Source organism: Ostrinia nubilalis, chromosome 13 (genome assembly GCF_963855985.1).
Source record: "Ostrinia nubilalis chromosome 13, ilOstNubi1.1, whole genome shotgun sequence".
NCBI lineage: Eukaryota > Metazoa > Arthropoda > Insecta > Lepidoptera > Crambidae > Ostrinia > Ostrinia nubilalis.
Window position 1 is genome coordinate 9,888,400 of NC_087100.1, and position 144,179 is coordinate 10,032,578.

The following is a 144,179-nucleotide window of genomic DNA, read 5'->3' on the forward strand; positions in this document are numbered from 1 at the left end:
GGCAGGTGTAGTGTTTTAATTTTGTTTTAGAAAGATCTCATAATTTTGTAAGTATTCAAATATTTAAACATAATGATGTGTAGATTTTATATCAAAAAATATAATCATTTAACAAAATTAATTTTCTTAGAATATTTTAATTCTATTAGAACCATTTTCCACTTCATCGCAGAAGAAGTCGCGGGCAAAAAGCTAGTATGAAATATGTAGTGTTGCCCGCGGCTTCACCCGCTTGAAATTTAGTTTGTCACAGATCGTCATAAATTATAGCCTATACATTGTAATTCTGGTCGACGCCAGGGATGGATGAGCGTCGCTGTCGCTGGCGACAGGGTCTTCTGGTTCAGGGTTCATGGCGTAGGTCTCAGGCAAAATGAAATCCACTCGTAGAAATTAATAAACTCAGTGTATTCACGAAAATAATTACACACAGCACTAGAGTCGTATCGGAACTGAGTGAACCAAAGGTCTTGCGATAGGAACGTCCGACCCGAGTGATAGTTGAACACAGACTGCCTAGTACTGCTGTACTGTACTGTAAAGTTTCATCAAAATCTGTTCAGTAGTTTTTGCGTGAAAGTGTAACAAACATCCAGACATCCACACAAACTTTCGTATTTATAATATTAGTAAGACTAGTAAAAAGTAAGATAGTAAGATGAATTATTTTAGTTATTTGTTTACTTATAATAATATTTATTTATTTATTTCTTAGCTCTGTCTGATAATGGATCTGGAGAAGATGCAATGGCCACCTCCGTAACAAAACAATAGAACCCTATGGAGTTAAGGCTTGTGTGATTCGCCTTGACGAATATTTCGTATCCAGGGTCCGATGATGGAGCTGTAAGGGGGCAGATTTTTTTTTTCACTATGTGACTGTCTTTATTTTGTACTTAATATATTTTACATATTATACCTATTCGTGTTTCATTATTTGTATCCAGGGTCCAATGATGGAGCTGTAAGGGGGCAGATTTATTTTTCACTATGTGACTGTCTTTATTTTGTACTTAATATATATTTTACATATTATACCTATTCGTGTTTCATTATGAATCGAAATATAAAAGACTTAATAAACTCTATTAAAAATTTAAATTAATTAATCAAGTTTGAATACCTCATTCTACCTTAAAATTAATAACTTAAATCAAGTCTTAATACGGTCACGGCTCAAGATTTTTTTGTCCATTTCAGCGTTCTTTTTACTCTTTTGACGTTGCGTTGACAGCTTTTACCTAAATTCGCGCGGAATATTTTTGTGAAATGGCTCTTAAGTAGTACGTCACTAGCTAAAAAGTATTAGAGTCGCAGTAAAGTTAACCAACAATAAGTTGCTGAGAATAATTGATGGAGACAACAAAGTACTTTATTATTATGAATCGTTTTTAATCTACTTTTTAAAGACCCGCATAGTGGCTTTTTACAAGATTACAGTTTACAAAGTATCTAAGTTAATGACTTCTTTTTTATGGAACAGGTGTTACAACCTAGCATGAAAATAAGTTTCTCGAAAACTCATGTTTGTAAAAAGCGACGTGTCATTAAAGTTATGTAGAACGTCTTTTCACGGTTATAACAGCTTTTATAATATTTTTATTAACTCTTAAGTAGTGTAAAGCAACATACATAAAAACCAGGTAAGAATGGGTTTACAAACGGCTTGACTCTTTCAGTAAATTGTATAGGCTTTTCTCCAGGGTCTCGCGTAAGTAATAGCCTAAATTAACAACCTACCTACAACTGGGTCAATTGATGGCTGCCTCTCTAGCGTAGCTATATGCCGACCTCCCTACCGAGCTAACCACCGCCATAACTCACAGCACTAAACATCAATCTCCCAAACAGCACTTAATCATTATTATGACAAACAAGCATTAGACGCAGACCACCAAGATTTATCTAAACCTAGATATATCTCGCTAAATTTCTAGGCAACTAGGTCACATATTGGATTGCTATCAGTGCAACTGTCTTAGTGAAAGATAGAAAGGCAGGCTCTTGAATGTGCATTGTGATTTAAACATCTTTGTTTGGTTTGAATGTGTATTGTTTGTGGTAGAGCACCGACTGGGGTACTAAAGAGTTTATTACAGAGGGTTGGAAATGTTTTACTGACTTCTGAATGCTTTTATTATGGCCACACATCGAAAAAATATCATTACGTATGAATATCTTTTAGAGTTGAGCTCTATAAGGTGCTTACATAAAAATGCGGATTCAATTTGCAAGGAAGTGTAGCGATAAGAAACGAAATGGGCCAAAAAAGTTCAACTTTGCAAGATAGGAAATACGCATACGTCTACGAAGAGTTACATGAAAAATCGTTTTTGCCGCTTGTCTACGCAAAGGGGAGATATCGTATCGCGACAACTTGTCGGCACGAGAAGTTGTATTTGAAGAAGATAAATCGAAATCTGCGGACTGACGCTTGTTATATTTTGTCAGCGGGCTTTGTTGTTGGTCAATTACTCATGGAATTATAGCTTTATCTTTTCAACATTAAAGTCTACCTTTGTAGAGCAAGATAAATTATCATAACTAATAATTTGTTATCAAACACTGTTGGAGCAGAAATAGTATGTTAAGGTGTGTTAAGTACACATTATAGGTATATTACATAACGTATCGAGTAAATTTTGTCACACTTGAACAAACAATGGCGTTCCCGAAATGCAGCCAACCCGAATGCTAATTAATGAAAAGCCAAAGAACAAAAGCGAATCATTTCGTGGCCGTGCGTTGACACTGTGTTTAGTCTGCAGTCATCGACCCGGGTGTAAAAAGGTAACTCGAACCTGCCGCCGCATTACTGCAAATTGACTCCATATCTGCGACAGTGACTGGCTGTCGCAGCCATGTGTGCCAGAAAAAAGGTGACTTTTCTCTTCCAACTTCAAACGTGTTCGTTACAATAAAATGAGGAATAAGTTAGGTATTTTTCTGAAATTTTTTCTTCAGTTACCTATGGTTACGTTTTTAAAAGAAAATGGCAAAAAATTGTTAAACATTCCCAAAACATAACGACGAAACAAAAAAGTGACGAAACTGGAGTCGAAGAACGAGTTTGAAACCAGTTTGAAGAATTTCAGTAAATCACTTGCATTGCAAGGACTCTATGGCATAAATTCAAACTAATGAAAGAAACTGAAAAGTAAGTTGCAATTTCGTTGCTTTAGGTGTAGTGAAACGTTTTACTGTGTGAATTCAGCAATGCAATAAAAAATTTCATGAAGATAACCTGCGAGCTTTCGTCAAAAGCTTTCAGTAATATTAAAAAGTTTTGAATTAAATTAAATCGGTGGTTATTCAACTATTCATACATAATTGCTGGGCACTCATACGGAACTCGACGTAATAAATACATAATGTTCCGGTATACGCTGAGCCGGATCGAGTATGTCTCGTGATAATATGCATGGACAGGCTTTATCGCGAAATGTATTATGTAAGTAGATTAGCTAATATAAATCACGGACGATTAATCACTTATTAGATATGCAAATATTCTTACGATGTTGATACATTATGTAACAAGACTAGCCAAAAGCTGAGTTGTCCTTTTTCAAAGTTTCAATAAGTAAGCTCTTAGTCTCTACATAATAAAGCTTCAGTTACTTGGAAAAAGCTTTGAAGGCCTCAGCCATTGAATTGGACTAAGCCCCTTCGTGAACCATTTATACTACATCTTATTTGCTGGCTTCACTTAACGCACATAAAAGCTGAGAGCTTTCTAAGTGACTGCTCCAAACAAAGCAAACGCCGATCATAACCGTTTAGCAGGATCTCGTCGCGATCCAGTGAGATACGGCTGCGGGATTGCTATGAGACTTTATTGCCTCCACCGGCTTCAAGAAAATTTATAAATCGACGTCGTTTTGCCGAGATATCGCTCAGGTCTGCCGGTGGTCCTACAAATCAGAAAATGAACAGGTATTCTTAGCTCTGTTATTAATAGCATGCAATTTTCAAGTTAAAACAACGTAACAGGAGACGCAATTAGCGTAGTTGCTCAGAGGCAGGTTAAGTGCCAATTATTGAACGTCTTTGTAATGGACTGATACTTCTTTGTAACGAGCTTTCACTCGAGCGGTCGTGGCTAGCGAAGAACTTAGGCAGCGATTAATTTATTGAGCGCTCCCTTCAGGCTGGGCCACGGTGTGCGAATCACTTTCACTGATCAAATTTTTGCTAAAAGCCGGTCCAAGTTTCGCGAAAGTGGTTGGGCTGGTCGCTGGTGGTGCACGGCTGGCTAGCTGCATAGACGAGACACGTATTTCATGCCCTGTCGCCATTAGTCTGCTGCCACTCGATTCATAAATGTCAATGCTATTAAATTACTGTCAAGGCGTTCCTATCTAATAAATGAAAGTTGAGAGATAGTATCTGCAGGAGTGTGTGATGGAATCGGTGTGTAAGCAAGGTGTGTGGAGATAAGGAGTTGTGTACCTAACCTAACGAGCACTTGCCCTGCGGAGGGCGCAGGCTCCGCCCGACTTCCTTGTACACGCCGGACGTCGAAGCCTGATTTAAGTTATGACGATGTTATGTAAAGCTAATAAGACGTATGGCAATATTCGATATTTATGTTGCATTAGAACCACACGTGTTTTGATTTGTGAGAGATGCATAGAGATATTGCTTGGTATTGATTTATTAATCATTCTTTACAATCAGTGACAGACCTAAGTCTACTAGCCTATGTATCGCGCAAATAGCTAAGCACATGCTGATCATTCTTGTATAATTTTACGACCCACCAACCCAAGGTTGTAGTAAATTCTAAAAATAAGTCCTATGTGACTTATTTTTAGACTATTCTTGTCTTGTGCCGTAACATAACTTGCTTAATGAAGACAGCACGTAATTCTGCTCACGTCCTTTTAAAATTGATATCGGCACATCGCACGATTTTACGAAAGATGTGTTTTAAATTACTTTTAAGTAGCGCATTAGTAGTCGTGAAAGATTTAAAAGATATATTGAGTGTGCGTTGAATTTATAAACGGGTCTAAGTGCACCGACTGTCAAGGGACTGACGTCAGCAATTCTGATTGCCATTTCCCTTTCGCAATATAGCAGACGACAGCAGTAATTAATAGCATTAAAGATAAACATTTATTACTTGTCACTTTGCAATCGACATAAATAGATATTATTTTATTAATAGTAAGTAATGTTAGTACATGTTTAGTAGAGACTTAGAGGATCTCATACCTTTTGGAATAGTTTTTTAAGACACTTCCAAAAGATTTTAAGAGCTTTTATTTAGAAACATTTAAATTAACCTAGTTGAAACTTTTTTGTAAAATACATGCCATGACAATGAACTCATTTCCATTTTTCATCATGATAAAAATTAAAATGCCCTTTCATGTCCCAATAAGGAAAATTCCTAATGGGGTGACTTTTATCACTGTTACGAAGAAATTCGTGTCAAGATATTATCTATGCCCAGGAGCTGACAGTCGTGAGTTTACGCGATTACGTTTGCCACCGAGTTTTGTAATGTTTATAACATCTCGATAGCGACCGTCTTAAGTAACAGTGGGTACTGGCAGCACTGGGCTGTATCAGTATTTCGTGCATTGCTTCATAAATACTGGCCGCTACGGTTTACTCGTACATAAAAAATACTTTAGGGTAATTTTGAATATCGAAATGCACGGTTGGTTTGAAGTCATGAACTCTCCAATACGGACTCTCTATTCGGAGATGTTCATTACCATTAGGTGAAAATTGAGCATGAAAATTGGTTCCCGGATTAGTCTAATCCGGAAACCAATTACATCATTGAGACTTTAATGAATGTGGTTCCATAAAAATATTCACAATGAGGAGCACATTGTGATGTGCTAATCTGGGAACCATATTTCATCCTTATTTTTCACCTGTTGGAAATGAACACAACCTCTGATTAGAGACGCCGAATACTGAATTTGCCATAATTTCTGAAAATTAACCTTTTCTGTTCGCCATGCTGGTGGTCCAACGTGAATCATGACGTCCTTACACCAAGGTTATCACAACACAACCCACACGGTAACGAGATAAAGGTTTATAACTAAAAGTTAAGAATGAAATAAGATATTTGCAATTTGTTCAAGCAAAAGCAAGCTGGCATTGTTACAAACGAAAGTGTTCTCAATGGTAATCAGTTCTTCTTGATTGACGTCTGGTATCGGGGCCCTACACCGTCATCGGCCCAAGTGATATGCAAATAGAGCACATAGGCTAAGAGCTAGTGAACGCCAGACTTACGTTATATAAAAGCTGAAAGTTTGTCAGCGCATGCTCCCAACCTAGGTTACTACTATGTACGTTATAATTACCAACACAATATTTTTGAAATAAAGTGAAGTTGATTCTGGTTGATGAGCCTGAATGATGAATTTGAATTTGAATTCGCGATGCACTAACGTTCTGACTTATGTTGGGAGTATGCGCTGACAAACTTTTAGCTGTTATGAAATAATGTGGGTCTGGCGATCACTAGCTCTTAGTCTAACAGTCTGATACGGCCCTACAACCTTTCCGACACAAACTAATGAATAATTCAACACGACCAAAACTAATTTTTACGTCTCGCAAGTCATATGAGATAAGTTGTAATGCAATCCAACAATAAAAACATGCATTAAACACAACCGTAAAACGAACGTAAATTTTAATATCTGTCGGGCCGTTAAATGTTAATTGGGTTAATTAACAATATATTTACGGTGTGAGTTATGAAAAAGAGTTATTTTATTTTTATAAAACCTTGATATTGTTGTTGAAAAGGATATCGGGAAGGAGAACATAATAAATATAATAGATCTGCTTCTTTCGACCAACAAAAAATGATTTCTATAGTATCGGAGATACATTGTAGGGTTTAAAAATAAGGTAGGATGGTTACATGGTTATTGTTAGCCATATTTGATCAATTAATTATTTTCGTTGTACGCCTCCTATTGTTTTCTCGTTGGTATTGTTATCAACACATCGACCGGCTCGTATAATGTAATTATTGTTATACAATCGCACAACACTCGCGTCATTAATTTGTGCACATGGCGCCGCACAGACACCGACTTATCTTTTAATAGACACACATCATGTCCTGTCTATAGATGTTACGATTGGGACTGGGAATCGAAATAGGTAATATTTATAAATAAACAAAACTATCAAGGTTGCTGACATCTTTTTTTAACATTATTTTTAAAGGCTCTTATTTATTCATCTTGTGTAAGACTTACTGGATTACTTACTATTTACAAGTACGCTAAACTAATATACTTACATAGTACTACTGTACATAAAATAACTTAGGATTGCGGTCAAATACATCTTGTGGTAAGTAGGTTGTTGAACTCACAGTTGACAAAAAACTAAGTAATAAAAATGAAACATAAGTTAACTGTATCATGCATCCGTCTGGGTCAAACAAATCTCACACGCACAATGTGACATCAACTAGTTCTATCCATCATAAAAGCGCCGCAAATTTAATTGAGTTTGTAAGTCAAATCCGCAATAAAATCGTAATAAACGTCTCAATCGGTATTCTTTTTTTGATTCGATGTCGCGATTTGATTTACGCACCAGTTTGTTTATGAAGGAGTCGTCTACGTCAGTCTCTAATGGGCCCGGTAATGAACACGTCGCGCCGGATGGCCTATTAGACCTGCCAAAGCACACATACATCAAACGTGCGTGAAATATTGCCAGACACTTTTTAATACTAGACATCGCGCATAAAATGGTCACGGAATTTTAGAAAGAGTCACTGCGAAATCGATAAAGGAATAACACTCAAAAACGGTTTCACATCATCTGTGAACCACGTGAGAAAACTTTAAAAAATAACACAGCTCTACCTAGATAACACCGTTCCACTTGAATGTTAATGCTAAAAAATCGTTAAGCGTTTATCTTTTTGTGGCACCATAAAAAGTGGAGTTTACCGCAGGGCCGTACCCTTAACTGGTCGGACGACAAATGTTGCCAATGCGTAGCAAAGTGGAGGCTAGCAATTACATTTAAAATAGCCTCTGTAAGGCCGCACAAGTCGACCGAAGATACAGTGTAGCCTTTTGTGTAGAGCCGCGAAGAAATCGTTGAAAATAAAAGTTTTTCAAATAAGGCAAAGGCATACATCGCATCGCTTGCCATCGTAAAGCTAAGAGAAGCTAAGCGAGCGTAAATGGTATTGCACAAAGCTACGGGAAGCGATAAGATAGGCAACGACAAATTCTGTTCAACCAAACAATAAAATACCTTAAAAGTAAAAGTGTGATAATGGTGTTACCTTCATTGTAGAAAGTGAACAATAGATTATTTTAGAGATATGAAAGCTGATTTCGCCAGCTTTTATATGTTAAAGCTCATGATAAAATATTTTTTTTGTTTTCCACTCTTTTTGGCAGTTCAGTTTTCAGCACTGTTCAGTGGTTCCATTCTTTTACTTTCTAAGCTCCGTATTCTGAAATCACGCTTTTGAATCTACACTGGATGAGATCAGATATTGAAACCTAACTTAGGTATATCAGTTTATTCTTGAGCCTAACTTCATATTTGGACGTCGCGTTGTAAGACTATGAGCTTTTCTTCTCCACATTACCTATTAGAACTTTGAAAAGTGATTCAGTTAAGTTGACCGTTAGTTGTCGGTTATCAGTGACAAAGCGTAAGACATTACCGCCACTGTGCACTCTGCTGTTAATCAGCCTGGCACTTCAATTTATTCTGTAAAATACCCTATTTATTATTCACCAGTCCCCCGCGATTTTACTTCAAAAGGTAACACTTGTGTTTGCTTACATTTATGACTAGGTGACTCTATGGGTTATCCACATTAACACATTTAAATTACCCACCTAATTATCGCGTGGACCCCGATCGTAATAGTACAAAACAAATGAACAACTACGTCATACTTTATAAAAAGAATACATTAGCTAGCATTTGTTTTTCGGAATAATTATGACTAGACATCGGATTATATGCACTATCAAAATGCCAAAATATGCATGCAAATATGCACTAAAAAAGGGCGAAATATGCACAAAATATGCACAATCAAAAAAACATTATTAGAATTAACTTTATTTTCACAATACATAATTAATTAATTATATAGGTACTTATTGGTTGTAATTCTTGTGACAATATACAATAACATATTTTTCAAGGTTTTCTGGCGCAAATTTGTGACGTTTGTCACTTAAAACTAATTTATATGCTGAAAATGACCTTTTAACGTCCACTGACGTTACCGGACAGAACTTAAAATTTGGCGCCATTTCTGCCGAGACCTCTTCAGGCAGAATTTGACTGGTGCCGTTGATAAATGCGTTAACTTTTTTTATGAAAAAAATTGCGTTATGCGTTAAATTTTATTTATAAAAAAATGAATTTTAGCGAATGTTTTTCGATAATAAAACGCAAATCCAGGAAACGTTTTTATACGACCGGTCACTTTTCGGTCTTCATGGAATGGTCATTCATTTTCGCTCCGCAACCCCCCCCCCCCCCCGTATGAAGGTTACTTTTTATTCAAAAAGGTTACATTTTTTTATATTTCTGGTAATTTCTGACAAGACCCGACTGGCAACACTGGTACGGATCGCTCTCAATGCGCTCTCGCAGTGCGTGCGAGGGCGATGTGTTGATGTTTGGTGTGGGGACGGCGGCGAAGTACAACACGTCTAACACGTATAAATACTAAAATAAGCACTGTCAATGAAAAAGTACCAAAATATGCAATAACGCTATAAAAATAGCATTACATGCGTTTGCATATGCAATAATGCAAATGCATATAATCCGATGTCTAATTATGACAATAAACAGAACAAAGAACTTACCCAACAATCAGCGTCTTGCGATTCCACGAGAGTTTATGTCGAATTATAATAAAATAAATAAGGTTTATCTATATTTGACTATACTTATCAAACATAACTATTGGGTTAAATATCCACACAGAAATAATAACATAATTTGTGTTCAACACGACAGTAACCACGTATGTTCAACCACATTTTCAAATTAGCACAATTATGTCAAATCCTAATTGCAGCAAAATATGAAAATTATTCAGAGTGGGAGCTATTTTTAAAACGGAGCAAATTGCCATCGGCACGTAGTACTTAGACGTAGAAAAGTAGCAGTTGTATTGAGTCTAGACAGTCGTTATTTGTAATTATTAACTTTACATTTCCTGGCGGACCATAAAAAGTGAAATTATCGTAAGAAAATCTCGATTTGTTAGTTTCTACGTTATTTCCGTGTATGTTTGTCAAGATTTGCCTGGATAACGAACGGTAACGTGTCCCGGGCGTCTCAGCAAGAGTAATGGTGAGCCGTCGAGAGCCCCCGTTCGCGCATTCCTACCTGGAAATGAGGCGTTTTAATTTGCAAAGCGCAGACAGAGCCCATTACGCCTTATGAGTTTTACGGAAAGCGGTTGCGGTCGCGTTTTTACGACTGCGCGGATTCGTCCGAATCCTCCCCAGACATATTGCTGTATGCAAATTTAATGACGCGTTGTTTATTTACTGTAATGACAGACCCGATGAAACCAGTAAACGCACACCGAGTTTTTATTATTTCGGACAAATTGATTTATGGAGACCCCTTTCATCAGATAATCTTTCATAAGCGGCAGTAATTTTTACTTACCGATCGTATCGCGTGTGCCGTTCTATTTTAAAAAACTGTTGTGTCACCCGTTTCCTTAAACGACAACAGATTAACAAAAGCTCCAAAAAAGGTGGGAAGATATGCATCAGGCACAGGCACAGACAATCTCGCGGAGAGTTATCTCCCGGTTTTATGACAGGAATCGGTAGCGAGGTCGTCGACCTTCGGAAGTCACGTTTCTCGACAAAAACCTCGGCGCAATAAAGCATTGAAATACCTCTCATCTGTCATCTAATAGCCACCCCACGTCTGTGATGCTTATGCTCTATAACTTAAGGCTTACTGTCAAAAAGGTGAAGGCTGTTTATAGATATTTTTATTGTACGCGCCAGCTCCTTTGTGCGGGCTACACGGCTCAATACAAAAGCCGGTATTCTTACTGAATGTGTAAACCAAAAGTATTTTTTATTTATGTATCGATTGTGATCTTATAGTAACATTGGAATTCTTCTTTGTTCCAGGTGTGTATTCTTGATAAGATTTCACTGCGGTTTCTTTGAGCCGAAGGGTGAGTAAACAGCTGAAAGTGTATTTTGTTGTTTTCAACTTAAGTGACATTTTACGAGCATGTACGATGGAAATCGATCAAGATTGTAGATAAGCATATTGGAGTTCTTGATTAAATAAAGGCTTGGTTTGCATAATGAAGAATGTTCACTAATTTTGTTTTTTAGCTTTCTGTATTCTCTGTTAAAAATAAAAAATACACGTGAAAGAATTATTTCGATACGTCAATTAGTTTCCAAGATATTGAATTTTAAAAGTGCGGGCGGCGGTCAGCCCGCCATTTTATGCGCGTGACGTCATATTACAGTGACTGGCTCATATTTGTATGGGTGGAATCTTGCAAGCTGAATTAAGACCCACTTCCAGGCAACCGATTAAGCTGAAATTTCGCAAACACATGTGATTTGGATGACCATGCAATATTATGATGACATGGAGCTGATCTGATGATGGAGCTGGAAGGTGGCCATAGGAACTCTATAATAAAACGACTTAAATCTATCGAGTTTGGGCTCGTTCGTTTTGTATTGATGAGTACTTTAATTCTATATAGTAATCAGGGTCTAATGATGGAGCTGGAAGGTAATTCGCAATAAAACGACACAATCGCATCAAGTTTGGGTTTGGTTCAATTTTAATTTCTGTGATGGGTCTGGGTGTTAATATGTATAATAAGTTTGTATTTACTAAAAAAAATGTATTCAAGTATGTTTATATCCGTTTTCTAGTAAGCGGACACTGTGAATGTACGTCACGCGGGGTCACGTGACCGTCGGCGGGACTCAATATTTAAGCGAACTTTGAATGCCTATAAAATCATAACTACTGGGTATTTTTGAATGAAATAAAAACTAATGTATTTGTAAATGTAAAAGCTTAACTGTAACATAGGTTTCAACTGATTTTGCATACCTAGTAACATTCTCAATTGCACTTTGTGGATAACCTACATGCACGCTACTCTTATATTTCCATATCTACCTACAAGTATACTTTACAGCCAAAACTCTACATGTAAACACGTAACTAAGTTTCTCACTCATATCGGTTACGCCTTACGCTTCTCAAAGTTATGAAGACGTCCCTCTTTGCTCTTTTTGTAGCGTGCAGGGCCGGCCGCAAGGGCGTGCCGGGAATTTTACGGCCCCCTAACGAGTACAATACTATAAAAATGTGGCTAAACGAATGCCCTGCCGATCTATCGCTTATCCCCTCGTCAAAGATGAAATTTCCGACCAGCTTTGCCATATATCAACTTTAGGGTAAATCGGTTTATACAATTTATTATTTTGTTCCTAGAAAAATGCAATTTTTACGCGCGTTGGTGTCTTTTGAAGGATCAATACTGAAATTGGACAATGTAGAGTCATCATCACAAGTTTGTTTTGTATGACTGAAGTAAAAGTTTTGTTTCTTAAAATTGACGTGCAATTCCTAAAGCCAGCCTTGTAAGGCATAGTGTACACAGCACACAGCGCTCGCGCCGACAAAGTGCGCGTCGAGTCGGACAATTAAATCAGGCGCGACAATATCTCCAGTGTACCTTTGTCCTTTGTGCCGAGCGCTACATTTGTCACGGTATCTCACCGCTATCTTGTCCACAAAGGCGTGTGCTGTTTTCTTCTGATTTTTTACGCCTTGACACCGTCATTATGAGCATCAATGACGCATGATCGATGATGAAAAGCAGTGCGTGTTGCATATACGAGCCCTCATAATGATATTGCATAGACCTCAATGAGGGATTTGGAATAATCAAGGCAACTCCGACTATATTTACTTAAACTTTTCCAAAAACCCCTATTTGATGATTAAAACGTTTACGAGTATGCTTTCCGAACAGCTGAAAATAAAATGATTCCTTTTGCACTTGAGCAATCAGCGTAATGATGCAATCGAAAGCCAGCGGCAAAAACATTTTTCAATTGAACTGCACTTCACAGATTTTCAATCTAGCTGCATCTAAACTATTCAATAAAATACCCGTTTCCAGCGCCATATGGCGGCGCATATGTTTGTTTGTACGTCACTCTGGAGACTGGGTCATTTCCATGCGATATTATGCCGTCGGTTTCAAAAGGTCGTTTGGTTCTACCGCCGATGGTTGACCGATCAATACGCTAGTTCGGTCGGGTAGGGTACATACATGTGCAGTCCTTATCTCTATAAAAAGCAGGTAGTTGCATTCCCCGAATGTGAGGGCCACTCGAGGGCACGCGGCCCGCATGCTCGCTATAATGGATCGTAATGGATCCCTTTGAAAAGATACGTTTTGAAAAATTGATGGCTCTAATTTTTTGCCCATCATAATTATTTGCAAAACCGTTTAAAAATCATGGAAGTTTTGACTTTTTTTGCTAAACTAATGTAGAGTAAAATCTGTTCAAGTTTTTTCGCAAAGGTTTCGATTTCATTCGTTCATTCATTAAAATTCCACAGTATTAGCACTTGAATCATTCATGCTTCGTTTTTTCTAACAGGGGGTTCCTGCCGTTGAGCGATAAAACAAAAGCGGTGGCGTGCGGTTACCATTGAAATTCTAAACTTATTAGTTTTCGGAATTTCCATGTCGGTGGTCACAGGGCGTCGATGTCCCAAATTTATTGCTGCCACACCCACGAATGTGTCGGCGTTTGATTGTGCATTAGTCGTGGAGATGTGCCGGTAGGTAATGTGCTGCATGTGTTTATCTCTGTAAAAGATCTGCGTACACGGCACACCAAGGGCGTATCCGTTAAAATGTCGATGACTGCTCTTAACAGCGGACTCATAAAGGTCGTATTACTGTTCTTATTGCTGATGTAAGTAGTACAGCTTTATCAAAATGAAACGTACTTACTTATTGCTATACGAAAAATATACTTATCCGTCTCAAATCGCTTACAGTATTATTAATACTTTCCTTGCAAAAAGCGGTTCGATATGTCAATATTACGTCAGTTTCCGAAGGTGAGCCAGCTGATCGATGCAAAGCGGTCATGAACTACTGGCCGCAGACCGTAGAAAGTGCTAGACTCGTCCGAGCCCAAGGGCTTGCTTGACGAAAGGTCAACTGACATTTACGATGTTTACGAGCCCACCTCCGAACCTTCTTGCAGGCCCGTGCACTTTTCTTACTTATGTGTAACTAGCTTTCCGCCCGCGGCTTCGCCCGCGTGGAATTTTGTCTGTCACAGAAAAACTTTATCGCGCGCGTCCCTGTTTCAAAAACCGGGATAAAAACTATCCTATGTTCTTTCCCGGGACTCAAACTATCTCTATGCCAAATTTCATCAAAATCGGTTGCGAGGTTTAAGCGGGAAAGCGTAACAGACAGACAGACAGACAGAGTTACTTTCGCATTTATAATATTAGTTGGGATACCGATAATTGTACAGTAGCGAAGCTGTTCAGTAATGTTGTCGAGAGGATAAAGCATGCATCCATATTTTGATTGAAATTACATACGAGTATAAGTAGTGTTCATATTAATTCCGCTTCCGGTTCTTTACACAATTGAGGAAGGTTCTTGAATCATCACAATAATCACTTGCACTGATTAAGCATGCAGTGTGTAACTAATCATCGAAAGGTTACACCAAAATAGTAAAGATAGCTTCATTCTAAGTATGAAGTCATGTATTATAACTAACGACTAGATCCTAACATCATTGCCCATAAACATGTCGTCAACCAAAGTCTTAAGCGCAACTTAAAATTAAATTGTGATAAAATTAAGGCTTAGTTGCCAGAAAGCCGTATTTATCCGGAGTAATGTGAGGCAAAGCGGATAAGCGTCGGCAACGACGCTATTGGCCTCGTTTCTAGCGCAGAAAGTCAAACCCTTTGTATTCCGAGGAATTTTGGTATGTCAAAGCAAACTCATTTCCGAGTCCGAAGCCCACTTGCATAAATCTCGGTGATTCGTCGCGCTCGCGCATCGTGGCGAATTCGTTCCGAACTCGACTCGCTCAAATCTATATGGATTCGAGTAAACCGGCACTCGATCGAATCGGGAAGTTCGATGCAATTAACGAGATTATGCTGAGATCGAACGGTTTATAAAATTAAGTAACTCTGACATAAAAGTTTAAGTGGTGTATTTAAAAGTTAAATTACGTGTAAGAGGAAGCGCTCAAAGGTTACGATATGAATCTATCAAGCCTTGAGCGCACAAAATCTTCTAGGCGGGTATAAAATTCCTAACCATCTCTATCTATATAATTTTATTGGATATTAACAGAGGACACATTAGAGCTATCAACAAATCAATCATCCATAAAAATGCCATTTTAGCTGTCACAATATCTATAGATTTCAAATGTTTGTTGTGTTGAATATTGAGATTCTGGAACAAACAAGGCATCAAAAGCAAACTTTCTGAATTCGTAGAGCGGAATAAATCTTTCCTCACCATCGGGGCTCGTATTTGTGTTGTGACAACTCCATCTGGCGGCAAACAAATACAATAAAATTACAAACCGAATGACGTCAAATCTTCCTTAAAATATTTTTGGACGGATGCACGGATTTGACGTCTAAGCAGATGGGATAGGATTTGCTTACATATTTTTATTTATTCGGCTCGCCTTTTTACGCTCGACTGCGTACATCTTCATTGGTTCCGTATAATACTACTTTGAATGTTCTCTGTGCAGCATCAATCCGTGCCCCATTAAGTTTATAGCAAGTACCGTTTGGTCAAGAATCGGATATTCTTGCTTTCGTAAACAAACAGACATACCGAGAAGAGATTTTGTGACTGCCCTGCACTTTCTCAAAGTTGCACTCAAATATACAGCTAAAGGCAAATGTTATTTTAAAGTAAAGGTATGTATTTTGTTTACTTTTTCCCTTTACCAGTATTTCCAATTCCCTTTATTATACTCAATTACGGAATCGTTGGTTTAGTCAGAGGCTTCGAAAATGCAAATAAGTTAAGAGGTTTCAGAAAGAAATACAAAGTTAAGAATAAACATATAAAAGTAAAGTACCTAATAATATGTACGAGTAAGTACCTACTATGATACCTAGACATGGCAAAAGTCATAATCCTACGATGGTCCTTAATCTCAACAAAATCAAATTGCTTGCTTCATCATGCATTCATGTCTCTCTTTATTTAGCCTTTAATAATCGACGATAGATAATCTCAATTAGCACGTCGCTAATGGAAATGCCTTAGACCGTTTGCAAAGCGGCCGATTGGCTATTCATCGCAACACACGAATCCCGGTTTTGTTCGTTTAGCTAACGTCATTATTGGGTATTGTCGGAGACAGCGCGGGCATGTCCGAGCGGCAAGTATTGTTGTTGGGGAAGAATTTGCCGCACAACGATGCGTTGCGAATACATTGCGATTAGTCGGCGACACATTGATGTCTTTATTGAACTTAGTTTTGATTTTCTTTAAGGCACACATACATTTATTTATGACCTAACACGGGTCTAATGCGCTTTTCATGTAACAATAATGAAGGTTACTTTACTCTAATTTTTAAAAGCTTTATAGTCTTCATAAATCCGAAGACAAAGGACCGTAGGGAGAGTTAATATTTATTATCGTAGCCTTTCGATAGCGCCACGTACGACCGTAATTTCGGGCTAAAGATAAACAACAGCGAGTCAAAGGTTACCAATCAATAGAGAGTTACCGTCGCAAGTCGCAAGTCTGTTGTTAGACGCCCGAGCGACGCAGAATATATGCGACCCGTCCCCTGTCAATATCACTGATTGGAAACGAGCCGGGCTCCTCCGTCACTGTTTTATTGCTTTTATTTATGTATACCGCTCACACAATTCGATATCAGCTAACGCCCTGCAAGGGAGCACCAAATTGAATAGCCGTCATGAAAGGAACATTCCACTTTGTCCACAGAGAATATTAGCCATGTAGACTTCCAATAAAACCTGTCGAGCATCCGACCTTCATTAAATCCCACAAAACTATTTGTAAAATGTAAATTAAATGCAGGTAATTCTGCAGACACCGCATTGAGGTTCATAGTGCTTATTTTGCAGACGCATGTATTCATAAACATAATTTATGTTCATTATCCCACCCTACATGAGTTGTACGTTTTAAATAACCGCGTGACTTTGTACTTTTATAAAAGTCGTTACCAGAGAAAATCTTTTAATTAATTAACTCCAGTCATTTCCAAATGCATGCTGTCCAATTTAAATTATTTTACATTAACTCCTTTCTTCTAATAATTAACATCGTTTTTAATGAAAATCTGCTTTGTTACATTTTAGATGAATGAAACGCGTTTAAAATAAATAATCTCCTATTATGAGCTTATAATGGAAGGGAATGTGGTGAAATCGAAACACTGTGATGTATGGATTGTACAAACATGCTTTACATAGCGGTAATATTACGTCGAGGAAGAATAACGTCGGTTAGAATGAAAAATCTTTATTGCTTTTGGGAGCGCTATCGGAGAAAGCTTTATGACTCGTACTTACTTGTTCGATTCAAATATTAACCCATTCGCAAAGCGCTCAGAAGTAATTTGAAATTGCAGACCAGTCTAAACGTTCTCCTCAAAAATTATACTATGTAAATCCACGAGGTTAACGCCCTTTAAGGTAGTGAACTGCTCCAAAAGCTGTTGCAATAAACTCTACCTTAAGTTCATTATTCGTTTAATCGCCTCTAAAACAGAACGACAGCACCAAGTTCATTTCATTGTGTCTCAAAGTCTCAAACTTCTAAAGCTATACATTTCTTTTCGGGGCTTTTCCTTCATTTTGCTGAAAGGATCCAATTCATTATTAGCATGCTGAAAGGTAAACAAACTTTTGTAAGCCTCTGAATTTTAAAGCTGAAATTGAATTTTAAATGGATTTTTACGAGGCGAAATTCAGTTTTTGCTGTGAACGAGCGCAACGAGGCCGTTTTTATATCGCGGCGACATTAACTCGGCATTATGAAGTGCTCGCGCTATCGGGCGCGGGCAGCCGCGCGTGACCGCTCATCTGGTTACCGCCCGCCCTATCTGCCGCCCGAGCCGCCCAACGCGCCCTTACGCCGCCCCTGTGCAGGGATGAATTGGGTGTGACATTTTTGTATTTCTTGTTTTGGAATGGTAATTTAACCAAACATAATGTTTTCTTAAACTACGTCTGTGGCATCTAATGTAATTTTATTAAATGAGAATAAGTAGTAGTAAAAAATTTAACTAAAATGGAAATTGCTGTTAGTTCACATAATTTACTATTATAACCTAAACATATTTATTTACCAAATAGGATACCGCAGTGTTTTGTTTGATGTGCTGTTATCCGTGAATAGTAGGCCTATTATTTATTTGACTAAGTTTCCTGAAAACAAATATTATCTAAATACAGGAAAATGTTGTCCAGATAAGTCTATGAAATTCACGCTTACCTAATAATTTCAGTGAAATAATGTTGAAACATTAAAACTCGATTTGTCACCTCAATCACGCCCTTAAGCCATCCCTGCACTTGCACAAGCAGTACAATTTGTCCCGTTTTTTAATTAACACTGACTGGTGAAGGTACAACGACCAGGTACACTGTATTTATTTATTTTTCATTCAGATCGAAAAAACTCGGGAACGTGAAATGTAGTACCGCTCATTACATGGCCTGTAGCATGTTCAGGGTGAGTTTATTACTCGTATGCTACAGTTGCAAGTGGAATTTTCAAGAGCGCTGTTGAACAAGGTTTTAAATGATTTCTCGTTTCAGCCAAATGACGTCCACTGCTGGACAAAGGCCTCCCCCAAGGTTTTCCACAATGATTAAATTTTAAATGATTTAATATTTTTAAACCGGCCAAATGCGTGTTTGGCCACACGCACTGCAGAATTCTGCAGTTGTTGGCTACTTGTACTGCACTATTGTATAGTTGCACAGAACCGCTCAATTCACGTAAAAGCTTCGTCAATTGGAACGAGGTTGACCGGATGTCCATAATTCTTTCCCATTTTTTTAAATCTCTCCTTCGAACTCGTAAATAATATCTCTTTATTTTGTTTCAACAAAACATTTCATAGTATCGTACGAGTATTTATGAGTAGTAGTTAAAGTAAAATTTTGTATTAGGCATGAGCAATTTCGTTTATCTTAATACATTGGCCCAAAATTCATACCTAATTCGTTGTAATAGTTTGTTTATCTTCCTCAATTTAACGAGTTTATGTGATAATGCTTGTTGTTAATTAATTACCTGCTTACATGAATATTAATTTAATTTCCCTGTTTTGTTAAATGAGATTACCAATAAATGAGTAGGTACATACAATTATTTGTTATTCTCTCATCTTACTAAATAAATAAAAAGTTTGGCTTCCCCTATCTAAGTACAAAATATAGATAGTAATACTTCTAAAAATCAAAAGAGTAACGTACCTACATAGGAAGAATTGGTGCATGAAGCCTTTTCGTTAGGGCTAGGGGTTAATTCTGACCCTAGCTAATTTTAGCGCGCATACGCACCAGCACGTGACTCGCGCTAGTTCAAAGCAAGTGCTGTCGAGTTCATAATTATTTCCATGGCGTTTCCCATTGGTTGCTCAGACACCTGACGCCAATTTCACAATTAAAAAAAATGGTCATTTGTTCTTTTTGGCGCAGCTAATGGTTTTAAGAACGGTTGATTAGTAGCGAAAAATTGGTTTTGATCCTTTACACTTCATTCCAACTTTTGGTCTAATGAATAAAAGTTGTCAGTTGGTTTTCCGAAATTTTCCGATATAAAACTCTCTGGTCATCGTGACACGTGCAAAAAGGGACCTTTAGCACGTTCCTCACATAAATCAAGTTAATACATCGTGGCTAGACTGCTTGGCAAAGAAAAAACATCATGACAAGACGGAACTAAGTGATGTGAAGTGCGCCTTCTAATAATTGTGTTTGTAGATAACCTTAATTCGATGAAAGCGCGGTCGAATAAACTATCAGTTTTCGCGCTCGAAACATCAAAAACTCCATTCGTCATATTACAAGGAAACATAAGTAGATAAATTCTATGCTGCGCCTATCTATTACCAGTCTATTCTGCAGAACACAAAGATCTAACACAATTCAAACACTCGAACTGAACAAGTGAACGCGCCAGCTCCAAGTTCCTGAACGCTCCTCAGAATTTGACTGAAACAAACGCAGTTCGCGAGTTAGACTCAGACGGACAAGTTTTAGTACTTGAAGGCATTAAGTTTTCACGGCTCTGGAGAGGCGAGGAGCTCTCTCGCACGCGCCTCACATAAATCAAGTTGGTGCGACGCGGCTAGACTCCGAGTGTTGACTCAGCGAAAGCCGCCACCATTTTCTTAGATGGCACTTTACGGCTAGGAATAAAAACGCCGAGTGCGAAAGGAGTTATGGTTTTAGTATTCAGTGTGATATTAATGAATGCTCCAAAGTGGACCGCTGAATGTGAACAGACACGTACATTTTACATAGCACAGTAGCACTGTACCGAACTAGTGCTTTAAAAACATAACCCTCTTTTGTCGGGTAAAATGAAAACTTTTTTTAATAAACTTAATTAGTAGGTACTATAGTAGTTTGTGCACAAAGTTTTACAATTTTGCCTTAAGTAGTTTGATAGAGCGATTTTGCTACGAAAATGACGTAGTCTCTTGTGCTGATGACTTAAGCTAACTCAAACCAAATAATTAACCAGTTAAGTGCTTTTAACGTGACGTAATCATTTATTTAAATAGCTTGGAAGCACAAAAGGTTACTCTAATAGCCCCGTTGTTGTCACATTCTCTCATTTTTGCAAAAGAACTCTTAAAAGTTAAAATGCACAGTCGTAAGAACACTAAAAGCGTCGGCACCGCTAGTTAATTGTTCCTCTCTTGGCTAGAGAAAGCCGGTTTTTTGCAACACGTAAGCATAATACCGTTCTGCGAAATTTATAATTATTTTATTGTATTCCGTCGAATCGAATTGATGTATCTGTTAGATCCATGACCGATTTTCCTGATACTCTCCCACATTCAATTTGGTGCTTGATATAAGTTTCTAATGAACCCACTCACTATTGTATCAATGCAGGAAGTACTCGTGTAATATGATCGTCATGTAAATCAATGTTGAGTGCATTATCATCATCATCATTATCTGAAACGACCACATCACTTTGTTTTTTGTGTCTGCGTTAGTGATCACAATTACTGTTATTATTAGTTATTTCCGCCCTCTAGTTACTAAGCTCACTTTAAGTATCCCTACATCTTCACATAAAGTCTATTTATAGCCTTTTGCTGAGAAAATTAATGTAATCTGCGCTACAAATCTCCTATTAGTTTACCGAGTACGTAATCTGGTCTATATCTATAAACTACTGAAGAAGTTAGAGCTAAAAATAATCCTATGTCTAGGGTCTAGGGATTATGGCGCCTCCTTTCTTGTAGGGCTGTGAATATTAGAAAGTTAATCGTCAAGAATATGTAATGTAACTTTTTAATTTAGAATTTACCTATCTTGTTTGTAGTACCAGGCCTGTTCATCTCCGCGAGTTTACATCGAAAACAAAACACGCACAATGGCCCCCTACAGGATTACTATTCGACAAGGCCTCACATACGAGCGAACATTGATTCACGCACGCGTATTCTTGTGTATGATGGAAAAAATAAAGAAAATGGTGTACTAAATACTGTGCAGTATTTAACTGCCTAAATAATTTTCTGCAGTTTGGCACCTCACGTCACATCATTTTACCGAAGTCAGCCCTATAGCTTCGGCGCAGCACCGATCACTGACGTTTGTCAACAAAATGGTGCTTGACTCTTGAGACAAGCCATATTGTTAATGACATTGAGCATACATTTTTTTAAATACCTTCGCGAAGTAAAACTTCTGTACGTAGTAAGTACTTATTATTATTCTGTGGTAGTAGGTAGAAGAAAGGTAAGAGGGAAAATCGATGCTTCTGTTGTATCTACTCAATTAAGAAAATCACCTATCCTATGAATTGAGAAAACCTACAGCACCAATGAACTTTTATACAAAAATTCATTATAATATCAGGGGTAATTTTAAGCTCCAAATCTCGATTTGAAGAGGATATAAAACGATCTAAAATTAGATAGTGTCAGGTCAACACACCCCTGTTCTGGTCCTAAGTGATAAAGTGATGTAGGTAGGCTCCTACCTGGCTCTTTAGCATATCTTGTTGTTATCCAGACTGAAATACATTCTGTGTTGAGGAGACAAGGTTTAGTTTCGAGTGGTTCCACTGATAAAATCGATTAGTTGACATTGTTTACCGGCGGATTTGTATCGGTGTCGTAATCTGCCATAAGCCGCCTCATTCTTATGCCACCTCCGTATCAGTAACCAACTTACCGTATTGTTAGTGGTTTTTACATTTAGATTACTTAATAATTTCTCTGTTAAATTCATTTTAACGATACTTTTACGTGAGCTAAATCTACTAGAGGTAAAGTTTTTAGGACCTAATTTTTGGAATCACTGAAACGATTATGAAAATTCTTTCACCAGTTGAAAGCTAGATAATATTCATGAGCAACTAGGGTAATAAGTATCTTTCTTTCTACTCGTATGATAGAACGAAATTCAAGCAATCCGATCCGACTCCTGAAAATTAGACATACTTTAGTTAAGTACTAGTTACAATCCGAAGGACGCTGAAATGGGGTAGATGGTTCTGTTAATTTATAGCCTTGAATTAAAATCCGCTTTTTAAAGTGTTTCAGTAAACCTTCATTCGGTCAATTTATTAATGATAGCAACTCTTCCGGAGCCAATAAATCCCGAATCAACGAGCCAGTAATTCAATCGGACGTTTACATGTTCAGCAGGCGTTGTTTGCATGCGTTCCGCATACAATAGCGCGGTTAACATGCTAGTATGGGAGAACCGCGCGCCGGCGCCAGCGCCGATATCGTTAGGCTGAGGGTAGATTGGTAGAGCTTTTAGAAAGATGAACTACCTATTTGTTTGCAAAATTTTATGCTGTAGAATGTAGATTGTATATTTATTCTCTACTGGGCACCGCCACAAAATTGATATTTTATTAGAAATACAAATTTCTCTAACGGGACTATTCCCACCTCTCGTTCCCACCACTGCAACTCCTGTGTAGCCAGGATCTACAGCTTGACAAATATCTCTAGGAAGCATTTTAGCTTAGCTCTAAGCTACTTGTGGACTTAAAGCTTTTAAAGCTACCTATAATAGCTTATTATTATTTGGGAATGCACTTCTTACGGTAGAGTTTCTATTGTAGGGTAGGTACACCTACCTACTAAGAATACTCTACAAAATCTCTAGAGCTACAGTACTAAGCTACGAATTTGCTACGAACAAATAGTAATTTACTTATAGTAAACATATCATAGAAATAATTCTTTCTTGAATGTTACGATTATTTTACCCACTACCTACCTATCTATCTACAGTACAATAATTAAACATGTCTCCATATTTATCTCCTGTGCGCACGCCCTTACAACAGTGCGTATCGCAAGTTGTCAGGTTGCGTCTGCGCGCGCGCAAGGTCGCCGGGTGCGCTTTATCTCGGCGCCGTAGGGTTGCCGACGTCAGATGTACAGTCGACAGCATCAGACTAAACATTTCTGATGCAAAATCGTCTCTATTAAGATGCTAGTGTTGAACTTGACGAGCCGTTGTCTGTGGAAGCAGATAACCTCGGACAGAGGACTAGACGAAATGCCATAAGGCCTTATAGTATACCAGCCATCCAGGAAGGGAGGGGTTAGAAGGATACTTTGATGTTTGCATATTATTGTGTAGGTATGTATAAGGAAGGGAAAGTTATCGCGAGTCGCGACAAAATCTGGTGATATTATGGAGAAGCCAACTCACATCATCTATCTAATGTGACCACAGCTTTACTTAGTAAATAATTAGTAAATAGATAGACAATAAAAAATAACTTTTCCAAAAAATCGTAATCTCAAATAACTTTTCACTTTCATACTTCCACAGTTTGACAATCAGCAAATTATTAAGAAAGCTCACTAGAATGATTGCATTGATAATAATGACTGTTTCAAATGTGTAGAAACAAACAAAAGCAGACTTAAATAATGAAGATGCAAGTGGCAGAAATATTCTGCTCACGTTAGGTTGCACTTCTAAATAGGCACTTGTTTATCTCACTTGCTTTATGCGGCAATAAATATTGCGCCCGCGCCGCCGGCTCACTTTCAACTTTCGTCCCATTTTAGCGCAGGGTCCGCTTGCATCAATGACGGGACTATCTAGTGCGTCAGACGACGGTACGGCTATTCTAGGTTCATTTGATATTTTTAGCAGTATGCATCATCAGAGTTCACCCTCACTAACTTGACGACAAGATTGCGGGCAGTTAAGGTTAACAATTTAGTGTAGCTAATGTAGTTTTTACAGTACTTTTCCATAAAATGCCAGTATCTACCTATAATAAACGGCGTGTAGAGTGCCCGCAAAGGAATGTTGTACCAATCTCGGATCAGCATTTAACCCTGAAATTATTAAAGCTAGGTCCTTACATTGAAGGCATCAGATTAGCTTGCGAGGCGTGAAGCGCTTAAATACTTAATTAATGAGTTAAAAATAAATGATTACGTAGGGTAGACCGGGTACAATAGTACCACGGGTCAATAGTACCATCGGCGATATTTCTTCATACAAGCGACGTTAGATTGTGTGCATAGCGTCAGAATATGCGCTTTTTGTGTTTCCATCCGCTCACCAGTCGGCGGCGCTTGCGCTGAAAAACGAAGGTGTACAGGAAGGATTTTTGTTTTTTGCCCAGCCGCAGTAAGTTTTTATGTCAAATATATGAGCCCATAAGTTGCCTAATATGCTATTTGTTACCAAAGTATTGTTGTCAATAGTTTATCCAGGCTCTAAACTTTGTATCGACAGCGAATTATTGGCATTCACTGTGAAAATGACTGAATTTTAGGTGAAGTTCTCTTGACTACCTACTTGGAACAAATGTACCAGTCTCCATGGGGTCAATTGTAGCGGTACAATCAACCCCGTGGTACAATTAACCCCCGGAACCTTATTTTATACTTAATATTTTAAATTGGTTTTAAAGTACCTATACTTATAATAAAATAAGTTATTATAAAACATTCACGTGGTTATTTTACATTTTTACAATTATATTTTTATAATTATAGGCATACCTACCTACTGAAAAAATAGTTAATGTGTTTTATTAAATAAGTAGGTAGATGTCAATAAAAAGGTGATATAAGTACCTAAATGCCTACTTAAAATATTTTAATATAGGTTCCTAAAACCCTTCTGAATATGTACATTTTAGCTTAATTCAGTAAGTAACTAAGTATTTGAACGTTTTGTTTTAGATGGCAGGGCAAAAAAAGAATGAGACATGTATAGGCTCCTTAAGAGCATTTGACGATTTGCAAGAACTAATTTAATTAGTCTAAACAAATAAAGATAATTTTGATTTTGATTTTGAGATGCCTCGACGTAGAGTCAAAAGTACGGATCACGGATCAACGGATCTATTCCTTTATGAAAAAAATTTAAAAGGGCGAAGCATTAGTAGTTATAAATAAATCAGGGTCAATTGTACCAGGGGTCAATTGTACCCTCATACAAAAATAGATTTTGAAGTTTTGATTATTCTATCATTGTTATTATGCTTATTCTTGTTTCAGGAGCAATATCCGAGCCAAATAAATGACATATTATGTAGAAACAGTTAGCTTTTTCGTTTTTATGGAAGAAAAGTTATTGTTTTGTTTTTAAACTTTAGTGTTGATTTTTCATACTTGTTCCTAAATATTTTCGATCTCAATTAATAAAGAATGATGATTGTAGGAGATTAAGAGTACAGAATACCAATAAAGGTGATGATTAGATAAACATAACGACTTTTATAGCCTCATATATTATTGGTACAATTGACCCGTTGTAGGGGTCAATTGTAACATGAGACATCGTACAGTTCAAACTCGTTTTTCATTAAGTATTCGAAAGAACAGTTCAACTCTGCATGCTTAAATTTGTAGCTTAGGAGTCTAGTTTTTACAGCATACTAACAGAATAAGTTATATTTCATTAGAATTCTCAATATTGAACAATTTCCAAAAAATGGTACTATTGTCCCCGGTCTACCCTAAGTAAGAGACGCTAACGTGCATCGATGGCAGATAAACGCAGGCGCAGCCGCGAGGCGTTTGCGCATTCCTGGGAGTTTGCGCGCCCCGCCACAATTATCTCGTGGCGCTGCACTCGACACCGTGCGAAATAACAATATCAAGGATTATGCAATTAATCTCCACTTAATCACTGATATAAAAAACAAACATCGAACAAGTTGCAATAAAATAAGTAGGTATGTAACCTACTTATCAAGTGGTTTAAGCGGAGGACAGCAATTAACTTAGGTACCAATACACTTAATACCTGATATGTATAACTTTTTTATCTTTCTTACAACATGACCAGTTTGATAAAACTCATAAAAACTCTAATAAGAAACGAAGAAGATAAGAAACTCTTACTAATAATAAATTAATCATCATGTAACTATGCTCGAAATACATTATATTGCCATTATTGTGATTAATGTAACCAAGATTAGTCCGTCATCAAAGCCAACCTTCCCCCATAACAAATGACTTCACTCACTTAATGTATTGACACCCTGCTATAAATATTTACTTCCAAAATTACACGCGCCTAGTATCCATAAAAGTGGTATACACAGGCCTCTGTACACAATGTTAAGTAACTCGATGTGGTTTTTTGGTGAGACTATTAAAGAAAGGGAAGGAAGGGATCTGCTGTTTATAAAAGCTTAGTGTTTCGAGCTCAGACTTTCGAATATATGTAGGAATAAGGGTCTCTTCAATGACTAATTATTATTGAAATTAATTGTAAACTCATGATGTGGCCGCGCCCTAATCTGCCCTACATACTACGAAGTTTGTTAACGTTGCAAAAGATACAATGTCTTGTAGGAATATTGTTATTCTTAATATTAACTTAATTTTACCGATTAGGGACTTCGGGTTCGGACTCGTAAGAATTGGCTGGATGTAGAGTCAGCAGTCGACTAACGTAGCGAAGGTTTTATCGAAACATTTAATATTAAAAATATACTTTAATGCTTGTAAACTGAGCAATAAATGCATTTATAAACGAGTTATGGGCACCGGGAAGGTTAGCTTATCGATTTTCCCAGAAGGGATTATGTGAGCATAACTGTACAACTGGCTACGAGACCTGTTTAAATAATCAAAGTAAAAGGGTTGTGAATCTGTGACGTAACGTTCCGTTGCCTGCACCCCAGTTTACGTAACGTATTATACTGGAGTGAATCGGCAGAATCTGTCGTGGAAAGGAACGCGCGTGCTTGGCCCTTGCTCGGGGAGATTATACGACCGGCAGAATGAACCATATGTGGACCCCTCGATGACGAGGGAAGCTTTGTGATTACATTCTCGTTTATTGCATTATTTCGTACTATTAGAGGCAGTAAACTTTGGCTTTTATTTGTTTGGTTTAGACGACGAACGTTGTTCAACAATCACGAAGTTCTGAAAGTGACATGAACGGCAGTAAAGGGAAAAGGCCGGTTTCACATCTAGGCAGCACTTAATGACTTAATAAGCGGTGACCAGAAATTAACTATCGGCCTATATTTGGTACAAAAAATATATTCGGTAAAGCCTTTCATTTTAATAATTACTTACTTAACCAGCGGAATACCAAGTGGTAAAATAATGTTGCGGGGTTGTGACGGAGATTGATGAGTGGCATTATAAGGGTTCGTGGCGGCTCGTTCGTTATCATTACGCTCATTAACGTGGTCCCGTTATGTAACTGAGAATAGAAGATAAAGGTATCATTTCATTTCCTAAAGAAATCGTTTCAATTGAATCTTTTGTGCGCTGAAACAAAAGCGAAGTGCATAGCGTTCACAATGGCTGTATAATCCCTGCAGGTCTTCGTTTAATAGGGTGCATTGCCAATTAATAGGTTTACGTTGGTTTACGGCATGAGCCGGGCGGTCTAACCAATATTATCCCATTCGGCTCGTAACGTTACGTCCCGAAGCTTCGAAAGTGTTTACTGCAGGCTTGAAGCTCGTTAATAGCGTTATTTATAGATTATCTCGCCGCCGCGATGCCACTACAATGCCTCGTATATTTCACCAGATTTTACGCGATCACAAAAAGTAAACGATGTGGAAATTACGACTAGAGGTAGAGAACATTATGTGGAGATACTTAAATTTAAAATCAAGTAGGCAAACTTAACTACGGCCCCTACAGATTTTTTCTCGATAAGTAGCATTGAATTTTTGTCGAGTCACAATAATGTCTCGCAAAAACATTTGCAAAAAATTCAACGTCAAATTGTCGCAGTTTATCGCTATTAGAAATCGTGTTATCCCTGAGCCCGCAAGCATAAAGCGTATCTTGATGGATGGCACGTGGCTCGCGGTTGGCAAGGATTGAGACATTGATACATCTATCTCGCATCTCTTAAATTATATTCACTCATGCAATCGAAAAATTTCAACCCTCCCGCAGATTCCTCTTTCATCCTCAAGAGGGGAGCTTCGAGTACGCGCGCGAAGTGATTTTTAAGCCTTATTTACATTCGAAGAGTCGATTAGCCAATCTTATCGGAGAAATCCCGGGTTTCAAGTGGCCACCGCCAAAGCGAAGATTCTTTATTAAAGCGAATGACTTATCGAATTCGCATGAAGGAAGTAGCACTGCTGAGTCCGCAGGAAAAAATGCTCGTATTCCAGGAACAAAAGAATAAGTTTCAGCTATCCGCTTTTCTTCTGTGATAATAGGAGTGTAGTGCATGCTAATTTTATGTTATTCAAAACATTCTGTATCTTTTTCATAAAAAGGGATAAAACAAAATTTAATAGGAATGAAAAAGGGATAATTTGTGTAATGCAATTAACTATTCCAAAAATAAACCCACTCTTATCTCGTAAACTCCTAGTTTTTGTCTTCACTCTATCAAATATTCTTCTTTACATTATTTAATTTCATTCCAAACTCAACTGTAATAATTTACATTTGCTTGTCAATATCCAAACACCCTGTACAAGCGTATAATCCTTGTTTGCAAAATGTTCGTCACCGCGTCAGCGACAGACGCACTCAGGCGTCGGCGTCGCGTCGAGGGCTGTCGGCTGTCGGCGTCACTCCGGCCGACCCTTCCACTTCGATGATGCTAATGCGAATCCGAACTCGCAGTATTAGTATACCATAGATAACCATAGTACGAAGTTACGAGCATATTCACACCATTAAAAGTTTCATACCGTAATTACAAACTTCATTTTTCAATATTTTCAATCATGTGAGATACAGGCCAAGAGCTTCCTCGTTGTTGATAAAAAAAATACTTTGTTAGATGCTAACAAATAGGTATCAAAGATAATTGGAGATAATCTCTGCTAAAAGAAACGCTACGGTCAGGAGTTTTGGAAGAAAAATGATTCATCTCTACAGAGTAGGTAGGTAGTAGGTACCTATTAAATAAATTCACTTCGTATGTACGCGTCGAAATCGTCAAAGACCTACATTAAAATACTTTGTAGGTAAAGATTAGATTTAAATTTCCCTGAAATCTTTGTCTTGAGGTTCACATCATAAGGTAAATGGTTATTCATTCAAATCATCAGACCTTCCCCTTGAGAATTTGTCCACCTGGGTCGGAAAAATAAGCGACAATGTTCCGGAAAATTGTACCCACATCGTCTAGCTACTTTTTCACCTTCAATTCGTTCAAAGTTCGGGAATTCCTTACCCATTTTGTATTTAATAGAATAGCATCCTTATTACATGTAACACCAACCATACCTACTCTTGGAAATCTTATCATTATCTATAATTCCGTACCATCCACTAGAGCACAACATTACAACACATTTCAAGTATCCTGCCGTTGTTTGCTGACCTTTGTTTATCGATTCCGTCAGGCAATTGAGAGCAATAAGTGGCTAAATGGGTGTAACACGCAATACATCGAGTTGCCGACTCTATCTAATTTCACGTCCAATAGGAAGCGGACAGTCCGATAACTGCAATATGCACTTCGCTATGAACACTTCAATGAATATACGAGTTCACGAGTTATACACTTTACTTTTATGTAGGTATATATGTTACGGCTAAAGATAGGTGTGAACATAAACTTAAGATTAGCCGGCTAAACTTAAGTTTATCTTCGAGAAGCAGCTAAAGTTCGATAACATGTTAGTTTGCGTCGTGATATTCCATCTTTAGCCGGCTAATGTGCACATTAGCCAAAACGAAACGGCTAAAAATGTATTCGATGTGCGCGCCAGGCCGGCGGAGGGCTTGAGGGGGCGGTGGGAAGACAACGCGCATTTTGTAATTTTAAATACCTACAGAAGATCCTGCAATGACCAAATGGTTCCTTACTATTTTATTTTAATGATTATTTAGATATTATTTTAAATAATTAATATTATGTTATTAATACTTGTAATTTTGAATACTTACATAGGTACATAAAAGTATGTGTAATGACAGTGATTATTTATTAACCCAGATACTCCTGAAACTTTTTATCCTTGTCAATTTTTATAAATTTTTAGTATGTTTCTAAATAGAGGTCAAGTATTCACAGAAAAATTCTAGAAAAATTCTTGGTCAACTGGAAAAGCCGGAAAATGGGTGGTGTTTTAACACCTGGTCGGAGAATGGACTACTACTACGAGAAAAAATTATACTATGATTTTGTTAGGTTCAAGAGTTAAAAACGAGTTGTAAGTTATACTCATTTATTAAAAAAATACCAAAATCTTATTCAGAGGAGGTAGGAGGATGGTGGAGACATAAATCATAACCTAGGATACTTTAGTACGTGGCGCATTTTTTACACCAAATTGATTTTTTCTTGCAAATTTTACATGTCAGTTGCGTGAGTACTTATTATTATTCTGTGGTAGTACTCGTAAGTACAGTAGTACATAGGGATGTACGGGGTCTACGGAGCTTACAAGCTCCGTAGACCCTGGTTGAGGCGCCATTCTTCATAAATATTGTTTCGGAGTATAACTGCTATGCCATGTAATATTGTAGACATTTTGGTACAAACTTTCACAGAAGGTACTTGCACTATATTGCATTGTTGTAATAATTGTGATTGCGGTAGGTACTTTCATGGCAGAAGATCTAGCTGCATTGGAGGCATCATTCGATTCATTTCGTCTTACTTAAAAAATTCAGAAAGTGGGATGTTATCCTCTTTGTCTGAAGAAGACTTGTCGTACTGTACCTACTTTTGCCTCGGCTCTAAGTTGAGAACCTGGAAATTCACGAAAAATAGCAATAGAAAACTTACACGCTATAAGTTACTATAGTTAGATAAACGGAACCAGGCTAACCTGGAAGATTTTGTAAGGTAACGTGGTCTTCTTCACCAGAATCTTCATCCGTTGCTTCTGCATTAGCATTTTCTGGTGGTAAAATTGCTATGTAATTCGGTATCTGAGCATCGACGTCAATGTTTTCTAATATTTCCAGTATTTCGTGAAGTCTCGGCGGTCTTTTATATCGTGGCCTAAACTTTTAATGAATATACATGTTAGACGTCGATTATGCGACCAGGTGTTAAAACACCGATCGTAATTTTGTCATAAAAAGTCTCAAAAATGTAAAGCTTTTCAAAAATATAAGTTTATAGTTTTGTAGCTAACAGTAGTACGTAAAATAATAACTAGTATAATCTGAGGTATTACTAGCAAGTTTATGAAATATCTTAGCTTTTATAAGACGTTTTTGCACAAAACTAAATAACAGAATTCAAAATAGTAAAAAACTAACAAAATAAAGCAAATATGCGATATCGAACATACTCAATTACAGCTTGATTCGTAATGAAGAGAAAATACAGGGAACAGTAAATAAATTCTCGATATTTTTTTAATTTATCTGAGGATATTCCGAACTACTTTTCAGCGGTGTTAAAACGCCTGGTAGGAGTAAGTGGGTTAATAAAGTTTTCGTGTCAAAATAGTAAACATTATTACATTGTTTCCTTTTCCATTTCCTTCTACATTTTTAGCCAAGGGCCTGCGGTTACACTTAAGTTTAGCCGGCTAAAGATAGAAGAAACTAACATTTACAACTCGTCGAAGATAAACTTAAGTTTAGCCGGCTAATCTTAAGTTTATGTTCATACCTATCTTTAGCCGTAACATATACATACTTTATGCTTGAATCTAGTTGTATTAATGTGCAGCTTGTCTAGAGCAATTTCCATTTTTTTTTAACGTCCGTATTCACAAATGATGCTTGCTTAAGTGAAGCAGCAAATCGAACACACAGCATTGAATAGAGCTCTGTGATAGGTTCATGTGTCACCCTGATCCACGCGCACTGTGAGACCTCATAGTAACGTTTGTGAATACGGGCGTTAGACTCTACCCTAGTTACTTACATAATACTTTTTTTCTTATTGTTACAAATTAACCAATTAGGTAGTTATGTGAACCCGAAAATCGTATCCTAATTTATAGCCAGCCGTTACTAAAATAAACCATTAGGCGGCTCGTAACAAAAGAAAAGTCATGGAACCATTTTCGGCTGCTCACGCAAACGTAGTTAACCAAATGATTGGCTCAATTTTTCTAAACGAATCATGCGAGCATTCAATTTGTTCCTTTGTACAATACAGTACTTAAATTCCAAACAAGTAAGTATGGAGTAAGATACGAACAAAATGAAATTAAAAAGTGTGAATATTGGCAATTGCCATTAACAGCTTCTATGGTCAATCCAACTTTCTACATTGAGAATAAGATTGAAGATGGTATTAATTTGGAGCCGCTACCATCTTGACAGACAAACAGAAGCGGCGACATGACGGGCCATTCGTCAAAACGTCGCGGCATGTTACATGTATGTGCGCGGGCGCCGCAACCGAACACTGCCCGTTATCTGATCAATGATCTTACTAAGTAGCTGGTTCCCACAATCGAACCTGCAACAACTATCAATAAACCACACTGTTACTCAATGCACTTCCTCGTGTTTAATATTAAGTGTGGATCGCATTTGTATTCGTTAAGGTTCCATTTGGAATTTGATATTTTAATGAACTTGAAGAGGGAGTTAAGCCAAAGGTACCATTATAATCTTTGATCATCACAGCTCATAAGTTATGTCAAATTTTATATCCGTCTAAAACTTCATTTATCCTGTTGTTGTCCTCTAAGGTTTTGTTTTCCCACAAAATTCTTATTCTAAGCCATTAACAAACTACCAAGTTGTTCTACCCCAAACTAAAACCAAAGTTCGAAGCGTCTTCATTAGGCTGCGTGAGGCAGCAGCAAATCTAATTGCATGTTTTCCTTTTTGTTCGTCTCGAAATAACAAAGGCAGATAGTTTCAATGTAGAACAAAGGAAGAGAGTAATTTTGTGCGCTCTTGATGGATAAGGGTGATTCAACCTCGACATATGTAATCTGGCCCAAGGTATTTTATGTGGCCGTAATACCTACCTTCACGTATTGTTTACTGCTATTAGGGGAGCCAAATGTACAGTAATGAGAGTACTTCATAGCTACCTATACGCAAGGGTATACATTAAAAAAGAGGGTGAGGTCTTATCCCTGCAAGAGACGCGCTGAGGGGATGAGCCGAGCGATCGCAAAAAAGTATTCGGATCTTCTTTGCTCACTAAATTGTGGGATTTAGCTTTTCCTGAAACTTTTGCAAATACACATATCTTTGTATTAGCTCACGGTTGTATCATATATCTATACTAATATTATAAAGCTGAAGAGTTCGTTTGTTTGTTTGTTTGATTGTTTGTTTACTTGAAAGCGCTAATCTCAGGAACTATTGGTCCGATTTTAAAAATTCTTTCAGTGTTAGAAAGCTCATTTATTGAGGAAGGCTATAGGCTATTATACCATCACGATACGAGTAATAGGAGCAGAGCAACAATGAAAAATGATGCAAAAACGGGTTTTCACGCGAACGAAGTCGCGGGCACAGCTAGTTATGTTATAAGTACGAGTAAGATACGATAAAAGTGTAATTGCGTTTCTATTTCCAATAATATCAGTGACACTTCATAATCAGAATTTATTACGATGTAAAAGTGGTATTGAAAGTTTAGATAACGCGATGTTGGAGGTTCATTAATATGAATGGTGAGAAAATCATTAGACATGTCGTAATCGTAAATGGCGATTTGATATATTTTATTCACACTTCATGTGTATCTTGAATGGGGTGGGTTTACTACTTGTTGATGGGTTGCATTTTAATTGAATTTCGCGCTGGCATGATATTGCTAGGTTACAGTATTGGAGGGTGGCTCTCGTGTGTGTCCGTGCTACGTCTCAGGGGAGCCATTGAGAGCCAGAGCAACTCAAACTTTGTTCCAATGTCTGTTCGGAAGTTCTCCATTGTTGAACATAGATGAGAAGTGGTCGGGATGTGAGAGCTTGGTGCTTGCGTCGCATGTCCGTTCTCGTTCAAGTCGAAGTTGATAGGTAACTTCTTTTTGAAACTTAAGAGTAAAGCTTTTTTAAATTCCTGGAAGTTTTTCACTCCACCTACTAAAGGTCTAATCAATGTTTTTAAAAATGTAATATCTACCTTATGTATTTAGTCTTACTCCTCGATACCTATTAGACTTGTATTATTTTTGTAGAACAAAAAACAAATTGAAACTCACCGCGGAAAACGCATTAAAAATGTGTATCGTACAAAATTAAATCACAAGTCACGGCCATAATCTAATAACGAGGAGCAGGTTTGAGAAGCACTGCCTGATGCACGGGTGCGATCTAATGCATAAACTAGCGCCTGGCTTAATACATACCTAATTTATGGCTCTACATTATCTGCGAGCTACATAATGCATCGAATTATCGCAAACTCAATTACTAAGTTACACATTGTTACTGTAACTACCGGACTAACAAACGAGGCAGTTAAGGGTATTAAACAAATTAAAAAGCACATGGAGCTACAACTTCTGCATTACAACTGCAGTTTTGCTCAGTCTGCGGACGACAGGTAAAGTTATGGACTTTGTTAATTCGCGTCCTGAAACCGTTTTATAATAAAATTTTAATCTGACCAAAGAACTTGTGTAGCGCCCTTTTTTTGTAGATGGGGATTTTGAATTTTGTGGTATGCTTAAGACTTATCATAAGGTAAAATAATTCTAAATCACAAGACTGATTATTAGTCTCTGAGTCTACCTGATGACGTTTCAGATATCCACTTGTTTCGGATATTTTCCTCTCCCTCAAAATCAACTTGCTCCCTGCGCTCTCATTTTATTTAACCCTCCGGGTTCCAAATTAAAACCGAAAACAATTTGCGTAGTGTCAACTAACAAATATAGTAAACTGGGAATTAACTCGCTGTTTCAGTGGGACAAATAAAGCGATGCGACGGCGTTTAATCAGCGGCAGCTCTCCAGTTTTCGAGTGCAGTTGTGCATCAGACAAAATTGTTTGAAGTCGCCTCGAGAGTCTGTACTCTGTAGTTACTGTCTGTCTATAGCAGGGCTCGGCAATTATTAATCTTGAGATGGTGTTAGGGACACACATTACATAAATGTGTAATGATGATGCCCACATTAACTTAAGGAAAAAAGTAAGTAAGAGGTAAAGGACTTAATAAAATCGGAGACTTAGTTACACCATTATCCTTTTGGATGCCACAAATCCTGCTTTGTATTTAGATGTTCAAATCTTGCTTCTTTTAAACATGGGAAATAATAATTATTCGAGAAGTGTGATTGTGAAATATTCCTACTTATTATTAATTTTGATAAAGAATGTATCTTATCTTTATTTACGGGCAGACAACAAACCTATCGTTCCGTAATAGGATTACACTTGGCCGATCACGAATTCAGAGCACACGTTACGTTACGCGTACGTGATTTATCAAGTGGAATTAGTAGACGTTGTATTCGTGGTACATTATTATATTATTTAATCATTGCTTATACATTCGTAAAGTGAACTATTGATTCGCGGAGCTGTTTATTTCGAGAGTACAATAGCTGTTTACCTTTAATCAAAATGTTGCGGGCTTCTGGCGTACCCTATTCATAGAAAGCTATAACAATCGCGTCTGAGTCGAGTTGCTCGATCACGCAACGTCGCGCGTCGTGCCTTATCAACCTTAAGCAATGCGTTTACAATTCTCAATAGCCCTATGTATAAGCACATCAACGTAAACACTGAGACATCTTATGTTGGGGCGATTAGGTCCATTATGCAACAGAAATGTATAGGATAATGTGCTGTACCCTACACACCCTCCTTTCAATTAGTGTAATACCACATACTAATGTCTAGTTGTAGACTAATGGATAACATCTTGGACAACTGGATCAATGAAAAGTGCTTTGTTTTATATCTCTACATTAAAAAAAAAAACAAGAATTTTATTGTATAACATGAAGCTTATGTAATATACGGAGAAATAGAACTAATAGGAATTAGATACCCGAGTGGGAGTAATGTCAATCGACACAGAATACATTAACCTATTTAAATAACCGTATTTCGTTAGTTAAGAAATCTTGGCTCTACTTTTAATGATGTCTCGAATATTTTACTTTGTTAATCTTTTCATTAAAGCTTTGACTGCATTTTCAGCTGGTTCAGCCAGCTTTTCATATACTATTCTATTCAGTAAGGATAAACCCTCATTTTTACATAGTTTATTTCTGGTTTAAGCCAGATTTTAGCTTACCTACCTTTGAATTCTTTTGATGGTAGATTTCAATGAAAATTATTTTAACCATTACTTAATTTCTGTAGGCTATTACTATTTGTAGGCTATGATGAAGGGGTGGACCTAAAGTTATTTAGGTCTCCTTATGTTTTCAATACTGTACCAAAGTAGATAAAACAAAAACAAATATGATGTAAACAAGTGAACCTACAGTTTAGCGACTGCAATGTAAATGCGTTAGTTGTGCCGTTCATTGTATAGTCTAGACATATAAATATTTAAGGTTTCTAGCACTGCACCGAATGCGCTTGACTATTCATAACTACGCGAAAAAACTCCGAACAAAAGATTGCAAAAATACTCTGCTGCTTTTTAAAGTTCAGAGGTCTTTGCATTTAAAAATATGGTTTTATATTCTCGTACCTTGCTCGTAGTAGGTATTTCAAGTTGACAGCATTTTTTTCGCAACAAAGGTTCACAGTGAGTATTAACATTATTCTTGCATACTCATGTGTACCTAATAAAGGAGCATATAGGTAGGTAAATGCATTGGTCTCAAACTCCATAATCCTTAGCGAGCTTAATCTTAAACACGTTATAGCTGAATTATCCTAAGACGCAGCTAAGCCAGCGTCACATTAATAATGGTATTGCATATTAATTGTTATAATTTTCCACCAAAACCCAATCTGTATTCCGGTCACGGCGCGGATAGCCGCCATCGCATTGTATATCTGTCGCTTGTATGTTTGGATGCGTGCCAAGTCAGTTGACACAAGCTACAAGTGTCAAGTCTGAGCTTGGCATCGCTCGCTCCCTTACGACAGCCACGTAATTGGGTAACAGAAATGAGGACGCAAATCTCGACATTTAATTACGGAAAAAGAACTCAAAAACATTTGCGTCTCGAGACCGAAAGCACCCGAAAGCCTCATTTGTCGCGTCGCAAAGCTTGGAAAGAATTGCAGTCGTCTTGAAACGGTTAAAATCTATTATTCGCCGGAGTTCACAATGAGATAAAATTGCATTCGTCCCTCCGACCCTCTTGGAGGGGTCTTTACAATTCAGCCCCTCACACAAGCGATGTCTGCACAGGTTCATGTGGCGATGTTGTGTTCAATTCCCGCGATAAATACTCGCTATGAACTGGCCTAATTTTAATTTTTAATTTTAATTTCATCACGAGAGGGTGGCGCGATCTGCTACCGCCTTAGGTTTAATATTGCTATAGAACAATTTTGAATACAAGAAATATGGTAGAGATGTAAATATGACATAAAGTAGTATGATTTGAATCTCGGACAGCAATAACACATCTAATTATCATATTTATTATTTTATGGCTTGTCATAAACGCTTTATGGTAATACTTAAGCAGACATTATAATGTAATTAATAGGACGATCAGTCTGTTTATGCATAAGTAGTAATACTTAGCTGGTGTAATGCATTTTGCTTTTTAATACTCTGTCTGTTTAACATACTCTGCTTAAATTTTATATCTGCATATCTTACAAAAGACAAAATTGGTAACAAAATTCGATGCATGCGATCCTAAATGTGTTAAAAATACAAAAATGGCCGTCCATTTTTCATTGTCATGTAATTTTAAGCGCGACCGCGTATCCAATACCCCATCCAAACCTAATTTCCTCTGGCTTAACAGGCTCTGCCTGTCATATACTACATGTGTACGTGTACCTACAATGTACAGTCACACTTTGCCGTTCAATTTTGAACCTAACCGTGTTTAATTTAGTGTTGCGTGTGCATGTCTCGTACATCAATACAGTATTTGCCCGTGTCCGCTCGTCACTTTTCGGCCACACCGCTGGGAACAAAGTCCCAAACCACCTACGTTATGTGGTTTTCCCACGAAATAACTAACTTATTTGTGTGACTTTTTATTTTAATACTAATCGCCGTAGTACGGACGACGGCACATGCTAAACATTTTCTAATTTACAACAAAAATGTAGAGTCTAATATTGTGATGTTTTAATGATGATGAATTAATGTCATAGTTGGGAACTAATTTTAATCACAATGGAGTCAACATAAGATTTGGACACTACAAAAAAGTAAAGATCTAAGAAAAATGAGTAACCTGAAAACAGAAATGGACCTGAAAATTGTAATCAGCTGCTATTACGAAAATCAAAACGAGTAAGCAAATATTTAGGTAATATCAAGTAGGTAAGCATCAAGAATGAATTATTCGTAAACATAAAGTCATTATTATTTATAAACGAAAAGCGTCATAAATGGCTTTATTTATTTACCCATTTGAACTTCCAGACGAGTTTAGTGCGTTCATTGGAAATGAGAAAAGTAGGTTTCACGCACACCGCTGGGGTCAAATGAACATCTTTCGGACATAAATCTAAAGTTTTCCTTCCTTGTGTACAATACTTGCATCATTTTATTAGCTTACTTTTATAGCTGTGGATATTAGGGGAAGAATGGTACATAATTATGGCGGTAATAGCATTTAGCCTAGCCTATAAATTTTTTGCGCTGAAGTTGCCTTAGCTTATGAAATGTACGCATTAAAAAATCTATTACGCATATCTCCAGCAGTAGCAACAACGCTGTATTCTATCCTTTCTATGTGCTCTGTTAATGTTTGTGTAACTTTGAGCCATCCCTGCATTGCCGAATTAGCTTATCCTAAGAAAACTCCGTTCACTCTACAAATAATTTAGATATAGACATACCAAAAGCAAATCCTTTCCATTTTATCTATTTGCTTACGGTATTCACTTTCCTTAACGCGTATAAATATTATTATAGAGGATTTACGCGTGGGGTATCTTTATCGGACGGGTCGTTGACTGAGGGCGATCGAATATGTTCCCTGGAATATTTCAGTAATTACATACATTGAGACGAATATAATTTATTACTATAAACAGTAATGCCTTAGGGAATGGTGATATAAAACAGCTATGACGACAAATAAAATCTGATGTCTTAATTAAGGCTCACACGATCGGTAATAGAAGTTAGGAAAGCTCGTAACTGAAGTAAAAATAAACGCTCCTCTAACCAGTTTAAATAATTTAGAGAACTTTAAACTTAATTAATTTAGCTGTCCTTAAGTTTGCACAAAAATAAATTAACACAACATTATCCTGGTTTCCGAGAATACGAACTCTACACTCGAGTTCCCGAGCGTTCACCTCTTTGTTATTATGCAGAACTCGTTACGCATTTCTAAATGGTCAAACCACTTTACCGGTCTATTTACTTGTCAAAAAAACGGCGACGTCTCCATTTTGCATATATGGACAATTATTATCTTGGGCAATAATCGCGGCGGATTCCTGGCGACTGGACGTGGCTAAACTGTGCCACAGCGCCGGACCTTTTGCAGTAGAATCAGAATTAATTTTACTAAGGCAGTTATTAAACTGCCAATACAGTAATCAAAAGATTAATTAATATCGTCTCGTTTGCAAGAAAAACGACTTCTACTGTAGAGCGGAGAGTGAAATTGATTAAATTAAAAGATAGGTTTCAGTGCCAAGTACCATAGGTTCTACTACTCCTGCTTTTTGCAATATTGTCTGAACTAATCTGCCAATGGGTTCCAATTCAGGTCGTCAGTCCATGGCGCAGGGGTAGACCCCCTATCCCAAATACAATCAACTGATTGTCTATCAATTGTAGTTTTCCATTACGTTTTAGAAAATATCAGTTCGGAAACTCTTCAGATTTTTCTTCGCAAGCGCTGTCTTCTTCACTGCGCTGTGTCAGCCGTCTGCCCTGGGCCCCAAGTCTGCAATTTTTAATTGAATGACATGCTATTGTTATTCAATTGATATTCAATTACGACTCCATTACGATTGAGACAAATTTGGTATTCTGCTAAAACTTGTATACAATATCAATGGAGTCGTAGTGTAATTGTAATGCAATCGTAATCGAATAGATAATGGTGTTGCCATTAAAATCCTTTCAAAATCTACCAAGGGACAAAATGAGTGAATGAACTATTCTTTTGTTTTAAATATACGTTTTTTTATTTTCTGTGATTCAATTACAACGTAAACTAATTAAAATGAAGTGGTTTGTCGATACAAATTGATCTAAAGTCATTAAAAACCATTTATTTCTAACACATTGGCTGTAATTACTTAGGACAAAGTCAATAATTAAAAAAGCATCTGTCAACTGACATGTCAATGTTAAGAAAATCATCAAATTTATTTAGGCCAATTTCAATTTTGGTTTGAATTTAATGATATTTTGAATGAAAATCACAATTTTAAACCAGTAGGTAATAAGCACAATTACTTTTTTATGTCTGAAGTAATCTGTAAAAGTGTATAAGTGTGTATTCAACAATCTAATATGTTGATTTTAATGTGTAATGAATGCTTCATACGCAGGATGTTATGTTCAGAATCACATAAATCTTAATTAAATAAAGGCAAAAACAACTACTTGATACAAATATTACATTTAATAACAATACCTAGCATAAAATTCGTCTAATAAATCAAATTGTTGTAACACCTATATGTACCTACCTACTTAGACACTTATATTACTATTATGGAAGCAATAAGCTTATTGAGTATTAAGAATAGAAATAGATTCAAATATTAATTGGATACCACACATAGATTGCTAATAGACTGACTCAAAATTCACAAGGAGTTCAAAAACTGCACGGATCTAATAACTGCTACCAGTGTCTACTATGCCTGCTTATGCTAATGCTTGGCTAAACTATGGGATAATTCTTTGGGGTAATAGTACCTACAGAAGTTAATCAATTTTATATTACAAAAAAGATGCAATAGAATTTGTTAACATCACAGATATATGGACAGTCGCAGATCTCATTTCATGAGACTTAACATTCTGACACTTGCCTCAATGTAGCCTAATGTAGGAATGTTTTAGTGTAATCTTCATTGAATAAGCTCAAGAAAATGATTTGTATTCTCAAGAAAGAAAGTCAAAGTCAAAACTTTATTTGTTTAGAATTAAACTACTAGAAAGAAAGAGAGAAAGAACTAATTAATAGTACTTACAAATCGTCAAATATTTTTCTCTTGAGGAGCCTCTACATGTCTCATAATCTTTTTACCCTACCAGCGCTTCAAGATCAACATTTGGCAAGTTCTGAGAAGAAGTGCCGCAACAAACTCAGTCACCACTGTCTGCCAGTTAATATAAATAAATAGAAATAACAATCAATAGTAGGTACATTTGATTCAGGAGCAGTTCGCACTGAATTTACCATGCATTCTTGTATGGTGTATCTTATAAAAATGCGTATACAAAATTGATTGGTAGGTATATTAAACAAGGTAGTGACATGATATGATAGTATCTAGACTTACAGATTAATATACTTAAATACTAGTAGAAATTACTAGCATACATAAATTTTAATAAACCTAAGACACAGCGATAGGATAGCCAAACCTTTTACAAAATTACATCTGGTACACTCAGGCACATATCACCATGTCAATTTAAAAGTGTTTATTATGATACTGAAAGAAACAAAAAGAAAAAAACAAATATTAAAGAAGATAATTAATATTTTGTTAGAAAATTAAAAGAATGACTTAAATAAATCTTTATATTATACCTACCTATTAAATAATTTTACGATCTCAATAATTTTAAAAGATAATTAACAATTGTATTCAAATATTTAAGATAAATAGTGTAGCTACCTATAATAAATTAATTATTTAGATGTTGTGATACTTACATGGCTCATGTTTCCGGGATTGTATTGTATTTAAGACCTAATTTTATGTACCAACCAACATGATGCAATAAAACATTATGACTATGACTTTATAAGTCACATAATTATACATAAGGGGGAGGCCTATGTTCAACAGTGGATGTGTGAAATGATGATGATGAAGTCATATTATAAGATACAACCGTAATATTAAGGTAATTATGTCCCTTTCTGTTATAATATTGTTCCTCATGTATGACCAGGCTCAGGATATTGAGTAGTGCCATATGAGTGCCTTCTATGCAGCCTACACTCCAGGAATCCAAAATCTATAGAACCTATTAACATCAAGTAATAACGTAGGTATTTCCAACACCAAACAATAAAAGTATGTAAGAAATGATGACACAGAACTGACGGCCGATGGGGCAGTAAGGTTTTGAAGTGGAGGCCAGGTACTGAAAGTTGCAGTGTAGGACAAGGTGGAGCAACGACCTCGTAAAGGCAGCAGGCAGGCGCTGGGTGCAGGCTGCTACTGACTGGTCATTATGGAAATCATGGGGCCTCTCCCAATGATTTCCTTTCCTATGTTCAACAGTGATGTTGATGATGATCTCCGTCAGGACCCTCACTTCCGCCTTTCCGAGTCGCAATGTTTTTACAAATGTTCCGATTCAGGTAAATCTTGATTTAGGGCATCCACCGATCCATCTTCGATACTTATCGGGTATAAGTCAAAGCTAAAATGCGTAAACATGCCACTGATGTTCTCATAATTAATTTTAAACGAAACACGAACACAGAAATCGTAAGTAACACCACAGAAACACCTATTGTTGCTCAATCGTACTCTAATAGCAAAATTGCCATTGAGAGTTCATTGGACCAAATGTCAAACAAACGTCAAATAATAGCAGAATACCATTTTAACCCACAATCGATTTACGATTGTAACACGATTGAAGAGCAGACTACCAAATAGTCCAATGGCAGTTCAATGGAATGCCATTGGAAAATCATTGGTCTTCTTTTATTAGCAGAATACCAATAGTGTCAAATAATTCTATTGAGATTCGATTACGATTCAATTGAGCCATTTGTAAATTAGCGGACTTGGGGCCCAGGTAGCACTTACGTGGCGTTTGTAGACGCATTTCTTGCTCTATCAGCGACACTGATTGCCATCTACTCTACATCTTGCGCACTTGGAAATGCAAATGGCTGGTAGTCCAACTGAGCTTTTTGCCACTTGAAAAACTGTTAGCGAATATTAAGTGGTGATTTGACGAATGCACTCTGGCAGTTAAGATTAAGTGTGGTGCAAAAAAGCTGTCGGCTTCTTAAATGACGTGATACGTATTTTCTTTATCAAGTGAAGTCCTACCAAATGGCAAAAATTGACTACTGAAGATGTCGCACTTCAGCACGAAATTCAAATAACCAACATTTGTGAAACCTTAATGTTTACTTTTACAAATAAGACAGTAACGTAAACATTAATCATTTTCAAACCTACTATGTTCAGCAGCAATAAAAGAAAGTTTAATTTCATCAAATTGTATGTTGAGCTCCCACAAAAATCTGTAATTTGAAATGTAAATAATTTAAGTTAATTTAATATTACTTGAGTCGTTGAGTAACTAATTAATAATATGTATTCAGACAGAAATTAATTTATTGAAGTCCTACGCGTCTCTATTGAGAGTTTACTTTGTGCCCACGTCTTTTTATTAGACTTAATACTGATTGAACTGTGACAAAAAATGACAAAAGAGTTTTTACTTATCTGTGCCTTAATTGGACTGGCCATTAAATCATGATCGATGTAAGTGAGCGTTTAATTATAAAAAGAAAAATGCTGGCGACTAGCGGCTTGGCGCCAGACGACCATTTTAATGCGACTTTAATAAAACTGCATCAGCTTACGACTATTTTAAGTGGGCGACTCGTTTCCTGATCCATTCATCTGTTGTGGCGAAGTCTTGCAGATTGCCAGCGCATTTATAAGTTGCCCATTACCTATTTACGCAAAATAAATATGGAAGTCTATCCGTTTATGGGCGCCATTTAAAATATATTGAGTTATTCTCTTATTCATATCTAGAGGTTTTCTCTTTTATAACAGCGAATGTATCTGAGCCATTGTGGGTAAGGTAAAAAAATGTTTATTGATTTATGAAATTTTAAAGCTTTTTTGGAGCATTTTTCATAAGATTGAGATTTTCTTTAGGTTGTCGTAAATCCCTTCATAAAAGAATTGTTTTCATTCTTTTATGCTCTAAATATTGTGTTTGACTCGATAGCGATACCAACCGCTCAGTTCTGCAAATTGAGCCGTAAAAGCGCGCCTGAGTAAAAACAAACATAAAAAATATTAGCAGAATTTATTAACCCGATCCCTAATCTGATTGAACATAAATAATCGAATCTCCGAACGCAATCAGATAAATTAATGGGTGTGGAATTCGTTTTATAAACTTAACGAGATTTGGCGGACGTTCCGCGCAGGCGTGTTAACCCTTTGCGTACTACGCGAGTGAACTGCGACCTTCGTAGGTCGGCCCATTCATTGATTTTCAACCCGCTGCCATATGGGGCTAAATCGGGCGAAAAGCCGGCGGACAGGTGACTTGGCATCCTGCACGTGGCATACACCACAAAAGTTTTATTGTATAGATGCGTACTGTAGGTACAATCGCATACTCACATAATTAACGCAGCCCTGATTGGCACAGGTTATTGTTTTGCTTGTGTGGATAATTCATTCAATGCTCTACTGGAATCATAAGTGTTTAAATTGTCAAAAAAATTAGTTATTAACATAATAATAAGTGCTACGAACGGGTACCTACCTACAGGTAAGATGAAAATAATCTTGAAAGTAGAAGTATATTTTAATAAACCACAGTATGATGTAAGGATGAATGGTTGTTTTTAATATGTATTTTCTTAGTTACTTTATTTTTCATCTGGCTATTGGCGCCAATAAATCGGTACCTATTAATTTATTGTTCTAAGCTCATTGCTTACTTAATAAATAAAACTGTTTATTGAGGTTCTGATGAATGGCATGACGGTATAACCGCAAAAACAGAGTAATATTTATTTAAATCTCCTTGTATGCTATATTGTGGTTTAGTAAAGTTTAAGTTTGCCTTTGAAGAAACGTAGCGTTTCATCTTTTCAAGGTTTATTTCGGGTTCAGTGAGCACAATAGGGAAAATTGTGTGGAGCTAACAGCGAGTTTAAATCCGCTAATTTTAAGGTCAGACACTGACCTCACTGGCATAGACGGGTTACGTGCGCTATGCGTCTAAAGGTGGCCAAGCTTTGGCCATAATAAGCAGGACATGGTGTTTTATCCTCTAACTGGAGTGACTGACCAGATCCTCAATCTCGAGCTAAAAGCGATAATTTGTGTGATTTCAAAGAAATGCTTAGTTAAACAGTGGAATGTAAGGATCAATGGTATAATATTATGCTAGTTATGTACTTAGTCATTGCAGCAGCATATTATCATAACACATTCACAGAAGCCACAGCTTTTCTAAAGCTGTTCCTTTCAATTCAAATTTTTGATTAATAATAAGGTTCAAGTCACATTTTTGGAATTTACACATAATATACGAGTCATAAAATTTGATGGAGTCTTAGGCTGAGTTGCATCATCTTACTTTAACTTTAATAAACGTAAAAAATCTGTCAAACTCCATACAATAATCACCGGTTATCGTTATAGTTAGAGGTGGTACAACTCAGCCTTAAATGCTAGGTCTATCCGCGCTTGGCCACCCTGTATGCGCCCGCGCACAATGCCACGAGATTCCGCGAACGATGGCGCCGTGATTCACGCATCCGGCTCGACCGCATCTTTGTCATCTGACGGATCAATGTAAGACGGACCCCTAAAGCTCACGAAAGTGGTTCAAGATCAACGTACACTTACTTCCGTGAATTCAAGGGTAAGAGGTTCTGTAACAGAATTCAGTTGTTTGTTGACGCATACAGAGACCACATAAGACTGCTTATCCTCATTTTGTCGTTGTATATTTGACTGTCTAGCTTTTAGCTGCGGCTTTGTCCGGGTGGATTTTCAAATTAATATTTAGTATTTATGTATTTAAAATCCACCCGGTGCAGCGGTGGTAGTATTTATTATAGCATAATATATTAGTGAGGAGTAATGCAGCATTTTACTGGTGAAAGAATTTAAAAAATAGGTTCAGTAGTTTCAGAGGTACTTACTCAAACATACACCGAGTAAGTAGTGAAGTTTACTACTTTGAAATAGAGTACATAAATTGATTAAGGGTGGATTCGACCAAACAAGAGTAAGTAAATTAAATATTAATCTCAGGATAAATCGTCAGTTTTGACATATTTCCCATACTGAAACTGTCAGTTATACCAGGAGTTATTCTCGGATAAAAGTTTGGTCGAATCGGGCCTAAATAATAAAATTGTGAGCGAATATTTGAAATTCAGATTTAAATAATATGATGCTACTAAAGAAAGATATGACGGATTATTCCTAAAGGATATCATAACGTCATTATGCAACAGCAAAAACGCATCGGCCAGATTCCCAGAATAATTTTCGACCAAACACGTCTCCGACTGCTCTCAGACGTTGCACTCTTGATATGACGTCACTACGATGATCGCAGAGTGACTCACACAGGCAAGTTCCAATAAATATTATTTAAGTAGTTAGTTGTTTTGATTGTTTGAGTAGGTGTAGGTTATTGAAGCTGTAATTTCAGTAACATTATTCACGTCGCGGAGAGCGCATGTCGAGAATTAATTGCCTGCTAATTTTAATTTAGAATCGCGTTCAGTTGAACATTAAGTTAAGCGTAAAACGTGTGTTAAAATAACTCAATGCCATCGTGTGTTAAAGTGACGTTTATTGAGGAGTTGATCATGTGTAATTGTAAGATTTCGCGTAAAAGCAGCGCCAGGAAAAATGCTAAGAAAACGGTTCGTATTTTTTTCCCTGATTAATTAAGAATTACTTAGGGATAAGTAGGATACCAGTAGGTATAACTCAATAGGCCATCTGTACATATTTGAATACCATATCAATTTCAACACATTGCAAATCAAGGGTAATAAATATGCGCGTCTTATTTATTGAATGCACAATTGCACATTAGGTGCATACGCGGTTGTTAGACCTCCATTGAGCTAGCATTATCAGTGTCTGGTTGCATAAATGATTGCGTCGGAAACGGACATGGCCTGCCCCAACAAACGGTACAGCCGCCTCTTGCACAATGCAATCTGCCATTATCGGCTGATTTGGGACGAGTACATAGGGTTACCACGTATAAAAAGAGTAGAAATTTTTGAATAGGCATCAGATTTTTGCTCCGAAAAACTTAGAGTTGTGAGACATAAATTCCGTTGCAAATTTTCAAATTTTAGCACTCTCATACCTACACTAGTTCATTCAGTAGTCCTCGTCTACACTTTTGCCTCCAGTCCCATAATAATCACGCCTATAGGTAATACACACAAAAGGCATTACAGAGATTTTTCAACAATTTACCTACTCATTTTATAAACATACCTAAAATTCGATTTGATTGACGAGAAACATTCCGGGACAAGTAGGTACCTAATGGCACCATAAATACAAGTTGATACTGAAACCCAAGTCTAGATCTTATTTCCAACTGCCAACCCTGGAGATGCATTGCAGCTGCGCGAGCGCATATGCGCCAAATGTGGGCGCGACGGTGTCGAATGCTAATAGCCACGTATAATAAGACGCACGCGTTTACCCCACGACCGAAAACATTTGCTCATATCCCTCTATTCATGTGCCGTATTATGATGATACTCGTGCAACGGTATTTGAAAATAATGTTTGTTGGAATTCAGCTACACTAACGTGCTTTGTTGACTTACATCAACGAGTATAGCTAAAAAATTTAAGTTACTAGTTTAAGAAGCTTCGAAAATGGTAGATCTAGGTACCTACCTACAATGTAAACACCTTATGTGCAAAATTCAAATGGTCCTGGTTTACAGACAATCTAACAAAGTACATCTGTTATTTTTAATTTTTAGCGTTAAGAGTCGCATCTCAATTAGGCAGTTCGATTTTTTCAAGTTATTTATACATAATTTTCAAATAAGTACATCTGACTTAAAATAAATAAAGGCCACTGCTGGACGTGCGTCTGTCTCTTAACTTCCCACGGATCATCTCCCATTTCTTCATCAAGCCTAGAAAGAACATGGCAACCTTGCTAATTTCCACGAGAAATCCCAAAAGAGCTGAAGCTAATAATACTCCATCTTTTGTTACAGTGCATGGCGCGAGCTCTATACGACAATATCGCGGAGTCACCAGACGAGCTGGCCTTCCGGCGCGGCGACCTGCTGACCGTCCTCGAGCAAAACACGGGCGGCAGCGAGGGCTGGTGGCTCTGTTCTTTGAGAGGGAGACAGGTAAACATTCACCTTGAGCAGATACCAATTTGGTACAACAATTTTATTCTTTTAGCTTTTATGTAGATTTATTTCTATTTTTAGTACCTACCTAAGGATTTGACAGTTTAACTTTCCCCCCAGACCAATATGGTCTGCAATGGTTGGGTTGTTATTGGCGGTGAAGCTGTAGATTCTGGCTACACAGGATTTGCAGTCCCCAAGATTTGCGCCCAGAGCCCCGATTACGGTAACTTTTAACGTTTCCAATCCAGACGCGCTTCTGATTCTGCGATACGATTGGTCAAAACAGCTGACGTACGCTGTTGAACGACCAATCGTATCGCAGAATCGAGAAGCGTGTCTGGATTGGAGACGTTAAAAATTACCGTAATCGGGGCTCTGTGCTTGGGCGCGGTTCGCATCACCATACTCGTAGTTACGCCACTGCTTTGCACAGAATGCAAATCAATCCTTAACTTTGTCTTAACTTCGAACTCGTGTTTTCTTCTGATTCATTTACCTTAAATGATTAGACCTGCCTATTAGGTGTCGGGGTTTACAAAAGACTTTAATATTACCTCATTTGAGAGACGACGTGACCATTACAGTAAATACGTAGAGGGAATTATGGAATGAAATATGAATCCGATCAATCATCCCCGATGCATGACATAATCTTACTATGAGCACACGTGTTCTGACGAACGAGTGACTCTACCTACTCATACAGTGTTTATTTACAAGTTTAGAAGAATTAGAGAATTTTAATTAAAATAATTTAAAATCAGCTGAAAACCTTCAGCTCTTTCCCTTCCTAATAGAAGTTCCTAAGTAAAAAAAACTTAACACCTTAAATAGAAGTAGACTACATACAGGATTGTACTCCTGTATGTAGTCTACTTCTATCTAAGACACTCAGCGCTAAGTCACCAAAAGAAGTTTCAAGCTCTCGTAACGCGCAAGAACTGTTTGGATTTAAACTAAATTCACTTAACAGACTGTTCCGTCGCTCAGGCGTTTGCCTGACGAGCGACGATAGTTTCAAGGTGCGGCGGTATTTTGGTCGATAAGATTGGAATTAGTGGCGTCTGGCACCCAGACGTAGTAACTACCCTTTGTGCAGAACTAGACGACGCTCTAATACCTTCAGAACGTCCCAGTTAGAATTTGCCATTGTAAACAGACAAGCAAGTTTCAATTTTGACTAGTCCAACTATAACTTACATTCATTATTATCGGGTGCATTAATCATGCAGAGCATTTAAAATTATTTTAGTAAAATGTTTTAATAACGAAATCCTGACCGCACAGTCTTGGTTTCTCTTTAACTTGTATTAATCCAGTAAAACCGCAAGCCAAAACTTAATTTAACTTTATGAATGTGACCTTAAATTGTAATAAGCCGAAAATGAACTCATAATGTCAAAATGGCAATGGAAGGTTATTCACACGTATGAGTTGTTTTTACCTTAATAGATAGGTCCCATGACGCATCAATGGCCGATATGGGAGTTGTACTCGGTGTAGGCATAACACGCACTCCATGGATGATGACGCATCTCACGTAGACACTATTGACACTAATTCCAAACGTCATTAATAGACCGATAAACTTGTGAGTATTCATTACGTATAGGGACACATCACATCTGAAATTAATATACATTTCAAAGGCTATTAGATTATAATTATAGAAGCAACTTTGTTGATACTTACCCTAAACATTTGATTATGTCCATATTCACCCGGAGGTCCTGTGTTCGATTTCTAGGGCCACTCTCCGTCTCCAATTCCATCAAATTTCTGTAAATGTTCTCCTCTTGTCCCATCCGAGAGTGACTAGTGGGTCTGTGAATGTAGCTCCAACCTATGTCAAGTGGTCCATGAACATGGGCTTAACGTGGCCAAAGGGCACTTGAGTGCAGTCTGTTCCAGGATGGGACACCAGATTTTTTTAAGCAGGATCCCCCGCTCTTATAGACAATAATTTATAACGAATAAGGTGACCATGTAGAAGCTTACAATTCCCGTTTGTTTCCAGGGAATATGCCCGGGCAACCGGCTGCGGATAGTGGCGGGCGTGTTCGACGCAAGCGCCATGCAGCGGCGGCGCGCGCGCACGCCCGCGCCTGTTGCGCACCAGCCGTTGCCGGCGCAACAGTCGCCGGCGTTTACCAAAGTGAGTAACATTCGACTTTATTATTATGACAACTAAGCTGAGTTCAGCTTAAAGAAATTATCTTACGAAAATAATGCTCTCGATTTTCCAATATTTCCCTGTTTCGTACTTAGTCCACAAAACAAGATCAAGGGAACAAGAGCTTTTCATAGTTTTCACTTTTTATTAAGCTACTTATTTTACCAATCTGGGCTAAAGTTAAGGCATGTCTTCATCTGGAGCAGTTATCAACCTCTTTAAACTCAAAGCACAAAATCGGCTGGAAAATCTATATCTGCTTTACATCCCAGTATTTCAAAAATCTCTTAATTCTTTTCCAGATCGAAGAATGTTCACATTACGACGTACCCCGAGCCCCGATGCCGGTGCAGCGGATCGGGAACTACGACTGCCCGCGTCCGATCGCCGACTGGTACGACGCGCCAAGGGCTCCCCGGCCCGCCAGTGCCGACTCGGCTTGCAGTGGCACTGGCAGCCTCACTTCTGCCACGTCTAGCGCGTCGGCGAATTCTGGCAGCTCAGTACATTCTGCCGCGTCGGCGTCGAGCACGTATGACGTGCCTCGGTCGCGGGCGTTGCCGCTGCCGTGTGACGCGGCGTTGGAAGCTTTAGAACGATTACAAGTACGTATGAGAATATTAATACTTATTTACGTAACTCTTAACTGAATGCCTTATGAGAAACGTTGAAAAATTAGACTAAAAGTAACTGCCTCTTAACTCTACACTTTTGTCAATGCTAGTACGCTGAACGTGCAATTATTGAGAAAAGATCCAATATTGGCGAAATCTTCTATCAGCAAATACGTCTATGATCCTTTAGTGTCCTTTAGGGTATCTCCTGCATAGATTGAGATTGTATGCCCAAAGCATTGATACATTTAATGTCCTTTTACCAGGAGAAAGCGTCAGCAGCGATATCCCAGCTGCTGTAGTTTGTTTGTTTTTTTTATCCGTGGGAGAGCCACGCTTCGGCATGAATGGGCCGGCTCGACCGGAGTGATACCACGGCCTCACAAAAAACCGGCGTGAAGCAGCGCTTGCGCTGTGTTTCGCCGAGTGAGTGAGGATACCGGAGGCCCAATTGGGGGGGAATGGGATTTAAAAGGTTGGCAGCGCACTTATGACTTCACTGATGTTGCGGGTGTACATGGGCGACGGCAATTGCTTACCATCAGGTGATCCGTCTGCTCGTTTGCCTCCTATCACATAAAAAAAAAAAAAAAAAAAAAAGTTTATTTGCCGAAAAACAGATATTTTACCAGATCTCTCCTGCACGTAAGAGTAGGTTTGCCCTCATCACCAATATTAAAGTCCACTTTATTTTCACCAGGAGGAAGCGTCAGCAGCGGTATCCCGGCTACTATCCTACGTGACGCCGGGCTGGCGGCGGCGGGGGGCGTTACGCGCGCGGGTGTTAGACGTGCGCGTGGCCGGTGCAAGACTCCGCGCTGCGCTACACGACCTGGCCGTGTTCGCTGACGCTACGCTGGCTAACGCGCATGATGCGCAAGACAAAGGTTGGTAGACTTGAAGTGACCAGTATCCCGGCTACTATACTATATGACGCCGGGCTGGCGGCGGCGGGGGGCGTTACGCGCGCGGGTGTTAGACGTGCGCGTGGCCGGTGCAAGACTCCGCGCTGCGCTACACGACCTGGCCGTGTTCGCTGACGCTACGCTGGCTAACGCGCATGATGCGCAAGACAAAGGTAGGCTTGAAGTTATTTATCTTAAAGGCTTTTTACTCCAGTATTTTTTCCAACGATTTCACGAGACGAAATTGTGACATGCCGGGCTCGCCGTGATAAAACCCTATCTATAATTTTACGTAGACGGTAAAATAAATGTGACATTTATCGCGTAAAATCGACAAAAAGCGCGATAAAAGGTTATTGCGCGCATCTTACGCCTAATGCATGTGGCTTTCGACACACGTCTCGCGTCGAATCTAAATCTGTGTTTTCGCTTCACCGAAAATTCAGAACAGATTCTATGTCATGAGCGCTTCAAGTGCATAGTTAGATTGAAAAAAAAAAATATATCTAAGAGGCGTAGTGATAGGATATTGTGGTTACCGTGTCAATAACATTTGTAATAAATTGCATTGTAAAGTTCAATGTCCAAATTGACACACGCACGGACACGTGACACCGAACTGTAATGTTTTAGTTAGGTATTATGAATAAATGAGTTGGAACTAGAATCTTGTGTTGATCACTTGGTTTCCCTGCCCTACACAACACTTAACTACACACACGCACGAAGTACCCACATTGGTGACCCCGACGTGATTTTCAACCGACGTGATCTTCAACCGACGTGATCTTCAACCGACGTGATCTTCAACCGACGTGATTTTCAACCGACGTGATTTTCTCCAGTGCATCATCAAGCAAGAAAATTGCCAACGATGCCAGAGATACCAACTCCACAAGGCGTTTACCAGTATCAACAGCAACAACCACAAGGAATGCATCCCAACGCACCGAGTACGTCATCTGCACAACAAACTACTGCGTCCGAAGTTTCATCCATCAGTGTGACCGCGAGGATTCCTGATTTTTGGATCGAGATACCACGACTTTGGTTCGCACAGTTCGAATCAATCATGGCACCTCAGAAGCAGGGCGACGAATGCAAGTTTAATCTTGTCATCTCAAAATTAGGACGAGACACAATTCAACAAGTCGGCGACCTGTTACTCAATCCACCGTCCGAGCAGAAGTACAACGTATTGAAACAAAGATTATTGTCTATTTATGAAGAGTCTGCCGAGCGTCAATTCCAAAAACTTATCAGTGAAATAGAATTGGGAGACCAGAAACCATCACAACTCCTCAGAAAGATGTCAGAATTAGCACGGAATGCGAATGTTGCCGAATCCACCCTGCATAGTTTGTGGCTACAACGACTACCAGGCTCAGTCAGGGCGGTCTTAACGGTCAGCCAGGATCAGAAACTGGATAATCTAGCCGCCATTGCCGATAAAATCATGGAAAACGTAAGATTGCATGAAGTGTCTGAAGTAGCAAGCTCAAGCTCTTCAAGTGCGTTTCCAATAAATGAGTTAATGTCACATATCAACAAACTGTCTTTGGAGGTCGCTGAACTCAGAAACAGCCGATTTAATACACGTGGCCAAGGGCGCGGATTTAATTCAAGATTCCGTGGTCGTTCCCGATCCAGACAAAGAAGAGATCAGAATAGTCCTAACTGGCTGTGTTATTACCACCACCGATTCAGAGGTCAAGCACAGAAATGCGAACAACCCTGCTCCTGGAAGACGAAGTCGGAAAACTCCCAGTAGTGTTGACGGAGGCGGACGTCAGCGCTATACTACCATCAAGCCGCCTGTGCGTTACCGATCGAAAAAGTCGGTATCGTTTTCTGATTGATACGGGGGCCAACATATCCGTTATCCCGAGAACAAGAAGAGCAATACAATCGCATGAATACAAATTATACGCTGCAAACGGGAGCGAAATAAAAACATATGGTGAACGAACTCTTGACCTAGATCTCGGATTACGTCGGCCGTATCGATGGACGTTTGTCATCGCTGACGTCAAGCAGCCGATTATAGGCGCCGATTTCCTAGATAAACATTACCTACTTGTCGATATGCGCCAGAAAAAATTAATTGACGGGGTTACGGGATTATTAACACCCGCACGTGTGACCACATCTAGTATACCTACTATAAAAACCATCAACGCTCAAACCCCATACGCTGACATCCTAGAACAATATCCAGACGTCACGAAGCCATTTTGCGCGAAAGAAACCCCGAAACACAACGTCGTCCATCAAATCATCACGGAAGGACATCCTGTTGTATCCAAGTGCCGCCAACTGTCAGCCGACAAGTATAAGTTGGTAAAAAACGAGATCGAACACATGCTCGCAGCTGGAATTTGTAGACCATCCAAAAGCGCATGGGCAAGTCCAATACACGTCACCAAGAAAAAAGACGGTAGTATCCGGCTATGCGGCGACTATAGAAAATTAAACGCCATCACCAAGCCAGATCGGTATCCCATTCCAAGGCTGTTAGACTTCACCTACCTGTTACCTAAGAAGAACATATTCACCAGAATTGATCTCAAAAGAGCTTACAACCAGGTACCAGTCGAAGAAATAGAAAAAACGGCAATAATAACACCGTTTGGACTATTTGAATTTCCCCGTATGCCATTCGGACTTCGCAATGCAGGGCAAACCTTCATGAGGTTCATGAATGAGATAATGAGTGGACTGGATTATGTTTTCTGCTTCGTAGACGATATCCTGATTGCATCAGAATCTCAAGATCGTCATCGGGAACACATAGATGAAGTGTTTAAGCGTTTGAACAACCACGGGATAACCATCAACATGGAAAAATGCGTATTCGGCCAGCCAGAAATAGAATTCCTAGGATACAAAATTACAACAGATGGTATAAGCCCACTACCTGAAAGAGTCAAAGCCATTGATGAGTATCCATTGCCAAAGACGATACGAGATTTGAAACGTTTCCTGGGTATGCTAAATTTCTACAGAACTAGCATACCGAGAGCAGCCGCGTACCAGGCCCCGCTAAATAAATACATGTGTGGAACTAGCACGAAACATAACAACCATAACATCGAGTGGAATGACGAAACCAGGGAAGCTTTCATCCAGTGCAAGAATAGTTTGAAAAAATCTATCGCGCTGAGTCCTCCCGCACCTGACGCACCGCTCTCCCTAATGACAGACGCGTCACAAACATGCGTCGGTGCCGTCCTCCAACAATATGTCAACAAACAATGGAAACCGATAGCATTTTTCTCAAAATCTCTATCACAAACACAACAAGGATACAGCACATACGACAGGGAGCTACTAGCGATCTACATGGCGATATCTCATTTTCAAAGCTACTGTGAGGGACACGAAGTCATCGTATACACGGATCATAAACCTTTGTCGTTTATGTTCAAAAATAAACAAACAGTATGTAAAGAAAAAATATCACCAAGACGATTACGCCAATTGGATTACATTGCACAATTTACGTCCGATATACGACACCTCTCGGGAGCGCAGAACCCAGTGGCCGACGCGCTGTCTCGAATATCACAGATAGACTTCCCCGATAAGATCGACTGGAATGAATTCGCAGCGCAACAAATGTCTGATCCCGAAATGATGAAACTTTTACAAAATGACAGATTGAAATGGAAGAAAATTAGTTTAACAGACATTCAATTACTATATTGTGAAGTATCGACCGGCGAAGTGCGACCGTATGTACCGAGAATATTTCGTAAACAAATATTCAGTACATTACATGACGTCACACACCCAGGAATCAGATCTACCAGGAAGCTAATTCAAAAACATTACTTTTGGCCTAGCATGAATCAGGATACAAATCGTTGGGCCAAGGAATGTTTATCCTGTCATAAATAGTGGAGGGTCGGCCTCAACAGTTTTTGAGGTAACAAGGACCGAAATACTAATGGGATCCATCTGCCTCATATTCTTCATCTTGGCGGCGTATTACATATTCAAGAAATGTATAGCCCGAGGACGGAGGGCCATGGCCAAAGAACTTGGAAGGTTGGCTGTGGCAAACGGCATCCCGATGACACCGGCGGCGCCGGCTACGGCGACACCGGCGGTGATATCGTTGCCCTCGCAGGGGCAAGCCCAAGTGAACCCCGCGTTTATACCCTGACTGTGAAGTGAGTGATTTAAAAACGTTACAGTGAAACGGTGTAGTGAAAATTGTAAAATTGTAAATGTGCGTGAAAACTCATAACCATTTTATTTAATTACCAAATTAAATATCAACCTTGTATGTTGTAACCATTTGTTTATGTAAATAATTGTAAGATTTTTTAACAATTTACTTAACCTATATTTTATGAAATGTTAAATTGTATACTTTTTGTCGATATTTTTATCGTGTTCGTTTATTCTTTATTTAATTTGTATTTTCATTGTCTAAATTGTTTTTCTATTTTTAATTGTGCCAATTAATTTTCAAAGGGGGAGAGTAATGTGGTTACCGTGTCAATAACATTTGTAATAAATTGCATTGTAAAGTTCAATGTCCAAATTGACACACGCACGGACACGTGACACCGAACTGTAATGTTTTAGTTAGGTATTATGAATAAATGAGTTGGAACTAGAATCTTGTGTTGATCACTTGGTTTCCCTGCCCTACACAACACTTAACTACACACACGCACGAAGTACCCACAATATGTTTTGAAATTTTGTAAGCAAAGTCATCTCTTCTTTCATTCCGCAATAACACAAGCTATATTAATTCCAGGTATCGCAGTAAAGTTAAGACCCCTAGTGAAAGCGCTGAAAGACGCCGAGCGCATAACGCACGAAGCGACGAGCGCGCTAGACGCCGGCGACTGGGCGCCCGAGCGCCTCGAGCGGGACCGAGAGCCCACGGACGGGACGCAAGACGCGCTCGACCAGCTGGTGGCGTGTGCGCGGTCCTTAACAGAGGACGTGAGGAGAGCAGCCTCGTTTATCAATGGAAATGCGTCGTTACTATTTAGGTGAGCATAGAATTTTGTATAGAAATATGTCAATAGTTGTGACACCAATAGTTGTGTGGTTAGCCGTGTGGTGGCGGCAGAGTAGAATACATTTATCACCAACACCTACTCTTCCCGCGGGTGTCGTAAGAGGCGACTTAGGGACTACACTTCAAACAGAGAACGGGCAGCAGCGTTTTCTGGAAAACATCAACCTTTTAAACTGCTATCTCCAACCCGCCTGCCAAGCGTGGGAATTATGGCAAAAGGCTCATAGTCCAGCAGTGGACTGTAAAGGGCTGTTGATGATGATGATGATAGTTGTGAGTCTGACAACTGAAGTATTGAAAGAGAGAAGTTATCTATGAGTCCTAAAATGACCTTCGTATAGTGCCTAATTCGCAAAATGGCACCCTACATCCGAGTCTTGAAAGGACTAATTCGCGAATGGACTAATTCTTATAAGCACGTATTATGCGAGCGGGTATTATGCGACTAAACGCCTAAATTTTGTCTTAACCTAGATCTTCTAGGAAACACATTTATTGCACCTTATAGCTACAGAGGAGAGCCATCTCTTTCTTCCATCAGTTTTACATTACTTGCTTTAACTTTTCTGGGACTCCATTACATGCGTTTGCCACTGCTTGGGTTTTCTTTACTGTACGTACGGGCATTGGAACTTCCTCGCTAATAGTCCCAAGAGTTGCGCATCTACGTTCCATCTCGAAGCTATAATTCTCTTTTCAATTTCCAGACGATCAGCAACAGTCCCAGTGCCGGAACACGAGTGGACCGAGGAATACGACTATGTGCGGCTGGAATCGCGCTCGGCTGTGGGACGGCGGAATGCGGAGATTCGCGCCGCCTTGCCTGATAAGCTACGGGCCTCCTTCGACGCTTTGGTTAGAGACGCTGACCATGCAGGCGAGGTAAGCTTGAAACTACATATTTTCTTTTTTTAAGTTTTGAATTTTTTTAATTCAGTCATCTGCTGTTGTTGTATACTCACCATTCTGGCAGTGCTGGCACAGATATAGTTGTTGGTCTCGAATCATCGATTAGACTTTTGTTGCCTATGAGCTATAGTGCCCAGAAAACAGCCTGACTTGATCTGCTGTACGAGGATAGCTGACTATGTATCGTTTAGATGAAACTTAGCTAGATATCCAATATTTGTAAGGTGAATCTCCTTTTCACACTATTGCTGTTATTTTGCTGGCGGTTTTTCATCGTCAACTAAAAAGATCTACAATATTTACAAGGTCTTCTGACGTCTTAAGCAGTTGGTTATTATTCTCTCTTAAGTAAAAACATTTCAGTTTCCACCAACGCTTCAAGGTTTCACATAGACGTTGGCATCAGTTTCAATTCTTCTTCTGTCTTCTTCTTCTTCTTGTATCTTTCTTCACAAGCTAGCATCAGTTTTTATCCTTATTTTGTCTTTGCTTGTCCACAGGTGAGCGCAGTAGCGGCCGCGACCCGTCTTCCACCCGACGACAGACAGCTAGCAGCGTTCTACGCGGCGCAGACAGCTACATACGGCGCGCATCTCGCCACCGCGGTTGAGGCGTTCTTGCGGACTATTGAGATGGGCCAGCCGCCCGATGTGTTCCTTGCACACGGGAAGTTTGTGGTCCTGAGCGCGCATCGGATAGTGCACGTTGGGGACACAGTACATAGGTATGTACAAATTTTGTTTCTTTAATTTATTGAAATTAAGATAAGACAGCCCTTCTGATATGAAATTGCGTCTTGTTAGGTAATGATGACGTTTTCTGAGACAGCATTTTTCTTTCCCCAGGAGCGCCCAACACGCAAGTCTAAAGTCCCGAGCGTTACGCTGTTCCGACGCCCTATCAGACGCGCTCGCCGCAACCGTCGCCAAAACAAAAGCAGCCGCCCAACAATTCCCTTGCGCCAGCGCCGTGGCGGAAATGGCCGAAGCCGCGCGAACGCTCGCGGCCCGAGCTCAGGATCTCCGTAGAGTACTCGTGCGAGCCGCTGACCCGCCCCCGCACCCCGATACCCCCCTAACACCGGCCACAGCCGTCGCCCCCTCGGCCCCCACCACACCCCTCACCCCTCTAACGCCCCACAACAACTCCGGCACACCCTCGCTTGCCGCTCTCCAAATATAAAACCGACTCCCGCGTCCCACAGACGCTTTACATTCCCAAATCGCACCGATTCACTTCCAGATCGGGTCCGGTCTGGAAGAACCCCTTGATGTCTTATAACAAGTACAGGGTAACCCAGTCCAGATATTCGGCGTTTATCTGGAATATTTTCAAATCGAGAGAAAGTCGTTTTGTGCGCAGGCGCCTTTACAGACGACGTGGACCGTCACCGTCTAGACGCAACGGAGAAGAGAGTACGGCGAGGTGTGGACGGATTTATTGATTGTCGCTATTTATACGATAGTTTATCGATGTATTATAAGGACGACGCTGAAGTGACAAGAGGCTGGTCACGTCAGCGGAGAATATAAATTAACGTAAACTAGGATGACCACCGGCTAGATGGCGCGACGATCAGCGTAGGGTGGCCGATGACAGACGTGGCGGACCCGAGACCGGGCCCGCGGACGAATGTGAGCTAAGAGTAAATTATTGAGCTGCTTTCGGCAGCACATGAGCCTTTTCGCTTGAACGCGATTAGCGCTATATTACCAAAGAAATTTTCAAGATAGGACGTACAATACGACAACGTAGACTGCCAACACGATGACGAATAACCGAGTTTCTATTTAGATTTTAGCATAAATATATATTATGGTAAATCAAGGCTGCCATTAGAACATTTTATTTTATTGACGGAACGATATTTGCACCGGACTAGAGAAACGAGTTTTTAATTGCTGGATGCTCATTTAGCTGTAGTGAGTTGAGTTGTCCGTCCAGTTTTATACAATTTTGCAACAATATTGTAACTTTTGTAGCATGTGTATGTGAGTTATAATGTGCGACATTATTTTGTCGTGGGCAATAGTTGTTTCGGAAGATAACGAGTTATTATTCCGGTGGGAACCACATGGCGACGCGTCGCATCGCTTCCAACCTAGTACTTAGTACTTAATGAGCCGGTTAAACTGTTTTTAACTATGCTGTGAGCATTTAACGTTATGGCGCTTGACAATTTACTGATATCTGAATGTTTGTGAAGAAATGCTCAGTTTAACAAGACTTGTATTTTCAAGTCACGAACTGTACTTGAAATTAGGCACATAATACAGAGCTGTATTAAACGTGATGTGAATAGACAAGTATAGTTTGTGGCTCTGGACAATAAACATCGAAGTTACAATAAATGTTCTAACTATTAGTATACAGAAAACGTTCCTTGAAACAGAACCGTAATAATGGTTTATACTTCAAATTCCTGACGAAATGATTCCTAAGTCTGTTTACGTGCCATAGTGTTGCGGTTTGCGTATAAAGAAGTAAAGAAGACACACCACGACACGACTTATTGGAATGACACCTATTACCTACAGTGACAGTCACAAGGTGCACCTATGCAAAACTGATTTTTACTTTTGGAATTGAATTAATTTTCAGATTTTAATTCAATTCGACGCTCACAAAACGCAACACCGTGGCTCGTAAGGACTAAACTAACGCAATATTTATTGAAACAATTTACTTGACTGACTCAACCGTTAGCTATATGCTCAATTATTGTACTAAATTATTTTAAAGCTCATCTTTTATACTTACTTGTGGCTTGTCTTTACTTAACGTTTATCTACTACTTACTAGCGTTATTGTATGTATGTACGTACCTACATTTTGTACTTATACATGGCGTAAGTAGATAAATGTAGGATATGATATCAATGTAAAAACATGTTGTATATTAGTGATGTGTAATATATTTCATAGACGTTGTAGTTTAGTTAGGTATAGAGAAATTGTACAAATGCATATTAAAATAATAATTTTTATTGAATTGTAATTTAATCATCTTGTAAAACGCAATCAAGTAAAATATACAAAATTTTCGTATCTAATGTCTTTTGTTTTATTTTATAACGAAACCCAAGTATTTTTTTCATTTAAATCACTTCACTGCAAGTGTTTATTAACTTATGACCTAAGAATTATATTATCACTAACATAGAGTTAAGGACTCTAACAGAATGAAAAGTACTTTGTGATTTAAACAAATGCATATCTACACTCGGCATCAAATAAATCGCACCTCCCGCGACAAGCACTTATCAAACGTATGCATCCCCACTTCCCACCAACGTTGGTACCATTTGAAAGCCTAGTTCTAAACTTAATTTCATTAAAGTAAAGGTTTTTACCCCAAAAATGTGTCTTTACAAGGATCCAGTCACTTCTTCAAAAAATAGGTAGTTACGCTATAGCCATTTTTTATGACTATAAAACTGTTAAGTTGAGATTAATCGCTATCCATCTGTTAAAGAGGACACGTGAGATCTTTATTTGGTTTTATAACCATAAAAATTGGTCTAATTGATCCCAGAGGTGAGCCCAAAGTGAGGTCTGTTTTCAAGTCACATTTATGGTATATGTTAATCATTTATTTAGAAATTAAATGTGTTTTTCTGTAAGGATATTTATTGGGATTTCAAATAACACCAATATTGTTGGGGCACCATGATTGTGTCAGAAGAAAATCTTTAAAGTTCGCGTCGCGGAAGGTGCGGTTTATTTGATGTTGAGTGTATGATTTGTGCTTAAACTATAACAGTCTTTTCAGTTTTATTATAATGTAATAATTAAGTAACTGAAAACAAATTGGCAATATCACCAGGCCATTTTAAACGATAATATTCATTAGTACCTTAGTAATAAAGTCTCAAGTCTGAGGGCAGCAGCTGCTATCGATGTACCGCTTAGCACGCGTTTCTTCTGACGTATATTGTAGCGCGGGGTGTCCCTCAGGGAGCTCTGAAGCCGCCGCGACCGCTTTTAAACGCGCAGCTCGCAGAAGTAGCTCTGTCTCTGTCGCTCTCGCCTCCGCTATAGCTGCCTCCGCAAGGATAGCATCTTCTATCCTCTTCTTTTCTAACTGAAATGTGTATGGGGTCTTTGTTAAAAATGAAATATGGATTTGGGATTTCACAACGAAGAAGTCTCTTGGCCTGCATCTCAACTGATAGAAAGTGATGGCCTTATATTTTCAAGAAGATGCATTTAATAAAAAGGTAATTCGGACATTATTCTCTATTGGTGATGGGGTTTGCAAGAGAATCGTCACTTCAGCATTTATGTAACTTTACATATTTTATCTACCCTCTACTACTATAAAAATACTAACCTTTGCATTTTCCAATTGGTATTTCAGTATCTCCAATTTTAGTTTGGTTATTTCATTGTTATTCGAATTGCTAATTGTATCAATATTCATTAATCCTGCAAAGTAAGAGATCAATAATTATAACATTCAGGAATAATATTTTTGATGTGACCAAAAGCATTTTTATTGTGTGTAACCCAGTATCAAAATCAAATCATTATACAGTTGTAAGAAGTATTTGTTGCATTATTGGTATGGTATTATAAAACAATAATAATCTGAATTGGTCAACAATAATTAAAATAAAGTAAATATTTACAACCCGAGCTAACTAACGCACCTCGCTGGAATGCGACTCTCCCTTCCACTTATCCTCACCCCTCCCCGTGTTGGCCGTTCGTACCAGAGGGCCTAGTGTGAGTTTTCATCAAACGCGCTCACTAGCGAGCGCGTCAAAAAATGACATTAAATGTATGACGGATTGTACAGCGCCCCTAGCGGGAAACGTTCAAAAACTACAATTTTCATGCATTTTTTAAACGCGCTCAGTAGTGAGAGCGTTTGATTTAAACTCACACTCAGCCCACAGAGCGTCGATGTGACGTACCGCCCGCCATGTGCGCAATGAGGGCTATCGTTTTTATACTTAACAGTTGGCACCCCTGGCGATTGACAGGACCTTACTCTACAGTAGCGCCATCTTGATGAGTGCAAATGCGATCCTCCTACCACTTTAGCGCTCACCAGTTGGTGCCACTGTCTTCGCTACTAGCATGTGACAGGACCTTACTCTACAGTGGCGCTAACTGGTGAGCGCTAAAACGATAGCCCTCATTAACTCGACCGGGTATAGAACCCGGTGGTTAGTTCATAAAGAATCATGTTTCAAGGAATTATTACCTATTTCTGATTCTTTGACGATTATACTAAGCGGATCAGGGGATTCTTTGGTGTTTACGGCTTTGTTTGTACTTTTTATGTCACTGTTTTCGTAATTTTGACCATGGTTGCTAGAAATATCGTCGTCTTGTTCACTGTCATCATTTTGTTGGATTTCATCTTTATCTTCTTTAAAAGTTGGTTCTATTTTTATTTTCTGAAATTAATAAATAAATATTTAACAAAAAATAATAAAGGCTTATTAGTCTAATTTTTATTTAAATACATTAATTTGATAAATTTTTAATCAGATTTATGGCCTATGTAAATCTATTTTGGTATAGAACATTGTAGAATTGCAAAGACAGTATGGTGTAGACTGAGCTGTATTCACATTCCTAGCTAACAAAGGACGGTGTTTGAATAGATGGTGTTCAGTGCTATAGAGTAACCTACTTTGAGTTCAAGTAAAGTCCGGTCGCCGAGCACGTAGAATTTCGTCCAATGGCCCTAAGCTACCTATCCTTATCGCTCGAGCGTAATTTTATAATGCTGTCGCGCTCGCACACTCACTGCGCCCGCCCGTCGCAAATTCGCAACAGCGATATAATTACGTGCGAGCGATAAGGATGGGTAGCTTGGAGTCAATGAACGAAATTCTACGTGCTCGGCGACCGGAATTTAACTGTCTCAGCTGACGTGGAAACAGTAGTTGCATCGCTGACGACCTAAGCAGATAAAAAATGATGTACGGCGGAGGTCCTAAGGTAACGTAAAAATACTCTCATACCGCGATTGTCAAGTCACTGTCAGCGCCATCTATTGGTATTGGTGAGCGTTGGTACTTCTTTGTATTTAGTTGAACGTAGAATCTACGTCCATTGCGGAGTTACAAGCTTAAATTACAAAAATTTAACAGTTAACTCATTGAATTACCTGTATGTCATCTTTGATCAATTTTGGTATCACAAATTTATTTTTATCAGCGGAAATATCAATGTTTTTAGAACATGATCTCTTCATGTTGCTAAACTTTGTTCGGAGCATATTCACTGATCTTTTAGTTGGGCTTTGTCTATTAAAGTTCTTTGTAACCTGAAAGTAATGCTGGTGAGTCAAATGCCTTGGAAGATATTTTATCCATTGCAAATATTTTGAACAGGCCTTGTTATTATTTCTAGAGATGGTATAAATGCTTACCCGAATCCAAGCATCATTTTTTAAGCATAGAGCAGCACTGTTAGTTTCCTTTGAAAATATGTTCCTTTTTTCGGCTCTTATACATTTGAGAAGTAGGCTGCATTCATGTGCCGTAAAGTTCATGGACCGAGTAGCAAATTTGGCACTAAACATAAAGACATCGAGTAAAATATTAAGGCAAACTTAAACATTATTATTTAGAAAATGAAAAAAATTACCTCTTTTTATCATTTTCACCTCCTGAAACTGAAAATAATAATATAAACTTACTATTGAAGCAAGTCTGATAATATCATTAACATTTAATGACAATATTTTATAAACCTGTACAAATTACAAACTTTTTTTAAAACCTACTCACACATCTGAGAATCCTCATCTTGTTTGATAACACAATATTTCTCCAAGTCTGCTTTTCTTTCCTCCAAGTCTTCTTTTGTTTCCTCTAATTCTTCTGAAACACAATCATTATAAACTTGTCATTTTGACATATTTCCCATACTGAAACTGTCCATGTGCCAGTTATACCAAAGTTATTCTCATATTAAAGTTTGGTTGATGAATCTGGCCTTAATGGAATAGTACTAAAGTTTGACATTCACAGTCAGGAAACTGATGAACTGTATGCTTAGTGTGTTTTACACTAAACATCATTGTTGGAACTGCATTAAAAAATGTCATGAAAAGTATAACATAATACATACAGCGTTCTAAGTGGATACTTTTACTACACTTCTGAGATATTTTTGACACACTCACTAGCCACAATGTTCAATGCAATCAAAACTTACACTAAGCACACAGATGGTTGTAATAAAAATAAAGTAATGTGCTGTACTGACACAGACAGAAGATTTACACACCTGTATATGAAAGATATTTCTTTATGATTTTTTTAATTAACTTACCGTCATCCTCAGAGTCCTTTGTTAGTGGTGTCACATTTTTATTATGTTCCACTTCAGTTAGCATAGTCACTATTTGGCTATCAAAATCACTATCACCAACTTCAAGTAAGTTTTCAGATGCTTTTTTAGCGAATCTTTTAAGATTATCCCATTTCATTCTTAAACAACTCATACTTCTTTTATGTTCAAATCCTTTAGAATTGAATATTTTCGTTATTTTAGCCCAGGTCAGTTCTTTTGCATGGCAGGCAGTGGTATTACTTGATTTATTTAACAATACTGTTTTATATTTATCTATAAGGTCCAATAAAGTTTTGACTTCATTTTTACTAAAAGTTGGACTGCGGTGTCTCCTAAAAATCATAAAAAATATTATGTAACTTACAATAGTCTCAATTTGTGAAATATTACATCGACACTTACATCGATTGTGTCAGTAGATCTTTAAACCGCATAGTGCTTTGTAGTAATTACTAGGTTTCATAAATTATGTTAGAGGGAAAAAAATTGCAGATGCTGGACCATTAACAGCTTTCTTAAATTGAATTCCCCAGTAATCTTAATTAAATTCCCTCGTTTTTGTCGTCACAACAAAATCACACACAAAAACAAACTCCATTTTTGACATTGACAGCAATTGACAGTTCGTATTTTTTTTAACAACGCTGTTTTTTTTCCAAAGACTGTGTAAGGAAACAATTGTTCGTTCTACAAGTGGCACTAAACTTGTTATGGGGCTGTTGTTTAGTTGTTTGTGTGCAACGGGACCATTCCCACCTCTCGTTCCCACCACTGCAACTCTTGTTTGTGTGCAGTGTGAACCAATCCTTACTGAAAAAGTTTTAGACAAAAATTGCCTCGATCATAGAGGATTTAACGACCTCGATGGATGCCAGAGGCCCTAAACAAGTGGCTACATTAATTAATTAACCCTAAATTAATCGCTTGAAACTTGAAACCATTGTTGTTCTTCGCATTGAAAAAATACGATACGACCGAAACGATTATTATACGATGTACTTAATTATTGCTATAAGCTCAGTGATCATTTCGTTGGTTTCTTTAGGTCTTGAAAAAAAAATTAACTGTCAATGTCAGTTTCATCTTTTAGGTTATAATTCCCGAATTTTCAAAAAATATCAAGATTTTGAAAAAGTAATTAATATTTTTATACATTATTTTGTAGATTTAAAGATATAATTTTCACAAATATATCCACTTTCATGTCAGTGACCATATTATACTTAATGAAAAAAGTCTTGATTACAATTTGTAGGACGGCCACGATAGGTCCAAAATGGCGTGTTGCTTTTGCATGATAAACACTACCAACACACAATACATGTTTTAATTAATACGCTTAGTTTTGACTGATTATTAAATTAGAGTTATCGCTATTTTATTTGACTGGTAACGTGAGTGCAATAATCTCGTGTTCATGATAACAAGTAACTTAAGCTTGGTGAGATATGAAGGAAGTGATATTAGCTATTCTAACCTTCCTATGTAGCATATTTTTAGTTTTTGTCTTTGTGTTCTTTTGTAAGTAGCCCAATTTGTCATAATTATATTCATAAGATTGAGTTATAGTCTTGGATCACAGTCACTCATCATTAAATCATGGACTGTATGTACAATAAGTATGTAAATGTCTATGTTCTTTGTTCTAGGTTGGTATGTTGTATGGAAGTGTTGTCTATCTAAGTTCAGATTTGTGAGGGAGTTGCTGGGTGGTATGTCAGACACCCCACCAGCTTCAGAAACTAGACAACCGAATAAGTTAAGGAAAATTAGAAAAGACTAAGACTAACAAAGAGGTAAAATACATTAGTAATATTTGATAAAGTTTCATCATCATTATAACCGATGACATTTACAATAATTTTATTGTTATTGTTATTAGATCAAAATGAACATCCGTTGTGCACGCCCCAGCGACCTCATGAACATGCAACACTGCAACTTGCTGTGTTTGCCCGAGAACTATCAGATGAAATATTACTTCTACCACGGCTTGTCTTGGCCACAGCTTAGCTATGTAGCTGAGGATGAGAAAGGACACATTGTTGGTAATAATAACTTCTTACTTATCATTATCATTTTAGCAATAGGACATCCCAGTGGATGGATGGAGTGGATCTCTGAGGGAAGCCTATGTTCAGAAGTGAAGATATAGGCTTCCCTCAAATATTTTTTATTTACTGAATAGGAAGTCTGATATAAAACAAATTAATGTGATTTAGACTTTGCACTGATTAATTGATTTTGAAACCCAAGATAGAGAAATCTAAGGAAGGTCTATAAATATATAAATTCGTAATATTTATTCCAGGCTATGTTTTGGCTAAAATGGAGGAAGATGGAGAAGATAATCGTCATGGTCACATAACATCTCTGGCTGTTAAACGGTCGCACCGCAGACTTGGCCTTGCTCAAAAATTAATGAATCAAGCTTCACTAGCCATGGTAGAGTGCTTTCAGGTAAATATATTTTCTTCAATTGTTTGAATATAATGTTTAATGCATAAAATGTGTAATTATTATACTTTGTTCTAGGCCAAATATGTATCGCTGCATGTAAGGAAAAGCAACAGAGCAGCTCTCAACCTTTACACAAACTCACTTGGTTTCAAAATCCTTGAAATTGAACCTAAATATTATGCAGACGGTGAAGATGCATATTCTATGATGAGGGATCTTAGTGCTTTCGCAGCTGAAAGTAAGTCAGAGAGTCAATCTGACAATTTGGAAATCAAGTCTGAGTCATCTATTATATCACAGTGCTAATTAATATGTATAAGGCATTAAATAAATTTATTTAAATGCAATTGTATTCTTATTCATCATCCATGCAATAAGAGAATATCCATTAGTTGTGTGTGATAATGTAACACAATTCATTAAAAAAAAAATTTGTTTTTAGAATAAAGGTAAATTTTATTGAGGAGCATTAGAGACGGACCGTACCTACTATAAAAATATTTCTTTAATGTTAATTAGTTAAAAACATCCCATTGAGACATTATCGCCACCTTTTCATAGCAGCAAAACCTAAGTTGGTATCTTAGGTAGTGTTATACCTACTTACCAAAGTATATTACTTTTATACTGTAGTTTACTTTCTATTAGGCAGACATTTCTATCAGGTAATAATGTCAACAAATGAAATAATACATAAGGCTATGTAGTACAAAGTAAGTTTAATAACTAAACTTAGTTCCTAAATATTATTGAAGTATAAACTTAATTACAAGTAATAAATAAATATAAAATTAGTCTTCTTCATCTTCAAACAGGTGCTGCAGTTTTAGTTCCACCTTTCTAACATTATCAGCATGATCTTGGGGTGTTTTTGTAGCCTTTTGTTTCTTTTCCTTTTTCTGAGATACTCCAACAACATACTCTGGCATGACAACTTTGTTACTCTTAAAGACAACCTTCTCATCCTCTTCCTTTGGCTTCTTAAGTACCTTCTTTATCACTGAAGACATGTAGAAAGTAGGTTTTTTGAAAACAAAATCATCTTCAACTTGTTTCCCATTTATTTTTGACGCTTCTTGTTCTTCTAATTCACGAATGAAAGTTTGAGCTGTAACCATATTAGTAGCGTCCGACATTTGTTCAGGGGTAACATCTGATAATGAATAATAAACCCATTTCTGTGGATTTTTCATATAATCTGGAATCTTTCTTGCTCTCAAACAATCCCTTAAATTTTCTTGTGGTTTTTTGAATATACTCTCTTTGCCTCTGAACTGCTTCATTTCATTTTTCCGTTTTCGTACAGCTTTTTTGTCTACAACGTTGAAGTTTTGAGTAGCAGGTGCTTTGTTTGTTTTAGAAAAACTGTACTGCTCTTCAGCATCTTTCAAGTGATTGAAAAGACTTTTTTGCCTCTCCAGAAACGATGACATTGTGGTAGGCTGATATAAGCCTGATATTAAATTAGACTAAAGTGATAAGTGCGATTCATCAATAATAATAAATAGACCACTTATTTTTGCAAATGAAAGATAATTCCTTCCTAGGAATTAAACAATTTTGTAAGAAAGAAAGGCGATGTTTTTTTTACTCGTTTTGACAATTGTTGACATGGACACATTTGACCAGGGTGCGGAAACTTCCATACTACGATCAAACTTGCTTCCAAACAGCGACTTCAGTCGATAAATTCCAATACTTTTTTTTTTTTCTTCTTTATGGCTCTCGCGGATTGCGTTTAGCCACGACAGGGTTCTTGATTTTTGCGTTCAGTTTTGCCATAAGTTTTGCGGACATTGCGTTTAGACAGGGTGGGATTGGGTTAAAGTTAAAAGGTAGGGAAACGAATCAATTACGGAAGGAAACGGAACAAAGGATGGTTTTCATAGGATCAATTTAGGTGTGATATAAGTACAAAATAATAAAAATAAAATAATATTTACATAAGTACAATATACATTACTATTTACAATTTTATATTATTATGGGTAATAAATTCGGCTAGGATATTATAAACATCAATGTTATTGGTATATAATAGGCAAGTGATGGATGTAGGAAAAGGAATTTTAATGGCTAAAAGAGAACTAATAAAAGAGGAACGATCATATAGGCAACAGTAAAAAAATATGTGATTTAAGTCTCCGACGCCAGAACCACAAGTGCACGAATCATTATCAAGTACATGAATTTTAGCCAAGTGTGCTGGAGTGCACACGTGACCAAGTCGCATTCTAGTTAAAATGGTAGTAACTGTTTTGGAAAGATTCATTTTAACAAACCATGGTTTACAAAGGATGGATGGTTGAATGAGCTTGTAATGTTTCCCCTTAGATTGGCTAGTGAACTCCCAATTCTCATCCCAGGCAGATTTGAGATAAGCTTTGGGAAGGGCTGCCGTTAAGTCATGGCAATAATTTGTGTACGGATGTATATCTCCACACTCAACCGCTTCATTGGCCAGCTTATCAGCTTTATCATTTCCTGGAATATTGGTATGACTAGGAATCCACGCAAAATTAATTAAATGACTGTTAAGACTACATTTGTGAAGTAATTTCCTGCATTCTGTAATAATAGGATAATTAGTATTGTTCTTAAATGGAAATTTATGTAATGCCTGCAAAGCACTTTTAGAGTCACAAAATATTACAGTTTTGTTTAATTTCATAAGGAGAGCATACTCTAAAGCCTTAAACAGTCCAAAACATTCTCCAGTAAAGACTGATGATTCTGGAGGGAGTTTTATTTTCTGGACAATATGATATTGTTTATGGTATGCGCCAACGCCAACATGACCCGTTGGAGAGTGCTTAGATGCATCGCAATAGATATGATGCCAATCGCCCCAGTGTTCGTCTACGATCTGATTGAACTTAATGTTAGCATTGTAGTCATCCTTATGTATGTCTAGGTTGAAATGAATTGTCGGAGTAAGAATAAGGGATTCAAAATTTACAGAAAATATCGGAAGAAAGGAGGTTCTGTGGACTGGGGCTTGGATTGATATAAATTTACGAAAACTAATAATCACACAAGGAGGAGATTTGCGTGACCAATAAGAGGAAGTATCAATTAAATCATTAAGTCTGTTGAGTTTGCTATATATAGGATGGTCAGCAAATTGAAGTACACGGAAAAGATACTTGTCACATAAATATTGGCGGCGTAATTTCAATGGGGGCTCAACACATTCAGCTTGCAAGGCATTGATTGGACTCGATTTCATAGCACCAGCTATAATCCTTAGCGCTTTAGATTGAATCGCATCCAATTTACTTAAACCAACTAAATTACAAGGCTCTAGATAGAAACTGCCATAGTCAAGTACACTTCTTATAATAGCATTGTATAAAAGTCTTAATGACGCTGGGTGAGCACCCCACCAGACTCCAGAAACACATCTTAAAATATTTAAAAGCTTTTCAGATTTTGCAGCAATGCTATAACAATGAGGAAGCAATACTTTTTAACTACCCTAAAACGCTCTAGATGTCGCTGCTCCTGTTTCCTTCATATTTTCATTTTTTTCTTAATTAAAATATATTTCAGAATATTGTTAATTACAATGTGAAAACTTTTTTTAAAATGAAATTAATTTGTTTTAATTTAAAACTGAACGGTGACATTTTTTGTTATAATTTACATAATAGAGTAGTAGAAATTACTATTTAACATATGGCAACTTTGTTTTTCCTCCAAAATGGCCGGTGTTGTTTTTGTTAGGTTGAATGCATTCTTGTTTTCTTAGCCATCGTTTATGAGTTCTGTGGCCCTATTAAAGTATTGAAGAGTCGAGTCAAATTCAAGTTCATTCCTTCGTACCTCCTGCTGTTCTGGTTCATCGGAGTTTTGTTCGTTCCTTCGTGAATCGCGAAGAAACTTTCTGTTATGTTCACAAGTGATCTGAGTTTTCTCAAAGTGCAAATGCTTTTTTAGTGTTGTTGAAAACTTTGCGAAAAGACGCTTTTGGTGTATAATATTATGTGTGTTCATAAATAAAGTAAAATTATTAAATTGAAAAGTTTTTGTTTATTTGCATTTCCATGTGCAATGTAGAATTTTTCCAAATCCATTGTTTTGAAAATAATACAATACGTACACCATAAAGATAAATACTTTCAAAATAATGGATTTGAAAAAATTCTACATTGTACATCAAAAAAACAATAATTCTTTGAAGGTTATGAGGGCCTATGTGTGCGTGAACTGTGTGTATGTGTGCGTGGACTTTATGTATGTATGTGTGCGTGGACTATGTATGTATGTGAGCGTTACGTACGTAGGTTAAGTACAGGGAATTTAACACCAGGCTGTCAATTAGTAGGTTCAAAAATTTGACAGAGAGGGTTCTCTATTTCCTATGTATTACTTTTCTCTATGCATTTGACAATATCATCTTTATTTTTTACACTGGCAATAATTTCGTAAGAAAATATGTACAGAGTAGCTATTGGCTATCTTTTAGAAAGTTACCAACTAAATAATAATGTACACACGGCCTCACTGTTAACTATCCATTTCCGTTTTTGCTCTCGCTCTCATCAAATGGTGATTCTTTGCGATAGAACGAGATGACATGACAGGCAATGGATAGTTAACACTTTTGCCGATGGTACATACGTTGTTGGTTGGAGTAGTATTGTAATATACAGGATGTTTTACTCTTTTACTTCAATGTTTTCAAGACTATGTCAGCCAGACTCGCGTACTCGTCTTTAATATGATTTAAAAAATTGGTTTATTAAATGCGGGTCCAGCGCTGCACAGGAGTTGCTACCTACATAGGGAACGAGAGGTGAGAATGGGAAGCATCTACTAGTCCCGTGCCCTGATTGCGCTAATTCTTAACGTCTCCTATACATTGGCGCTTCTTCACCAGTTGCGCTCCGTTTTTCATTCCATCCGAGGTGAAAATTCGATATCATGGCAAAGTTCACGCGCAAACAAAGACGAAACAACAGATTTAATCACTTTCCAATAAAAGTCCAAACACCTTATATTTTCACTAAAAAACAGCAAAATTTAATTGTTCGTGAAGGCGTTTGACTTGAGTTTGAGAAAAACTAAGGAGAAAAAGTAGCTTTCTTTCAGCTTTTACACAAAGAAGCATTTTTTTTTTTTTTTTTTTTTTTTTTTTTGTCGTTTTGTTTTCGTTTGAACTAGCTGTCAAAGCGACACCGCGATACGATTTTGTGATTGTTTTTTTTTCGCTCGCCGCATGTGACAGTGGCAACACGTGTTTCAGGTGTTTCAGTGGAAAAATCAAAGGCTTAACGTTCAGTTTATCACACAAATTTAATTTTAAGCTTAGTTATTTTCAATAAGTAAAAACAGGTGACGGATTTATCTGGTAAAACCGTAAGTAACATGGAATTAACTCCTCCCGATCCCCCGGACCCTCCGGACCCGGCTTCCTTTCCAATGGAAGTCTCACAGCCATTGTTTTCCCAAGCCGCGACAAAACGCCGTCTGGATACGGAGGTTCTTTCAGAGCCCGCTAAGCGTTCCAACAACCCTTCTGCTCCATTGTCTTCCCCAAGTAGCCAACCGGTGTACGCGCACCCATCCCTCGTGATTTCCCCAAAAATCTACAGTGACCTGGACAAAGGTCCTTTTATTGTTCACGTGTCCCGTATCGAATCCGAGCCGAATGCCCCAACATATATCCAACCAATTAGATTTGGAAAGTTCTTGGTTACCCACAAAATCTCTGATGTCATCAACGACGGCATAAAGAAAATTGGGAGAAATAGAATCTCAGTCGAGTTTTCCTCTGCTAGTGCAGCAAACAAATTCCTGAGTAATGAGGTCTTATCTCTCTGCAAGTATTCAGCTACAATCCCAACGTACAACGTGACCCGAATGGGACTTATCTTCCAATGGAAAAATTCCCTCTGATCTTCCAATGGAAGAACTTGCGGATTCACTGACGATTCCTGACGGATGTGGCATCCTACTTAAAGCTCGCCGCCTAAACAGAAAAGTGACCACAGACGGACAAGCGACCTGGGTCCCCACTCAATCGGTGGTGGTGACGTTTAAGGGACAGGTCTTGCCAAAACGAGTTTTCTTATTTCACAACTCCATCCCAGTTGAAACATATCAGCTTCCTACCATCCAGTGCCTCAACTGCTGCCGCTTTGGCCACGTCAAAGCCCAATGCAGGTCGAAGGCAAGATGTTTCCGATGCACACAACCCCACTCAGCGGACAGTTGCGATGTAACAGAGGAAAAGGCAACTTGTATTCATTGCTCAGGACCCCACTTTGCGCTTAGCAAATCCTGTCCAGAGCACTCAAGACAAAAAACCATAAAAATTGCTATGTCGCAAGACAACATATCCTACGCCGAGGCCTCGGCCCTGTACCCAGCAACTCGTAGGTCTTATGCCGACATCACGAAATCCCCATCACCTCAACCTCTTCCCTCATCATCACAACCCTCCCATTCTCAAGCATCTCACCTCCCTCTTTCCTACAAGAAAACCATTACTCGTTCTCCCCGCCCTCACGTGCCCTTAGGGAAAGGTTACGATAGACAGGCGCACCAGGCCATAATAGGCAATTGTGCTTCTAGCCTCCCTAATGGTTGTGCCCTTAATAACAACCCTCAATCATCGCCGTTAGCTGACGAGAGTCTTTTAGACCTCGTCCTAACCCTTATCCTTCAGATTGTTTCCCAACACAAAAATAACATACCGTCCAACGTTGCCCACAAACTCTTCCAAATCTCTCAATTATCTAACAACAATGGCTATCCAGGCGGTCCAGTGGAACTGCCAGAGCATTAGACGGAAAAAACATGAAATCTCCTATTTAATTAATAAATATTCTCCATCGTTCCTAGCTGTCTCGGAGACCTGGCTAGTTCCGGAATCGCACTTTCGTGTGTCTGGCTATTCATGTCTCCGTGACGATAGAAATGATGGATACGCAGGAAGCGCCCTCCTCATAAGGCGCTCCCTTTCCTATTCCCAACTCCCTCTTCCCTCGCATAGCCAGGACATTAATGTCGTGGCCGTGCGAATTTTCGACCTATCCATCCTATCCGTCTACATTCCCCGCCCTAACTCATCCTGTCTCAATGAACTTCGTTTAGTTATTCTAGCTCTTCCACCTCCCGTTCTTGTCTTGGGCGATCTTAATTCCCATAACACCGCTTGGGGCTCATATCATACGGATTCTCCAGGTTCCTTACTTCTAGACCTTTTAGACGACCTTAACCTATGCGTTCTGAACAATGGCTGCCCGACTAGAAGATGCTCCCCATCTCAGAATCCGGCCACCGCGGTGGATGTATCATTTTGTTCCCCCAATCTTATGTCTCTGCTTTCTTGGAGTGTTCTGAAAAGTACTTTCGGCAGCGACCACTTCCCTATTTTGATCACTATCCCTAACAAATCATCCCCAACAGTCCAATCCCCTCCTCTACTAAGATACAAATTAAAAAACGCTGACTGGTCAGCTTTTTCCGTATCGGTAGATAACAAACTAGACTCCCTCCCTATAATTACTCCTTTAAATCCTATTTCCGTTTACGAAAATTTTACAAACATCCTTCGGTCGTCAGCAGATGAACACTTCCCACAAAAAAAACCCACTCAAAAGATCTCCCCTCCGTGGTGGGACGCAGAATGCTCAGCCATTGTTCTCAGACGTAAGCAGGCCGAAAAACAATATAATAGATCTATGACTATGGAGAACTACCTGCACTATCAGCAGACAGCTGCCCAGACAAAGAAGTTTTTATCAAAAAAAAAAAGTTAGGATGGTTTAATTTTTGTGAGTCTATGTCACCTAGGACTCCCTCTTCTGTGGTCTGGAAACAGATAAGAAGGTATCGTCAATCCCTTTCAACATCCAATCCCCCCTCAAATGATCCCTCTGTTTGGTTGGATGACTTTGCTGACAAATTAGCCCCTCCCTTTGTTCCCTATATGGATTGTTTCCCATCCTCCTCCTTTGTGCCCATTGCTTCAACTGGCATTTTAGATTCCCCTTTCACTGTTGATGAACTCCTGTCTGCATTAAGCGGCCTCTCTGATTCATCCCCTGGAGCCGATGGATTGCCATATTCGTTTTTAGTTAATTCCTCCCTCAGAGCTAAATCCTACTTCCTGCAACTAATAAACAATTTTTTTGACCAGGGAATCACCCCTGACTCTTGGAAGGAACAAATTGTTATTCCTATACCGAAGCCAGGGAAGGACCCTTTGGAATATAGTTCCTACCGCCCTATTGCCTTATCCTCTGCCCTTCTAAAAATCATGGAACATATGATTAGAAACCGTCTAGAATGGTTTGTGGAGTCTCGCGGTATTCTGGCGAAGTCTCAATTTGGTTTTCGCAAAGGTCTAAGTACTCTGGACAGCCTAAGCATCTTAACTACTGACATCAGATTGGCATTCAAAAATAAGGAATACCTAGTGGGAATTTTTTTGGACATTTCTTCTGCTTACGATAACGTCCTACTTCCAGTACTCAGGCAAAAATTGCTACGTCTGAGTGGCTCGGAGAAGTTGGTTCGTTTCATCTGTAACTCATTAATGGCAAGATCTGTTTCAATTAAATGTCAAAATATCACATCCCCGCCCCGTCTACTCTGGAAGGGTCTACCCCAAGGATCCGTGCTCAGCCCACTTCTTTACAACATATACACCTACGATCTTGACCAAGCTGTGGATTCCTTCTGCAATATCCTACAGTACGCCGATGACATTGCTCTTTACATTACATCTAAATCAATAGATCAGGCAAACACACGTCTTAATGCCGCTCTGAACTACCTCGGCGACTGGATGACGACTCACGGCCTATCCATCTCTGTGCCGAAATGCTGTTGCGTTACTTTCACTCGGAAACGGCACATTCCAGACATCGAGGTATACTTAGACGGTGATCCTATTCCCAGCTGTAACCAGGTCAAATTCTTGGGTCTGATCCTAGATACTAGACTAACAGGTGTTGCTCATTTTAACTACATCCTTAAAAAGGCGGAAAAAGGAATCAACGTTATACGCGCCCTTTCTGGCACTTGGTGGGGGGCTCATCCCTACTCTCAAAAGCTTCTTTACAACGCCATTGTTCGCAGTCATTTTGACTACGCGTCTTTTCTCCTGGACCCTTGCAATAAAGTTCCCCTCGATAAATTATCCAAAAGTCAGTCAAAGTGCCTACGTATAATTTTGGGAGCCATGAAATCATCGCCTATAAACGCGTTACAAGTTGAGTGTGTTGACCCTCCCCTCTATTTACGTAGACAATATCTCAGCGACCGCTTCTTCGTTAAGGTTGCTCAGAATGCTTACCATCCTCTTATAGAAAAACTCGAGTTTCTCTCCTCTACTAATAATCCATCATCTTCTCAAAAAACTCCCTGCATTCTCCTAAGCCTCCAGAAATTTGGTCGTCTCCCGTGTCCCATTACTAAAATTGATATTTCCCCCCTCTTCTCCAACAGCTTCGAATCATTAGTATTTCAACCGCCTATTATCCTAAATTTTGGTATTTCAAAAGACTCTCCTACAGCTCCTCAAGAATTCAGAAATATTTTGGCTGAACACTGGCAGGGCTGGCTCACGATGTACACAGACGCGTCCAAGCTCGTTGATGACGGCTGTGTCGGCGCAGCAGTGTGGATACCTGTGTACAAAGTCGCACTTAGTTTTAAATGTCCCCCTGTTACATCGGTTTTCACCGGTGAAGCAATAGCAATTCTAGAAGCCATGCTTTATGCGAAATCTCATTCACTAAATAATGTTTTAATTTTCTCGGACTCCCTTAGTTGTCTCCAATAAATTCTGGCTAACCCTTTCAAATCTAAAGTAAAATTTCCCACCGTTCTAAAAATAAGACAAGCCCTTTTCGATTGCCGTTTGAAAGATATCAATGTAGTATTGGCTTGGATTCCTAGTCACAGAGGAATCCCGGGTAACGAATCTGTCGACTCATGTGCTAAACATGCCATAACCTTCGGTTCACTGGAGCATTATTCTTTATTTTCTCACGATGCTGCATCTCTCTCCCAAGCCCACCTCTATAAATCGTGGAGAATACATTGGGACAACTCAAAAAGGTTGGCTGGCAAATATTACGCAGACATTCAGAAGGATATTCCCCCTAGACCATGGTTTTTTAAATATAAACACTTACCTAAAAGTACTGTCTCTATTATATGTCGGTTGCGAATTGGTCATGCGTGTACTCCGGTTCACTTAGCGAAGATGCACATAAAGGATAGTTCCTTGTGTGAATGTGGCTTAGACGAAGGTACTACTAATCATATTTTCTTCAACTGTCCAAACGTAGGTTCCTCCTTATTAGATTTCCTCCCTGAAAGCGTCCCTCGCCCTACTAATATTAAATGTTTATTAAACTCAATGAATCCCCCGCTTTTAAAACAGTTATCAAAATTTATCCAATCCCGCAAAATTCGTTTGTAGGTAATCCAAATTATTTTTCCCCTCCCAACCTTCCTCCTTCCTACCCTCTTTCTTCCATTTATTTTAATCGCTATTATGTATATATTTGTGTTGTCTCAATTTGTGATGTCTTTTTTGTTTAAGGTACTCACACAAATAATTTAGCTTAACATTTTAAACTTAAACATTTTTGAATTTTATAAACCCTGTAAACTTTGTCAAAGCTGATTACGTGACATTGGCGAAATCGTGGTTCTCAAAACCAAGTTGTGGCCAAAATAAAAGAAGAAGAAGAAGAAGATTTTGTGATTTTCGTTCGTCGTCTAGTCGCGTTGTAGTTGAAAATATTAAGCGCAATCGGAGCCCCGTGTATATATTATAGCTAGCACGAAAAACTTTCGTCTTCGAATCGTTTGCGTATTCGAAAAAATGCGATACCCACCCAGCCTTCGAAATCAACGATAATGTGACGATCTCGACTGTAAAATTAGTTTCGTTCTACCATTTCTCATGTTTAAGTTTTCATACTAAATCTTTTGATGGCGATTCGAATACGCAAACGATTCCTAGTCAAAAGTTTTTCGTGCTAGAGGTACCGGACTTGCGAGTTGAGAACTCACTAAAAACTTTTTCTAAGCTGAGTGTTAAACATTATGATCAAGACATTCTCAGCATCGTTACAAGTTTACCCACAAGAGTTTACCTACAACATCTTACGTAATAAGATACTGCCGACAAACTTATTCAACAGTTTGGCAGATTAATACAGTGTGAGTCACGTTAAAGTGTACATATGAAAATAGATGAAACTAGACCTATTTTTATCGACAAAAAAGAGGTCAAAAAATTTTTGAGATTTTTTTTAAATTTTTTATAGAATTTTTTTTCTTCCAATTACTTATTGTAAAGAAAACGTAATAACTTTTAAACTAAGCGGAATATCCTGATAAAATAAAAACAGTAATAATGATAAATAACAGGCGATACTAAAAACATACATAAAATACACAAAAAAGGCCAACAAATAATAAAAAATAATACTTTTTGAAAAAAATCTGCTTTTAAATTCGTGTTTTTTTGGTTATTTGATAAATTTCTCCAAAAAATGCCCGTATAACCGGTGGTTTTTATTACTTTGTATTATTCTCTATCATATTACCTTCGTAAAACCAAAAATCGTATGTCTCTATCCCTATCACAACGTTTGCAATGATCGTTTGAACTAAGCCTCTCCGGGCGCGCCATTCAACGCTTCGTTAACAACGAAACTGAAAATGGCTCTTGATTTGTAATTTTGATACAGACAAGTTAGATTTCAAATAAAAAGAAAAGATTTCGAAGTAAAATAAGCATTTTAGTTAAAATTAAAATTGTCTCTAACTGTAGCGGAGAATAATGTTGTGGCAGGCCTTTGTTCAAACGATCATAGCAAATGTTGTGATAGGGATAGAGACATGCGATTTTTGGTTTTACAAAGATAATACGATAGAGAATAATAAAAAGTAATAAAAACCACCTGTTATAGGGGCATTTTTTGGAGAAATTTATCAAATAACCAAAAAAACACGAATTTAAAAGCAGATTTTTTTCAAAAAGTATCATTTTTTATTATTTGTTGGCCTTTTTTGTGTTATTTATGTATTTTTTTAGTATCGCCTGTTATTTAGCATTATTACTGTTTTTATTTTATCAGGATATCCCGCTTAGTTTAAAAGTTATTGCGTTTTCTTTACAATAAGTAATTGGAAGAAAAAAAATTATATAAAAAATTTAAAAAAAATCTCAAAAATTTTTTGACCTCTTTTTTGTCGATAAAAATAGGTCTAGTTTCATCTATTTTCATATGTACACTTTAACGTGACTCACACTGTATAGCACTAGGGATTTTTCCCTAGCTGGCTTTTTAGCCATTTTAACTTTAGTGTCTCAATTAATTAAATAAAAATATTCATGTAATTGTTTTTATAGTAATTATTTAGATACATAGCGGACCCTTGCGGGCTGCGATCGTATTTGAGTGATATTATATACCTACCTAGCTTTTGCCTGCGGCTTCGTTCGCGTGAATTTAGCCACGCAATTTTTGTTTGTTTCTACTCTCCTTAAAAACCTTGCGTGGGCTTTAAAAAATACCAAATAATAATTATTGGTGTAGCCGTTTTTGAGTTTTGCTTTTAGAGCAACGTTCATGTGAAACTAATGATTCCTAAGTTGCTTACTACTTATAGGTAAAGGTCTAATAAAAGTGATAGCTTTTTCTTGGAAGGGGAATAAACTTAGAGAGAGTTTTAATATAGTTAGTAGGTGATTACTTACGTAAGTAATGGGTACTTACCGACTTATTTCTTATATTATGAAGTAAGTAAGTATCAGAATTATTTACATTACTTTTATTATTGTTATAAACTGCAGATATTTTTGCTCTAGATAATATTTTCTTATTTTATTACAGGATTGTTCGATTGAAGTTAGAAAAGATTTAAATGTTTTCTTTTTCGAAGAATCGTTTCTATTAGACCGTAAAAATACGTAATTTAACGCTATTTTTTGTGTTAACCTAAATTAAATGGCTTTACATAATTATTTATCGTTACACAGCAATTCCATCTGAACACGATGCAGGTAAATGAACTTGAGGATCTGTGCTGCCTTAAATCTTAAACACTAAGATTTTCCAATAGCTTAGGTCCTAAGCCTTAGGACTTAGGTAATAATAACAAAAGGTCACATCTAACTTTAGTGATAAATGTGTCCGATATTGTCTAATTGTTGACAATGATACCTAGGCTAGAACATTATCAGAATTTATACTTCTATACTAATATTATAAATGCGAAAGTAACTTTGTCTGTCTATCTGTCTGTCTGTCTATCTGAACCGATTTTGATGAAATTTGGCATAGAGATAGTTTAAGTCCCGGGAAAGGATATAGGATAGTTTTTATCCCGGGTTTTGAAACAGGGACGCGCGCGATAAAGGTTTTCTGTTACAGACAAAATTCTACGCGGACGAAGCCGCGGGCGGAAAGCTAGTTTTTCTTATAAAATTCGCCTAATGCCTTTCACGGATTCACCTCTAACCACCAGTCAGTGCGCGCCAGTTAGAGACCCACGTCCCACCATATGCAGTTGATTTTTAAGTAAAAAGTACCTATACCTAATTATGAAATATACTTAGGTACTTACTCGTAGTTTGAACATTATGATTCCAATAAAATCAATAACTAAGCAACTTAAGTCAATCTTACTTAGTACCTAATCCGATCATACAAAATTGAATCCCGCTGAAACTAGGGGAGACCTAGGAGAGTTGTGACAACTTTTAGTTTACGGGCCATATCTCGCTTAAAAAACATTCCACAGCTATGAATAATACAAATTAATGTAGCCTCATTCCTTCTGTTTTCAAAACAATCACCAAAATTAATTAAAGTATTAAGGTTTCTAAGAAAATCACCAAAATCTTAGACCACTCCCTCTGTCACAACTCTCCTAGCACCGAGGTAAGTTGTGACAGGTACCGAGGTGAGTTGTGACAGCATTGTATTCCATCTATTAGATATACAAAATACCATAATACTCAATGAAATATGATTTTTTAGCAAAAAAGTACTTTAATCATCCTTTAGTACCAATTAAAACAAATAGTTATCGGATGTCGTTACACAAATTAAGCTACATTTCTCCAGCTTTCATTTTTCTCCCACGACACTGGATTTTTTTATTATATTTTTTAGTTAATATTATAGATATAATTATTTTCTTCCTCTTCTGTAAAAATAAAATAGTCGCGGTGGTAAAATCCATAGACGGAGCTTCGACTTCTAGGTTTACTTGATAAGCCTCTTTCTTCATAATATATCTTGACAAGTTTAGATTGTAAGAGGTCGCAGCATATCTTAAACTTTAACCTTTTAACCTAATCACTTCATAAGCCAGGTCCTAGATTTCGACTCTAGCAAACAGTTCCTCTATATGGCTTTCATGTATAGTTATTAGGCATTCAATTCTGAATCAAAAAAGTAGTGGCATGCAATTATACAAATTATGAACCTACTAACACCCAAAAAGTCATCTAAAAACATCGTGGAAATGGCCCATCAGAAAAATTCAGTAAGCTAGGAGAGTTGTGACAGCCTGTCACAACTCTCCTAGGTGTTTAAAATGACGACTTGGTTCGAATAATATTTTTTTCTAAACACGATGCGCACACAAAAGATCAGTGCTACATTTTGAGACCTGAATAACCATGCAACTTGAGAAAAAATAACACAACAGTGCACATAATATACTAAAACATGATATAAATTGAAATAAAATTTTGAAGTAAAACTTACTTTTTGCATTTTTTTGTACACAGACGTCATATTTACGTAACCGTGCCTCTTGCGCCGCCCGCAGGTACTTAGTCAAGAAGAGCGTCTTAAAAACGACAAACAAGCGGTTTTACCAGCTTCCTAACTATATTAAGTAAGGAGAAATCATCCTTGTCACAACTCACCTCTGTCACAACTCTCCTAGGTCTCCCCTACGATTCAATTATTTCTGATATATAGGAATATTCATGCGCGGTTAAATATACTTAGATGGACCTTGACCAATATTGGGCTTAGGATGGTACCTTACGGGTTTCGGCTTAGTTAAGGATTAGGGTGTGTTTGCTTGGAGTTACACAGCATGAGTGAAGGAGCCAGGCTATGCAGTGTCAACGGGAAAATATACATTTGCGATATAAAATATCCTGTCGATTAATTAATTTATTAATGGTCGAAAATTGGGCTGTTTACTGTATTGATAACTTTAAAAAATAGTTCGTACATGAAAGAAGAAAATAAGTTAGGGTAATTTTATTTCAATCAAATGTCTCTAATAGGTAAGTCTGATTTGTTATAAAGTTTTAACCGTTAAAGCTGTTGCCGCCTTTTAAAAATGTCTTTTTTCAAATTGTAAGTAAAGTACCTAGGTAGTACGTAGGTTGTTGTATCTTACGAGTTTGAAGTCAAGTGACCTGTTCGGTTTGCTTAGATGAGCTATACTTGCGACCGCTTTTGGCTGTAAGCTGCCGATTAGATAATGGTTTAGTTCGGGTAAACATTACTTTAAAGTTCGCTATCGCTGTTAATATTTAACTGAACATTCAGTGATCGCGGCCGAGATGACTAATTAAGTAAATGTAACTGCGGTTATCTGCAAATAGTGCCCTCGATGTTATCTTTTTGTAGATCTACATTAGGTAGGAGAAATTACAGTAGAATTTTGTATTCTTTTATGGGTTCCAATTACCTATAGGTTTCAGGGGTTACCAGTAAAAATTCCTTAGAAGAAAATATGAAAAGTGACTTTAGATGACGTAATTGCTTGCTTCTGAAATAATTATATTGTGGTAACGACGGCCAACTACGGAACCCTAAACTGCGCCTGGCACGAAACGCATTTGGCCAATTTTTAAAAATAATAAAGACCCTATTTGACACAAAATGTAGTAGGTAAATATTTGTCCACTTTCCAACAATCAGTATCGAACAAAAAACTAGGCATGCCAATTTTGAATAAACAAAATATTTTTTGTCTCTTGATTTAGCTGTTTCCTTTTAAAATAATTATTGATTGTGGTTTATTGTCACTTGGGCATTGATACCACATCATAATTACAGCACGTACAAAATGAGTTTACTAACACAAATTATATCTTCTTACGGGCCGGAACAGCCTCTAAACTGAAGACCGGAAACCGGAATAAGCTGGCGGTCAATTGAACTATGTATATTAATATGCCTTTCATTTTAAAATAGAACCAAATAAAGTAATAAACTGCTAACAAGCCACGAGATTAAAACCTCGAGTGAACAATAATGTCTTCTCGGCTACTGTTGCGTTACAGTTTGTTCCGAGTAGGGTGACCCTATTCATAGGTGGACACCTTTTTGTTAATATTTAAGTAATTAAATGATGTTGGTTGTGTAATTATATATGTATTTAAGTAGTTTACCATAAGGTTTGAATAATTGTAATTTGTAAAAATATTGTTGTTTTTAAAATAAAATATATTTTAGTATAATATTACTCGGTTAAATTGCCAACTTAGGTATTCGTATCCTATTAATAGTTAATTATTGGTAAAATGTTGTATGAAAAATATGAAAATGTACATTATTAGAATGCCGTATGGCATTAAGTTTGCCTTATGCTCCAATATAAATAAATAAATCATTAGTGTTGGTCGAGGCAGAAATCTACACTTGTTATTATTTCAGGGAAACCATTTTAGGCACAGACTGTGAAATCCTGAAAGAAAGTAGGTACTGTGTTCCATTCACAAAGTGTGGTGACTGTAGCCATGAATCAGTCATCGTAACTGCGCGCGAGTCGATTTGCGTACGTGCCGAAAACTCAGGCACCAGCCACTCGACAATCGACCTTATTGTAGTATGATCAATGAACAAGTGATTTCTGGAACGTGTCTCATAAATATTACCATAAGTTTAAGTACTTATGTATGAGGGATTTGTGACTGGTTATGAAGACCACACATCAAAGTTAGGTAGGTAGGTACTCTAAAAACTGTAGACATTCCTTGTGATTAAAATGTTGAATCTTGATTTTAACTCACTAACTAAGTACTCGCAGTAACCTTGCTATCTTTAAAGTTACCGAATTGATAGTTATGCAAAAAGGAGATCCAAAGAGAAGTGCATAATATTCCTGAGCGTAATAAGCTCTTGTTGTTCAGAAAGTCATAGAGTCAAATATTTAAAAGCTATGTAAGTATATACTTACTTAAGTTACTTACGAAAGGGTATTTTGAAAATTAATGTAAAACAAGTAGGTTACCTAAGTATTTTGAAGTGGTGATGAAATTATTTCAGCTTAGGTGAAATAAACACTGGGTAGGTACCCCAAAAATATATTCATATTATCTTTAAATTCGTTACTTTTCTTTGGGTAGGGGTTCGACTGAAAACAAAAATGTAATGTTACTATGGCTTCATCCACGGTCCAAAAAACGTGCCTCTCAATTCAATATTGCACAAATCCATCTCCCCTACAGTATGTCGCAATCCACCAGGGGCACGTGTAATTAAAATTAAGGGTTAGTTAACACGGGAGTTTATTATCACGTACAAGGATATCGTTTGTTGTGGTTTGGCGCATGCGCGGTCTGTTTTCAGCCGCGCGAACGTTGCCGTCCACTTATCAGCAGCCGTCGGCGCTCAGTGCACGCGTCTGCGAAAAACGTGTTGTATTATTAGCGTAAGCACGCAGCGCCCGAAGCGCTCGGGATTTTCCGGCTAGGGCGGGCGGCGCGCGCATTCGCCCAGGCAGGCACCCTCAATACAATGTTCGCCGCGCACACCGTCGCACGCACCCCGTCTGCGTATTGTGACCAGGATCTGCAGTGAGCAGTGAGCACCTGACTAGTCGCCCGTGTAACTGAAATGTGAAGTGTCATCGACCATAAACAACAGGTAATTGATGTTTGAATAATGATAAAGCTAAGCCAATTAATTAGCGCTACTGTTGTACTTAGTTGTAGATTGGTACATACGGGTTGTGTAGTGATAATGAATAATAAGGAATAGTTAAATTGATCTAGTGGGAACAAAATGGCTGTATTATTACTTTTGCTGCATTCGCATATCATATCCATTTGATTGTTTCGATTATTGTGATAAACGTATGCGTGAATGTACTTAATTACTGAGTGTGATATGTAAAGCAACAGGTTTTGTTGGGTTCCAACACTAAAATTCATTCATTCCTTCATTCGTTCGATCTTGTGACGTATGTATTTGAGCGCCTTTCGCGCCCAGTAGCGTTTCGTACTCCGGCCATTACACTTGTGATTGTGTGTATTAAACTGTGCAGACCTGGCAATAAACTTAATTAGTGAAACCACGGCCTTTCAATCAACACCTACAACAACTTCGCTGCCCTACATGGTCCTTCGAGCTTCGAACTACCTGGTCTGCACCATTGTGTATAAAGTGGGACAGGAGCCGCATCATCGCGCAACAAAACTCCTGCATTGTGCCTACATACACGTGAAAACTGCATTCACATAGTGCCGATAGTGCGCATCAAGAAATCGCACTCATAATACAACGGGAGCCGCATCATTGCGCAACAGAACTCCTGCAATTGTACCTACATACAGTGGAAACTGCATTCATATAGTGCGCATCAAGAAATCGCACTCATAATACAACGGGAGCCGCATCATCGCGCAACAGAACTCCTGCAATTCACACATAATACAACAACGGGAGCCGCATCATCGCGCAATATAACTCCTGCATTACCTACTTTTGTGGAATTTGCATTTATCTGCATAGTGCGCATTAAGAAACACGCACTCAATACTGCAAGAAATCGTTCATCGTGTGCAAAACCAGCAAATTGCAAGATATCAAGCAAGTCAGTTTTGCAACAATCATCAAACGTCATCAGACGCAACCCGGCATTCCCGGCAAGACGGCGGGTTGGGGGGCGCCGGAACACGAGGCCAGCAACAAATTACTTCACGAAGTGGGCGTGACATCCATCTTCGCGCTGCCTGAAGTTCGCGCGCGCATCGAGGATTGGCCAACGCACAACATCGTTCGTTCTCTCGTCGGTCATCGTTCACTTGTTCGCTGCTGCTTCGGCTGTTTCCGCTGCCATCTGTCAACGCTGTTTACCGCCGACGCCATTTGCTTAGTGTGCAGTGCTATTGTTTTTAAGTCGAAAGACATAACTCGTGCAGTGATACTCGTAGTGTGTAATTTTAAGCCACATAGTGATTTATAGCATTTGTATTTTCTTGCAACATGGCCAATATGTAGATATTGAACTGTATGAATTGAATAAAAATGCAGTTTATTTCTTGCCTCATCATGCAGTTTTAAAGCCTGACAGTAAAACTACTAAATTGCGTACAGTTTTTGACGGTTCCATGAAGACTAACAAAAAGGTGTCTTTAAATGATTTGCTTTTGAATGGGCCGACTGTACAAAGAGATTTGTTTGAAATTTTATTACTGTTTCGTTTTGGCGATTTTAACTTTACTTCCGACATAAAACAAATGTTTCGAAATGTGCGTATTATACCGGAGCATGCTAGTTTGCAAAACATACTATGGAGGGATAGCCCTGATGAACCTATTAGGTGTATAAGATTAGACACGGTTACTTATGGGTTAAAAAGTTCAAACTATTTAGCAACTCGCTGTCTGAAAGAATTAGCAATGCAACATAAGCATACCTATCCTCTGGCTTCATTTATTATAGAGAACTGCACATATGTTGATGATATCCTGTATGCAAATAATAATTTAGATATTGTCCTAGAGGCAAAATCACAACTTCGCAAGCTCCTAAGCTTAGGTAGTTTTCACACACATAAATGGTCATCCAATGATAATAGGGTACTGACTGACATTCCCTCAGCTGAACGCCACTTTGATGATATAGAGCTTCAGCAAGACAACTGCCTGTTAAAGACGTTAGGTTTGAAATTAATAGTTAAAGATGACAAGTTCGAAATGTCTTGTCCAGAGCCATGTAATAATAATAATTGCACAAAAAGAGACATTCTTTCATATATTGGGAAAATGTATGATCCCATGGGATTTGTTAGTCCTATAATTGTGCAAGCAAAGGCTATCATGCAAAGGTTATGGGTTTCTAAAACCGCCTGGGATTCCACGCCTGATGATGACATTAGGCATGCGTGGCATGAGTTTTCCGCTGCATTAGCTATGATGGAGCCAATTTATATTCCTACAAATATACATGTTAATAATACAGATAAAATTGAATTGATAGGATTCTCAGATGCATCCAGTTCTACGGCATATGGATGCTGCGTGTACATGCGAGTTACAGATATTAATGGTAATGTAAAAATGCACTTGCTATGTTCAAAATCGCGCATCAATCCGCTTCAGGACAAAAACAAGACTGTGCCGCGCTTAGAGCTTAACGCAGCCCTGCTACTCTCTATTCTTATGTCAAAGGTCTATTGCACGCTAAAATTAATATATAATATAAACAATGTTTACTGTTTTACTGATTCAAAAATTGTACTCGCATGGTTGCACGCAGAACCCATGAAACTTAATGCATACGTCGCGAACAGGGTTAAAGCGATCACCAAAAATCTATCTGTTTGTCGCTGGCTTTATGTAAACACTGAAAACAATCCTGCGGACTATGTAAGTAGGGGCGTTTCACCCAGTGAGCTTCACGATTGTCGCATGTGGTGGGATGGGCCTGAGATTTTGCTCGATAATAAATACAATTTTGACTCTGAAATAGATTTACCTGCAAACTTACCTGAGACCAAGTCCGGGTCAGCATTCTCTACCAGTCAACTCTCCACATACACGGGTGACATTTTTGATCATTTACGTAATTATTCTGGCATACACAAGATGGTACGTACGTTGGCTTATGTATTGCGGTTTGTAAACAACATAAAAGGTGACAAAATATCTTGCAATTATTTGTCATCTTCTGAATTGAATAATGCTTTATTGTTGATCATTAAGAATGAACAAGAATTATATTTTAAGGACGAAATTTCATGTTTAAGAAATAATAAACCTGTTAAGGGTCCCTTGCAAAGTCTATGCCCATTTTTAGATTGTAAAGGCATTTTGCGTGTTGGCGGCAGACTACACCATTCTAATATTCCATATGCACATAAGCATCAGGTTATTTTGCCCAAAAAATGTCATATTACTGAGTGTATTATAAAGTCTGAGCATGAAAGACTGTTACATGCGGGACCGAAGCTATTATTGTGTAATTTAAATCAAAAATTTTGGATTACAAACGGTTTAATGTATGTTAAGAAATTAACTAAGGATTGTGTATTATGTTTCAGACACAAGGCTAGTGCCTCCAAGCAGTTGATGGGTTCCTTGCCAGCCGATAGAGTGACCGCTATGAGTCGCCCCTTTGAAAAGGTTGGAGTGGATTTTGCTGGGCCTATAAATGTAAAACTTTCGCGCGTGAGACGCTCCCTGGTGGGTAAAGGCTATATCTGCGTATTTGTATGCTTTGCTACAAAAGCGGTTCATCTTGAACTCGCATCAGACCTTACCACAGAAACCTATCTAGCTTGTCTCAAACGACTTATCTCTAGAAGAGGGTTGCCCAGGGAAATCTACTCTGACAATGCTAGCACCTTTAAAGGCGCACGGAACCAATTAGCTGAGCTCTATTCACTGCAGGCATCTGGTAGTCACCAAAATAAAGTATGTCAATTTGCTGCCAATCAAGGCATAAACTTTCATTTTGTTCCGGCCTACTCGCCTACATTTGCGGGACTTGCAGAGGCTGCAGTGAAGAGCACTAAATACCACTTAAAAAGAGTGTTACAATCACAATTGTTAACTTATGAACAGATAAATACAATCTTAATTGAAATTGAATGTATATTGAATTCAAGACCTCTTATTCCATTGTCATCAGATGTAAATGATTTTAGTTACTTGACACCGGGACATTTTTTAATAGGAAATTCACTAACAATGTACCCTGAAAATGATGTAACAAATATTCCTTCTAACAGACTTAAATTCTGGCAGCTATGTAATCAAATTAAACAATCATTTTGGAAAATGTGGTACAAGCAATATCTTAATAGTTTGCAAAATAGGCCTAAATGGCTAGATGTTTTACCCAATGTAAAGATAGGCACAATTGTAATTTTGAAAGAGGATAATGTACCTGTAATGTCTTGGCCCATGGCTAGAGTTACTAAGGTTTTTCCTGGTCATGATGGCCGCGTAAGAGCGGTAGAAGTAATAAGGTCTAATAGAAAGAGCCATGTGCGCTCTATTCGTAAAATCTGTATCCTACCTATAGATGATAATAATTAATTATAAGTTAATGTTAAATATTAACTAGATAAATAACATTATGACAAATAGGTTGCCTTGTAGCGCTGTATTCCTTTTTTTTTGTTCTTCCTTTTTGGACATCGTTGTTCATTTGAGTAGTAACTAAGCTCTGTATAAGTAAAATGTATTCACCTTTCATATGAAACTTAATATCTTATGTAAGTCCATACATGCGTCACAGTTCCTTTTTTAATGTGTTACAGCTCGCTGTTATTGGTAATTGTAACTTGCTTATAAATAAGAGTTCTCTCCTTTTGTAGAGGTGGAGCATGTTGGGTTCCAACACTAAAATTCATTCATTCCTTCATTCGTTCGATCTTGTGACGTATGTATTTGAGCGCCTTTCGCGCCCAGTAGCGTTTCGTACTCCGGCCATTACACTTGTGATTGTGTGTATTAAACTGTGCAGACCTGGCAATAAACTTAATTAGTGAAACCACGGCCTTTCAATCAACACCTACAACAACTTCGCTGCCCTACAGGTTTGTTAATATCAATATTTTCATGCGGCGATACCAGTGGGTAATGGCTGCTTTTGTAACGAAATTGTGTGGATTGTTTTTGTTTTGATTGTGGCATACCTTTTTTATATCTCTATCATTAATTTTTCATACTGACACATAAATGACAATACACTAAATTAGGATCAATACAAGAGACTAGACTAGACTCACAGCAATATTGTTTACGTACTAGACGCTTTCTCGTAGAGCTAGATCTAGACTTTATCGATTTATGCTGCTCTGAGGAGAATTTCAGGAAGGTTGCAAAGCTTCGTTGTTAAAAGGTACCTACATAATGCAGTGTATGCGATCTTAAACGCCTCTACATCTTTATGAAACATTTGGTTAAAATAATGATAAAGCCAACAACAAACGCCTTATACTCGTAGCACAGATATTATAAATTATAAAACTAGCTCGTAGTAACTTCGTTTAGTGCATGTGCGACTCACTAAAAAATAAACGTAATATAAATAGACATTTGCCAATTTAAGGTGATGTTCATGGTCATCACATATGTGGGCTCTTAAGGTTACCGAAGACGTTCAATGTTGTTTTATTCATAATTTTCTCTAGACCACCTAATTAAATATGGTTTACGCATAAATTGTCTCTAGAATGAGTCTGATAACTATATTATAGTAGGTCTATTAAATATAAATACTTTGTTCTGGCACGGTCGATTTTTGTGGTGAAATTTTTATGAAGGGCATTTCACGCCCTTATTCACAAACATTACTATGAGGTCTCTTCGTGCGCGTGGACGCACAGAATGACACATGAACCAATCACAGAGCTGCTTCACTAACGCCCGTATTCACAAACGATCGAACGCACAGCGTTGAATAGAGCTCTGTGATTGGTTCGTGTGTCACCCTGTGCGTCCACGGCGCGCACTTGAGACCGTAGGTACTATACGGGCGTAAGCAAGCATATCGTTTGTGAATACGGGCGTGTATTGTTTCAGGGACAAATTAATAATAATAATAAGTCATTATTTCAACACACAGTCATAAGTTACAATTAATAATTATAATATTTAATTTTATTTCATATTAATGTAGTAAATTAAATTAAATCAATAAATTTTACTTTTGGTTATTTGTTCGTTAGTCAGTAGGTAGGTACATCAATCATAGAGCAGTTATTAATGTAGGTACTGACAGTCAAATCTATCGGAGAGACAAAAAATAAAACAAAATACTTTATCTTGTTTCCTATTTACCTATTACTAGGCCTGTTCATCTCCGCGAGTTTACATCGAAAACAAAACACGCACGATTGCCCACCTATAGGATACTATTCGACAAGGCCTCACATACGAGCGAACATTGACTCACGCACGCGTATTCTTGTGTATGATGGAAGAAAATAAAGGCTAAAAGTGCAGTATTTAACTGCTTAAATAATATTAAACACACAGAATGTACTTTTTTAAGTTGCCTCAAGACACTGAGAGGTAAATAAGTAGTTAATATTATTCATGATAATTCATGCTAAATCATGTATTTCCTCCGCCATTTTCCGCAGTTTGGCACTTCACGTCACATCATTTTACCGAAGTCAGCCCTATAGCTTCGGCGCAGTGCCGATCACTGACGTTTGTCAACAAAATGGTGCTTGACTCTTGAGACAGGCTAAATTACACCATATTGTTAATGACATTACATTTTTTTAAATACCTTCGCGAAGTAAAACTTCTGTACGTAGTACTTATTATTATTCTGTGCTATTACCTCTACTTTTACTCAGGTGGTTTATTTAGTTTAATTAAATTGTAGCTTTTTCTCTTTGCGAATTTAATTGAGGTTGTCTAGAATGTAAAATATAAGTTTAAGGTAGTTTAAAATAATTGTATTTGGAACACAGTTAGTACTATCATAGGGCAGGGGGAGATATCTATAATTAATAGCGACTATCCAATTTTTATTGCACATGCTCTATTTAGAGCATGTGCTCTAAGAGCCTCTATACTACATACTTATGTTTGGCCTAATGGTCGGAAGAACTTATTTAATCTTACTTACCTCCTCCCTGACGTGGGTTAAGGCTTTCTTGAAAACAAAAGTTGAACACTTTTGTTTTCCCCTAAGAAATGTAGTTTATTAGTAAATTACGCAATGTTATCTTTTTACTGAATTTACTGAAATATGAGCAGTATAAGTAATTTTATAAATCATCAAAAGAGCTTGGGTTTGAGTTAGTTAAAGTCATATCTTGAAGTTTGTTGGCCCATCGCCAAGTGCACCACTTCAGTTTGAATCATAACTTCATTATTGTATATGTTTTCCCAGAACTGCCTTTCTAAGTAGTACGCAGTAGTCGCGACAATGTAGTGATACTTAGTTATTGCAAGAATTCAACTAGGTTCTGAAATTTTTGATTATAATACCAAATATGCATTATTATTATTGATTGATATACAGGGTGTCCCAAAAAGTAGTGTCAAGCTGAAGCCCAGAGGTTGAGCATCACTAGGGCTGTCCTACCTCTGGGCTTCGGCTTGACACTACTTTTTGGGCCACTCTGTATATTATGATGCGTGAAAAATGTGATAATGTTGCTGGGGAGTTACTTAAGAACTCTACACACCAAGCCAGATGGATTAGAGACGCCAGTTAAGCTCTAGCCGAGAGCTTTCGCGAAAAAATATATTTATTTTTAATTACAATTTTACTTAACTAACTAACCTTATTGAATCTAAGTCTTCGACTGCTGTAAAACCGGGCTCGATGCTCAGGCGCAGGGCTGCTTATCGCCAACAAACGCAAGCTCAGCGTCTAGACGACATCGTCCGATCATTTCGTAGAACCGAGGTACATAGAGCTCGCATAACACCTCCCCGCCGAGATAGAGGTCCATTCTTTAGCTTATCTGCTGAAGATAGACCGAGGAACGGATTCAGTTACAGGGCGTTCTGTTTCTGTAGTTACAGCGGCTGCCCTGTTCTGTATGTATTTCCTCCATTTGATGTAGAGAACATATGAAGCTGCTATAATGAAGATTATGTAGAGCGGCGTGGTCCAGTATAGATGCGGCTGAATATCTACGTCTTCTAATTTCAAAGTTTGCTGCTCTCGTTCCAAAAATCCAATAGTATTATGAAGTTGTTTCAAATCCACATTTTCAATTTTCAGTCGCTCAAGGGGGTTCCTGATTTTCACTTCCTCTGAATTGAACGCATAGAGCTTTATAGGTTTTCCGTAAACGGTATGATGTGAATTTATGAATTTCAGCTTTTCACTGGATGCACTGCAGTTTTCCGGAAGTTGTAGTAAGTATACTCCTTTAATTTTCATGTATTCATCCTGAACACACTGTATGTGAAGCTTAGTAGAGTTTGGACTGACAAATATGTAGTATTCCTCATTTATCTTTTCAAATATTTCCTGCTCTATTTTGACTTGTTCATATTGACATTGCGACGATAGTTTCTGAGATATAATCAGGTCGTACACACAGTTACGATTTTGTTCCGGGCTCTGCAGGAGAGTGTTTTCTTGGCAGTAGTGAAATTTTCCTGTTCTTATGCAGGGTGATTCCAAGTACTGGTACGCATTTTCGTTCATAACCAGGTAGGATTTGTTAGGAATAAGGATAGTATTATTGGATGTGGGGATTGGGAACAATTGATAGTATGTAAATATATCCATATAGAATATCGGTACTTTTATAACAAATATCAACTTATTATCGCTAAAGTAAGAGCCTATGTCTAAAAAGCTACAAAAAATACGAGATTCTTTCAAATCGGTCGTTACCAATTGATCAGGCTTGTAATGTTTAGTAAGTTCTGATACAAAATATGCTACATTTGAGGACGATAGTATGTTACGATAAGCAATATGTTTCGTAGACAGTGATATTGCTGTCTCTAGATCAGTCAGGGTTTCCAAAATAATTTGTACGTTAATTTCCAATAATTTATAAGAACTGTCCAATTTTACAAAATCAATAAAAGATTGTTCAGAGTAGTTTACTTGTCTTAAAATTTCCGAAATCTTTGTTGATAATTTGTTTTGATTCTGAACAATAGACGAAATTGTTGTATTAAAATTTTTCAAAAAGAGTTTGTTCAAAGTAATTGCCTCATTAACATGGTGTGTAATTTCGTTTTGATTTTTCCGAAGTATGTTTATTGCTTTATCGTATCTTACGGCATCGTCCTGGTCTAGATTACCAGTAATACTATGAATAATCGTACCAAGTCCATCTATAAGCGCTCTTCTAAATCTAGATCGACTTAACAAATTAAACTTATCGAGGATACTAGTTAGTTTATCAGAAATAAACTGATGTAAAATAACAAATCTAAATTTATAATCCCTATTTAAATCGCTAATCAAAGCCTCTAGGGTGAGAGCCTGATTTTTAGTGATAATTATTTGGTCTCTAATGCTGTCTAAATTAATAAGATGTAAAAAGACGTGATCAGTTTGTTTAACTTTAGATAATCCTAATTTGAATGGCAATATTCCGGGGTTATCAGTCATCGGCGTTAGTTTCGCTTCCTCGGCTTGTGCCGGGTTGCTCGCCGTCGTCCTGTAACAAAGAACGTTGCATTTTAAGAGGCCTTCGTATGTTTCGCTTATGGTACTCTTGTTCTCTGACGTCTGCAACTTTAATACCCAAATCTCTCGCGGCGGTCCTAGTCAAATATCGCGGTTGGTCCTTGTGGCGGACAGCAAGTGGATTTTTTGAATAAATGGCCTTATCCTCTTCATATTCGAGGGGAGCTTCTAAGGTCTCATTACGTTTATTAATAGTATTTATTTGTTTAGAATTTAGACGTTCGTTAATTTTTTCGTACATTGTTGTTGTTATTTCTTTATGTTTATTTATGTAATTTTGTAAACATTGTTTTTCCAAAAGAATGTCAAACGGATCGCGGTTATCTAAATGGCCATTAATAATTTCTATAGGTTTTTTATCTGTGGCGGAATGTATTGAATTATTATATGCCAATACTGCAAACAGCATCAACTCAGTGATGGTGGACTGTTTGTGGTTTTGTTGTAAAAGTCGAATGTGTTCTAATATAGTCGAATGAAATCTCTCAATAGCTCCATTCGATTGAGGATTATTGACGCTGGTAAAATGTAAATTAATTTTGTGTAATGCGGCAAATTCTTTGAGGGGTAGGTTTTTAAATTCTGTCCCTTGGTCAGCGGTGATATTTAAAGGTAAGCCATGGTGAGTCATCCAGATCGTGAGTGAGTTAATGACACTTACTCCTGTCATGCTATCCAGGGGGTATGCTTGAGCATATTTTGAGAATGTATCTATAATTGTCAGAAACTTTTGGCCTTTAATTTGGAAAGTATCAACATGTATAATTTCGAATGGTTTTGTAGGGACCGGTGTAAGGGTACTTCTCATTTACACTCAAATTTGATGGTCACACAATAATAGTTCATAAACGGTATAAGTTAGAACAATAACTTTGAAATCAGATGATAAAATATCTATTTAGCTACATACAAAATAAATTTTATCGTAATAGAAGCAAAAATAATACGAAAAAATCACATGAAACGATAAAAATCGGGGTCATTTTTCGCGTTCTCATCGTGTCACACCTTCGGTTGCAATGAAACATTTGGTTACTGCATTCACAATTTTCATTCAATTTGTGTGTAGCATATACTAAAATCATCGTAATTAAATATACTTTCCACACAATAGTCATAAAAATATCTTCTTATAATTATTTTGAATTGAGAAAGCGAAATACGTTGGTCACACGATTTTAGGTACCTAAAATTTTGAGTAATAATACAAGATTGTCGTTAAACCGAACACCAGCAACCAATCACAGCATTCTATTCGGTTAACGTCAGTCGCGCTTCGACCATTGGGGAGGTGAGATAGGTCGATCGTCGCTCCGCGAAAAAAATACGTAACTTTTTGTGATTATCCATAGACATACCGTCGCTTGCTTGAACAATATTTTCTACCTCTAAAATTTTAACAATTTAATTGAAACCTTGCCATTGAAAACTTAACATGTTAGACTTATTTGTGTAGTATTCGACTTGAACCGTTAAATTCAAATTTAAGGATAATTCATAAAAAACTAAAATTTTCGTCACCTTCGTGGCATCACCTTCGTGGTGTTTTATACACGAAGGTGATTTTAGGCCACGAAAGTGATTTCTTGCTTTGGTTTATTTTAAAATATAGTGACTGGTGTTTATGTTTTTACAATATTTTAATAACTAATAAATTATACGTGGTAAGTAGAGATCAGTACATCAATAAATAAATAAGGGTCTCGTATTTTTGTTATCTGTCTGTATGACTGTATGTATGTCTGTATATTGTGACTGTGTATCTGTTTGTAAGATAAATTTAATCTGAAGTTTGAGTTAAAAGTTGTACAACAAAAATACGAGGCCTAAATAAAAAAAATATTTTTGTTGAGAGACTGATAATCAGTTAGAGTTCTTTTTATTGAGGTACTGATAATCCGTTTTTTGCTTCTTTAGCATTTCAGAATGCCACCAGTGTCACCCTTAAAACCAATTGCGTAGAATATTGTAACTTAGTAGGTGACGTCATCGGTAAAATTTTATCTTGTATTTAAGTAGGTACCTATTTATATTATGTTATTGCTATTTAATTTATCTATGAAAATAAGACAAAATATATGTTTTATAAACACTTAAGAGTAATTTACAGTAATAAAGTTTGAAAAAATTATTGCTGTGAAGTACAGAATCACTTTCGTGGCATCAAAAAATTCAAAACGTTAAAGCTTCCAAACGAGACTCACTATTTGACTGATTTACTGAGAATACAATCTTCACATCAAGCGCTACAATTTTTGTTTACAAAAAGTTTAAATAAGTTAGAAATAAAATTCGCCACGAAGGTGACGATGAGAACCGTGGCGATGAGAAATACCCGTAAATTGGAGCATTTGTTTATTGGGATGTCTTTCATATTTATTTGTTTGACAAGATGAACAGTTATTTATAATTTCGGTTACTGTTTTAGGAATATTTGGCCAATAGTAATTCCTTTTAAGTTGTTTTTCCGTTTCTACTATGCCTCTGTGATTAGATTTACCTTCGTGATAAGCTTTTGTAATACGATACTGCTCATCCGTGTCAATAACGTCCTGCAATTTGTTTTTACAGAACACAAGATCGTATGCGGAGTTTTTAAAAGTTGTTTGCAATATTTTGGTAAGATCTGGTAAGTAATTAAAATCTGAAAGCCAAACGCCATGCTGGATATCAGGTCGAATGTAATGTTTAAATAAATCAATAATGTTTTTTGATAAATCATTGAGGCCAATTTGAGCAATTATGCGGTTTTTCCCAGGGAAAACCTCTTTAATATCTACTTTGGCTGGTGAGTGTAAAACAAATTGAATAAAAATTTGATTTTTATGGGTGTTGACGCATTTTTCAGCGATAGGAATTTCTAAAACTGGCTGTTCCTGATTAGTGTGAACTGTTTCATCCTGTAATTGGTCCAATTGTATATTATCTACGTCGGGAATTTCTGAAACGTTGCCAATAAGAGATAAGATGTCTTCTAAAACTTCTGAAGTACGTGGACTCTGTGGAACTGTGGACTCAGGTTGATCAGCACGGGATTCTGTCTCATTGTTGTTAATAACGACCCTAGATAGAGCATCCGCATTGGTGTTAGAAGTTCCTTTTTTGTATACGACCTCATAGTCGAACTCAGCCAACTTGAGCTTCCATCTCGTGAGTCGAGAGTTGGGCTCCTTTAGGGACACGAGCCATTGCAGGGGTTTGTGGTCGGTGACTATTTTAAATTTTCGGCCAAATAGGTATGGGCGGAAGTATTTTGTCGCCCAAACAATAGCGAGCAACTCTTTTTCAGTTGTGCTATAATTGACTTCGTTGTCGTTGAGCGTTCGAGAGGCAAATGCTATTGGTTTGTCTGAGCCAATAGGGCCTTGCGAAAGTACTGCGCCGATGGCGAAATGAGAAGCGTCAGTTGTGACGTTAAATTCTTTTTCAAAATCTGGGTAGCTGAGAATAGGATCATTCATCAGGATTTCCTGGCAAATTTTGAATGTTTTTTCGTAAACTGGGTCGTCAATATTTATTTTGGCACCTTTTTTTAGGCATGAAGTGAGGGGTTTTGTTAATTTTGAAAAATTGGGAATGAGTTTTCGGTAATAACCGAGAAGACCAAGAAATGACTTTATTTCTTTCGGTGTTTTTGGAATGGGGAAATTTTTGATTGCATGGACCTTATCAGGATTTGGTTTGACACCTTCTGGTGTAACTATGTGTCCTAAATAAGCGGTTTCATGTTTGAGAAATTCCGATTTATCTAGCTGAATTTTGAAATTTGCTTCTCTAAGTCGCTGGAATACTTTTTCAGTGTTGGCAATACTTTCCTGAAGGGAAGTAGCAAAAACAATTATGTCATCCATATAAACAACGCAGATATCATTGATCAACCCCCGCAGAACATTTTCCATTGCTCTTTGGAAGGTTGAAGGCGCATTTTTGAGGCCAAACGGCATGCGACAATATTCGTAATGGCCGTTTTCCACTGTAAAAGCGGTTTTCTGTATATCGTCGGGGTGCATCTCAATTTGATGGAAACCACTCGCCAAATCGAGCGTGGTAAAATATTGACAACGACCTAATTTATCTAATACGTCAGATATATTTGGGATAGGATATCTATCGCAGATTGTTTTTTCATTTAGCTTTCTGTAGTCTACAACTAGGCGCCATTTTTGCCGACCAGATGCATCAGGTTTCTTTGCTACTATCCAGATTGGAGAGGACCAGGGAGACTCAGATGGTTGTATAATGTTTTGTTGAAGCATCTTATTTATTTGTGACTGAACCTCTGCTTTGTGTACGAACGGATATCTATAAGATTTTGTGTAAACAGGAATTTCGTCAGTGGTTTTTATTCGATGCTTGATGGTATTTGTGAAAGTGAGAGGGCAATCCTCATAATAAAAAATGTCACTGTAGTCTTTGCAAAGTTTAACTATTTTTTGCTTTTCCTCTTCGTTCATATGGTCAGTTCGAAGAAGACATTCTATGTTGGATGATTTTGGCATCGGTGTCTCAATATTAAAACAATCAAAATTTTTTTCTAGGGGAACCGACTTCAAAGGTTGTGTCAAATTGACGATAATGTCATTACGACTTGGATTACTAATCTCAATGTAAGCATGTCCCTTCTGTGAATATGTAATTAATGGCGGAATAATGCACTGATTAAGGAGATTTTCCGGGATGAAAATTTCGCCAGATTCCGTATTTACGGGAATTTTAACAGTGGTAGTGCTATTAGCTTTGACTAACGCCTCAAAAAGGTTGTGAACTCCAGTATCCATCATACGGATAGGGTTTTTCGCAAATTCTGTAATCAACAATTTACTTGACAGGTTGACACTTGCTTTGAGATTTTAGGCCGTCAAAAACGTTGTGAAATTTGTATGCATAAAATTTACACATTTGTTTTGTGTTAAATTCGTCAAAAAGTGGTATATCAATTGTATATTTGTGGTGTGTAGTGCAATGCACATTTGTGACCGAAAATGGTTCGTGGTTTAATTGAAAATTTGGATAATATTTTTTTATGACCTCCGGAGACAAAAATGATTGGTTAGAACCAGTGTCAATAAGTAATTTTAGGGGAGGATTATTTATCTGTATATACGGAAGTTGTCTTTTCGAATGAACATTAACTTGTATCACGTTTCGTTGTTGTGTTCTGGGTCTTCGCAAAAATTTTGTTCCTCAGGAACATTTGAAGTTTGAGAACCGGAGGCAGCCTCGCAATAGTTCATGTCATCACATGGAGCGGGAATAAATTCTGGCTCGAAATTATTTTGGTCACATTCGGAATAATAATAATTTTGTTCAGCAAAATCATCATTTGTTTCGTTGTGATTTAATTCCTCAAAAACGAAATCGGGGTAGTGGCCAACATTTTTGAAATAATTTGGATTTTGTGGATTTAGTTGCTGCGGTCTATAATTCGGATTTGGAATAAATCTCGGTGTGTTATTGTTGTTATTTTGTGCATTCGGGTACGAAATTCCACTCATAGGGGTTGGTTTCGGCCTAGGAGTGCGTCTCGGGTCTTGATAAAAATAGTTTTGTCTGTTTTGCTGATTTTGGTTTGGTCTGTACTGATTAAAATTTTGTCTGAAATTCTGTTGGTTTGGATTATTATTCCAAGGTAAACGGTTTTGGTTAAAATTCATATTATTTGGTTTTTGTTGATACCAATTAGGTGGCAATTTTTGAAAATTATTTGGTCTGAAATTCTGGTTTGTTTGTTGATTTTGCGGTCTATTATTATTATTGACGTTGTTATTATTTTGGGGCTGAAAACGTTTCTGTAAATACATGATGTTATTTTCCTCTTTAATAAATTGCAACGCTTTAGGTAAAGATTCGGGGCGCATAGCCCGAATCGTAGAGCCTAAGGGCTCTCGCAATCCAGCTAAAAAGGTCTTTAAAGCCTGGGCCGTGAAAAAATCTCGTTTACATGCAATGACGTTTGGATCGTCATTGTGAATATTTATGTAATTCATCAAAGTTGTCAATAAATTCACACATTTATCGTAAAATTGCTGGGGGCTCTCGTTACCCTGATGTAAATTTACAAGGTCGCGATTTAAGGAATTTTCGTCTCTTTGATCCGAAAAATTTTGAATAAGCACTGCTTTAATTGCAGGCCATGTATTTGCGGCATTAACGTCAATTATTTCGAGAGCTTTTCCCTTCAATTTTCCGATAATTCCATTAATAATAATAACATTTTGAAAATTATCATTGTTTGCGGCATCAAAATATTGTAAATAAATGTTATCTACTGTATTTAAAAACCTGTACAATGAGTTTGCATCTCCACTATATTCAGGCACTATTTTAAGTGCTAAATCAAAAAGTTGTAACTGTGCCATTATTGCTAAAACACACAAAAATCAATTGATAAAATATAATAATAAACACAATTATGGATTTCGATAATCCTATGTACTTTATCTATTTATTTGTTGCTCAAAGTGAACTCTATATTATTTTTTTATTAATTATTTTTTTACAATATTACAATATTCTTGGAATTCGGGAAAGGAGAGTTATGAACTTGTGTAAAAATAACCAAGCGTACTCACAGTATAATCACAAACACAAACACTTTCGCCATAATTAGTCCTTATGAGAGTGAAGTGAACCCCCAAGGCGTCGCAGCTTCCACAAAACGTAAAAAGTCACTTTTCGGGAAAATAGTTCGCACTGTAAACCGTTGAAACGGACACTGAACACGATTTTTTGTTGTCCAGTTCAGCACGTCCTACCGACTGCGCCAGTTAAGCTCTAGCCGAGAGCTTTCGCGAAAAAATATATTTATTTTTAATTACAATTTTACTTAACTAACTAACCTTATTGAATCTAAGTCTTCGACTGCTGTAAAACCGGGCTCGATGCTCAGGCGCAGGGCTGCTTATCGCCAACAAACGCAAGCTCAGCGTCTAGACGACATCGTCCGATCATTTCGTAGAACCGAGGTACATAGAGCTCGCATAACACGCCGGCTTTATTTCAAAAGAAAATGTCGCCGACTTTTGACATGTAGTCTAAAGTCGAAGACTCATGTCGGCAGATCTGTACAAATTCTAATTCTAACGCAACATATTTTATGTAAAAACACATAAAATTACACCAATAGTAGACATAATTTCATCGGTGAACTCATTTTGTGGTCAGCGTTGATATAAAAATACGAATCGAATAAAACATTCATTGTTCAAAGCTTTGGGTTTTCTGATAAAACATGAGTACATCGCAATAATTATTGTACAACAAACATACTTATCTCGGCATGAATTAATTAATGATTGTAAATGTTTTGCTTATTTTATTAACTTTTTTTAAAGAGTGATATTAAATTAACACAGACACAATAGTCCAACCCTATACAACTAATACCTATACAAGATAATGTTAGGTAATTAAGCATTACAATACTATACTTAAGTGTAAGACATTAACATCTCTAGCGGGATTTAAACTGGGACTGGAACGGCGGGATAATATTGTTATGTACTTATTATGATTATTACATTTATTTTTATGTACGAGTATGTTATACGTCATCTAGTTTCTCGGCCACATCAAGGTTAACATTGTAGAGTTTTATGTCATTTTAATAGGAGTTATTTTACAACAAAACTGTGGATTTATCCGCTGTCTACCTTACTTACCGTTTGAACTTTGGTTCACCTAAGCTTGTGTCATGTGCATACGCACAAATGTAAACAAACAAGCGGCAAACTTGATACGCACTTTATACGTAGTGTAAATTCTTCAATTCACAGAAAATAGTCATAATAGGTATTCGAATAGCGATGCATTGTTAATTTGCCTGCTTACAAAGTTAAATCTTATATTCAGTGGTGTAAGGATCTTTATCCTTATAGCACTTATTACACAGGGATTAACTTAACCATGTAAATTATAGTTTAACCGATGAATCACTGCATTAGTTAGGCATAATAGAATACCAATTCTGGCGCGTCTGCTCACGTCACTATGGGTATCCATGTAAAATGACGGAATATTTTCGATGGAAGGTTTTCTCTGCATAATGTTTCATAAAAGATTCCATGATGGCGAATTTCTATGATTAATTTGCTTTGCTAGTTTCGTATTTAACGTAGAGCTTTTTCAGCAAGTTTCGCAGTCAGTTTCTTGTGCATGAAGGCACCACGTCGTTGACGCTTCTTAAAAGTAAGTTTACTTTCAAATGTTACGTCTAATGTATGTGTTTCTTCTGTAAGGCGATTATCACACTGCGCCGCGCTCCGCCGCTGTCCCCGTGATTTCATATAAAAAATCCCGCGCGCAGACGCGTTGTCAGTGTGTTGTGCCACGCGTGTTTTCTATACAAACTGAGGTACTTGCATACAATGATTAAATCTGTCGTCCCGCGTACCGCGGCGGAGCGCGGCGCAGTGTGATAATCGCCTAACATAGTCGAAGTCTTAAGTTGCAGTGATCCTAATTCATTATGGAGTTAATAAGTTTGCCTCTTACTTGAGTTTTCCTGTGTGTTTAAGTGTAGCTTTATCCTCTGTGATCTTGTTTAATTGAAAATACGAGAATTATCGCTTTACTTGTCTAGTTGTCATATGGATAGAGAAGTTATTTAATGTTTTTCATACAAACTACTTTTCACGCGAATAAAGTTTCGAATAAATGCTGATTAAAATAACAATGTCTAAATTGCTGTTTATCATCTAAGAAGTCACTCAGTACTTTTAAAACTAGCCCGTTTGTATTACGTATTGGATGGACTAAAAATTTATAAGCATATGAGAGACAGCATCTAAGCATGTAAGTACTTACTTAACTATGAAGGCAATTCAAATGTATCACGGATGCGATCTACATAGATTTTATTTGTTTTTATTTTATTACAGGTATTGAACGCTTGATTATACCAAGATTTCAAAGATAGATAAGAAACAATACCATTGACCGTTTATTGAGAATTTACATCTGGAGTAGGTACTTTTGTTTAGAAAAATTGAATAAGACAGATTAGCTCTATGTAATTTGGAGTAAGGTGGTGGTTAATTTACTACCAGAGTCACTGAATTTCATTAGTTCATACTGGTTGAAAGTCTTGAAAGTCAAATCTTATAAAGATAATCCCAAGACTGTCTTAGCATTGCTCAAATACATAATTTGCCATGTATATTTGCATGATAACTGTAGTAGGTACATACTCGTGCCAGATCTGTTGAATCACTCAATACATTAACCTTATGGCATGCGCTTGAGTCAATTCGATACCAACTCGCGAAATAACGCATTACGCATGTTTGAAGATTTTGATCTTCCAGTTTTATTGTTGAACCGAATACCCATAAACGTTACGATCGGTCGGTGGATGGAATCCTAAATTATTTTACGGTCCATCAAATGCCTCCTTGGTTTCTAAGATTTGGACTTAACTGTTTGTATTACTCACCTTGCAATAAAAATAGCTCTAAAATCTTCATAATGTAATAAGTTACAAACACCAGAAACTCTCTATTGCATCATAATTTTTTATCCGTAAATCCTTACTATAACCACATACCTATTCAGAGTTAAATTCTACTGGGTATTCTATTCTGCTGGGTTTTCAGAATTCATAGACTACTGAAAAAGTCAATTAGGATGGTATGCAGCTTACAAGTGTTCAAAATCGTAAAGTTATTATTGGCATAATACAGCAGCTGTTTATTTACATTTCTATAATGTTGATGGAGCACCTTCTCACATAAAATAACTTACAAAAGTGCTATAATATCCTTCCTGATTGGAAAAACGTTCAATCCTGAAAGCTTTCTATGGAAAACAATAACTACTGAAAACTGCAACAGCACCGAATGGAAGTGCCGACACGGTGTTTCGGGCTACTCTTGACCCAATTCCCCTATGTAGGGCGGCCCGCCCGCCCGCGCGCCTCTGCCGCCCAGCGGCCCGGGCTTGCGCTTTCAACAATCAATTAAAATGCTTTGCTGTGTATTCTGCATCGGTTGCTATGCAGATCCATTGAAAATATTAAAGTAAATTCATTGAAGCTTTTGTTTGTGACTTCCAAATACCCGATTTAGAATTGGCTGATACCCCCTTATTAATAAAGTTAGTACACCCTAGTTAAACTCAAATTGTTATTCAGTATGTCATTTTAATCCAGTCTTCATCTTAGGTGTAACTTTTTATTAAGAAGGGGGTATCAGCCAATTCTAAATCGGGAAATTGGAAGTGACAGATAGAGTAAGTTAATAAAACCCAGACATATATAAAAGAAACACTCCATATTTTATTAAACATTGAACCGATTTTGAGATAAGTGATAAGATGTAAGCTTTCTTCGCTTGAATTGTCCTGAAAGAGAAGTCAAAATGTCTTTTATTATTTACAAAGATAGAAAGAAGATCAAAGGGTTCCTGAATTCATACCTAACGTTGCTGGCAAAATCTCTCGGGAAGGGCTGTATAAGATAGAAAATGTTGAGGATGAATGTTTCTTTCTAATTTAATGCCTTAAACTGAATCTTGACTAAACGTTTACAAATATACGAAAAATGGCCGCTTACGTTAAATTTTAACGACATGATTTACATAAGCAGTTAACGTAGCCTTATGTCGACTTGCTTAATATGAATCGATTATGTGCTCTGCATATTACGGTGTCCTTTGTATTTTTATGTACCAATTCCCGATTCAGTGGATGCTTAGCTAAAGGCCGGCAAACATACGGACAATATCAACAAGTTTTATTTACAAGTTAGGTGTGACTATGTTTTCAATGTCAAGCTATAGAAAGGTCTTACTGCGAAGCATAAATGGCTTCAGTACCTAATAGATTTTTTTTCATTAATTGGATTACAATCTAAGCTTATTTGAGACTGCTGAAATTAGATCGCTATTAATTATTAGTTACTGCAAAAGTAATAAAAATAACTTTCACTGACTAATTTTATTCTCTACCTACATAATGTGTGATTGGGTTTTTATGTGACTTAAAAATATTTTACTATCCGTTCGCTTTAAGTTTGCCGCTGGCGATATGACGTCACTCGAAGGGAAACGTCTATAACTATAACAAACTAGGTATTTAAAATATTTTTTATTTATTAATATTCATAAGAATTGTGTATTTGCGTAAAATAAGACACATTAATTACGTTTAATCACTAACTAATTGCCTTTAATCGCGGTTGGGGGAGGGGGACGCGCATTCCACGGACCGGCAAACTTAGCGCGAACGGGTAGTAAGAAGTTTTTTTCTTAATTGACAAAATAACAAAGTCGAGTTAGTATTTTTTTACCTAACATGTAAAGATTACGATTCTAATGTTATCTTTATCACCCCAAAGGGTGCCAAACAGGACCCTATAAATATGCCTTCACTGACAACTTTAACTTCTGTAAGAACTTTCGCGTATTGTTTTCACGATTTCAATTTATTTATTTCCCTGAAAGTTAGTCAGAGGTGTCCTATATTGGTTGCGCCGGCGATTCACGCCGCATGCGTTTCCGCATGTCACCGCCGAGCAGACTATTTCAGATGCCCATTGCCCACGCGCAATACGCAAATGGTTAGATTGAATCACATTAAAATTTGTCTTATATTCAAGTCAATAAGATATAAAATCTTATAATAGCTTGTACAAACTTTAACTCCTGTAAACGGCTCTCTATTTTTCAACTTCAACCATCAGTACTAACGTCCGTATTCACAAACATTTCTATGAGGTCTCACAATGCGCATGGACGCATAGAGTGCCACACGAACCAATCACAGAGCTCTATTCAACGCTGTGCGTTCGATTTGCTGCTTCACTTAAGCAAGCATCGTTTGTAAATACGGGTGTTGTCACAATCAATAATCGTTTGCGGATTTGATAAAACGTCAAGTGTTCCAAGAAAGTTACTTGAGGTAGCTGTAAAAAGTTTCAAGTGCCTACTTGTTAAGCTCATAAACTAAAATGTTCTTACAGGTTGTTAAAGATTATGGTCTAGTCGGAAAGTGCAAATAAACACAAGTGTTTTGAACTAGAATATCGTTAAGGGCCATTCGTATAGTAGGCGTGGAAGGTAGTGATCGACTTTTACAGTGTTATTGTTTGTAAGCTTTCTTTGGTTTAGGTTGCATTCAAATTAGTGGTGTTAAAAGTGATCTTATAAAAATTGGATACCGAGGTGTTTAGGTGTACATCTGGTAGGGGGCCGTCCATATATTACGTCATTCTAAATTAGGGGGGGGGGTTGGTCTGCGGATGACGGTAAATGATAGATAGGGGGGGGGGGGGGGGTGTTTCGAAATTGACGTCATTCTTATTTATTTATAGTTTACTAGCGGCCGCCCGCGACTTCGTACGCGTGGATCTCGTAGTTTATTGTTCACGTACAAAAAGATTATTTCTAAAAAGAAATTTCTTCCAGCACACCTAGTAAGTGAGTGGGTTGAAGACGTGGATGAATCGAGCCAATACGAATATCGGGAGGATACGGGGATATTACCCGTGATCCAGAATTTAAAAGAATGGGTGAAAACTCCGTGGGAATTATATTATATTATATTAATGATTATTCATCATCATCATCATCATCATTTCAGCCACAGGACGTCCACTGCTGAACATAGGCCTCCCCCAATGACTTCCACATCGCACGGTTGGTAGCGGCCTGCATCCAGCGCCTTCCTGCTACCTTTATCAGGTCGTCGGTCATCCCACGCTGCGTTTTCCGGTACGTGGCCTCCATTCCAGAACCTTGCTGCTCCATCGGCCAATGATTATTGCCAAAGAAAAAATAATAAAAGGTGATTCATACTCGTATAATAGGTACCCTATTTTTCTCAAATCTGCAATGTTTTAATTTTGTCAAACTGGTAATGACGTCAATTTTGGGAGAAGGGGGGGGGGGGGTCATTAAGAAATGACGATAGGATGATTGTAGGGGGGGGGGGGTCTAAAATCTGAAAAAATCGATGACGTAATTTATGGACGGCCCCTAGGTAACTATAGTGGTTGGTGATACTTTGTCCAAGGATAATCCACATTATAACGAATTTGTGACCACGTCTTTGCTCGCGTCTGTCACGGATTTCATTCATATTTTCAAAACTTGAAATTCTTATAACTTTCATTTGCTTTTCGTAAAAGCTGTTGTTTTGTCATTTCACAAATAATTATACCTTCAATTGTTTTTCTTTATTCAATAACTAGCTGACCCCGCGAACTCTGTTCCGCCTTAAAGGCAATAAATAAGCCATCGCAATTTTTCCTTATTTGCTCACCGTTTAGACCTACCCTGGACTAAGACAAACATTTTAAAACTAAAATCAGCTCAATCGGCCCAGCCGTTCTCGAGTTTTAATCAGACTAACGAACAGCAATTCATTTTTATTTATATAGAAGATAGAAGATTATCTTTTCTAGTCTGCGAAATATTCTTGAATTTAATTTGACAATAAGCAAAATTCGCGCATTGTTATTGTAGCCAGCATCGGTACCGTGACAGAACACATTACGTTTAGTCGGATACGAATTAAAACTGTACCTTGATATCGAGCAAGGTTGAGCCCACTCACTATCGACGGTAACGTAGTACGGTAATAGGATGCACGCGCCAGCGCCTATAGACCTTCTCCACATTATTAGGGCCATTTTCCACCAAAGCGGAGAAGAAATGACAGAAAACAAGCGGAAAGAGATGAGACGAAGGGTGACGAGACCATAAGAACCAAATAAATTCTCCTATCCGCTTAAATTCGATGGATATTGTGGACAACTCCGCTCCGCTTTATTTGAATTGGTAACTGGACCGTTATGTATCATCGTCTCCGTACATTTCGTCTTGTGTCCGCTTTGGTGGAAAACTGCCCTAGTCCAGATACTAATGAATCATTATCATTCGTTTTCGCCGGCGAAAACGAATGTCAAATACGAGTAGATCCACCGCTTCGTGGTTTTGAATACCGGACGGCGTTTTCTTAAATCCTTGCTTCAAAATATGAATTAATTGTGGTATATTGTGATGATATCAGATTAATTGCGCTGCAAATTCGTATTGCAACGTTAGCTAATTGCATAATTTAATTGCAAATATCTAGTTTAGTTTCTTGTGTGTACATAGCGTACAGTCGTCGACACATTAGATTACATATTTCGATGCACTTAAATGAAGATGCCACATTATTAAAGTATTTTAAATTATTATAGTCAAAATCAAAGAAATTGCAGCCTAACGTGAACTAAGAGGGCGATCAGAAATTGAGAATATAAATACCTTTAACTGACCAATGCATAATGCTTTCATATGACGTTTTTCAGTTGTGAGTAGAAATGAGTAGATCATTATTACACTACGACACAAATAAATGCAATAATATTTTGATAATTAAAATAATATTAAAGTGCATAACTACACGAGCAAGTGAGTTGATAAATTGTAATGAATGATTCTAAAGAGCAAAAAATGGGTCCCTTCTTTTTGTTCCAAGGCTACTGTAATACCTATAACATAAATCATATTATTTTTTGCAATTAAACTAGCAATAGCAGCTTCCTTATTAGCATTAGGTGATTTAATTTTTGCAAGAGTGTTGCACATGCATTTCAAGGACAAAAAAGTGTGACAAGTGCAAAAAATGCGAACTACTCATATTTTCAGCAGTAAATATTTTGAGAATTACTTATATTCTGCTTCTACTAGTAAATATAGGTCAGGGAAAGTCTTGTTACTCAATACATATTGCAACTGCACTCTCGATCTTGGGGCGTCGAATAGACCAAAGAGAGAAACGCATTCGCTTTCGTAATCGGCTAAATATAGGGCAAGCCAACTATGCGAATGTGAGGATATAGGTCAGAGCATCACAAATAACTGGAATCGTTAATGTCTCTTTCGAAATAAAACAAAATGCAACGAGGAAGAAAATGCTGCGGATTTTCAAATTGTGCAATACAGCAGCAGACATAATTTATCTAATGGATTTGATCTTTCACATATAAATTAGAACACGGAAATATAATTTAGACTGTCCCACATTTGATATGGGACGCGTTTGTGGAAAGCGGGAAATGCATTCCTTTAGAAAAGAAGACCTAATAATATGGTTTAATGGGCATTTTTGATGTTGAAGCATTTTCCACGAGCTAGTTTAGTTTTCAGCTGTTTTGAAAAATGACGAACGATAATGTTTCCAAAGTCTTTAACCGCATTGATTTGTTTTTATAAAACCAAAATATTTTCAGAATTATCTCTTGCTCTTATATTTGATTTATACCCTAAAAGCGGCTTTTTAAAGTAAACGCTCTCATATTTTCTGCGCTACATTTACTTTCCATTCCATTGATTTTATTGGGTAGCGTTGTTTATTGTAATAAGAGTTCAGTATCTGAAGCCGAGTTTCAAAGGGCCTCGTGAGTGTTTCGGGTATATTTTGGTTTGCGCGTTTGTGTATGACGCACCGCGTTGACGCACAGTTCGCGCTACACGGCATGTTGTTGAATTTAGCCACTTCTCCCCATTCATTGCCAGGTTTTCGAGAAAAACTGTTTTAATGACAAACACTGATGTGCTCAAATAAGAGAGAGATTATTAATAAGCCTACTGCCAAAGTCTTTGTTCGGGTAAAATTGCCGTAAAAAAGAAGATTCACACTTTTTTGGCTACATTTTATAAAGTTAAATTATTGATAAAACTAACGAGGTAACTGAATACTTAAATTGATATAATTTAACAACTTAAAACTACACCATAATAAGTATAATCATATTGTTATTATACACACGACAAAATCAATTAAAAAATAATCTTCATCGACTCAAGTTTTTCGGTTGAAAGTTATCTGAAAGTTTTCCGAGACTTACCTAGATATGACGCGTTAATTTATTTTTAATTTGCCATTTTGTTTTTGTTAGTTGACTTTTTGGCAAGTCTTTCTGCTAAAAAGTAAAGATATGAGCACATGAACGATCCGAATTTGTAAAATACTCGTATGGATACTGAAAACTCGTTCCATGCGGTTTATAAACAGATATTAATAGATAAACCGCAAGCAGTAGCATCAGAAAGGACTGCTCGGGACTGAAAATCAATACCTGCCTGACTACGTCTGGATAAACACCACGAGTAGAGCCCATCTAGAAAAATAAAACGTACATAGCTCTACTAACGCTAGGTAAATATTTTCTATAAGAATTTTATTACTTAGGTCTCAATTTTAATTTTGTATAGGAAAACCTACATTTTCCCATCGCCTGTTAGATATTGTTGTTAGAAACGTATTGTTTTGAGGCCACGTTTATATTCACTGTCTACGAATCGAAACCATTTCCAGCCTGTCTAATGATGCACTAAATACAATTTAAATGTTTGTTATCAAGCAATGAAAATGCTAATCAATATGTCACGATAGAAACTTAATTATTTTCAACTATTCTTCTAGGTCACTCTACACTTCCTAGATACATAATCCGACATTGTAACCGGTTTACTGAAAACTACGCATTGTGTAAATAAAAACTACCTTGGTGGTTCGTTTAGCGCTTACGATGAATCGTAATACAATACCAAGGCAATAATGATTCTTTATATGGCGCTTATGTGCTCACACAGACATTATAACTGAGTTAACAGTACCACTTAGCATCTAGTTCAAGAAACCTTACAGGAACTAAGTACACAGCGGAAGTAACACGTAGAAATTAGTACTAAAATAAATAAAATAAAAAAATATCCTTGGATATTTTACACTGCGCTTCTAGTCCCAAACTAAGCAAAGCTTGTACTATGGGTACTAGACAACGGATATAAACATACTTAAATACTTTTTTTTTGTAAATACATACCTACTTATTTATTATACTTACATAGAAAACACCCTGACACACCACTAACTAATTTAAATATTACACATGTTTTATTTATTTATGCTGTTATTGTAGGTATGTAGTTGAATATGAAGCTTTATTTTCCCGGAAAATGTGTAGGGAAATACATCATCAATGATGACATATACGATAACACATTATGTTTTTTTTTTGTTTCCAGGTCACGCACCGAGAAGAACAGTTAGCACGTCAAGATGACGGTGGTCGTGAATCCCGCGCGGACCAGCTCCGAGGAGGACATGAGCCCAGACTTCCAGTCTCAGTCTCAGTCTGGGCGCGAGAGCGAGATCGGCGAGTACTATGCGGGAGGCGGGCTCGAGATGGACGAGAACGCACGCCTCTACGACGACGAGAAGCAGAGCGACATCGTCTTCGTGGCCGGCATCAACGGCGACACCTGGCGCTACCCCGGCCATCGTCGAGTTCTCGCCGCCACCAGCCCCGTCTTCGCCGCACTCCTCTCCGTCAAAACAGACGTCATCGTCGTCGATTACGTCGACCGGCGCGGTTTCGAGCAACTTCTCCGCTACCACTACTGCGAACCCACGCAGCTCAACTCCGTGGCCACTGCACGGTGCGCTCTCGACGCTGCGTACAAGTTCCTCTGCTCGCCTCTTGCGGAGCGATGCGCTCGGCGACTCGACGAGATGTTGGATGCAGGTGTTGCTTTGGAAATTCTACGCGACCTACGATTCTTGTGTGCGAGGTTGCCCGGAGCAGCTTCAGCGCCACCCTTACCAGCGCTGGCGGACGATGCCGCCGCACGATCTCTGGCACAGTGCTCGCGGTGGTGCGACTCACTGGCTCACAACGCTCTTTTAGTCCTTGATGATAACGCAGACGCTGCTCTCACAGACGAAAGGCTCGAAGAGCTTACGTATGAGGATTTGGCGCTGATAGTGCGACGCGATACACTGAGGGTGTCCAACGAGCTCGTCTTGGTTGAGGCGCTGTCGCGGTGGGCCACGGCGGCGTGCAAGCGGACGAAACGGGAGCTGACCCCGAGCAATAAACGCGCTGCTCTCGGCGAGCTGGCGTACTGTCCAAGATATTTGCTGCTACAGGGCGAGCAGCTGGATCGCGCTCTGGGTATGGAGTTACTGGAACCGATGGAGCGCGCGCTGGTGGTGGCTCGCGCTCGTAAGCTGTCCGCACCGGTGCCAGTGGGGGCGGAGCAAGAGGGACTTCTGCGTCGGTGGGCGCGCCCGCGGCCCGTGGAGCCTGCAGCCCTGCCGGTGCACCTCAGCCCGCGCTCTGAGCCGGTGGAAGACCCGCAGCCGAGTAAGCTCTGCTCTCGTCGCAAGCGCCCGAAGCAACCCAGCTTCAATCCCGACGACAAGAATAAGAAAGAAGGATGCTGCGCTTGCTTCTGGGACGGCATTTTGCGGGCTTTTATATGCTTGTTCGACTGAGATAGGGCACCCACCTCGTATGTTTAAATTACATATGAGATGGTATTCGGCCGTTCTGTGGGTGTTACAGGGATTGATTCCTCAGCATTGTTTTTTTCCTATCTTAAACGATTTTCACTGAGAACTATGGAAAAATAAAATCTTCGAGGGACTAGAAAAGAAGACAAGTAGGTAATGAAAAGAAGAAAAGTAGATATAATAAAAAATTGGAAAGATTGTTGGATATGGTAATGTAATGTATGAATATGTAGGTAAAGAATTTAGGGAATTTTATATAGAATGAAGATGACTTTGAAGGAAAACTTAGCAGGTAGAAAGAATGCCTTCTTTTGTATATTTTTAATGAACTGAATTTGTATTGAGACCAATATCCCTGAAATAGTTAATTGCACTTTATGATTGTTGTCTTGAGTGTTTAGTTTTGTTTCTGCTAAGTACCTACCTCCCTCAAATAATTTAGTTAAAGTTATGAAGAATATATAGTTTCAATTGTGTTAAGTTGATGCTTAGTGAAGTTGGCAGCTGAAAGTTGTTCGAGTCAAGTTGTTTTGTGGTGGACAGATAAATAGACGGGATTAGTTGCATGGACTATGAATATAAACCATACTTAAACGGAATCGCAGCGCAGCTGCTTGGTAGTTGATTATAATTATTAATGTATCTTTGTGTAGTAGGCACTTTTGTGTATCTTAATGTTGTGATATCTATGTTAATGCGATCTGACTTTAATCCGTATGTATGAATTGTTTTCGTTAGATATGTACATATCAAATTGTTCAACAATTTGCATTTATAATGTTTTTTTTCACTATACTGCGATGAATTGGTGCACAAAATATTGTTTAAACTAGTTTTATTTTAGAAACAATTTGTTGCATTTATTGTATTTTAAGCATTTTAGCTTTATTGATATTTAGTTACAATTATTATTAGTGAATTCTTCCATTATTTTCCTTCCTAGTCGTATTAAGTACATTTTATTATGTCAATGAATAAGAATGATAACCGTAAGTGTATAATGAAATAACCATTAGAATAATAACTTCTGCCTTTCTTTCAAATGTGTTCTCTCCTTAATCTTTGGAAACCTATTGTATAATATTTACCACTTACTATCAATTTATTTTTGGACTGTGCCATATACATACTTACGAAAAATAATGATAAAACGTTAGGTAATGCAATTGTTACTCAATTGTGTAGCAGTAAGGATATTTTTCAAAAATAATTTGTATTTTGAACGATTTAAAACCAACGCTATTTGTAATTAGCTGTTTAGCTCATGCGTCTATTATGAATACTACTTAATTAATCTTTAAATTATTCTATTAATGTATCTGTGGCGTTTTAAACGAGTAAGATTATTAAATTATCCAAAAATATTATTGGCAGATAATTCTGTTACGTTATTTGAGCTGATAATGTGTTAGAATACATGAAATTAAATGAATGTCAACATTAATCGATGTGTTCAGCTCAGAGCTGTTATATTGTAACGAAATACCCGTCGTCAAAAAATATATGATGTTTAAATTATACGTTTCTAATTATTTTCCCATCCATAAAAGACTGAGGTTTATAAAAGTAGTTATATAATATAATGCTAAAAAGACTAATTTAAATATAAAAATACATTATAACAATTTAGGTACGTGAGACTGTAGTGTCATCTCTCTCACAGACTTCATCTCTCTCGAATATAGGCGCTTGAGACCTGAAAGAGCTTTTCCTAGACTGCAGGGTGCAGGCATCGCTGCCCATCGTGAGTGTATCGATTTTCTCGATTTTCTGCGCCATTTCAGCAATCGAGTTCTCGACCACGTGAAGATTTTTCCTCAGCGACGTTACAGTGTTTTGCAATTCGAGCATAGAGTCGATTTTCGCGTCGATTTTTTCAAATTTCTCCCTGATATGGTCACGGGCCCCCTGAGCATGTTCTATTTGGTTCTCTATTCTAGAAGAAATGTCTTTCTGTAACTCTTTGAATTTTCTATCGAATGTAGAGTCTTCTTTGCTATCACGCCGCTTGCGTTCCCCGGTGTTTGTTGACAAAGTGCGGTATTTGTAGCCGGAACTTCGTGAAGTGTAACAGCTCTTGTGAAATATTTGCGACATTATACGATAGCTAATAATATCAGCGGGAATCACACATAATTTAACTTTTATTTATTTATTAAACATATAAAAAGAGCTGTGATTGTATGTAAACAAAATTGTAGAGAATGACAGGCACTACAGCAAGCAATAAACCTTTTTATTTTTAAGTCATTATTGACTGACATAGCATTGAGTTCAAGAAAATAGGCCACTGCATACTCCTTGGTAATGACAAAGTTTGCTTTTTAAATTAAGTTGTGCCATCTAGTGGTATGGTTTCAAATTTGTAGCAAGCTGTGGTTGTGAAACACGGAATGTAGAGGCTACAGTAGCGGCGCGTAGTCGTCCGTTTTAGTTGGTAGAGCGCTACACAGAGGGCAGTGTGTGCTATGTTTTTCAGAGTTCTCAGAACTTTTTTCATTTACAAACTTTGATTTACCACAGGTTTACTTTAATTTTGGACAAATGTTAGTTTTATCCAGACCTCGAAGTTTATTTTTGTCTTCAAGAATCTCGGCCATAATTGAAAATTAAGTTAAGGCCTATGTTCAGTAGTGGACGTCCTGTGGCTGAAATCATGATGATGATGATGATAAGCTGAATAGTGGAACAGATATCACTACTTAACAAGTTTTTTTTCCACTTACTTTAGGTACTATACCTATAAAATCTGAGCGAACCAGAAAACAGTGAAAGAATAAAACTTTCATTGTATATCTTTAGACTATCCTTTTACTGCTGCTTCTCCCACGTAGATTTCGAACTTTCATGGAAAATATTTATTTATTCATTAATGTTTATGAGTTTAAATATCACTTTACCTACCTATATAAATTCTATTTTTATATTCTCTTTGTTCTGAGGTCTTTTATTCATATTAGTAATCTGGATTTATCATCAAAAAATTTCAAGAGGAAAATGCCAATTTATTTGTCCAGGATTGATTAATAATTGATAAATGATTGAGATATCATACTTATATGATTAGCTATTGTGATTGCTGAACAAACATACAAAAACTTCTGAATTATCTAAACGTGTAAGTTAACTACCTACTTGGACGAATAAACCACGAGCGACATACATTTCCCTACCTATATTACAAACATAGATAGTTTTGGGAAGAATTTCAAGAACTGATAAACAAGGGTAAAGTTGTTAAGTCTTAAAAGAAAAAGAGAGAGCCATAATATTATGACAATGTGCTACAGCAGTGGTATAATAATTTCATGTTAATAATAATGTTAAATCCTGAAAAAGAGAGAGAGAGAGCCATGTGTACTACATAATCCTTTCGTTCGTTTCAGCCCAATGACGTCCACTGCTGGACAAAGACCTCCCCCAACGATTTCCATAACGACCGGTCCTGCGCTGCCCGTATCCAGGTATCAGATCTTCACCAGATCGTCGGTCGGTATTTGGTGACCTGTCTACACCTACGTCTCCCGGCCTGTGGTCGCCACTCGAGAACTGTTCTGCCCCAGCGGCCAGCTCTACGAGCTATGTGCCCTGCCCACTGCCACTTGATTTTGGCGATTCTGCTATAGTCGTACAATAATGAAATGTAATAATAATCTTTGGACTCTACACAGCCCATATGCAGCGACCTTTTACAAGGCCATTACAAAGTGACCTGCTGAGAGATGCCTCTTGCCAAATGTGGTGCCACCGCCATAAACTAGGACGAACATCCATAAAAACATAAACAAAAAGTATCCTTAACAGTTTGATACAAAAAGTTTTCATTTTGATTATTATTACTACTACCACAGAATAATAATAAGTACTACGTACAGAAGTTTTACTTCGCGAAGGTATTTAAAAAAATGTATGCTCAATGTCATTAACAATATGGTGTAATTTAGCCTGTCTCAAGAGTCAAGCACCATTTTGTTGACAAACGTCAGTGATCGGCACTGCGCCGAAGCTATAGGGCTGACTACGGTAAAATGATGTGACGTGAGGTGCCAAACTGCGGAAAATGGCGGAGGAAATACATAATTTAGCATGAATTATCATGAATAATAGTAACTACTTATTATACCTCTCAGTGTCTTGAGGCAACTTAAAAAAGTACATTCCGTGTTTTTATTATTATTTAGGCAGTTAAATACTGCACAGTATTTAGTACACCATTTTCTTTATTTTCTTCCATCATACACAAGAATACGCGTGCGTGAGTCAATGTTCGCTCGTATGTGAGGCCTTGTCGAATAGTATCCTGTAGGTGGGCCATCGTGCGTGTTTTGTTTTCGATGTAAACTCGCGGAGATGAACAGGCCTGCTACTACACAGAAATGTTTGAGTGTTATTATCCTTTTAATAGTGGTGATTTAAGTAAGATGCTGTGCAAAAAAGATCTTTGATATGAAAAAATTGTAGGTACAGAATTTCCCAGATCATTTTAATTCATTTATTGCCCATAACCGCATTGATAAAGTTAGGTTAGTCAATAAGTAAGTATGACATCAGAAGAAAGATTTTTTATTGTTGTTTTGAGAAGATAAGATGGTCAATAAAATGTTCAAAAGTAATACCCAAACTTAAAGATGACAGTGAGGTAACTGAAAAAAAAACTAACTATACAGCCGTTAATTACTTACACAATATGCAAAGGTTTTTTTAACTGTCCCCTTTTGTATTCTGGAGTGGTTTACACAATATCTACCTCCATCTCTCAGATAATACAAAACTGTACTCGGGGAAGACCATTTCAACAAAGAATATGAAAAAAAAAACAATATACCTGTGACTTCACGCGGCGAAGCCGAACTATTTCAAATGAAATGATACTACGAAATTACGTTACTGGTTGAAAAAAGTGAATAGGCACCACGAGGTGGCGCTTAACTTGTGCTGAGCTTTGTTGTATAAATACGTTCTTATTTTTAAAGCTTTAAGCTTGAAATTGGAATGCAGTAGTAGATTGTTGAATAGTATATGGCCTGAATACAATCTCGAGTGTGCCATTATATCCGTGGTTACCTGGGCATGTTCCCAGCGCGCCGGTAACATTGCTAGCGACAATGACGTGTGGGTGTGCCTCCGAATAATTGTATGGGAATTACACTAACGTCCTAACGGACTGTCTATTCAGTATTCAGACATCGCGATTACCCATTATATGCTTAAGAATGTGTTTTATTATAGCTGTAATTGCTATATTCATGTTGACAATAATGCTAATGATTATAATCAAATGCTCAACATACAACGTATCTACGAACACAGATTTTTAATTCTTAATGCCGATCCAGTCGTCAAAACTAGTTAATATGTTTGGTAGAGTACCTAACGTAAGGACCTGATACGTGAGGATCTTGTCTGGTTATGATCGAGACTATTTTAATGAGAGAAATGACGAGTAGAACTCGTGTTCATTTTTTCAATTCCTGATGGACGATGGTTTCCGCACAAGTTTCTGTGTTTTCGAGTCTCTATGTCGCTGTCGCTAATGCCTCTCATGAATTAGTACACATATTATGCTTAGTCATCTAAATGGTAGTTACTTTTTTAATCATAATCTACGCGAATGAAGCAGAGTTTGCAAAGTTAGTCTTTTCTAAAACTTATTCACAGCTTGCCACTCAATAAATTCCAATGTTTAAATGGATAAGGCAAAAAGTGTTTTTTGATAAATTACTACAACCTATTTTAATTAAAAACAAGCCTTACTTGCCGCATCAATGAACAATAGGCCAAGTTTACTATTAAACCACATGATTAATATACGATTAACAGCGGCTATGAATAAAATATAAATCTATGGACACCGTGAGAAAATCTGCTATTATAAACTCAACTTTTATAATGCTATTTATAAAAAGAAACACTTGTAGGACAGTTCTCACACCAACATTCATTAGTAGCGGGTCACAAAGCACAATGGCCATATTGGGCACATGTGTGCAGAACCCTTCACGGCTGATCGTCTCCACATTGTGCCCAAATCACAAATTTCACAGAAAAAATGTCAATAGACTACCCCCGACTTTTGCACTTCATCAAAAATAAATTTACCCCAGAATAATGCAGTCCCAACCTGTTGGAATCCTTTGTCAAACACTTACAATGGTTTAAAAAAAACTTGGACCCAACTTTTTTTGGGGTCCTTTGTAATATTAAACGGAGAACAAAATTATTGTTTTTATTTTTTTTTGTTGCCTCTTCGAGTGGTTTATGCATACTTATTATTCAAAAGTTCGGCCGTAGTTAGAAACCCATACTAATTTTCTTTTAGACAGACATTGTAAACAATGCAAATGCTGTTTCATTTTAACCCCAAAGCAAAAGTTTCAAAAAGGCGACTCATCCATAGATTTGTTTATCAGGAACATGGCTCTACTTGTCAAATCAGTTGTATTATTATTTAATAAGTTACTCTACCTTACCTAATTGACTTTCTTGAGTTAAACCTAAAGTGATTTCTTTAGAAGTCATCATACCATGGATGAATGGTGTCAACCACCCTTTTACAATGTATGATTGGCAAATTCCAAGAAATTGTGATTGGAATGTACCAAAAACACGTCTCCCGCATCACACATTCCTTTCAAACCCGAATTAGTCATGTAACACGACCTGGGGTATTCTAAGTGAATTTATATCAACTTCCAGACACAATAAGTAAAAAACACCCTCACGTATCTTCCCGGTTGGTTACTAAACATTCCGAGATAGTAATTCGAGCCAGTCGCCGTAGAATGGAAAAAAATGTAAATAATGTTGATAGCGCGCTCCGGGAGTCTCTTTCGGGCCGTGTTGATCGGTTTTATTGGCGTCGTGAGAGGGTCAGGTGGCTATAGATCCTGGATTTATGGGACATAATGCCTATAGGTAAGTACCTATTTTTCCTAAAATTGAATATTCCTTTACGAGCTCCTTTTTCGCCGTCACTGTCAGTTCTCTGAGCTACTCGTACCAAGCTCTACTCTTCAAACCCTACTCGAGAAAATTACCAAGATCTAATCCTAGTTAAATGTAATTTTAGATGAAAATACTAAGTAAATTATGTTTCATTAATCGTCTGCCTGAGAAAGGATTGAATCTACTAAGTTCGCTTACTAAGGTACCTATCTAACTGCCATGATTTATGAGTACCTACATCATATATTTTCCAATTTTCCTTTATATAAAATTCGAGTATTATTACTTAAGTCTTAGTTCTTTGTCCAATGTGATCCACAAGACAATAAAGTAGTCGTATTGGTCACCCTAAGCGGGGGCCACGTACAACCATAAAAAGCTTCTTTTACTTTTTTCCGGCTACATTGTCAGACACTAGGCCTCAAGATTAAAACGAGATGAGGTGACTAATAATAGTAGGGAATTTAGTGCAATGATTTGTATGGAGACCCCTCCACTTTGGTATAGAAGGCTCATTTTTGCACCAGTTGTTCTTTGGGTGCTCCTGAGTAGATTTCCGTCGGTAGACATCGGGAGCCCCCCCTGTGGTAGCAGGGGGAGGGGGGGCAAGTTTCCTTCTGCCGCGCTTCACTATAAGGCCCATATCTTCAAAACTATGGGTATTAGGGCAAGTGTGGTGTCATTTTCGGATAATTAAAGGATGGCGAATTCATTTCTAGAACAAATTTTTTGCCTTTTCATACAAAAAAATAGAAATATTGAGTAAAATTCACAAAAACCAAAAAGTATTTTTTTAAATAAACGTCGTTTACTTTTAAATCATTGGAGATAATCTAATAAAAAAAATATGTCCTGAAAGCTACATTTATCAGGATTATAAATATATACCATTATATGGTACTTTTTTCGAAAAAAGTAGGTGAAAAAAAATTTTTCTTCAGGACAAAGCGTGTGAATTTTGATGCTCGTCGGAAAAAAATATTTATTTTATCCAAGAATTCATACTATTTGGTTCATAAGCAAGTAAAGATTATTATTTTAGAATTTATTTAAAGTTTCTGGCACATCATGCTACCATGATTTGTATTTTTTCTTCAATTAATTTTGAACTCTATGTGTAAGTCATAAGGTTGAAAATAGTTTAAATACATTTTATTATTGAAAATATCATAAGAAGAAAGCACTAAATAAAGAACTTGAATTTGTCTAAACGTCTAATGATTATTATTAGTATTTTAATTAACATTTTTATTTCTACATACTATTGTACCAGTGATTTAACGGAAAGGTAAGTGTGAGGAAAGTGAGGATTGATATTATCATAGTACGGGAGATTATTTTTACCACAAAGGCTACGGCTGTGACCATTATATGTAGTTGTTTTTTCAGACAGCACCAGCTTCTGCACTACTTCTAGCACTAACATCTCACCTTTTCCAGGCAAGCTTCGGCAGCTACGGATAATTGGTCCATGTAGGCTCCATGTTGCTATCGATTCTGGTCCACCCCCATCCAGTCAGGTAAAGGGAAGCCTAAGTCGGTTGCTTGCAACTGACCCTATACGCGAACCCCTTGAACCAACTAAATTTTAAATAATTAAAAAAAATCATAAGGACATAATTACTACTCTTGATATACTGATACAAAACTGCCTAGGTTGGTGGGCACTTACAGCACTCGTTCATAGTCAAGCATGTAGTAATAGTAGGAGGTACTTGATCTAAAACAATACCAGTGGACTGAAAAAAAACAGTGGATTGAGCTAATAAGTGGATAGATATTGAACAAGGGACAACTAGAAAAGAGGACCAAAATCCCAACAGAACAGCCTAATCTGTTTTACAGACAGCTCCAAGCCAAGATAGCCTGGCCTTGGGAACGGGACCGGGAGTCTACTGTAAACACTACGAACACAGTGAACGTTTAAGGAGGTTTGCTACAGTATTTCAAGCTGAATTCTACGCTATAATTTATTATGTGTGCACTAAAAACAGGGGTGTAAAAACGCAATATTTACATCCTGGGCCACAGCCAGGCAGCACTCGAACAAAGCCATCGCCTCAGTAAAGGTTGAGTCTAGAATTATTCTAGATGCAATCTTAAAGGTGAACAAACTCTAAAGGCATGACAAAGTGTCCCTGATGTGGGATACCTAGACATACAAGGATCGAATGCAATGAGAGAGCCGACAGTCTAGCGAGACAAGGGTCAGAGACGATACCTATTGGGTCAGAACTGATAGTACCTTTATCTTTAAGCATAGGTACCTTATGGCCATATCCAAGAAGCACAGGGCTGTATGGGAAAGCTCCAACGATATAAGCCTCTCCAAATCATTCCTAAAGGGAAATACAGGGTCATGGAAAACTTATCAAAGGTAAGCCCAAGCAATTACAGGTACGCAAACTCGTTATGAAACGAACCACATGTCCCACAAAATGGGCCTAACAACAGAAGCTCTCGAGCATGTGGAATACATGTGGGGTCCATGAAACACTTAATACTGTAAGGATGGGTCTGCTTGGGTCAGCATATCCGGCATCAGAAGACTATTAGGTGGCTTTCACTCAAACGCTTAATTCACCTAAGTAATGGATAGGATTTTTTTGGATGATAGGGAATAAAAAAGGGAGAATAAAGATCCTAATGGGTCGCTGTGGACTACGTTTAGGTGTGGCCATACATAAGATAACCCAGACAGCTTTGTCTCAGCATTGGCTACTGGCAGTATATCAAAGGGAAACAACTATAATGGTCACAGCCGTAGCCTTTGTGCTAAAAATAATCTCCCGTACTATGATAATATCAATCCTCACTTTCCTCACACTTACCTTTCCGTTAAATCACTGGTACAATAGTATGTAGAAATAAAAATGTTAATTAAAATACTAATAATAATCATTAGACGTTTAGACAAATTCAAGTTCTTTATTTAGGGCTTTCTTCTTATGATATTTTCAATAATAAAATGTATTTAAACTAATTTCAACCTTATGACTTACACATAGAGTTCAAAATTAATTGAAGAAAAAAATACAAATCATGGTAGCATGATGTGCCAGAAACTCTAAATAAATTCTAAAATAATAATCTTTACTTGCTTATGAACCAAATAGTATGAATTCTTGGATAAAATAAATATTTTTTTCCGACGCGCATCAAAATTCGCCCGCTTTGTCCTGAAGAAAAATTTTTTTTCACCTACTTTTTTCGAAAAGAGTACCATACAATGGTATATATTTATAATCCTGATAAATGTAGCTTTCAGGACATATTTTTTTTATTAGATTATCTCCAATGGTTTAAAAGTAAACGACGTTTATTTAAAAAAATACTTTTTGGTTTTTGTGAATTTTACTCAATATTTCTATTTTTTTGTATGAAAAGGCAAAAAATTTGTTCTAGAAATGAATTTGCCATCCTTTAATTATCCGAAAATGACACCACACTTGCCCTAATATCCATAGTTTTGAAGATATGGGCCTTATAGTGAAGCGCGGCAGAAGGAAACTTGCCCCCCCTCCCCCTGCTACCACAGGGGGGGCTCCCGATGTCTACCGACGGAAATCTACTCAGGAGCACCCAAAGAACAACTGGTGCAAAAATGAGCCTTCTATACCAAAGTGGAGGTGTTCTTGCACTAAATTCCCTACTATTAAAGGCTTTTTGATATTTGTAGCTTGTTTTCATGTCAAGTCACTTACAATTCACTTTATTTATCTCCTGCAAAATCACTCTTCATTTTAAAAGAAACCACAAGACATAAGATGGAAATGTCTTTGACTCTTAACCTGTTAATCCAGTGTGAAAACATAACGTAAAACAATCTTAAATTGATGAGAAAATGCCTAATAATAACTGATAAACAAGTTATCATTATTGCTTAATTATGTAGGTATGTAATTATTTATTTATGCAAATCTACGAAAACTGTTACGTTTTATGTTAATTCGGTAAGAGGACACGTTGGCGCAGTCGGTGCGGCGAAATAAATTGTATTTTAAGAGCGCCGGCCACCTGAGGCGCGGCTTAGAGCGCTCACAATATGAATAAAGACACCCCATTCAAAAGTGCTCCGAAGTAAGGTGCCACTATTCAGTATCTTTGAAGCCGACAAAGACAATGGCGGAGGATCGACGCGGTGGCGCCACCACTGTTAGATACTTAGCTTTATTCCTCGAAGGGAATGTCGTCAGATAAACTGCGCTTAATACACTGGTCGTAGTTGGTGTTTTTGTCAGCGCTGCCAAGATTGTGAAGGCATCCGTCCCGAGATAGCCGGAGCCAGGAAGGTGCGCTGAGCGGACAATGCGCGAGCTTAATTCCTGCCTTAAAAGCTCTAATTGGTCGTTTTTCATTGGCGAGTAGGCAGGCCCGCCGGACGCCGAGCAAAAAGTGGGCCGTCGCGGAATGCGCCCGGTTGAATAACCAGCGTCTGCTGACGATACTAACTATAAACAAAGCGTTGCGTAAAAATACGTTATCCTGCACCATATCGTGGTGATTTATTTTCCGTGCCACCGTGCGCACTTTCAACTCGGAGTGGATTATTTACGTTGCAGCTCGTTTATTTTTTTCACGGATTATCGGAGCCGGGCCAAGAATGTTGAAATCATTCAGGCCAGTAAGTGGGCAGAGGAATTCGCCATTCATATCGCCGATGCCGCCAGAATAACATCGTGCATTTTTGTGCACGGGAGCGAGCGTTGGATTTAATATAAATTCTTTATTTTTGGACTGCTAGCCTCGCCCACGGTGGGTTGATGCTGAAAGAATTATGATTGCAAGTCAAATGTGTTATGTCTAATATCACTATAGAAAATTTAATATGATTTATCAAGAAATGTTCCAGGATTCCAAACGTTCTTTCAACAGAACCATGAAATCATTATCCTCAAACAATTTCAATTACTTATCTGCAGCAAAAACTTAAAAGGTTCCAGGACCCTATTGGCACAGCTCCTGCTGTGATGATGGCCGTACGATCACCGACAGGGCTTGATTACATGGTAATTATGATAATTTTAAATGCCAATTAAGATGAAATATTTTAAAGTGATTTATCTATCAATATTATTAATCATTTATTACTAACTGGTTGACCTGACAGTCACGGTCCTGGATTATTTTATACATATAAATAAATCCAAAAGTAATAGTAAACATTTATTTGCTGCAGACTTACCTACATAAAGTTGTTGACAAAGTTACATTTGTTTAATATTTAACATGCACATATAATAGGTATTAACACAGATAATATAATACGTATTAATAATGATAAAAAAAACGTAATAATTTTTGGTTCCTTTTTTCATTTTTGAAAAGAGCACTATTAGTATTTATTTCCAAAAAAAAATTCGTTATGCAAATTGAGAATTTTCAGTAAATATTTACCTGGCCATTGATTTTTATTTTCAGTCCTTTATCTACTCGTAGATGTGTATTTAGATTGAGTTAAAAACCAATATTAAAAGTATTATAACGAAGCTCCTAGAACAAAACCTTTTCGAGAATTTAATTACAAAGAAAATCCTCTGTAAGTTATCAAGAGATTTGTAAAGAAACGAATAGATACGAACAACGGGTATCTAATTAATTAATTGAAGCCTTTTTATATTTGCTGAATACGGCTTTGCTTAAAATTTTAATTAACATTGACGATTAAGTGAGCCTTTTATTTTAACAATGCTTATAAGTTAAAGAATCCTCGGAGGGTGGAAAATTTTCATGTTTTTATATAGGTACGTATATTTCTTTGGAAAAGTGTGACTGTTATCAGTTTTATTTAGAGAGACCTATGGAGTATTTTTTATTTAGAGAGAGCAAGGCAGTAGTTACGGACAGATGTAAAAGTAATGATTCTGTCACTATGTCCGAGTATAATCTAATTATAAATAGTATCAGACTAGTTTACCTGGGGCAATCCTACACAGTGTTACTTACAAAGTAAACAAGCAGTTGTAATAATTTAGGCGAGTGTCTGGCATGGAACAAATAAGAGAAACAGGCCATTAAAAATAGAACTTACAATTCCGCCGCTACGTACACCACCTGTAGGTTGGGGGTTCTAGTTAATGGAAGACTTTAATGTGCTAATAATAAGTTCTATTTTGTTGCATGTTCTGGCGTGTGGCGACTCGTTATGCTTTGGCTCGAAGTTTTTTATAAATTACTTGATCTTTTTAAAATAACATCCCCGTAGTCCCGTAGACCGCTTGCTTGGATTACACGAGAGATAAATTCTTTTGAAAATTATCACTATTTTACTGTGAGGCTTACAACGATCGATCTTTACGATCTCCAACCCACCTGCCAAGCGTGGGTATTATGGCAAAACCCTCCACTATACTGGAGAAGGCTCATAGTCCAGTGGACTGTAGGTAAAGGGCTGTTGATGATGATGATGAATGCTTTACAATTGTTATTTTGTTTCTCATATTGAATGTACCAACAAACAAAATTATCGGGCGATTGAAAAATCAACCCTGAGTGTTTTAGTTCTACGAATTCGGTGATGGCGCTTTTATATGGACTGTGGCACAAGCCTGCATTTATCTGCGGCGTTCAACCCATACAATGTCAAGTAAGTGTTGCCGTGGCAGCAACTGTTGACGGCGACTCAAGCTAAACACTATGGCAATTTAATGCAGTCGTAATAGGTGTCATTTTGCAACAATAATTACAGTCTGATGTGCTAGAGACCGTACTTTGTTTGTGTAGGCTAACCAACTGCGAATTGATTAGTCTGGGACATAGTAGGCTAATATTAGTATGCTTTGGCACGCGAGCTGCGACCGACCATTGTCATGCACGGGTTGCTTTTCTTGATATTTGGAAATTAAGGGCCTATGGATTAGTTTTAAGCACAAATTAAGCACTGAAAATGAACCCCATTTTCATTAGAAAACAGACTTACTAGCGTAAATGATCATTTCGGGGAATTCACAGGCCAAAATCGAAAAGATACTTGCTAATAGTCTTAAGTAGGTCTATGCCTCTTTATCCCGTATAACAGGTACGTATAATATGCTCTTAGATTCATGTACGACTAATAAAAATTCATCAAATTAATAATCTAGGTACGGATCTGAATTCTTGACCGGTTTGAAACAAATGTGGAAAAAAAAACTTAGCTTAAAATGTTCCAGTAGTACTTAAAAATGCAGCATAATTCCTATACCTACCTCCTTTGTATCGAGCCAAAATGCTTCAACGTTCACTATAAAGCCCGATCGTTGTTTGCATAACATGGAGTGCATTTACGCGTCCCACGAGCTGCATACATTTTCTTAGGCGTGTGTAGTCACAGAATAAATAAGTACAGTGCACGCATGTTGTATGTTTCTTTAGAGTAGGCTCACCATAAATGATGGGGTAAAATGGCTTCAGGAATTTGGGAAGATCGTGATAAAAATATACTATTTCTCAATTTACTTCTTTATTGAAAAGATTGCAACCAAAAAAGAAGACCAAAACGAATTGTATGGCTAAATTATCTATGCAAGAGAAAAAATTATTATAATTTAATATTATTACCTTGAACTCTACATTATAGATAGGTCAAGGTAAGGATAGAGTTTTGATATCACATCTATGAATATCTAATAAAATAAAATGATAAATGGCGATATTCAAAGAAGACACATCAAAACAACAACTGGTATTAATGTAAAGGTGAATATATCGTAGATCGGAGAAGAAGCGACAAAAAAAGCTAGGTTTCATGTACGAATTGAAAGCATGAAAGAACCCATATTGATCATTGGCTGATGCCACTGGTTTCAGCCCACTATCGATATCGATTTGTAATTACAAATTAAAAAAAAGACACTCGCAGAGCTTAGAATATTCGCCACGCTCAAAATATTAGCGAGCTTTTTTATCATTTTTAGACAATAAGGTGGAAAATATCTTTTTCTATAATTTTCAGTACCATCTAGCGTCATGGCGACTCTACAGTGTAGTACGCATCGCTATTATGGCACTACGAGGGCACGGGCGCGGCGCGGGCGCACGCGGGTCATTATCCTGCGCCTCAGCATTGTGACGGCCCGCGTTGTTCATCTCGGTCCAGTAAACGTTTGAAGGAAGCTTTACGAGTGGGAAATAATGAGCAAATGAGTAGGTAGGTACTGTGTAGTAATTGGGAATACGCAAACCAACTACTGGTTGTGTAAATAATCTTTTTTATCTTCAAAAATCTCTTAGGCAATCAGTTCAGATGATCTTCATCTAGTGAAATATAGCGCAACCCTTCCATATAAAGATCTGTAGTAAGTTTATGATCTTACTTTCCTATCCATCATAAGGTCCTCCTTTTAAAAAAATATTTCGCTAATTCATTTTTGCTACTATCTTCTTTCTAGATGCTAGTAATCCTAGGGAGCTTATCCAATGCCCTTTTCGAGATTGTATAAAATATTCCAGCCATATTTAAGTGAGGTACTGGCAATACCTTTTAGCAAATACTTACTACGCATAGAATATTTTTCTAAATCAGGATTTAGGGTAAGCCCCGATAAATATTGATGAGGTAGGCGCTGTGGTCAGCATATTAGCGATTCACAAGTGATTCACACTGGCAACCGCAGTAACTCCACCACAGCTTTAGTATCGCACGATATGAGTAACTGAGGAAACATTGTGCAAGACGTTAAGATAAAGGATACGGCAATATAATACCTATTTATTTATCTAACCTACATAGACTGAACCTGACCACTTATGGACACAGCAAAGCTACTAATAGAAGGTACATTTATAGCATTAAAATTTTTATTATTGTCAATAGTTTTATTGGTAGAGTCGCAGATGTAGTAGGTATCCATTTCATTTTTAATGTCACCTACTCGAAAATTCAACTAATTAGTATCAAGTTTTTATTAATTTTATTAATTAGGTAGTGGTACAAGATAGCCCGACGGATGTTGGCATGTCCAAATTTTTATAAAATAAGTGATACAAAATTTACGGTGATAATTTTATTTGGTTCGTAATGTAGGTAATGACCTCTAGAATTAGTTTTACATTAAGATATTCCCTATTATCTTTAAAATTGTACAAGTAAGTTGAGGCCTGAATTTAAAAATTTCGAGTAATTTTCCAAATTGTTGTTTTTGTTTTTGCAGCTCTGAATAAGAATTAAAACAAGCTCCCATAAAATCTCCACAGCAGACTGCGTGTAATTGCAAAAACGTTTCTATAAATAAAATATTTCATTAAATCTGTGCTGTTAAAGGATTGTATTATACATTTTAATCGCATAGTAGTGAGTAAGATACAAAAACATTGTTGAAATTAATTGCCGCAGCCAAGGTTGCGGGGTCGACGTCCTTGTCGCGCGGTCGGCGCCGGCGCAGCACCAGCCTGCTAGGGATGTGGGGATGATGCTGGCCATTTATCGATATCCGTCTCTATGTTGCAAAAAAATTTTAATTACCACAAACGATTAGGATAGTTTAACGATTTAGGCAGTTGTTTCTAGGGGATGCTTACATAGAGTCGTTATAACAAAGTAGGTAGTTTGCGGATCTTCCCGTACGAATATTTTCGACGCAAATTTTGGTTAATTTTAAATTGGCTCTTTATCCATCCATCAGTATTTAATAAGTAGGTAAGTTGCCATGTAATCTTAACTGAAGCTAATTTCATCACATTAAGATTGGATTTAATACACAAAGTAAATAAGTACCTATGTACACATGTAGACAACTTCCAAATTACAATTAATCGACTTTTTGTCTAAATTTTATAATATTATCCATACAATAATATTCCAGTTGAATGTAAAAGTTATCGTAACATCATTTTTATCGAGCTTTTGCCAGCCTACCTTACTCGCGCACATGACACAAGGATACCGAATTACGTGGACCGTGATCTTCTTTTATTCGATCGAGATTCGAGAATAAAATACTTATCTTTCATCTGAAACCCATCTCTGTTAAATAGTTATTTTTATTTTAAATACATTGAGTCTTTTTAGTCATTATTTATGACACCTACCTACTATATGAATTTTTATTTTGCACCTATCAGGTTATATTTCGTAATGTGGTAAGTGCAATAAAATAATAATATATGTAGGTAGTATGATTTCACAGTCATTATACTATTTTCGTGTAAATGTGTTTTTCATGGCGCAAATTTTCTATATACCTAATCGGGTTTCCGGACTAGATTTTTGATATAGGCAGTTTTTCAGAATAGCGCTCAAAACTAAAGGATTTTTGTTGATTGTTTTAGTCTTAGATTTAGCCTACTCACACCTGAAAAAAACGCCCTGTATAATTGAAAAACATGTATAATCAGTTCTCTGACACATCATCAATTCATCGCTTAATTTATAGCCTATTTTAAAAAATGACCTTGAGCCTAACCAATTTATTTTATCGGTGTACAAGTCTAAAACCTATTTTGAATAATAATCGGTACCGAAGATTGATTCGATGTATTGGATAGTCAAGTTCACAGTTCAAATTGTAATGTGTTGGATTAAGAGCCAAAACACACGATGCACTGCGGCGCCGCATCACACAGCTCGTGTCCGTCACAAATATTTATATGTAGTAAGTGCCTTTTTCCGTGATGCGGATTTCAGCACGCGTGCGGATTTAGTCCGCATTTCATGATTTCATACATGTTTTTCTTATTAGGCGGGCTACAGGCACGCGGAACGCGGATTGGCTGCGAGCAGACAATACGAAATCTTTGTCCTGCGTGCAACCAGCGCAGTGTGATTTTACACAAACGCGTACCAGATCCGGGCACATAGGCGACGCAGCTACGCCGCTCGTCGACCCGCCGCCGCCGCAACACATCGTGTGCTTTGGCTCTTATATTGACGCGTTGCGCGTTTGTTGTAGAATCTTCATGATTGTGCATTCTGAACACGTCTCGTACGATCATAGTACACTCTGTTGGTTTTGTAAATAGACGTAAAATGAGAGGCGATGTTTTGCTAGTCGAGGCCCTGTAGTAATGAACTTGACACCTACTATTGATCGTTGATCCTGCAAATTCTAAAAATGAATTTATAACATCTTTTTTATATCCTTACATTAAAATAAAGTTGTAATTTCTTAATACTATCGACACAGATGCCAATGTAATTTTTATTTTCTTCCTATATCTCTGGATTTTAATAATCTAAATAATTGCTTGAAGGATTATCTCTCGTGTTAGCCCTGAAAGAAATATAATTCTACTAGTTTCGAAAAAAACTTTTTGTTCAAGTTTTTACCAACCTGTAGCTTGCATCTTATGGTTTTTTAGCTTATGAATTACTTAGCAAGTTATTCGTATGTAACAAAATGTAACAGATTGCATTCATAATTCTTGGTTTTTGCTCTATTACAAAGATACCTGTAACATGTTTTTCCCACAATTTATTACCTACACTAAAGATTCTGTCTCTAATTGGTAATCAGATAGTTGCAGTGTTTTTTCTGACCGTGCTTTTGAGTTGTATATTGTATAAAATACGTTTATATTTCGATTTACTTTTTACACTCAACTTCATGATGTTATTGGTTACTTTCCCCATCGTCGGCAGTGGCCGGTCGAGTACCGAAGTAAGTACGTTGACACAGCTACCGCGCTACGCGCTGCGCTCGCGCATTTAGCAATCGCTGTATTACGATCGCCATGTTTGTGAACACTTTTCAGGACAATTATTTTTATTATGAGATCAATGAAAGCATAATCCTTAACATTTCATTGTATCAAGACGTGTTCTATGACTTTTATGAAAGGAATTATCAATAGATGAACAATATGATTAGGTAGATTTGACGAGCCATGGGGTGAAGGTGAGATAGAAAGTGTAATTTTTTGGAGGTTCTTTTTTTCTGTGGAGTAGGCTAATAATGGCACAAGAATCAAAAACAGAGCATCACCTCCGACCAACCAAAGATGATGCATTAAGGTTATCATGGTCACCCCAGAAACCGCGATAATTGTCAGCAATCATTTGTTTATTGGCACCGCGTAAGCTCTTCGCGCTGCGCTCGTTAAGGCCTTTTACACACAGATAATTATTCGGGAACTTCTATAGCGACAGTCGTTGTTGCGGCGATAGCTACAGCTTTTAAGTCAACGTACTTTAAGCAGCGATACGATTGCGAAACAGTAGCGAAACAGCTGCTTCCATAAAGATATGCCATCAGCGCTTGCCATACGTGATTTAGTTAATACAAACGGGATTCAGAATTCATATCGATGCTGTACGGATATGACCTTTATGTTATTTGATTAATTGTCGGTGGCCGCAAAGCGATTAGTTCAAAGTACTTTGTTGAATTATCACTTCGAAGATTGAAGCGTAAACACAGACTGCATAGCGACTCAACACGTGTCTGTCTCGATAATCGCATCGTAACGTGTGCAGCCGGCCCATGGCTATTTTGAGATGCGCCGCCGCATGCCCCACTTGCGAACTTTAATGATATCTTTGTGATAAAGGCCTATTTAGGAGTCATGAGGTTGGTCTTTGTCCCAAAATGTTGGGAGATTAAACAAATAAAATACTTAAAATTATTACATGTGCCTATGTAGAGTCATTGACGTCTTGTAAAGATGAAGAGTGTTTCTCGTAAGTTTCTATTTACATAATTGTTCGATGTTTTCTTAGATTCTTATAAGCATGAATGCAAAGTGTGTTAAGTATTACTTCTTTACAAAACAATCGAATCTCGGATGAGTAATGATATTACGTAGGTAAGCTTTTTTAAAGCCAATTGAGTAACATTAGACTCTTAAAAAGATGGTTTTCAATTGTAAATACGACACCGAAGTTGTAATAAAAAGTATTGTAAGTAAATAAATAGTCAAAACGCGTTATGCAATAGCATTTCTAAAATATTCATGCAATCACTATCTCGTCGATCGTTGCAAAAAATGTATTTACTTAGTCGATTGTAGACTTGCTGAAACCTATTTTCTAATGCCTAAACGAACCGCGAAGTCACTGCATAATAAATTGTAAAATGAGGCAAAAAATATGCTAATGAAAAAGTCATTTACATAATTGAAATAAAATAAGGTAAAATACGGGTAGCCCAGTTTTATCGTGGATTTTTAATCAATCCGTCTAAATTATCATAATTAGTAAAATGTATATACATATTTTCCTTGCATTTGATTAACGTATTGATATGGAAGGAGGAAAATGACCTAAATTAGAAAAAAAAAAACATTCAAAATAACGGAAAAAAAGGGAGGGTAATATGAGGTGTTTGCTGAATTATAAGAATGTAGATCAGAAGTGATCACATTATGCGGATTTTAGACAGGAAAGAAAGGAAGAAATACAAACAATAAAGATTGAAAAAGAATTAGATAAACCATAAGTTGAAAAACTCTACAAAACTTTACGAATAGATATCTCACCAACCAAGCATAACATTATAAATCTTCGAAATGTATTCACACCGTTGCACACCGCATAATTTGAATCTTGAGTGGTCAAAACTTGCCCAAATAAGTCTCGATAGCCGTCCGGTTTCCAAGTTTGTGCGTTAGAGGAAAATGTTTGTGATATCTTTTTAAAGATATCTCTGCGGCTAGGCCTGTTCCTGACATGTTTATACTCGTGACTACAAGTTCGGCCCACGCTGTATAGTAGCTCTATAGCAGCTCTATAGCGCTCTAAGAGCACTTCAAAGATTTCCTGTTTGCTGACCGTTGGCGATGACTAATGGCCATGCCTAAACTTGCGAAATGAGATCTTACATCTGATTTACTGGAACTTTTTACGTTAGTTTGCCGTCTTGTATGGTCGAAGATCATATTTATTGGATCATGAGCTATCGCGTTTACACATCTTGGATTTATTAGTTCCAAAACCTAAACCCTTTTCCTCTAGAAACTAAATCTGATCTTGATATTTTAACTAGGACTAACTATTATCAATGTTATCCTTTGATTACTTACGGATTAGTATTTACAGATTTTCTCTAAAGTATCCCAAACCTCTCGTGCAATTTTCTGCAAAGCCGAGTAGCTTAAAATGCTATCACACTTTAATACCGGGCATATTTATTAAAGTATCTCGTCGACACTGACTACAGGTTTTTCCGCTATTACTCCCTGTTGGTATTATCTCATGAAATTTTGCTAAAGTCCACTAAAAACGCACACAATTCTGAACCTTAATTATTAACCGAGTATACTGTGATACCTTTTTAAGGTTGTGTGCATGCATTATCGTGTGGGCAGGACGAGGGCTGGGTGATTGGTCCGAATATTGAAACCAACCTGTTCTTGTGTCACACCACAGGGCTGTGTGCATGTGGGTTATTCATGAATAAATCACATCATTCATCCAAATTGCAAATAACAGATGGTGAGAGTAGTAAAAAGCCAGGTAAGAAGGGCGATTGATAAAATCGACAATTTCTCTAGAATGAAACTGCTCATTTTTTAATAAAGTCATGTTTAATCGGAGCATGGAGAGTAGAGAATAGCTACCACTGAAATAATTTCAAGATTACATAAAGGAATTCCCTATAATTCCAGATAGTAGAAGTAGGTAATCCTCTACAGGTTTTAAGACTATATCTCTTTTCGTTATTGGTATATTATTTGCTATTACATATAAATAATGCTGATTTTTAAGTGCCAAAATCCAATCATAGCGTGACAATCCGTGCTCGGCGTTATCAATGACAAAAATGCGAAAAGGACCACTTGTTCTCACGCGATTCACACGTAGCTTCGCGTGATCGCGTGGAGGGCTTCAGTCACCTCATGGGAATCAGAATACGCCTTCTGCAGATAGCACACGCATTTTATGAACTTTTATAGCACTTAACTTCCAAGAAACCTGTAGCGAGGGTCTATTTTTTACCTTCGAAACACGTCAATTAAAATTATAGCATTTCTGAGCATATATTTGCAATAAATAGCAGAAATAAGTAACACTTATTACGTTTTAAGTTCCCTTGATTGCTAGTATATCATGCTTTCGTCTGTGCTCTAATGAAATACAATTTTAATCATGAAGATGTATTTTACGAGTCCAATAAAACCACCGAGTGTGAACAAAAAATTAGACACAAACGTCGCCGACAGAAGTCGTTTTATTGTACTACGGAGGTTCAGCGTATTCTTTTTTAAATTTCAATGAAAATCATACAAGCACTGCCTTTAAAAACCGACATTCCGCTTCAGCATTAAAGAGGTATGTTCCCAGAAAATGAGTGCCTGGAATGCAGCCGCGAACCACTTAATTAGGGACCCTTGAGCACATATTGGGACCTCCACGGTTCTGTATAAATAAATACCTATTTTTGTAATTCTTTGATCTCGATCGGTACACGTGTACGAAAAGAGGAAAACATGAAAAATAACAAATACCTATAACCGAACGAAAATTAGCTAGAAAATATATAATAAATATCGAGCCTTATCAACGATGTGTCCAAAAATGTAAGTAGGTAATTGGTTGTTCAATTAGTTGAAACAGGTGGAGGCACAGTCGTGAGCGAGGTCGTTGGTGCCGCGCGGAATGCGCGCCCCGTGACCGCAGACATTCCCACGAAAGTCGAGACCCTCCTTCATACTTATTATTTTTGTTTCCACTCCAGCCTCTGCCTCCTATATCGGAATAGCATCTCGGAACCAGCTCTACGCTTGAATTATTCAGAAACCTTATCATTCACCAATAAAACAAGATCGTTATCACCGACCAGCAGAATAGCCGCGTTACGTAACACCCACCCGACCGGTAGCCAGTAAAAACATAATCACGGCGAATATTTCATGCTGTGTACGTGGAGCTTAACATTGAATGCTTTCCGATTGCAAAACAATCGAGTGTACGCATCGCATGCCTTTTTCAAATATTTCTTTTTCTCATTTCGCCGTTTCCTTTCCTGGCTTAGTGCCACATGTTTTATTGATGGCCAGTTCATTGATATTGGTGGCTCGTTCAGACTGTGGGTGAGTGGCCACTTATGTGAGCCATAAAAGGCCTAGCCTTGGCCATATGGGGAAGCCGCCGCAGCGCGCATGCATTCATGTGCGAGCGCATATCAAGATCGACGCGTTACAAAACAAAGTGACGCGGGCGACTGAATTCGTTATTCGAGATTAAAAGTGCCTGCGTAGGCATGCGGCGCGCTGCAGATGTGCCGAAGCTTTTTGCTTGAACATTCAAGAAATAATTTCGTTGATTCCATCTCTCTTGTTTCTGAAAAGTAAAAAAGATACTCTTATTAAAACTTAAGATTTAGTTTGCTATAAAACTTTTAAATGGTATGCACTAGGCGGAGGTAGGTTGGTATATTTAGGCTGAGTTGCACGACCTAACTTTGACCGCAACTTCATCGATAACCGGTGTTTTTTGTATGGAGTTTGACAGATTTTTGACTTTTGTCAAAGTTAAGTTAAAGTAAGATGGTGCAAGCCGGCCTAAGATTTCTATTAGGCATCTAAATGTCTAAAACTGGTTTGTAAGCTAGATCCAGTCAAGCCAACGCTTTAAAATCTAGAGTCTTAGAAACTTCGCATGAGTCACCCCTTGAGAGTGACCCGTTGTTTTGCTTGTGTTGGCCAAGCATTAGGTAGGTAACTAAGTAAGTTTCCGTTTTATATTAATGATTTTGGCTTATCCAGTATCATTTAAGATAAGATTAAGATTTTATTAGAATAAAACTAAATAATATTATGTATAGGATGATAGAGTTCAGTGCACTAATGGTCAGGTGTCATCTATCTATAGGAATAACAAGTACGATGCAAATTGCCCATATTAATTTCAAATGCCTACGCCCTACACCTTAGAATACATTAGAAGTATAGACTAGCATGGTTTCTCTTTTGTCATGAGCTGCACCTGCCATTTCATGCTATTTCTATAAAAATGTTAGTCAGCTGCTTATTATCCTTATAGAGAATTCACATTTAGCTTATGATAGACTTTCCTTTGTAGATTATATACCCTTTGATAAACTAATTAAAATTTTACTAGTCTTTCACAGGGTTTATCTTCACTGTTTGTATTGTTTCTTACTTACATAGTAACTAGGTGTGTATTTTTGATTTAGAGGTTTAATACCAGGGTTCGAAAATATCCGATATTTATTATAAATATCAAAATATCGGATATTTATGATATATATCAGATATATATCAACTTTGATATATATCAATTTTGTATGAAAGCCATACTATTATTTTATTGTATTATTCATGAATACTATTGCATAAGTGATACATAAACTTGTTTTTAATGTTTTTAAAACTTAAAATCAGACAAATAAAGCAAAAACATAAAATTTCTTTTAAATACGGCAAAATCAATTAAAAAATTTAAAATCTTATGTCAAAAAGTACAAATACAGTAACAAATTTTAAAAGTTGATATATATCATTAAAACCGGCTTGATATATATCGGATATATATCCGATATATATCAAGATATATATCCCTTGATATATATCCTCGAACCCTGTTTAATACACAGAATATTATGTAATATAATTTGAAACTATCACATTTTATAATTAATTGATTGAAATCCCACTTATCTCTATATTGCTGTATTTCATAAAAAAAATTAACCCAACACTCGGTTAATAGTATCAAATTCGTTTTAGTATTATTGTGGACATTGTGGTTATCCAAAATGGCTAAAGACTATACTTATAATGTTTGGTAGATTGGCGGTAATTTCCTAGGACGGGATTCCCAAATCCGGGTCCTGGTATGGTCAATTTAGAAAAGAACAGGTACAGTCAGCCTCAAGTAGTTTGTGACACTCAAAGTAGCCAAAATGTTTGCAACCCGTCTTTGTTACAGGGAAGTCAAACCTTAATTAACTTCGAAGTCCTCCTATGTTCTTCTGATTAATTTCGTTGCGGATCCAAATGCCAGTTTAAGTTTCCCCCGGGACAAACTTAACCTTCACTGGTTGGGTTTTTATTGGCGGTCAAGCTGTAGGTCCTGGCTACACAGGAGTTGCAGGAGGGAATAGTACCATCTTTGTTACAATTGAAATAAGGTTGTGTTGTCAGCTTTTTGGTCACTTTGGGTGTCACGAACTATTTGACGCTGACTGTACAACCTGGTATTCCCTCTTCTGCGTCATCTATCGCATTCTTTTGTAACTGCAGTATTTATTCAGCGAAACATAGTAATTATGTTCTAGGCAACAATAGCGACATTGAAGTGTATGAAATTCTTATTAACTGTGTTTAATAAGTGCAATTATTTACACCAGTGGGAAAGATCGTGATCAGTGATTAACTGAGTTGACTTGAGCTGTAATAGAATTGAACTAAACAGGTTCAATTCAATCTTGAGGTCATACTTTGATAGAGTCATTGAGTTACCTTTTGCCATTTATAAAGGCTAACGTTTGGCGGGCAGTGTTTCTATTGTGAAAAATTTGAAAAGCGTCCATCTACGTTATTACGTAGAATTTACGTTAAGCTACGTAGCTGGACGCTTTTTACAATAAATGTAATTGAAATAAATGGAAATAATTTTAGTATGGAGTATGAGCTGCATGTATTTCATTTGATACGTTATACAACTTATCCGTAAATCTAAGTGCCAAAATTGATCTCCTAAACTAAATACCCCTATTTACGTAACAGTGTCACTTCTATTTTCTACTCTACGAATACATTTGTAGATCATCAATTTAGAAACAAAGATGTGATACACAAAGTCAAGGCTAACAATGAGTAGTAAAATAATTTATTAACTGTGAGAGACGTTACAATATTCAAGGGATTGATCTTATGAGGATTATTTTTGCCAAATGACCTAAGTACCTCGAAGTGTTGGTAGGGCAAAAAGAGTATGAGACATGTAAAGGCTCCATAAGAGCAAAACTTTAGGTTTTTTTACTAGTCTTTTAGTTTTTTTTTCTTGAAGATTTTGACGTATTTGTGAGCACTATATTATTAACTAGCGGCCGCCCGCGACTTCGTACGCGTGGATCCCATTTTACCCCCTTCATCTATCTTACGCGGTTTAGATTTTTTCATACAAATGTTTTTTCCCGCTAACTCCCGTTCCCGTTGGAATTTCGCAATATCCTGTTGTGACTAAGCTTTAAGTTTACTAAGAGACCTTCATGCCAAATTTCAAGCGTCTAACTTAAGCGGTTTAGATTTTTCATACAAAAGGATTTTCCCGGTAATTCCTGTTCCTGTGGGAATTTCGGGAATTATTTTCTTAGTGCACCTCTACGGTACCTAAGCTACGTCCCTTATAAATTTCAAGTGCCTACGTTTAGCCGTTTAGGCTGTGCGTGGGTATGTCAGTGAGTCAGTCATACAAAAGGAATTTCCCGCTAATTCCAGTTCCCGTGGGAATTTTGCAATATCCTGTTGTAACTAAGCTTTAAGTTTACTAAGGTACCTGCATGCCAAATTTTAAGCGTCTAACTTACGCGGCTTAGATATTTTCATACAAATGTTTTTTCCCGCTAACTCCCGTTCCCGTGAGAATTTTGCAATATCCTGTTGTAACTAAGCTTTAAATTTACTAAGGTACCTGCATGCCAAATTTCAAGCGTCTATGTTACGTGGCTTAGATTTTTTTATACAAATGTTTTTTCTCGCTAATTCCCGTTCCCGTAGGAATTTTGCAATATCCTGTTATAACTAAGCTTTAAGTTTACTAAGGTACCTGCTTGCCAAATTTCAAGCGTCTAACTTAAGCGGTTTAGATTTTTCATACAAAAGGATTTTCCCGCTAATGCCCGTTCCCGTGGGAATTCCTAAGTATCCTATAACCTGCCCAGGAGTATGAAGAATAATTGTACCAAGTTTCGTTAAAATCCGTCGAGTAGTTTTTGTTTCTATAAGGAACATACAGACAGACAGACAGACAGACAGACAGACAGACAGACAGACAGACAAAAATTTTACTGATTGCATTTTTGGCATCAGTATCGATCACTAATCACCCCCTGATAGTTATTTTGAAAATATATTTCATGTACAGAATTGACCTCTCTACAGATTTATTATAAGTATAGATAGATAATATTTCATAAGTTAGTAATTTAGTTCAGTTTGACTTTGATTTATACATATTTGAAATCCTGAAAAGATAGATACACGTATGAAAGGTCATTGGAACTTCAGGAGGACCGCACTGCCTATTGTAGGAGTGAATATGCTGGAATCCAGCTCCATTGTGATAGAGCTGGTTTATCCTAGAATGCGGTTTGATTCAGTGGATCGTTGATTATTACATTGTTGCATTTATTTATAGGGCTGAATACAATTACAGTCCACTATAACGAAATTATTTTCCTTTTTGTTGAACGTTTGACTTATTTATTATAATGGCTCATTTAAAATAGTTTCGAAGGGTTTCGTGGTGGAGGTTGGTTAGAATCAAAGTAAGAATTTATAAATTACTAGCTTTTTCCCGCGGCTTCACCCACGTGAAATTGCTATAGCCTAATGTTATTCGGGGTTATAAACAATAATACTGTAAAGTTTCATCAAAATCCGTTCAGTAGTTTTTGCGTGAAAGAGTAACAAACATGTTGACATTCAGACATCCATACAAACTTTCGCGTTTATAATATTAGTATGATAGTAAGATGTTTAATGTTTGTATAAAAAGGAGGAATTTTAATTACTATAATTGGTGTTTAGAATTTATGATCAAGTGGAACCTAAAAGTAAACGTTCGATAGGTACTTATAAGCTTGAAAGTACCTAGTGGAATTTTACTCTATTTATTTATTTTAGAAGGCTGCTTGAAGGCTTACAGAAAATCCAACAACAGAATTTTAAAGTCAGATAAAAGATCTGACATAAAATCTGAGGTAGCTACATAATTCGAGCTTAGCTCCTGACTCCATTTCGGGCTTTATAAAATGTAACAAGTATCGAAATAATTCTTTCACGTGTATTTTTTATTTTTAACAGAGAATACAGAAAGCTAAAAAACAAAATTAGTGAACATTCTTCATTTCGGTGGCCCAAGCCGCCCAAGTATTGATCTTCATAGTAACAAAAAATTTCAAAACTAGCTTATCTTATCTTTTTAAATTTTCCATCTCTAACTGCCTACATGACGTCACTATACACGACTTTTATCGACTACGCAACGTATCACCGCGCCCTAGGGCAGTATACGGTTATTACATTTATAAGTTTCGCGAGGGTTGGCGTTGCCAAGTTATGAGATTTCACCCACTTTCAGTTTGGCAGGTTCGTGGAAAAATACCGTGTAAATAATGTAGGGTCTGCTGCGCCAATCCTACTAATATTATAAATGCGAAAGTTTGGATGTCTGGATGTTTGTTACTCTTTCACGCAAAAACTACTGAACGGATTTTAACAGTATTAATGTTTATAACCCAGAATAACATACAGGCTATAATTTATGACGATCTGTGACAAACTAAATTTCACGCGGGTGAAGCCGCGGGCAAAAGCTAGTAGACAATAATAATCTTGCAAAGTAAAAGAGGCTAACATTTACATTGAATTTCAGCCTAGCAATTTGATAATTGTCTTTCATTGAAAAATGAAAATAATGTTGTGATGTCGGCCGTTTGGTGTAGTGGTTCGTAACAGACTACTATGTCGAGATCCCGGGTTCGATTCCCGGCCGGTCGATATCTAGTACCCACAGTACAAACTTTGCTTAGTTTGGGACTAGAAGCGTAGTGTAAAATATCCAAGGATATTTATTTAATGTATACTCAGATTTCAGTCGTTTCTATTTCCGTCGATTTTTATCACATCTTGTGTCTATGAGTCTGTTTTGTATACAGCTAATTTTCACGATTCTTGTTCATTTTTCACGTGGATATTTACATTTTTCCGGCGCGTGACTTTAAAAGTCATGTAGGTACCTATCTAAAAATATATTTATGACTATTAGTAGTAACTCAACAAGTAGTTATTGTTTGCAAACTTTAAAAATATAATTATAGAATACATTATTTATAAATACCACATGATATTACTGTTTATTGAATGTCAACATTACTCGTTGCTATCAATTGAACGAACGAATTCAATAATTGTATCATCTATTTTCGTACAAATGAAACAAGTAACTGCCTACGTAAACCCTTAATTGCTTTAAGTATGTATAAGTCCCTCGCTCTCAGCAACAATAATAGAACTACAATCGTCTTCGATAGCAACCCTATTATCAACATGGACGTTGTTTTCCAAATTGTTTGCGTGTACGGATCTGACCCTGTGTCTACACTAGACGATTGTATGCACGTGCTGCTCAGCTGATAGAGTGAGAGGCAAGAGGGGAGTACTACCACCCGCCGGCCCGCCACCCGAGTTATAGGGATGTGCGGAGGGAGAAAATTGTTAAGTAAATATCGAATTTTCAGTGATATTTATAGAACTAAAACAACTGAGATTTTTGAGTATAGATGGATGTTGTTACTCCGTTCACGCATAACTTACTTGATCTTGATAAAACTTTACAATGTTATAGTTTATTCTTCGAAATAGTAGGTACCTGTAAGCAAAGGCTGTGTTCTATCAAAGCTTACGCAAGGTAAACTGTAGGCAGAAGCTAGCAATTGATATAAAAGACTCAAAGATATTGTTTCCTTCAAAGGAAACTAAACATCTATCTACTAGTAATCGGTATTGAAATATTGTCACGATTAAAGTCGTTTTAGCCGCTGGTGTAAAACCTAGCGTTTTTCCACCTGAAAAATTACGTCATCTCATTAGCAAGGATGTAACGACTTAATTTGCCGTATTTATTCATAGACTGTCACTAAACGTATACGTGTACTGTGCATGGTCTGGAATGGTATAAACGTTTTCACGACCTTTGTAAATGTTAAATTTTAAATGTACCTATGTTTTATGTAGTTGCGCTTGGCTGATTTGAATATAATTTGGTAAACAAATATTACTTACATCGGTTGAAAAAAATTCTTTACACAGATTTACAACTCTGATTCTGGGAAACAACGAGAATGTAGTTTTGTGGATTTATTCTTCAACAAAAGATACGTAAGTAGAGACATAAAATGTATCCAATAATTAGGTATATTTAAAAAACTTGATATCCGTATATGGGTGGTT

At 37.4% G+C, this 144,179-nt stretch overlaps 5 protein-coding genes across 6 annotated transcripts; 3 read left to right on the forward strand and 2 right to left on the reverse strand.

Moving 5' to 3' along the window:
• The first annotated feature begins 47,389 nt into the window (after nucleotides 1-47,389).
• LOC135077635 (breast cancer anti-estrogen resistance protein 1) lies at nucleotides 47,390-61,125 on the forward strand. The gene is made up of 9 exons (XM_063972191.1): nucleotides 47,390-47,598; nucleotides 48,937-49,077; nucleotides 51,101-51,238; nucleotides 51,559-51,861; nucleotides 52,571-52,757; nucleotides 57,550-57,790; nucleotides 58,527-58,701; nucleotides 59,229-59,452; nucleotides 59,574-61,125. The coding sequence occupies exons 1-9, from the start codon at nucleotides 47,500-47,502 to the stop codon at nucleotides 59,908-59,910; spliced, it is 1,845 nt and encodes a 614-aa protein (XP_063828261.1). The 5' UTR covers nucleotides 47,390-47,499; the 3' UTR covers nucleotides 59,911-61,125.
• Nucleotides 61,126-61,697: 572 nt separating this feature from the next.
• LOC135077631 (uncharacterized) lies at nucleotides 61,698-66,647 on the reverse strand. Of its 2 annotated transcripts, none has more exons than XM_063972187.1 (9): nucleotides 66,451-66,647; nucleotides 66,028-66,380; nucleotides 65,481-65,570; nucleotides 65,338-65,365; nucleotides 65,120-65,264; nucleotides 64,856-65,014; nucleotides 63,941-64,136; nucleotides 63,062-63,156; nucleotides 61,698-62,812 (listed from the first exon to the last, which is right to left on the reverse strand). In XM_063972187.1, exons 1-9 carry the CDS (start codon nucleotides 66,480-66,482, stop codon nucleotides 62,600-62,602), a joined length of 1,311 nt encoding a protein of 436 aa, XP_063828257.1. In that variant the 5' UTR covers nucleotides 66,483-66,647; the 3' UTR covers nucleotides 61,698-62,599. The 2 variants fall into 2 exon arrangements, with proteins under 2 accessions (XP_063828257.1, XP_063828256.1); XM_063972186.1 differs by having other exon boundaries at nucleotides 65,481-65,573.
• A 428-nt stretch (nucleotides 66,648-67,075) lies between these two features.
• On the forward strand, nucleotides 67,076-68,855 carry LOC135077184 (N-alpha-acetyltransferase 10). Its single transcript, XM_063971733.1, has 5 exons — nucleotides 67,076-67,182; nucleotides 67,698-67,844; nucleotides 67,931-68,096; nucleotides 68,360-68,508; nucleotides 68,584-68,855. Exons 3-5 carry the CDS (start codon nucleotides 67,937-67,939, stop codon nucleotides 68,812-68,814), a joined length of 540 nt encoding a protein of 179 aa, XP_063827803.1. The 5' UTR covers nucleotides 67,076-67,182; nucleotides 67,698-67,844; nucleotides 67,931-67,936; the 3' UTR covers nucleotides 68,815-68,855.
• A 444-nt stretch (nucleotides 68,856-69,299) lies between these two features.
• Nucleotides 69,300-69,941, reverse strand: LOC135077315 (U5 small nuclear ribonucleoprotein TSSC4). The gene has a single exon (XM_063971845.1). It carries the CDS (start codon nucleotides 69,939-69,941, stop codon nucleotides 69,300-69,302), a length of 642 nt encoding a protein of 213 aa, XP_063827915.1.
• A 16,200-nt stretch (nucleotides 69,942-86,141) lies between these two features.
• Nucleotides 86,142-115,697, forward strand: LOC135077646 (BTB/POZ domain-containing protein 6). Its single transcript, XM_063972206.1, has 2 exons — nucleotides 86,142-86,396; nucleotides 112,910-115,697. Exon 2 carries the CDS (start codon nucleotides 112,944-112,946, stop codon nucleotides 114,159-114,161), a length of 1,218 nt encoding a protein of 405 aa, XP_063828276.1. The 5' UTR covers nucleotides 86,142-86,396; nucleotides 112,910-112,943; the 3' UTR covers nucleotides 114,162-115,697.
• The last annotated feature ends 28,482 nt before the right edge of the window (nucleotides 115,698-144,179 follow it).

Excerpts from the sequence above, each read along its gene's own strand:
- LOC135077635 (XM_063972191.1), top strand. The coding sequence starts at position 47,500 with ATGCCATCGTGTGTTAAAGTGACGTTTATTGAGGAGTTGATCATGTGT. Across the intron at positions 51,862-52,570 it reads AAGCTTTAGAACGATTACAA|GAGGAAGCGTCAGCAGCGGT; the intron begins GTACGTATGAGA and ends TATTTTCACCAG. Across the intron at positions 59,453-59,573 it reads GTTGGGGACACAGTACATAG|GAGCGCCCAACACGCAAGTC; the intron begins GTATGTACAAAT and ends TTCTTTCCCCAG.
- LOC135077631 (XM_063972186.1), bottom strand. The coding sequence starts at position 66,482 with ATGCGGTTTAAAGATCTACTGACACAATCGAT. Across the intron at positions 65,265-65,337 it reads GGTGAAAATGATAAAAAGAG|TGCCAAATTTGCTACTCGGT; the intron begins GTAATTTTTTTC and ends CTTTATGTTTAG. Across the intron at positions 62,813-63,061 it reads ACCAATTGGAAAATGCAAAG|TTAGAAAAGAAGAGGATAGA; the intron begins GTTAGTATTTTT and ends TACACATTTCAG.
- LOC135077184 (XM_063971733.1), top strand. The coding sequence starts at position 67,937 with ATGAACATCCGTTGTGCACGCCCCAGCGACCTCATGAACATGCAACAC. Across the intron at positions 68,097-68,359 it reads TGAGAAAGGACACATTGTTG|GCTATGTTTTGGCTAAAATG; the intron begins GTAATAATAACT and ends TATTTATTCCAG. Across the intron at positions 68,509-68,583 it reads CCATGGTAGAGTGCTTTCAG|GCCAAATATGTATCGCTGCA; the intron begins GTAAATATATTT and ends ACTTTGTTCTAG.
- LOC135077315 (XM_063971845.1), bottom strand. The coding sequence starts at position 69,941 with ATGTCATCGTTTCTGGAGAGGCAAAAAAGTCTTTTCAATCACTTGAAA.
- LOC135077646 (XM_063972206.1), top strand. The coding sequence starts at position 112,944 with ATGACGGTGGTCGTGAATCCCGCGCGGACCAGCTCCGAGGAGGACATG.